At 41.8% G+C, this 144,179-nt stretch overlaps 1 protein-coding gene across 11 annotated transcripts; it reads right to left on the bottom strand.

The window, feature by feature from the left end:
• Window positions 1–52,917: 52,917 nt before the first annotated feature.
• On the bottom strand, window positions 52,918–130,772 carry SAP130 (Sin3A associated protein 130). 11 transcript variants are annotated; one of them, XM_061431837.1, is made up of 21 exons: window positions 130,691–130,772; window positions 128,932–129,049; window positions 119,640–119,875; window positions 118,769–118,927; window positions 117,448–117,559; window positions 116,301–116,425; window positions 114,318–114,442; window positions 106,176–106,335; window positions 105,931–106,021; window positions 105,622–105,726; window positions 101,056–101,197; window positions 98,770–98,891; window positions 93,407–93,709; window positions 92,418–92,595; window positions 85,613–85,717; window positions 73,241–73,599; window positions 66,657–66,905; window positions 66,348–66,473; window positions 55,266–55,369; window positions 54,067–54,180; window positions 52,918–53,841 (listed from the first exon to the last, which is right to left on the bottom strand). In XM_061431837.1, exons 2-21 carry the CDS (start codon window positions 129,041–129,043, stop codon window positions 53,683–53,685), a joined length of 3,186 nt encoding a protein of 1,061 aa, XP_061287821.1. In that variant the 5' UTR covers window positions 129,044–129,049; window positions 130,691–130,772; the 3' UTR covers window positions 52,918–53,682. The 11 variants fall into 11 exon arrangements, with proteins under 11 accessions (XP_061287821.1, XP_061287838.1, XP_061287845.1 ...); XM_061431854.1 differs by having other exon boundaries at window positions 92,418–92,592; XM_061431861.1 differs by having other exon boundaries at window positions 106,188–106,335.
• Window positions 130,773–144,179: the final 13,407 nt, after the last annotated feature.

Below are 144,179 nucleotides of genomic sequence, written 5' to 3'. Positions count from 1 at the left end.
ATTGAATTTTTGGACATCTAGTTGGTGTCAGAACCACCATTACAGGACTTCCCTGGTGGTACAGTGGGTAAGAATCTGCCTGCCAATGCAGGTGACATGGGTTTGATCCCCGGTCTGGGAAGATTTCACATAATGCAGAGCAACTAAGTCAGTGGTCCACAGCTACTGAGCCCAAGTGCTCCAACTACTGAAGACCACGCATGGACAGCCTGTGCTCTGCAACAAGAGAAGTCACTAAAGTGAGAATCCTGTGCACCACAATGAAGACCCAGCACAACCAGAAATAAAGTAAATAAATAATAATTTAAAAAAGGAACCACAATTATAGGTGGCCTTTCCTCTGGCTCCAAAAGGAACCATCCATGGGAATGGAGCCAGTGTGGACAGGCCTGATTGTGTATCTGGTACATATCAGATGCTCAATACCTGTAAAAGAAATGTGGATTTAAAATAAGTATTGGTGGGTCTTCCCTGGTGGGCCCGTGGCTAAGACTTTGCATTCCCAGTACAGGGGGCCTGGGTTCTATCCCTGGTGGAGGGACTAGATCCCAAGACTGTGCTGCAACTAGAAGATCCTGCGTGTCGCAACTAGGACCTGGTGCAGCCAAATCAATAAATAAAATACTAAAGTAAATAAAATAAGTACTGCTGAAATGCCTTGCAATATGGGACACTCAAGGTATTTTAATAAAAGTAGTAGGACGTTTACCAAAGAGTCTCATTTGAAATTATGATCTGTGCCTTTCACTTTGAAGTTAGTCCTATGTGACAGGAGAGGCCTAACTTGCCGATTTCATTCTGAGTTTATAAGATACAAAACCTGTCCATTTTTTTTTTTTAGTGCCATTTCCTTAATTATTTGCAACCCTCTATGAATCAGACCCCCAAATCCTCATTTGAGCTGCACGGAGATGCATGTGTTAGCCAGAAAGAGAGTGGACTGGCAGGAGGGAGGAAGGGAGGAAAGACATATTGTTCTGATTCTTGATCAGCCATGATTACACAAGTGTGTTCATTTTGTGAAAATCACTGGGCTGTGTACTTCAGATGTGTGCACTTTTCTATATTGACTTGCTACTTAAAAAATAAATGATAATATTCAAACAAAAAGTTCAAAGGTAATTACTTCTTAGAACTGTGAAGTTTAAGCGATCATATGTGTAGGGCACCTGACAATTTCTAGCATACAGGACACACTTGTCAGATTTATGAGCCAACTCAGCTCATCAGATGAAAGGCCAGGTAAGTATGCAGATGAACTGAGTGGGAGCGGAAAGGATCGCCAGTCCATGACTAAGAGTAGGATGCTGCACGGAGCAAACTGCACAGATTTGTGGTTTGAATTCAGCTCCTCCACCTACCAGGCAGGTCACTTTACCTCTCTGAGCCTTAGCTTTTCATCTGATTAGTAACTGTCCAACAGTGGCCAGGTTAAATGACATACATAAAGGCCTTGTCCTAGAGCTCGACCTGTGCACACATAGTCACACTCAGTAAGCGGTAAGCATGATGGTGATTGCTACCAACTCCAAGCGCATACTGCTGCCTGCACAACAGGCCAAAAAATTGAGATTCAGGTTGTTGGGGCCAGGAATGGAGACTTTGCGAGCCAGGAGACAGAGAAGATGATAGACTCATGTCCCAGAGAATCATCTTTCCTGGGTTAGAATTCAGACTCCTTTTATACTAAAAGGGGAGAAATTAAAGTCAGACACTTCCTGGTTCCCATCAGCCTCTGGAGGGGATGTGTTAATTGCTTCCTCTCTCCAGTCATCATGTCACAGGAGTGGGCCTGATCCTGTGAGCAAAACAAAGATATTTTAGCTAATTACCTGGGAGGTAGGGTTCTCAGAGATGGGCCATTATGTACAATTTAAGCTTATGGAAACATTTCTTTAGTGATTAATTTGTCATAGGGATAAAAGGTTCCTCCCTATTACATGATGAATAGGAAACCTTGCCCAGCCAAGCCCTCACACTACTGCAGTCTACAAAATGAATGTACAGGCAGCTTGAGATACAGATTCTCCAGTGGCCATGAACCCCTAAGCTTTTCTATTTTTAAAAATATTTTATTTATTTATTTGGCTGCATCAGGTCTTACTTGTGGCCTGTGGGCTTAATTTAATGGCTCCACAGCATGTGGGATCTTAGTTCCTCAACCAGGGATCAAACCCATGTCCCCTGCAGAGCAAGCCGGATTCTTAACCACTGGACCACCAGGGAAGTCCCCATCCTAAGCTTTTATTAGCTGAAGCTTTCAACTTTGCTCTGGAAAGTGAAGCTTTCCAAGAAAAGCTGTTCACAATCTACCTTCAAGGAAATCATTTGCAGGTCCAGTTGCCATGTCCTCACATTAAGCTTCTTGCTGACAATAACTGTGCCAAGACTGTTGTGCCAAATACAGTCTTCCTGAGTGACCTTAAAAAATTAAGCTAATGGCAATTTATTGTTTTACGGAAGCTCTTTCTGTCTATTCATTGCCAACAAGAGACAACCCTGGCCTTTCCTACATCTCAGCCTGGACATTTTAGGAAACTCGGTAAGAAATTGTATCAGTGCATATTAAAATTGTGCTTGGCTATATTGTGAATTTCAGGAGGTAAAGTCATATAACTAAGTTTCTATGGAAACATGATGTTAACTGTATACTGACATGCACAGTATTAATTGCCACCACTTGCTCAGGCCCTGCTATAAGACACATGATGGTAGGCATATCCACATGTTATGCCCATAACGGCAATTTCCAGGATTTATTTAACACTGCTGGGAGAAATATCAATAACCTCAGATATGCAGATGCCACCACCCTTATGGCAGAAAGTGAAGAGGAACTAAAAAGCCTCTTGATGAAAGTGAAGAGGAGAGTGAAGAAGTTCGCTTAAAGCTCAACATTCAGAAAAAGAAGATCATGGCATCTGGTCCCATCACTTCATGGGAAATAGATGGGGAAACAGTGGAAACAGTGTCAGACTTTATTTTTGGGGCTCCAAAATCACTGCAGATGGTGACTGCAAGCCATGAAATTAAAAGACGCTTACTCCTTGGAAGAAAAGTTATGACCAACCTAGATAGCATATTGAAAAGCAGAGACATTACTTTGCCAACAAAGGTCCGTCTAGTCAAGGCTATGGTTTTTCCAGTGGTCATGTATGGATGTGAGAGTTGGACTGTGAAGAAGGCTGAGCGCCGAAGAATTGATGCTTTTGAACTGTGGTGTTGGAGAAGACTCTTGAGAGTCCCTTGGACTGCAAGGAGATCCAACCAGTCCATTCTGAAGGAGATCAGCCCTGGGATTTCTTTGGAAGGAATGATGCTAAAGCTGAAACTCCAGTACTTTGGCCACCTCATGTGAAGAATTGACTCATTGGAAAAGACTCTGATGCTGGGAGGGATTGGGGGCAGGAGGAAAAGGGGGCGACAGAGGATGAGATGGCTGGATGGCATCACTGACTCGATGGACGTGAGTCTGAGTGAACTCCGGGAGTTGGTGATGGACAGGGAGGCCTGGCGTTCTGTGATTCATAGGGTCGCAAAGAGTCAGACATGACCGATCAACTGAACTGAACTGAACTGAAGGTAAAATGGGCTTCCCTGGTAGCTCAGCTGGTAAAGAATCTGCTTGCAATGTGGGAAACCTGGGTTCAATCCCTGGGATGGGAATATCCCCTGGAAGAGGGTATGGCAACCCACTCCAGCATTCTTGCCTGAAGAATCCCCAAGGATAGAAGTGCCTGGTGAGCTGCAGTCCATGGGGTTACACAGAGTCAGACACAAATGAGCAACTAAGCACACAGCACAGCACACTGGTGAGACGAAATCTCATCTCCTATAGCCCCCCTTGGGGCTTTCCTGGTGGCTCAGTTGGTAAAGAATCTGCCTGCAATGCAAGAAACCCAGGTTCGATCCCTAGGTCGGGAAGATCCCCCTGGAGAAAGAAATGGCAACCCACTCCAGTATTCCTGGCTGAGAAATCCTGTGGACTGAGGAGCCTGGTGGGCTATATAGTCCATGGGGTCACAAGAGTTGGACACAACTTAGCAACTAAACCACTATAGCCCCAATTCTCTCCCATGTCACTTTGGCCCTGCAAGGACTAAAATACCACACATCATTGTGTCCTAGGTATAAGAGGTTGACATAGCACACTCATAGCATCTATACATCAAAGATATCAAGAATAAGTAGATGTGTCTAAGGCTAAGAGCTAGACAAATGCTTTGTGGAGAGTGCAATCTGAGTGCTGCCTATGGATGCCTGCATTCTGTCTTTGCAGACCTGCTCTTTGGTTTTTTATTTATTTGTTTTTTGGCTGTGCCTGGTCTTTGTTGTGGTGCTTGGGCACATGGACTCAGTAGTTGCAGTGCGAGGGCTTCTCTAGTTGCAGATGTGGGTTCTGTAGTTGAGGTACACAGGTTTAGTTGCCTCATAGCATGTAGGATCTTAGTTCCCTAAGTAAGGGATCAAAACCACATCCTCTGCACTGGGAGGTGGATTCTTAATCACTGGACCACCAGGGAAGTCCCCAGAGCTGTTCTTTGAAAGGTAGAGGATCTGCAGACTGGGAAGTTCAGAATAAATGTTCCTGAATGATCAAGGAGAAAAGATTGTCTGGTTAACTTCCTAGCCAAGCCAATGTTAACTTGCATGAATGTTTCACATCCAGGCATAAGAGAACTTAGTGTAGAAAAGAGGGCAAATGAGAAGCTTAGTTTTTGTTTGTTTTGTTTTATCTTATACAGAGATGGTAACATCAAGGCATTAGTAAATGCTTACTAACACGATGGTGAATGAAAGGAAATGAGTAAAGTTGTTAGAAAAATAAAGCTAAAGAGAAAGTTTTATACTAAGAAAAACACTTTCAACATTCTTCATGTCAAAAAGTTAATACCTGGGAATAGAAGGACATGCAATGGTATCTTCTCCTGTGAGAGCACCAAAATCACGACAGTTGACAGGAGGATGCTGGAACCTACCAAAAAAAGATACCCCACATTCAAAAACAAAGAAGCTGAATCAAGGTGGTAGGAGGGACACAATCATGATAGAATCAAATCCAATACCCACTGGGTGGGTGACCCACAAACTGGAAAACAATAATACCAAAGAAGTTCTCCCACTATTGTGAAGGTTCTGAACCCCACTTCAGGCTTCCCAGCCTAGGGATCTGACAAAGGGACTGGGAATCCCCAGGGAACCTGATCTCAAAGGCCAGTAGGATTTGATTACAAGACTTCTACAGGACTGGGGGAAAGAGAGACTCTAAACAGAAACAGTCTTGGAGGACACAAACAAAACCTTGCACACTCCAAGACCCAGAGGAAGGAGCAGTGACCTCAAAAGAGACTGAACCAAAACCACCTGCTGGTGTTGGAGGGCCTCCTGTGGAGGTGTGAGTCAGCAGGCTATGGTGGCTTAGCAGTAAGTCATGTCCGACTCTTGCAACCCCATGGACTATAATCCACCAGGCTCTGCTGTCCTCTATCCATGGGATTTCCCAGAGATGGGGGCAATGGCAGCAGCAGTCTGGGAAGGTCCCCCTTGGAGTAAACCCTCTTGGAAGTTACCATTAACCCTATCATAGAGCCTGTAGACTGGCAGGCTGGTTTGCCTCAGGCTGAAAAACTACCAGGGAGTGAGTACAACCCTACCCAATAGCAGATAATTGGATTAAAGCTTTATTGAGCAAGGCCCTGCCCACCAGAGCAAGACTCAGTTTTTCTCACTACCAGTCCCTCCCATCAGAAAGCTTACACAAGCTTCTTAGCCTCATCCATCAGAAGGCAGAAACAAGAAGCAAGAAGAAGTAAAGTCTTACAGCAGCTAAAACAAAAACCATATTACAGAAAGTTAATCAGCATGAAAAAGCAGAAAGTTATGTCCCAGATGAAGGGACAAGATAAAATCCCAGAAAACCAACTAAATAATGTTGAGACAGGCGACCTTCCAGAAAGAGAATTCAGAATAATGATAGTGAAGATGATCCAGGATCTTGGGAAAAGAATGGAGGCAAAGATTGAAAAGATGCAAGAAATGTTTACCAAAGATCTAGAAGAACTAAAAAACAAACAAACAAACAGATGGTACACTAGAAGGTATCAATAGCAAAATAACTGAGGCAGAAGGAAGGATAAATGACCTGGAGGACAGAATGGTGGAAATCACTGCCACAGAATAGAATATAGAGAAAAGAATGAAAAGAAATGAAGACAGCCTTAGAGACCTCAGGAGGGCCGAGAGGAGCTACTCCACGTTCAAGGTCAGAAGGGGCGGCAGGGAGGAGATACCCCTCGTCCAAGGTAAGGAGCAGTGGCTGCACTTTGCTGGAGCAGCCGTGAAGAGATATCCCATGCCCAAGGTAAGAGAAACCCAAGTAAGACAGTAGGTGTTGCAAGAGGGCATCAGAGGGCAGACACACTGAAACCATACTCACAGAAAACTAGTCAATCTAGTCACACAGACCACAGCCTTGTCTAACTCAATGAAACTAAGCCATGCCATGTGGGGCCACCCAAGACGGGCGGGTCATGGTGGAGAGATCTGACAGAATGTGGTCCGCTGGAGAAGGGAATGGCAAACCACTTCAGTATTCTTGCCTTGAGAACTCCATGAACAGTATGAAAAGGCAAAATGATAGGATACTGAAAGAGAAACTCCCCAGGTCAGTAGGTGCCCAATATGCTACTGGAGATCAGTGGAGAAATAACTCCAGAAAGAATGAAGGGATGGACCCAAAGCAAAAACAACACCCAGCTGTGGATGTGACTGGTGATAGAAGCAAGGTCTGATGCTGTAAAGAGCAATACTGCATAGGAACCTGGAATGTTAGGTCCATGAATCAAGGCAAATTGGAAGTGGTCAAACAGAAGATGGCAAGAGTGAACGTTGACATTCTAGGAATCAGCGAACTAAAATGGACTGGAATGGGTGAATTTAACTCAGATGACCATTATATCTACTACTGTGGGCAAGAATCCCTTCAAAGAAATGGAGTAGCCATCATGGTCAACAAAAGAGTCTGAAATGCAGTACTTGGATGCAATCTCAAAAACAACAGAATGCTTTCTGTTTGTTTCCAAGGCAAAGCATTCAATATCACAGTAATCCAAGTCTATGCCTCAACCAGTAATGCTGAAGAAGCTGAAGTTGAACGGTTCTATGAAGACCTATAAGACCTTTTAGAACTAACACCCAAAAAAGATGTCCTTTTCATTATAGGGGACTGGAATGCAAAAGTAGGAAGTCAAGAAACACCTGGGGTAACAGGCAAATTTGGCCTTGGAATACAGAATGAAGCAGGGCAAAGGCTAATAGAGTTTTGCTAAGAGAACGCACTGGTCATAGCAAACACCCTCTTCCAACAACACAAGAGAAGACTCTACACATGGACATCACCAGATGGTCAACACCGAAATCAGATTGATTATATTCTTTGCAGCCAAAATTGGAAAAGCTCTATACAGTCAGCAAAAACAAGACCGGGAGCTGACTGTGGCTCAGATCATGAACTCCTTATTGCCAAATTCAGACTTAAATTGAATTTAAGTCGGCAGCGACTTGAGAGGAATCCCGACGGGCCCCTCGCAACTCGAAAAGAGACCTGACTTCTCTGAGGCAACACGAGCCGGTCCCTGAGATCCCCGTTGCAACTCAAGAGGAGCCCCACGGCAACCACCACCCCTCCCACCGTCCTCCAATCCACCCTCCCACCACCCTCCCATTTATCTTCCCACCACCCTCCCAACCACCTTCCCATCCATCCTCCCATCCATCCACTCACGTCCTCTCACATCCTCTCATTCATCCTCCCATCTACCTTCCCACCATCCTCCCACCACCCTCCACCACCCTCCCACCACCCTCCCATCCACCCCCCATCCACCCTCCCACCATCCTCTCACCCATCCTCCCATCTCTCCTATCCACCCACACTCTCATCATCCCTCTCATCTACTTTGCTTCCCTCCCTTCTTGTCTTTCCTTCCATGTAGTATTTATTGAGGGTCTACTGTGGGATGCAGTAGACCCTGGTGATGCAATAATGAACACAGCACAGTGACCCTTTTTCCAGAGGGGTGCAGATAGGGAAGCCATATGGTGTCCCTCTATCTTTCTTTGGATGAAATCTCACCCAGAATCACAACACAGAAAGCCAATAAATCCTAGATACCCTAGAGCTCCAAAAGGTCAAGTTTATAAACCACAGATGAGCTAGATCCTCCCATTTTATGTATAAGAAAACAGGTTCATCCTACTCCATCCTCCTCCACAGGGGTGGGAAAATGAATGGGAGGGTGGATTAGAGGGTGGGAGGGTGGTGGGAGGCTGATGGGAGGGTGCTGGGAGGATGATGGGAAGGTGGTGGGAAAATTGAAGAAAGTAGGGAAAACCACTAGACCACTCAGGTATGACCTAAATCAAATCCCTTATGATTATACAGTGGAAGTGAGAAATAGATTTAAGGGACTAGATCTGATAGATAGAGTGCCTGATGAACTATGGAAGGAGGTTCATGACACTGTACAGGAGACAGGGATCAAGACCATCCCCATGGAAAAGAAATACAAAAAAGCAAAATGGCTGTCTGGGGAGTCCTTACAAATAGCTGTAAAAAGAAGAGAAGCAAAAAGCAAAGGAGAAAAGGAAAGATATAAGCATCTGAATGCAGAGTTCCAAAGAATAGCAAGAAGAGATAAGAAAGCATTCCTCAGCAATCAATGCAAAGAAACAGAGGAAAACAACAGAATGGGAAAGACTAGAGATCTCTTCAAGAAAATTAGAGAAACCAAGGGAACATTTCATGCAAAGATGGGCTTGATAAAGGACAGAAATGGTATGGACCTAACAGAAGCAGAAGATATTAAGAAGAGGTGGCAAGAATACATAGAAGAACTGTACAAAAAAGATCTTCATGACCCAGATAATCACTATGGTGTGATCACTGACCCAGAGCCAGACATCCTGGAATGTGAAGTCAAGTGGGCCTTAGAAAGCATCACTACGAACAAAGCTAGTGGAGGTGATGGAATTCCAGTTGAGCTCTCTCAAATCCTGAAAGATGATGCTGTGAAAGTGCTGCACTCAATATGCCAGCACATTTGGAAAAGTCAGCAGTGGCCACAGGACTGGAAAAGGTCAGTTTTCATTCCAATCCCAAAGAAAGGCAATGCCAAAGAATGCTCAAACTACCGCACAATTGCACTCATCTCACACGCTAGTAAAGTAATGCTCAAAATTCTCCAAGCCAGGCTTCAGCAATATGTGAACTGTGAACTTCCAGATGTTCAAGCTGGTTTTAGAAAAGGCAGAGGAACCAGAGATCAAATTGCCAACATCCGCTGGATCATAGAAAAAGGAAGAGAGTCTCAGAAAAATATCTATTTCTGTTTTATTGACTATGCCAAAGCCTTTGACTGTGTGGATCACAATAAACTATGGAAAATTCTGAAAGAGATGGGAATACCAGACCACCTGACCTGCCTCTTGAGAAACCTATATGCAGGTCAGGAAACAACAGTTAGAACTGGATATGGAACAACAGACTGGCTCCAAATAGGAAAAGGAGAATGTCAAGGCTGTATATTGTCACCTTGCTTATTTAACTTCTATGCAGAGTACATCATGAGAAACTCTGGGCTGGAAGAAGCACAAGCTGGAATCAAGATTGCTGGGAGGAATATCAATAACCTCAGATATGCAGATGACACAACCCTTATGGCAGAAAGTGAGAGGAACTAAAGAGCCTCTTGATGAAGGTGAAAGAGGAGAGTGAAAAAGTTGGCTTAAAGCTCAACATTCAGAAAATGAAGATCATGGCATCTGGTCCCATCACTTCATGGGAAACAGTGTCAGACTTTATTTTGGGGGGCTCCAAAATCACTGCAGATGGTGACTGTAGCCATGAAATTCAAAGACGCTTACTCCTTAGAAGGAAAGTTATGACCAACCTAGATAGCATATTGAAAAGCAGAGACATTACTTTGCCAACAAAGGTCCGTCTAGTCAAGGCTATGTTTTCTCCAGTGGTCATGTACAGATGTGAGAGTAGGACTGTGAAGAAAGCTGAGCGCCGAAGAATTGATGCTTTTGAACTGTGGTGTTGGAGATGACTCTTGAGAGTCTCTTAGACTGCAAGGAGATCCAACCAGTCCATCATAAAGGAGATCGGTCCTGGGTGTTCTTTGGAAGGAATGATGCTAAAGCTGAAACTCTAGTACTTTGGCCACCTCATGTGAAGAGTTGACTCATTGGAAAAGACTCTGATGCTGGGAGGGATTGGGGGCAGGAGGAGAAGGGGACAACAGAGGATGAGATGGCTGGATGGCATAACCGACTCAATGGATGTGAGTCTGAGGGAACTCCAGGAGTTGGTGATGGACAGGGAGGCCTGGCGTGCTGCAATTCATGGGGTCATAAAAACTCGGACACAACTGAGCGACTGAACTGACTGAAGTCACTGACTGATTATAGACTGGTACAATATAGTACTATTGCCACTTGTCAGTGTTGGGGAGTGTGGATAAGTGGGGAGTTGTGTTGTAGCCTTTTGGGAAAGTGATTGGCAGTGGTCTCGGGGCATGGGGGTGATGTGGCTGAAAGCAAGACCTTGGTCCTTATCTTCTTTCTTTTTTAATATTTGTTAAATGTAGATCATTTTAAAAGTCTTTATTGAATTTGGTACAGTATTGCTTCTGTTTTACGTTTCGGTTTTTGTTTTTTTGGCTGTGAGGCACATAGGATCTTAGCTCCTCAACCAGGTATGGAAGCTGCACCCCCTGCAGTGGAAAGCAAATCTTAACCATTGGACAGCCAGGGAAATCCTGGTCCTTGTCTTCTTTGAAGAAAGAATTCAGCAGACACAGATTATGAACTAGATTACAGTCTGAGTATGTGTGGAAGAGCACACAGCAAGCTCAGGGTGAGTTGTATGTAACAGGGGTGCTTAGACTGCTTATACACGGATAGTCTTCTGGGTGGTCTCTGGCCAATCATCCTGCTTGTGTCCGTATTTGCTTTGAGTCAGTGTCCTTCCTGGTGGTACATGTGCATCTCTCAGTCAAGATGGATTCCAGCATGAAAGTTTCTGGGGTTGGCAGGACATATTATGGGCTGGTGGTTCCTGTCTTCCTTGTTCTCTCCCCTAGAGTGAAGACCATCTCTGTACACGTCAGGCTGGGAAATCCACTTGACCGCAAGAATGAGGAAAATGTGGTCGCTTTGTCTTCCGCTCACTCAGGGCCCAGCGCTCCTGCTAGTATCTTATCTTGAAGCGTCAACAGGAGGTTGGTTGCAGCTGTTCATCTGTCTCTCTCCTACCTCAGCAGCACACACCAAAATCCAACCTTAGTCCTGTTTTCATTAACATACAGACTCTGTGATGTATTTCTATATATGCATGTATTTCTCTGTATGCTTGTTTATTTGCATGCCACTTGCCTGGAAAAAAAAGACTAAAAGGATATATAGCAACTGTTAGCAGTTTCCTCTGGCTAACTATGTTTTGTCACAAAATGCTTTCCAAGAGTTCGTCAAATCCTGAAGCACAGATTTTTATGCTGCAGGAATAAACAAACTTATTTCTCGTTGGCAAAAATGTGTTGATTGTAATGGCTCCTATTTTAATTAAGATGTGTTTAAGTCTAGTTATAATGATTTAAAATTCACAGTTTGAAACCGCAATTATTCTGCAATTATTCTGCACCAACTTATTCTTAATTCCTGGGAATTCCTAGGTAGTCCAGTGGTTAGGACTCTGTGCTTCTACTGCCAGGGGCCCAGGTTAAACCTCTCATTGGGGAGTTAAGATCCCACAAATCATATAGCCAAAAAAAAGTATTACTAATATAAGTTAATATGAAAAAGTTAATGTAAGTTAATTGATATCAATTGGAATTGATATTAATGTTTATTAGAATAAGGAAATAGAAATATTTATAAAGGAGAGAAGGAAATGCAATGTTTGAATATTGGTCTTATTAGCTACTGGTGTCTATTCCAGAAAAGAAATGTAACCCAAGAGTTAGAAATTATACAGTCCAAACATTTTACTTTACAGACAAGGAAGCTGAGGCCCCAAAGGCAGAGCAACCTGTCCTGCCACAACAGAGCTGCCAGCCCCATTAGGAGTACCATTAAAATCTCCACACCACCAGGCCAGTGCTGTTCCAAGGTATGAGAAGCTGTCTTTGCCAAAAAGCAGCATCTTTTAGCCATAGGCAGTCCGCCCAACCACGTGGAATGGCTGTGATATGATACATTGCAGAGACCTTGCTGCGAGTTGAGATTAGACCCTTCAGCAGAGCCTTCAGAAAATCCCATGGATGGAGGAGCCTGGTAGGCTCCAATCCGTGGCGTCGCTAAGAGTCGGGCACGACTGAGTGACTTCACTTTCACTTTTCACTTTCATGCATTGGAGAAGGAAATGGCAACCCACTGTAGTGTTCTTGACTGGAGAATCTCAGGGACAGAGGAGCCTAGTGGGCTGCCGTCTACCGGGTCGCACAGAGTTGGGACACGACTGAAGTGACTTAGCAGCAGCAGCAGAGCCTTCAGAGTTGGTGGGGAGGAGGGAGCCCTGAGGGCATGTGCCCCTCCCATCACATCCTGAAACTGCAGGTCACACGGGGGCAGTGGTTGCACGGGGGTTTGAGGTCCCTGGACACATTTGTAGGTCAGCGTGCTTAGGCTCTCACTTCGGTCTTTGGAAAATGCTTCTTCGAGAGAGAGACAGAGACCTGGGCAGGGCAGTGAAGCACTGAATCAATTTAATAGGATTTAGGCTCCAATAGGGATTCCCAGGGGGCTCAGATGGTAAAATGTCTGTCTGCAAGGCAGGAGACCTGGGTTCGATCCCTGGGTTGGGAAGATCCCCTGGAGAAGGAAAAGGCACCCCACTCCAGTACTCTTGCCTGGAAAATCCCATGGGCGGAGGAGCCTGGTAGGCTACAGTCCATGGGGTCGCCAACTGTCGGACACGACTGAGCGACTTCACTTTTCACTTAGGCTCCAATCTGTTATTCCCCAAGGCAAAACTTAACTATCTGTTACTGGCAAGAGGGTGATCTCTTTTCTTCCCACACAATCACTTTCAATAACTGAAAATGAGATTAATAAACTTGTTCAAATCTTTAAAAAAATTTGAGCGAAATAGTTGTTTGTTTTATGTGTACTTTAAAAAAATAACAGTTTTAAAGAGATATAATTCATAGGCCACAAAACTGACTTTTTTACAGTGTACAATCTCATGGTTACTAGTATATTCAGCATTGTACACACATAAAAATTCACTTTAGGACCTTTTCACCACCCAAGCAAACTCCACATCCTTTACTGCCACTTCCCATTCTTTCCCTACCCACCCAAACTCCCCACCCCAAGGTCCTGGTAACCAGTGAGCGACTTTCTGTCACTATAGAGTTGCCTCTTCTGGATGGGACAATTTATATGAACAGAATTATACAATCTGTAGTCTTTGTGATCAACTTCTTTCACTTTGCCTGATGTTCTCAGGGTCCCTCCCTGTATCAGTACTCTGTTCTTTTCTTCAGTCGAATAATAATCCATTGTATGGATATACCGCATTCTGTTTATCCACTCACCAGTTGATGGACATCTGAATAATTTCCCCCTCCTGGCTATTATGAGTAAGGATGCTGTGAACAGTTGCGTGCCAGTATTTTTGTGGACATGTGTTTTCATTTCTCCTGGCTATATACCTGGAGAGGAATTGCTGTTTCATATGGTAACTCTTAGGTTTAGCATTTTGAGGAGCTGCCAGACTGTTTTCCAGAATGGCTGCACCGTTTTATACTCTCGCCAACAATGTATGAGCCCTGCAATTAATCCACATCCTCAACGATACTTGTTATTGTCTCTCTTTTTAAATGATAGGCATCCTACTTGGGTGTGAAGTGGTATCTTACTGTGGCTTTGATTTGCATTCCTGTAATATTTTTAATGTGTATATTTTTGATTTGCAGATCTTTTTCGGAGAAATATCTATACAGATCTTTTGCCCGTATTTTAATTGAGTTGTCTTTCTTATTGTGAGTTGTAAGTATTCTTTATATACCCTGGATACAAGTCAGATATGTGATTTGCAAATATTCTCTCCCAGTCTGTGGGTTGTAGACACCCTTTTTATAGCGAGAAACTGCTTGGCACCTCACTTTCTTTCACAAAATTGTTTGGCAGTTATCTGTAGTTTAGTACTCGAGAAGCTATTCCTATCTTTCAGCCTGAAGTGCTGGCAGAGCTACTGGTGGTGCTCAATTACGGATAGAAGAAACAGCCCAAGTCCTCAGTTCTGAGAAAGAAATGGGGCTTGTGTGGATGTGTCCTTACGTATTTGCTGCTGCTGCTGCTGCTGCTAAGTCGCTTCTTTCGTGTCCGACTCTGTGTGACCCCATAGACGGCAGCCCACCAGGCTCCCATCCCTGGGATTCTCCAGGCAAGAACACTGGAGTGGGTTGCCATTTCCTCCTCCAATGCAATAAAGTGAAAGTGAAGTCGCTCAGTCGTGTCCGACTCTTAGGATGCATTATTTCTTTTAAAGGAAATAGAGGTCTCAGAAAAGCCAGACTATCAGGGGTAATTCTGGCAGGGGATCCATTTGGGGGCTGGGGGTGAAATCTTTTATGCCCAGCCCAGAAATCAGGCTTTTCTATCGTGGGACTTACCCATTCAACACAGAACAAGTTGATGAGAATGGGCCGTTTTCCCAGACATCTAACTGCCATCTCCATAACAGTACCCTGTCAGTAAGTGCTCTCTATTTCAAGCAACAAAAATCCACCCGGGCTGCTTTGAGAAAGTGAAAATTTTGTCGAAAGACATGGATTTCTTTGGAAAGGAGCAGCTGGGTTCCCAGGCTGTGCAGGGAACACCACAGTCATATAGCTTCTTACAGGGTCTGAGAGGATGGCAAGGCTGCCACTGACCGGTCCGAGACCCCAAGGCTCACCCAGGGTCAGGGCTTCAGGAGCTGGCACCCCAGGAAAGGGAAGACTTCCAAAAACACCAGAGGCGCAAGACAATTTGAACGGCGCTTGAAACTTCTAGTCCAATTCTGAGAATATAAAGAAATACAATGTTGTAAAAAACAAAAACAGGAAGTTAACAAGTGATACAGTAGTTAATAAAATATAGATTTTGTTCAAATTTCACAAAATTTTATGCTAATGTCCCTAATTTGTTTTCATCCCTTATTCAAGACTCCACATTGTAGTTAATTGCATTGAGCAACTTCAGCTGCATGCAACAATTCTGGCAAATTCTCTTTTCAGTTTTATTCTATTACAGATATTTTCTAATTTCCCACGTTATGTCATGTTAGATACATCAATCATTTAAAAGTGGATATTTAATTTCCAAATACATGGGATTTTGTTTAAAGTATTTTTTAATGTTAATCTCTCATTTTGATACTAACTTTTCATTTAAATGCTTTTTTCTCTGAAATCTCTCTGTGTTTTTTTTTTTTTTTTTAGTCTAACTTTATTAAGGCTTTCGGTGACTAAGTTGAAGATCTCTCTTGGTAAATGGCTCACTGCCCTTGAAAATACATGAGTTATTTTCAAATATCTTTTGATACTGATTTCTAACATAATTCCACAATGATAAGAGAATAGACTCTGTGATTTCAGCACTTTTAGGCCATGAAATTTTTGTACCTTGTTTAATGTCCCTGGATATGTTCTAGAATCTCCTAGTTTTTTATTTATTTATTTATTTTTGGCTATGCTGGGTCTTCATTGCTGTGCAGGTTTTCTCTAGTTGTGGCCAGTGGGAGCTACTCTCCAGTTTCAATGCTCAGACTTCTCACTTCAGTAGCTTCTTCTTGTGGTTCCCAGGCTCCAGAGCACAGGCTCTGTTGCAGTGTGGGGGCTTAGTTGCCCTGTTGGCTGTGGAATTTTCCCACACGAGGGATCAAACCCACATGCCCTGCACTGGCAGGCAGATTCATAACCACTGAACCACCAGGAAAGCCCTTAGTGTCTCCTAGTTTACAGTCTATGGGAACGTGAATGGAATTTGTGTCCTACAGTTGTATAAAAACTGTATAAATCTTAATTATGCTGAATTGGTTCACAGTGCTTTTCAGGTCTGTTATATTCTACTTCTCTGTATATTCATTCTATTAATTTTTGAGGGTTTAATATTGAAACGCCAACTAAAAGTCTTTTACAGTGGAACTATAAGTAACCTTGTTCTATATTTTCCAAGTCTCCTGTAAATGTGTTATCTTACTTTCATAATTAAAAAACAAGAACACTAGAGATGCAGGAGTCTCTGCCATCCCTGACTCTTTGCATCTCAGTGATATCTTCAAGGCCACAGATGACCCTTCTAGAGCCTGCCTGAATCCAGTCTGAATCCTGAATCCTGCCTGAATCCTCTCTGCCAGGAACATCTGAAATTATGCCCTCCTGGGAGTCAAAGTGATAGGGGTCACTTCTGGTGAATTTCATAAAATTTCAGAGCCTGTGTGAGCCTCACTCGGCAGCGTGTTCCCTGGAGTGTTGACAATTAGGGCCAGGTGTCCTCAGTGCTGAGGCTACAGGACAGTGACCCTCGGTTAGTCTGTGTCTCTAGGTGACAATGTGAAGCCAAGCCCCAGGACAAGTGTTGGGTGTGGAAAGTCGGCACCTCTGCATACCTGCATCGCTGAGCCATTAAAATGACACAGTTGTTTGTTTCTGAAAGACAGTCCAACCTAGAGGCTCTGCTCACCACCTTAGAAATACATACAAATTAACAAAGTCAAATCTGCCTGCATGCAGGAGATTCAGGTTCGATCCCTGGGTGGGAAGATCCCCTGGAGTAGACCATGGGATCGCAGAGTTGGACATGACTGAGGTGACTGAGCATGCTCACATGCAGTAATGTCAAAAGGCAGAAGGAGGGGAAGAGGAAGGAAGTTTAACATTTTTCTCATCATCTCTAAAAGACAGGAGTCCATGATCTTCCTTTGTTTGGGACCTGGGACCCTTTGCTGCAGTGCTTGCACCTGTACAAACCTCTGCAAGAGCAAAGAAATACAAAGAAACTCTAAGGGACTAAAAATAACCGCATGCATACACAGCCGGGACAAATTCTGAACAATGAGCTACAGAGAGCAAATATCCCCACTGCCACTTCTGAGGATCCGGGAGCAAAAGCAGAGTACTGAGCATGCCCCGTGCATCTAACACTATTTAATGGTGTTATAAGCCACCTAAGCCACCCCTCCAGTCTGACCCCTGGACACATCCTAACATCACCCCATATTAGGATGAAGTTTGAACTTCACTCCCTCCCCAAGTGAGCAAGCAAGCAGGGGAAGCTGTTAACTTGTTTTCGCTCCTCTTGCTGCAGCAGAGCCCTCCATAAAGCCTTGCCTGAACTTCTTGTATGACCTGTAATCAGTTTCTACTGATTGAGTGGGCCAAGAACTCTGGTTGGTGACATTTATGTTTTATTTCAAATCATGCTTTGCACATTGTTTAATCTTGGTCCTGTATTTTCCCAGCCTGATTTACTTGTATACTTTTTTGTGTGGAGGATAATTGCTTTCATGTTTTGTTGGTTTCCGCCCTACAACAATGCAAATTAGCTCTAAGCATATATGTATATAAATGGGTTTCCCAGGTGGTGCTGGTGGTAAAGAACCCGCCAGATAGTGCAGGAGACATAAGAGATGCAAGTTCGATCCCTGGGTGGGGAAGATTCCCTGGAGGAGGGCATGGCAACCCACTCCAGTATTCTTGCCTGGAGAATCCCATGGACAGAGGAGACTGGTGGGCTACAGTCCAGAAAGTCACAAAGAGTTGGACAGGACTGAAGCGACTGAGCATGTATGCATGCAATATATATATCCTTTCCTTCTTGAGCCTCCCTCCTGCCCCCATTCCCCATGCCAGTCCTTGGTTCTATATTTAACTTGATTCCATGTTCACCTCCAATCTTTTTACCTTGACTTCTCTGTTGTTGAATTCTTTCACTTGAATCTTTCTTATTTGGGTAGACTTTGTTTTGGGTAGCTTTTCCAGCAGCCTTTCTGTTGCTTTTGTATTTGAAGAGATATCTTAGCTGTGTATACTATTCACATGTCAATCTTTCCCTTAGACTTTTGTAGACATTGCCCTATAGTTTTCTGTTATCGAATTTGGCATGGAGAAGTCTTTGTTTTATTTTTTGGCCATTCGGCTTGTGAGATCTTAATTCCCCAGCAGGGTTCGAACCTGTGCCCCCTGCAGTCGAAGCACTAGACTACCAGAGAAGTCCTGAAACTTGCTTTTTTTTTTCTTTTTCTTGGGGAAAAAAAAAAAACCAAACCTGCTTTATTGAGATATAGTTTACATGCCATACAATTCACCTGTTTAAAGTGTACAATTTAATGGATTTTAATATTTACAGAGTTTTGCAACCATTACCGTAATCTGCTTTCAGAACATTTTTATTGCTCCAAAGAGAAACCTCCCATCCATTCGCAGTTACTCATTTCCTTCTCCCCTAGGTCTCTGTGGCAACTGTTTATCTATGGTGGATTTGTCTATTCTGGACACTTCATATGTATCAATACATGGACTCGTACAGTGTGTGGGCTTTTGTCTCTGCCTTCTTTCATGTCACATGATCTTTTGAAGGTTCATCAATGTGTGGCATGTGTCAGTCCCACTTTAAGGTCAAATAATATTTCACTGTATGAACAGCTGTATCACATTCTGTTCATCTATTCATCAGTTGATGGATATGTGGGTTGTTTCAACTTTCAGGTTATTATGAATATGCTGCTATGAACTTTCACTTGCAAGGTTTTGTGTGGACATGTATTTCAATTCTTCAGAGTATGCACCTAGAATTGGAATTGCTGGGTCACATGGTGGCTGGTGGTTTTGTCACCAAGTCATGTCCTCCTCGTAATGGAATAATGTCCAGAACTATGATCACCATAAGTTAACACTGATTTTTTTCCTAAGTGGTAGAATTTCAGGAGAGTCACTAATTTCTTCTTTGTACCTCTTTGAGTTTGAATATTTTTTAAATAATGAGAATATATAATTTTATATTAAATTCATTATGGCTTTAAAAAGTTTTCACTTTCAGTTTTTCAAATACTTTTAAACACGTTTAAAAGTGACTTCATTCCTTAATATCGTTCGAGAACTGTTGACCAAAACCACCTGCCTCGGCCAGACCCTGGGGCCTGAGTTGTCTTACAACAGGAGGTCCCAATAGGGAATGTGGTGCTGTTGCCAAAAACTAACTAGGAGAATTTGGGAGGGGCCAAAAGACGGAGGAGATGACCAACCTCTCAGAACCCTTCACGCTGGAATCCATCTTGACGGAGAGATGAGCCAGGAAGGACTTTGGGTCAGACTATGGGCCAAGCAAGGTCACTGGCCAGAGACGACCCAGAAACTAACCCCATTGCCGTAAAACCCGAGACCGCAAGCCACAGGGCAGAGCAGTCCCCCTGGGCGCCCTCACCCTGCTGCTCTCTGCCCAGTCACCCCTTCCCAGTGCAGTCTCATGCTTTATCAGCACGTGTGTCTCCCCTGACAACTCATTTCCCAATGTTAGACGAGAATCTATCCTCAGGCCCTGGAAGGGGTCTCCCTCCCTGCAAAAACATCACTGCAATGTTACACTTTACTATTTTTTTCCTCCAGCTTTGTTGAAATGTAATTGACATGTAACATTGCATGAGTTTCAGGTGTACAGCATAATGATTAGATATATGTAAATATTACAAAATGAACACTACAAAAGGTCTAGTAAACATCCATCACCATAGGCAGTTACATTTTTTCCCTTGTGATGAGAATTTTTAAAATCTACTTTCTTAGCAACTTTCAAATATATTAAGCAGTATTGTTAACTATAGTCACCATGCTGTAAAGTTACATCCCCAGGACTTATCTCTCTTTTTTTTTTTTTTTAAATTCTTGACTGCAGTGGGTCTTTGCTGCAAAGCACAGGCTCTCGGCATGCGCCCTTCAGCAGTTGTGGCTCACAGGCTCTACAGCATGGGCTCAGTAATTGTAGTTAGCAGGCTTAACTGCCCCATGTCATGCGGGATCTTCCCCCATCTTCCACCAGGGATCCAACCTGTGTCCCCTACACTGGCGGGCGGATTCTTAACCACTAGACTACCAGGGAAGTCCCAGGACTTAATGAATGTTTATACCTTTTAACCCTCTTCACCCAATTTCCCCTCTCCCAACACTTTCCTAATTTTTGACCTAAAGATTCTTCATCTATGACCAAAGTAGCTAAATACTCATCACTGTCAGAATATTGGCCTTTTGGAACTATCAAGGCTTTGCACAGAATATTCCATTAATTGTCTCATCAACACCTCAGAAATAGAAACTACTATTATCCCAGCTAAACAGATGTGACAACTGAGGCTTAGAGACATTAATCGGCCTTCCCAGGGGTAATTGAAGAAAAATGCAGGAAACAAAATCATGCTTTGTGCCTTTATTGCTCTCCACTTCCCTCTCCAAGCCCCTTGAAGAATTCCCATGACTCTTATGGATAAGTGAAAATTAAGTAGCAAGGTGCACAAGACCCCGAGGCTTGGTCTTCTCTCTCGTCACTCCTTCTCCTTGCACCCTGCCCCTTCAGCTTGGCCATTTCTTGTTTCTCCCCTTTTCTGCAGACTATCCTTGACAATTTATGGGGTTTCTCCCCTACGTATTCTACCTCGAGTCTACCAATTTTTAACCTGCCCACTCTCATTTGGTTCAATATTTGTCTCTCCCTCCAGGCTACATATTCCTGGAAGGCAGAGACTGTCTGATTCATCTTTCTACCCTCATAGAGTCACTCAGGGCTTAATAAATATTTGTTCAATTCAATTTCAAGATCTAGTTCAAGTGTTAACCTCATTCTGTCACTTCTATCCTGTGTTGACTTCCTTCTCTAAACCCTGAAAGCACTTTTATTTTATACACCTGATCTACTGCTTAGCATATGCTGCTGTCTGTTGCTGCTTTTCTTTTTGATATACATAGTCTGCGATAAAACAGCCAGAAAATACAAACACACTTTGCTCTATCTGTCCTCAGACTTAGTCCTAGACCTTGTTCACATTAGAAACTCAAGACCAAAGAAAGCAACATATTTTCCAAAATGCAGGTTGGTTATATACTTAAATTTTTTTTTTAAAGTCAACTTGTGGGACTTCCCTAGTAATCCAGCAGCTAAGATTCCCAGCTACCAATGCAGAGGGCCTGGGTTTGATCCCTGGTCAGGGAACTAGATACCACATGCCTCAACTAAGACTTAGCACAAATTAATTAATTAATTTAAAAAATCAACTTGTGTTAGGTAGAAGTCTAGGACGGCCCCCAAGTTTCCTTCCCCTTGGTGTGTATGCCCCTTAGAATCTTCTCCCCATAAGTGCGGCTGGGATTTGTGTATATGATGGGATTTTACGTTCATAATTTTTTTTTTTTTACATTCATAATTTGATTTCATCATATGGCAAACGTGAAGGGCTTTGCTGATGTGATTCAGTTCAATTCAGTTCATTTCAGTTCAGTCGCTCAGTCGTGTCCGACTCTTTGCAACCCCATGAATCGCAGCATGCCAGGCCTCCCTGTCCATCACCAACTCCCGGAGTTCATTCAGACTCACGTCCATCGAGTCAGTGATGCCATCCAGCCATCTCATCCTTTGTCGTCCCCTTCTCCTCTCACCCCCAATCCCTCCCAGCATCAGAGTCTTTTCCAATGAGCCAACTCTTTGCATGAGGTGGCCAAAATACTGGAGTTTCAGCTTTAGCATCATTCCTTCCAAAGAATACCCAGGGCTGATCTCCTTTAGAATGGACTGGTTGGATCTCCTTGCAGTCCAAGGGACTCTCAAGAGTCTTTTCCAACACCACAGTTCAAAAGCATCAATTCTTCGGCGCTCAGCCTTCTTCACAGTCCAACTCTCATATCCATACATGACCACTGGAAAAAACATAGCCTTGACTAGACGAACCTTTGTTGGCAAAGTAATGTCTCTGCTTTTGAATATGCTATCTAGGTTGGTCATAACTTTTTTTCCAAGGAGTAAGCGTCTTTTAATTTCATGGCTACAGTCACCATCTTCAGTGATTTTGGAGCCCCCCAAAATAAAGTCTGACACTGTTTCCCCTGTTTCCCCATCTATTTCCCATGAAGTGATGGGACCAGATGCCATGATCTTTGTTTTCTGAATGTTGAGCTTTAAGCCAACTTTTTCACTCTCGTCTTTCACCTTCATCAAGAGGCTCTTTAGTTCCTCTCACTTTCTGCCATAAGGGTGGTGTCATCTGCATATCTGAGGTTATTGATATTTCTCCCGGCAATCTTGATTCCAGCTTGTGCTTCTTCTAGCCCAGGGTTTCTCATGATGTACTCTACATAGAAGTTAAATAAGCAGGGTGACAATATACAGCCTTGATATGCTCCTTTTCCTATTTGGAACCAGTCTGTTGTTCCATGTCCAGTTCTAACTGACCTGCATATAGGTTTCTCAAGAGGCAGGTCAGGTGCTCTGGTATTCCCATCTCTTTCAGAATTATCCACAATTTACTGTGATCCACACAGTCAAAGGCTTTGGCATAGTCAATAAAGCAGAAAGAGATGTTTTTCTGGAACTCTCTTGCTTTTTCGATGATCCAGCAGATGTTGACAATTTGGTCTCTGGTTCCTCTGCCTTTTCTAAAACCAGCTTGAACATCTGGAAGTTCACGGTTCACATATTGCTGAAGCCTAGCTTGCAGAATTTTGAGCATTACTTCCCTAGCATGTGAGATGAGTGCAATTGTGCGGTAGTTTGAGCCTTCTCTGGCATTGCCTTTCTTTGGGATTGGAATGAAAACTGACCTTTTCCAGTCCTGTGGCCACTGCTGACTTTTCCAAATGTGCTGGCATATTGAGTGCAGCACTTTCACAGCATCATCTTTCAGGATTTGAAATAGCTCAATTGGAATTTCATCACCTCCACTAACTTTGTTCGTAGTGATGCTTTCTAAGGCCCACTTGAGTTCACATTCCAGGATGTCTGGCTCTAGGTGAGTGATCACACCATAGTGATTATCTGGGTTGTGAAGATCTTTTTTGTACAGTTCTTCTGTGTATTCTTGCCACCTCTTCTTGATATCTTCTGCTTCTGTTAGGTCCATACCATTTGTGTCCTTTATCGAGCCCATCTTTACATGAAATGTTCCCTTGGTATCTCTACTTTTCTTGAAGAGATCTCTAGTCTTTCCCATTCTGTTGTTTTCCTCTATTTCTTTGCATTGATTGCTGAAGAAGGCTTTCTTATCTCTTCTTGCTATTCTTTGGACTCTGCATTCAGATGCTTATATCTTTCTTTTTCTCCTTTGCTTTTTGCGTCTCTTGATTGATTAAGGTCCTTAAACAATCAACTTTAGGTTAATGAAAAGGGGGATCATCCTGGGTGGTCCTAACCTAATCAGGGAGCCCTTTAAGACAAGGGTCTGCAACCCCTGGGCCACCAACAAGTACCAGTCTGTGGCCTGTTAGGAACTGGGCTGCACAGCAAGAGGTGAGCGGTGGGTGAGTGAGTGAAGCTTCGTCTGTATTTACAGCCACTCCCTGTTGCTTGCATTACTGCCTGAGCTCTGCCTCCTGTCAGATCAGTGGCAGCATCGGATTCTCATAGGAGCGAGAGCCCTACTGTGCTTGCATCATCCTGAAACCACACCCCACCTTTTGTCTGTGGGAAAACTGTCTTCCACGAAACCAGCCCCTGGTGCTGAAACGGCTGGAGACCAGTGCTTTACGAGGGGCTCAGGACACAGCTTTGGGCCTCCAAGGAACAAGTCACCAGGAGTTCAGTCCCTGGTGCCAGAACGGCTGGAGACCAGAGCTTTAGGAGGGGCTCAGGAGACAGTTTTGGGCCTCGAAGAGACAAATCACCGGGAGGTCAGTCCCTGGTGCCGGAACGGCTGGAGACCCGTGCTTTAGGAGGCTCAGGACACGCCTTTGGGCCTCGAAGAGACAAGTCACCGGGAGTTCAGCAGGGATGAATTCTGCCAAAAAAAGGGAGCCTGGCAGAGGACTCAGAGGATATCCCAGCCCTGGATGATAGCATGATTGTTGCCTTTGAGACCCTGATCAGGCTCCCAGTTATGCGTCCTGAGCTCCTCAATCATGGAAACTGTATGTATCAGTACTTGTATGTGTGTGGTTGTAGAAGGTATTTATAGCTGCCTTCTTCTACGATCCATTCTGTATTCACTTTGCCTTCAGTGAGAACCTCAGCTGGTCCTGGTTCTTTACCTGTTGAGGTGACTCAAACCTTCATTCCTGAAGGGTCTGGGCCATAAGTAGTCATGCCTGGATTGAGTTATAGTTTTCCATTGACCTTAATCACAAGGCATGGAAATACTGAGATGTCCTAAGAGGACTCCTGTATTCCAGATATATAATTCCTTACCTCCGTCATGGAGTAGTAGTCCGATTTCCTCTGGGCTGTTAGGATCAATCCGTACAGTAACTTTCTGCTTCGCCAGTTGACTCAGAGTAACAAGGAATGCAGAGATCAGGTGGCAGTCTTCACTTTCAGTTCAGTGGAGTCATTGCTGTCTCTCCTGACGTAAGCATTCCTCCTGCTGAAACCAAGACCTCTAAGCCAGCAGGGCAAAGTCACAGGAATTGGAAGCAAAAGCGTTGCTAGCAGGTCACTAAGGGTAGCAGTGAATGGGGCCACTTCCATTTCTACCCCTTGACCCCTAGGCCTGTGAGTCTGAGCTGTCAGAGAGATAGCATCATATACTGGACACTAATTCAGGGAAGACTGACACAGTCTTTGGAGAACCTGGACCTAGCCCTGAAAAGTATTGCCATAGCCAGCGCTGTAACTGAGTCTTCAAACAGCCATTCCAAATGCAACTCGAGATGATCACACTAAGTGAAGTTAGTCAGAAAGAGAAAGACACATCCCATATGATATCACTTATGTGTGGGATCTAAAATATGACACAAATAAATCTATTTACAAAACAGAAACAGACTCACAGGCATAGAGAACAGACTTCTGGTTGCCAAGGGGGAGGGAGTTGGGGAAGGGATGGATTGGGAGATTGGGGTTAGCAGGTGTAGGCTATTACATATAGAATGGATAAACAACAGGTCCTACTGTAAGGCACAGGAAATTATATTCAATATCCTATCATAAACCATAATGGAAAAGGATATTAAAAAAGAATGTGTGTGTGTATATATGTATATATAACTGAATCACTTTGTTAGGTGGCAGAAATTAACACATGGCAAGTCAACTATGCTTCAATTTAAAAAAAATAATAAATAAAAGGGCATTCCACCATTCTATCAAGCTAGCTGCTTCAGGTTAGTGGAAGATTTGGTAAGACTGGTGACTTCTGGGAGCATGGGCCCATTGCTACACTTACTTTGCCATAAAGTGAATTACTTGATCTGAAGCAATGCTGTATAGAACATGGTAACAGTGTACAAGGCATTCTGTAAGCCCACGGATGGTAGTTTTGGCAGAAGCATTGCATACAGGAAAGGCAAATCTGTATCCAGAATATCTACTACAGTAAGAACAAAATGCTACTCCTTCCACTGTACAGTCTAATGTAATCAACCTGTCACCACGTGGCTGGCCAGTCATCCCAGGGGATGGTGCCACTTGGGGGCTCAATGTTGATCCCTGATGCTAGGAGCAGAGTGAGGTCGGCCTTGATGAGTGGAAGCCCATGCACAAAGTTCATCCCTGCCATCATGGCCACTTTGTTCATGAGCTCGTTGGGAGACAATAGTCTCCCCAGTCTCATTGGGGAGAGAGACTGACTGGTATCCATAAAACAGATCTCCCCAGTCTCACTGGGGAGAGAGACTGACTGGTATCCATAAAACAGATCTGCTGCTGCTGCTGCTCAGTCACTTCAGTCCTGTCCGACTCTGTGCGACACCATAGACGGCAGCCCACCAGGCTCCCCCATCCCTGGGATTCTCCAGGCAAGAACACTGGAGTGGGTTGCCATTTCCTTCTCCAATGCATGAAAGTAAAAAGTGAAAGTGAAGTCGCTCAGTCGTGTCCGACTCTTAGCGACCCCATGGACTACAGCCTACCAGGCTCCTCCGTCCATGGATTTTCCAGGCAAGAGTACTGGAGTGGGATGCCATTGCCTTCTCCGAAAACAGATCTATAGAAGTCTATTTACATACATCCTCCCCAAATTTCTTAGTCACCAATTTTCTAATCATATGCCTTCCAAGTCCCTGATATCCAACCGAATCATTGGCCACAGCCATAAGTGGGTATGTAATCACACATCTGGCCGTTTCTCCTCCCAGGCAAAGTGGAGCAGCCAGGTGCACTATCTGAAGTTCTGGGAGGATTTACCATCCCCACTGTGCTCCAGGGATGTTCCATAAAGGGACTATCATACATCTGTCCACTTTCAGGTGGTGCCTGCAAGTCATATAGAACCATCTTTAGCTCGGGCCTGAGACTTTTTCCTGTCAACTGATTGTAGGAAACAGCTCATGAGGCCAAGAGAGAGGTGGCCGTGAAAGGGAAGGCAATGTAAGAGGGGTGGGGACCATTGGCATTTGGGCGACTTCTTCATGCAACTTATTTTTGCCTTCAGGGTCTGCCCAGGCCCAATCACATAGATACAGCACTTTCATTTGATGATGGAGTGCTGTGTGCACACCCAACTTTATGGTTTGGTGTGTCAGATAACACTCAGTTCATGAGGTGTAGCTCAGGTCATATAGTAATTTGGTGACCCATGATCAAGCATTCAGTTTCTACTAAGGCCCACCAGGCAGGCCAAGAGCTATTTCTCAAAAGGAGTGTTTTTATCCATGGAGGATGGGAGGGTCTTGCTCCAAAATCCTAAAGGCCTATGATGTATTTCACATACTAGTGCCTGCCAAAGGCTCCAGACAGCATCCCTGTCCACTTTTGACATTCGAACATCACTGGTTGTGATGGATCATAGGCCAAGTGGCAGAGTAGCTTAGCAGCCTGGACCTGTTGTAGAACTTTCTCTTGTTCTGGGCCCCACTCAAAGCCAGCAGCTTTGGGGTCACTCAGTAAATGGGTTAGAGGAAAAGACCCCGATGCTGGGAAAGGTTGAAGGCAAAAGGAGAAGAGGGCAACAGAGGAAGAGATGGTTAGATATTATCATCAACTCAATGGACATGAATTTGAGCAAACTCTGGGCAATGATGGAGGACAGAGGATTCTGGCATGCTACAGTTCATGGGGTCACAAAGAGTCAGACATGACTTAGTGACTAGTCATCAAAAACAACAGACCCAAATGAGAACTATGTTGCTTCCGAAGGCTAACTGGTCATTGCCTCTTTCTTGGTTATAGCAGAGGCTTTATTCTTTAATGTAGAAAGGGTATCTTGACATTCTGCATGCAATTGGACTCCTAACAATGTCACTGAGGTAGAAGGATACTGGATTTTAATTGGCTATATTTATCCTCTGACACACGTCTCACCAATACGTCTAGAGTAGTGCCTACACCTGTGCATGTGTTCTCAGTTGCATCCAACTCTTTGCAACCCCATGGACTGTAGCCTGCCAGGCTCCTCTGTCCAGGGGAATCTCCAGGCAAAAATATTGGAGTGGGTTGCCACTTCTTCCTCCAGGGAATCTTCCCAACCCAAGGACTGAACCCGTGTCTCATGTGTTACAGGAGGATTCTTTACCACTGAGCCACCTGAGAAGTCTGAATAGTGCCTACTTCCTACTTACTAGGTCTAAAGAGCACAGTGTTGTCAATGTAATGGCCCAGTGTGATATCATCTGGAAGGGAAAGGTGATCAAGATCCCTTGGACTAAACTGTGACACAGGGCAAAGAATTGATATACCCCTGCAGTAGGACAGTGGAGACTGAAAGCAAGCTGCTCTGACAAGCGTTATGGACAGAGGGAGAGAAAAAGGCATCTGCCAGGCCACAAGTTGCGTATCAGGTACCAAGGGACGTGTTAATTTGCTCAAGCAATGTGACCACATCCACTGTGCAGCTTCAGTTTGAGTCATCACTTAGTTAAGCTTGTGATAATCCTCTTTCATTCTCCAAGATGCATCTGTCTTCAGCACAGGCCACATGGGAGAACTGAATGGGGATATAGTGGGAGTCATCACCCCTTCAACTTTCAAGTCCTTAGTCATGGTACAGATCTCTGCAATCCCTGCTCGGATGTGGCATTGTTTTAATTTACTATTTTCTTAGGGTGAAAGTGAAAGTTGCTCAGTCATGTCCGACTCTTTGCAACCTCATAGACTATACAGTCCATGGGATTCTCCAGGCCAGAATACTGGAGTGGGTAGCCTTTCCCTTCTCTAGGGGATCTTCCCAATCCAGGGATCGAACCCAGGTCTCCCACATTACAGGTGGATTCTTTTTTTTTTTTTTTTTCTTTGCCATCTACCATTCCTCCGGGCCTTGAAGTCTGCCCTCAAAAGCTCCAGACAAGATGCATGAGAAAATAGGCCTGAAAAAGAGAAACCTACGACACCCGAAAACTGGCCTACATCCCCATAATAAAATCCCCTTTATGCTTAAGTACACAACTCCCCCATTACTATTAGGAAAACTTAATAAGAGATATTACCATACTGAGTTACAGGAGGAAAAAAAACCCACGATAGTGCCGACTTCACGGATTTTTACCACACCACTGGCTCTCCCTGCGGGGCTCGTACACTGGTCTGCTGCTCTAGGATCCTCTATCTATCCTCCACTCCGCCTGCTCGCCGCCTCCGCGTGGTTGCCAAGCCAAGCCGCACGCTAGCTTCACCACACCGCACTGGCTTCCTCCTTCCTGGAATCCTCTCCTAGCTTCACCTCCAAATCGTTAGGACTCGCTCCTTCTTCCTAGCTTCCTTCACCAAGTCGCACTGGCTCCCGGGCTTCTCTTTCCTATCTTCACGAACTGCCGCTGGCTCCTCAGTCCTAGTTTTCACCAACACTGGCTCCGAATCCTGTCTGCCGCTCCTGTCTTCCTAGCTTCACTGAATCCACTTCTGCGTAGCACCTGCGTCAGCTGTTATTTAGCGCCTAGTCCTCAGGATTTAAACATTCATCTTAGCTCAAAGTCCAATAACTCGATGGTTATTCTTGCTCTTCAATTTAATTCACTTATAAAGTCCTTTACATTTTCCAAAGGAAACTACGCTACCGCATTTAAGGCCTTTCAGATTTTTAACTCTCCCAAATACATTCTTAACTTTTAAGTTACTTCAGTCCCCTTCAGTAACTTTTTGCCAAGATTTTAAATTGACTCTCCTAGTTTCCGGATTTTCTTCTAAGTTGGTCCTGGTCTACAGTAGTTTTAAAAAAAAAACCCTCATCTTCTGAGATCTAACTTTTGCACCACCAGAAATAAGTTGATGGGCTTTTACAATAAATTCTTATTGGCTATAAAAATTTCCTTAGTTTTTGTTCCTGTAATTTATCCAACATTATTGATTTTGAACTATCTAAATTTTTGGACGTCTATCTTGTATGTTTGCGTCCAATAGCTTTCTTTTCATTCTATCTTAAGCACTCGACCGTATTTTCAATTTTCTCCTAGATTTGTCTTTTTCTGCCTACTTACTAGGCTCAGGTTTTGTCTTCTAAAACGCGTATCTCTTATCTTCTCTAGTTTTTTCTTCATACAGGTGGATTCTTTAGCAGCTGAGCCGCAAGGGAAGCTTCCTAGGATGAGGCAGTTCTAATTTGGCCTTTCCTACTATAATAGCCCTCACTCTGAAGGTCAGGGAACCAAAGTGGGTATTCTGCCAGCTGCTAAGTATGTCTATTCCAATTCTGCATTCTGGAGCTGAGTAAGTAACCACAGGATGGGCTTAAGGACTTACCGGGCCCACTGTGAGATGGACCTGAGTTAAAACTCCATTGATGTCCAGAACCCCATAAGCTTCTAATTTGGCTGGAGGGCACATGACATTTTGGGTCTCTTGAAATCAATGCCTATTCATAGCCAGTGTCCCTGAAAGGTCTGATTATTTCCTTTTCGTCAATGCATAGATGATCTGGTAAAAGGCTGTAGGTCCCTTTGGGAAAGCTGGGAGTAAGATTAACAGTATATGTTTTTGGTGGTGTACTGGGGTTCTTCCTCAAGGGGTCTTGCTTCACCTTCATTCAAAAGATTCTGGGTCTGTCAACTGGCTTGTTTGGGAATTGATTAAGTGGGTGTGACTCTACTTTATGACTTGAGCTAGACCTTCTTTCACTTGACCTAGAACTTTTCTTTTTAATTAAAAATTTTATTTATTTTTGGCTGTGCTAGGTCTTTGTTGCTGTACGCAGGCTTTCTCTAGTTGCAGTGAATGGGCTTCTCATTACGGTGGTTTCTCTTGTTGCTGAGCATGGGCTCGAGGGCACTAGGGTTTCAAGCAGCACACAGGCTCAGTGGTTGCAGCTTGAAGGCTCTAGAACGCGGGCTCAGTAGCTCTAGCACTCAGCTTTGTTGCTCAGGAACACGTGGGATCTTCCTGCACCCGGGACTGAACTGCATCCCCTGCGCTGGCAGGTGTATTTCTAACCACTGGACCACCGGGGAAGTCCAGAACTTTCCTGCTTATTCAGATCAATTAAGAATGTAGTAGGTTTCCTACCTATTTCAATGTTCAGTAACCCCATGATTAACAAGCAAATGCCACAGATTTGTGCACCAGAGTGAGTCAAACTATAAAGATTGTTTCTTTGTCTCTGTTGTCTACTGAGGTAACTATGCCTACCTGGCTTCTGGAGTTATGAGGCCAGAAAAGCCCGCCTTTGGGGCAAGCCATCGTGAGTTCAGTAGAAAACGAATTTTACCAAAAACCCACATGAGACTGAAAGAGGACTCAGATGATATCTACCCCTGGTGGATACCATGACTGGTTAGAGCCTCATGAGGCCCTAACCAGGCCCTATAGGGTTGCAGCTATATACTCTGCTGGGTCCCTGAGCATGGACACTGAAATAATACTGCTTTTAAATGTTTGTGGCAATTTATCATGCGCCATGAAAAACTATGAAAGTGTGTACAAATGTAATGAGAAGAAAAAGCAGGGATGATTCACATCCTGAATGCAATAATTGTAGCACCCTGATAGCCACACATCCCTGAGAACACTTTAAAAGCACCAATCACATGCTATTAAAATGGTAGAAGTTAACTGATAAGTAAGCCTTTTAAAACACTTTTATGCTAGTTTGAATGAAAAGACTATATACGCGTTCCTTGTAAAGTTTCCATTTCCCCTTTGTAAAACAAAAAGGCAAGCTGTATGTGAATCAAGAATTTTATTAAAATCAGTCAGACCAACAGTCAATCACAAAAGGTGTGGACAAAATTACTGATATACACAAAACTGAAGGAATATTGTACCTTGAGTCCTTCCTGAGGAACTCATTAGAGAACAAGTTTCAGACAACAAAATGAAAAAAGACGTTGACATAAGGACTGGAGGTAAGCACTAAATGCATAGTTACTGAACTAATACTGATGTTTACAGGGAGAGTGTAGCATGCCCCCTGCTGTTGATGTGCTCTGACAAGGCAGGAAGAGCACAGCTATTTAAAAAATGAGGGGAGACCCCTCAAGGAGCTGGAGCTCAGTCCCTCATCCCTTGAATGTGGGCTATACTTAGGGACTTGTTTCCAAAAAGTGGCTAATGAAAAGGAGGTGGGGCTAACTTTACAATTACACACTACACATAAAACATGTGTTTGTATACCTGTCTACTTAAAAAGTCCTAAAGACAATCACATACTCAATAGCAATAATCACCCCACTGCCTAGATTGTGATGTTTAAGCACCACTTTTCAGAAACTGAAACCAGGGACTCAGAGAAATGACCAGTTTGAGAAGCAGGAAATATACAAGATGTATTGGGAATATTTTGCCATACCAGAGAGCAAAATGATAACAAAGAGTTAGGAGTCAACCTGAAGATACTCCTACTGCCTGCTAACATTATAAAAAGAGATAAAATTAGGCAGTAAGTAACTCCTATGGAGAGAATACAACACTGCACATAGTCCTACCAAAATAAAAAATCAAATATGAAGTGACCAAGATTCTGGATCCAGAAAATAGAGAATCATGTCTTACTATACTATTAAGCATAACTGGCAAAAATTAGACTACGGAAAACTAAAAATTAAAGAATTGAGTCCCTTAAACAAATTGTAAGAAAAAAAGAACAGAAAGGTCATCTATAGATTGAAGATTTAAAAGGCATATCAAAGACAATAAGAATATAAGCAAGATAAACTGTAATGTTTAGATAGACAAAATTTATTAAAACCATAAACAAATGCAAAACTGTGATTAGTATAAATGTCAAGATAGAGGAGTCCATTAATAGCAGAGTTGATTTACTAAGATAAATCACATTCTGGGCCATAAAACACATGTTAGCAAATGTAACAGAACAGAAACCATATAAAGAACATTTTCAGACTACAGTAAAATTAAAATAGAAATCAATAACGGGAAGTGAAAGTCACTCAGTCATGTCTGACTCTGTGACACCATGGACTATACAGTCCATGGACTTCTCTAGGGCAGAATACTGGAGTGGGTAGCCTTTCCCTTCTCCAGGGGATCTTCCCAACCCAGCGATCAAACCCAGGTCTCCCGCATTGCAGGATTCTTTACCAGCTGAGCCACAAGGGAAGCCCAAGAATACTGAAAATTCAAAAATATTTTGAGATTAAACAATGTACTTCTAAACAACACATGGGTCAAAGAAATTTCAAGAGAAGTTAAATATTTTTGAACTAAATGAAAATGAAATACAAATTTTCAAAATTTGCAAGATTAAATGAAAATGGTGTTTAGAAGGAAATGTATGGCTCTAAATACATGTAGTAAAAAAAGAAAAGAAAGATTGAAGATCAATAATCTAAGTTTCCACTTTAAGGAACCAGAGAAAGAAAAGCTATTTAAACCTAAATTAAGCAGTAGAAATTATAAAAATAACAACAGAAATCAATGAAATTGAAAACAAGAAATCAACAGGGAAAAGCCAACAAAACCAAAAATTGTTTAAGAACAGATATGTAAGAAATAAAATTTGAATTAACAATCAAAGAACTTTCCTCAAAGAAAATCACAGGACCAGATGACTTCACTGGTGTATTTTAAAAAATGTTAAGGAAGAATAAATAGAAGTCCTTTACAAATTCTTCCACAAGGAAGGAGAGCGGGGAACAACTTACCAACTCATTCTGAGGCCTCTATTTCCCTGATACCAAAACAGACAAACAAAAAAAGTACAGAACAATATCTTTAATGAATATATAATAAAAACCTTAAAAAATTAATAAATCACATCATGATCATCTCAATAAATGTAGAAAGAGAATTTGACAAAATGTAACACCCTTTCATGATTAAAAAAAAAAACTCAACAAACTTAGAAGGGAACTTAATTTTTTAAATGGCATCTATGAAAAATCCACATTAAACACCATACATAATGGTGAAAGACTAAACGCTTTACCCCTAAGATCAGGAACAAGACAAGGATGTTCTCTCTCACCACATTTATTCAATAGTTACTGAAAGTTATAGCTAGGACAATCAGACAAAAAAATAAAAAATAAAAAAAGAAAGAAAGGTGTCCATTGGAAAAGGAAGAAGGAAAATGATCTTTCTTTGGGTATGACATGATCTTGTATATATAAAATCCTAAGGAAACCAAGGAGAAGGCAATGGCACCCCACTCCAGTACTGTTGCCTGGAAAATCCCAAGGATGGAGGAGCCTGGTAGGCTGCAGTCCATGGGGTTGCTAAGAGTCGGACACGACTGAGCTACTTCACTTTCACTTTCCACTTTCATGCATTGAGAAGGAAACGGCAGCCCACTCCAGTGTTCTTGCCTGGAGAATCCCATGGACGGAGAAGCCTGGTGGGCTGCAGTCCATGGGGTCGCACAGAGTCGGACACAACTGAAGCGACTTAGCAGCAGCAAGGAAAGCAATGAAAATTGTTAAGACAAATAAACAAGTTTAGCAAGTTCGTAGGACACAAGATCAATATACAAACTGTATATAGATAAATACAAATTGTGTTGTGGGTGATATTCAGGAAGACGGCAGAGTAGGAAGCTCTAGGAATCTATCCCTCCACTGACCCAACCATCAAATTGCCAGGAACTGTCTGAAGCAACTCCCTTATAGAGTTGCTGCAAGTAGAGCACTTGTAGCATCCAAGAGAGAGCTGGATGAAGAGGCTGGTAGTTTTTGTCAATTTCAGCTTTAATGACATGGTGGCTACTATTACTCATTCTTAAGCCCTGGAGTAGGCAGTGACGGAAAATAGCCCACCCAAACTCCTGGTATGGCTTGCTGGACCCAGAGTGGGTAATAAAGGCTTTGTCCTCCAAAACTTGGAGTTGTCGGTTCTGACTGTTGTTTTTGATCAGTGATTGGCAGCCATGGAGGCTGAATGTTGTTTCAACCCTCAGGCTGAAGTGCCTCCCAGACATGAGAGAATCTGAAGAAACATTTTCTCTTTCTTTCTCTCTGAGAGTCATTTAAGGAAATCTTTGTCAGGACACTGGCTGACTGTAGAGACAACAGAAGGGAAACTGCAGTGAACACACACAACAAAGGATATATACTTTGCAAAATATAGTATGGAAAAGCTACAAAAGGATGGCTCCAGCCATGAATGAAGGAAACTCCAGCAATCACTGGTGAGTGGGAAAATCAGATTTCCAGAAAGTTACCACAGCATGACGCTCAGAGTATCTACTTCTCAGCAAAAACTAGAAAATGTATGAAGAAATAGATCAGTATGTTCCAGTCTTGGGAAATAAAGAGCTTGACAGAAACTATTCCTGGGGAAGTCCAGATATTAGAACTATTAGTCAAAGATGTTACAGTGACTGTCTTAAATGTTAATCAGCTACAGGAAACCATGAACAAAGAACCAAAGGAAATTAGTAAGGTGATATCTGAACAAAATGAGAGTATCAATAAAGAGATGGAAACTATACAGGGTAGTCAAAAAGAAATTCTGAAGCTGAAAAGTACAATAAGTGAAAAACTCACAGAGGGATTCAACAGTAGATCTGAGCAAGTAAAAGAAAAATCAATGAATTTCAAGGCAAGACATTAAGAAATTACCTAATCCGAGAAGAAAGAAAAAAAGGAATGAAGAAAAGTGAACATAGTCTAAGGGACCTGTGGATACTAGCAACAGAACAATATATACATTATAGGAATTCCAGAAAGAGAAGATACAAATGGGCAGAAGAAATATTTGAAGAAATAATGGCCAAAACTTCCTAAATCAGATGAAAGACATGAATACATACATCCAAGAAGCTCAACAAACCCCAAACAGGGTAAATTTAATGAGATGCATACCTTTGTAAGGGATACATTATAGTCAAATTGCTAAAACTCAAAAACAAAGAGATAATCTTGAAAGTAGCAAGACAGAAGTGACTCCTAATGTACAAAGCATCTTCAATAAGGTTAACAGCAGATTTCTCACCTGAAGCCATAAGGGTGAAAAGGCAATGAGAAGACATTCTTTAAGTGCTGAAATAAAAACCTGTCACCTAAGAATTCTATATCTGGTCAAACTATCCTTCAAGAATGAAGGAGAAAATAAGGCATTATCAGATTAAAAAAAAAGCCGAGGATGTTCATTACCAGTAATTTGCCCTACAAGAAATTCTAAAATGAATTATTCAGACTGAAATGAAAGAACACTAGAGAGTAACTCAAAGACATAAGAAAATATTAAAAAACACCAGTGAAGGTAAAACTTCATAGGTAAAGAAAGAAAGCCAGCGTTATTGTACTTTTGGTTTAGTTTATATTTACAGTGTCTCCATTTTCATGTGATTTAAAAGAAACATGCATAAAATAATTATAAATACATGACAATGGGTATATAATATATAAAGATGTAATCTGTGACAATAGCAACATAGCAACATAGAGAGGGAGGAGAGGAGATGTATTGGAGCAGAGTGTATACTATTATAATAGAACTATTATTCAAAACATATTACAATTTATGTTAATTGTAATCCCCATGGCAATTCCTAAGAAAATAACTTTAACAATATGCAGAAAAAGAAAGAAGGGAATCAAAATCGAACACTGAAAAAAACTTACTACAAAAAAGGCAGTAATGGAGGAAATGATGAACAAAAAACATAGAAGAAACACAGAAAACAGTAAACCCTTTATATCAGTAATCATCAGAGAAGGCAATGGCACCCCACTCCAGTACTCTTGCCTGGAAAATCCATGGACGGAGGAGCCTGGTAGGCTGCAGTCCATGGGGTCGCTAAGAGTCAGACACGATTGAGCGACTTCACTTTCACTTTTCACTTTCATGCATTGGAAAAGGAAATGGCAACCCACTCCAGTGTTCTTGCCTTGAGAATCCCAGGGACTGGGGAGCCTGGTGGGCTGCTGTCTATGGGGTCGCACAGAATCGGACACGACTGAAGTGACTTAGCAGCATATTAAATGTAAGAGCTTTAGATTGGATGTTTGTGTCCTCCCCAAACTTGTATGTTGAAATTCTACCCTCTAATGTGATGGAGAAGGAAATGGCAACCCAATCCAGCGTTCTTGCCGGGAGAATCCCAGGGACGGGGGAGCCTGGTGGGCTGCCGTCTATGGGGTCACACAGAGTTGGACACGACTGAAGTGACTTAGCAAGCAAGCAAGCAATGTGATGGTATTAGGAGGTAGGGCCTTTCAGAGGTAATTAGGTCATAACGTGGAGTCCTCATGAATGGGATTAGTGTCCTTATCTCCATGAGAGAGAGCTTGCTTCCTCTTTCTCTGCTTTCCCCCATGTGAGGATAGAACAAGAAGTCATCGGCAAGCCAGGAAGAGTGGTCTCACCAAGACATCAGGCATGCTGGCACCCTGATCTTGGACTCAGCCTTCGGAACTATGAGAAATAAAAGTTTGTTGTTTAAGCCATCCAGTTTAGGGTATGTGTTACAGCAGCCCAAATTAAGATAGCATGTAAGTGGTGAGGAGACTGAATTAGTAATGAAAAACCTCACAACAAAGAAAATCCCAGAAACAGATGACTTTACTGGAAAATTATACCAAATGTTTAAAGAGGACTCAATATCGATTATTCACAAATTCTTCAAACAAATTGAAGAAGAGGAAACATTTCTGAAACTCACTCTACGAGGCTAGCATTACTTTGATACTAGAACTATACAGAGGCACTACAGGAAAGAAACAACAGATGAAAATCTTTATGAATACAGATGCAAATATCCAACAAAATACTAGCAAGCCAAATTCAGCAGCATTTGAAAAGGATCATCCCAGGATCAAGTGGAATTTATTTCTGAAATGAAAGTATGGTTTGATATATTAAAATTAACCAATACAGTAAATCACACGATTAGAAAGAAGGAACAAACCCACATGATCGTCCTGGTTGTTGCAGAAACAGCATTTAATAAAACTTAATGTAAAAACAATAAACGAGGAATAGTAGGGAAATTCCTCAACATGATAAAAGCCATATGTGGAAAACTCACAGATAACATCATACTCAGCTGTGAAAGACTGAGAGCTTTCCCTCCAAGATCACGGACAAAGCAACAGTGCCAATTTTCACCACTTTGATTCAACACAGTTCTGGAAGTTCAAACCAGAACGACTAGTCAAGAAAAACAAATAAAAGGTATGGAAAGGATGAAGTAAAGTTCATGCAAATGACATGATATGACATATTGAAAAACCTAATGACTTCACAAAAATCTGTTAGAGCTAATACTAATAAATTAAGCAAATCTCTAGGATACAAAACTAACACACAAAAATCAGTTTTGTTTCTATATACTTGCAATGAACAAGTCAAAAGTAAATTGTAAAAGCAATTCAATTTACAATAGCTTCAAAAAGACTAAAATACTTAGTTAATAATGTAAAATGATACAGCCACTGTGGAAACTAGTTTAGTGGTTCCTCAGAAAGCTAATGCCAGAATCATCATACAATTCATAAATTCCTCTCCTAAATAAATATCCAGAGGAACTGCAACCAGGCATTGAACAGAGACTTTTACATCAATTTTCATTACAGCATTATTTATAACAGGCAAAATTTGTAAATGATTCAAGTGTTCACCAATAGACAAGTGGACAGAATAAAATGTGTTATGTATATTTAACAGAATATTTTACAGACATAAAAAGGAAAGAACTTCTGATGCCTGCTACAACCTTGATGACCCTTGAAAAACTCATGTTAAGCAAAATAATGCAGACACAAAAAGACAAATATTTTACAGTTCCATTTATATGATGGCTTCCTCAGTGGCTTAGGGATAAAGAATCTGCCTGCCAGTACAGGAGACACAGGAGATGTGGGCTCAATCCCTGGGTCAGGAAGATCATGTTGGGGAGGAAATGGCAACCCACTCCAGTATTCTTGTCTGGAAAATCTCAAGGACAGACGAGCCTGGAGGACTCCATGGGGTTGCAGAGTCGGATACGACTGAGCATGCAAGCACACACTTAAAACAGGCAAAACCACAAAGACAGAAAATACTTTAGGGATTACCAGGGGCTGGGGAAGGGGACTGAAGAGTTATCACTTAAGGCTGACAAAAGGGTAAAGAAAATATTTTGGAAATAGGGGTGAAGTTTGCATAACATTGTGAATGTAATTAATGCCACTGAATTGTATCTTAAAATGGCAAGTTTTATGCTATATATTACTTACTACAATTTAAAAATTAATAATTTAATATATAAACAATGAATTATACACTGAGTGAACTGTATGGTATGTGAATTATATTTGTCAAGCTGTTCCAAACTAAATAAGTAAGTACAATATCTAAAAATCAATTGTATCTGTATAGCAGCAATGAACAATCAAAAAATGAAATTAAGAAAGTAGTTCTAACTATTCCCATTTGCAACAACATGGATGGACTTGGAGGGTATCATGTGTATTGAAATATGCCAGACAGAGAAAGATAAAAACCGTATGATACAACTTACATGTGGAACCTAAAAATTAAAACTAGTAAATACGACAACAAAAAAGACACACTCACAGATATAGAGAGCAAACTAGTGGTTACCACTGGGGAGAGGGAAGAAGAGGCAAGATAGAAGCGGGGGGTTAGGAAACAGAAACTATTATTTATAAAATAAATAAGTTACCAGGATATATTGTACAACACAGGAATATAGCAAGTGTTTTATAACTATAAATTAAGAATAACTTCTAAAATTGTGAATCATAATACAGTATACCTAAAACATATAATATTGTAAATCAACTATACCTAAATAAAAATGATAAAATAAAATAAATGTTGTTGTTACTGTTCAGTCACTCAGCTGTGTCCAACTTTTTGTGACCCAATGGACTGCAGCAAGCCAGGCTTCCCTGTCCTTCACCATCTCCGGGACCTTGCTCAAACTCACGTTGACTGAGTCGGTGATGCCATCCAACCATCTCGTCCTCTGTAATCCCCTTCACCTCCTGCGTTCAATCTTTCCCAGCATCAGGGTCTTTTCAAATGAGTCAGTTCTTTGCATCAGATGGCCAAAGTACTGGAGCTTCAGCTTCAGCATCAGTCCTTCTGATGAATATTCAGGACTGATTTCCTTTAGGATTGACTGGTTGGATTTCCTTGTGGTCCAAGGGACTCTCAAGAGTCTTCTCCAACACCACAGTTTAAAAGCATCAATTCTTCAGAACTCAGCCTTCTTTATGGTCCAACTTTTACATCCATACATGACTACTGAAAAAACCATAGCTTTGACTCTATGGACTTTTGTCGTAAAAGTAACATCTCTGCTTTTTAATATGCTGTCTAGGTTTGTCACAGCTTTTCTTCCAAAGAACGAGTCTTTTAACTTCATGGCTGCAGTCATCATCTGTGGTGATTTTGGAGCCCAAGAAAATAAAGTCTGTCACTGTTTTTATTGTTTCCCCACCTATTTGCCATGAAGTGATGGGACCGGATGCCGTGATCTTCTTCATTTTAATGTTGAGTTTTAAACCAGCTTTTTCACTCTCCTCTTTCACCTTCATCAAGGGGCTCTTTAGTTCCTCTTCACTTTCTGCCATAAGGATGGTGTCATCTGCATATCTGAGGTTATTGATATTACTCACAGCAATCTTGATTCCAGCTCGTGTTTCATCCAGCTGGCGTTTCTCATGATGTACTCTGCATATAAGTTAAACGAGCAGGGTGACATTATATAGTCTTGACGTACTCCTTTCCCATTTTGGAACCAGTCCTTTTTTCCATGTCTAACTGTTACTTCTTGACCTGCATACAGATTTCTCAGGAGGCAAGTAAGGTGTTCTGAAGAATTTTCCACAGTTTGTTGTGATCCACACAGTCAAAGGCTTTAGCATAGTCAATGAAGCAGAAGTAGAGGTTTTACTGGAATTCTCTTGCTTTTTCTATGATCCGACAGATGTTGGCAATTTGATTTCTGGTTCCTCTGCCTTTTCTACTCCACCATCTTTAAGTCATAAAATAAAAAAATAAAACTAATTGAAGGGGCCTGCCACAAATATTTCTGCTATATGGAACAGATCACATTTTTCCTATACTTACTGATGTCAGCAATTATATGTCAGGGCAGGAAGCTGCAATGATATGAAGTCTCCTATGAAAAGGATTGTATCTTACACTATAATTTCATCTGAATGTGTTAAATGAGTTGTATAATAAATAGTTAACATTTTTTTAAAAAAGCTATTCCATTTATAGTAGCATGAAAAGAATATGTTAGGAATGAGTTTGACAACTGAAAAACTTTTACTCTGAATGTTACAGAACTGAAAGAAATTAAATTAGAACTAAATAAATGGAAAAACAGTCCATGTTCATAGATTGAAAGGCTTAATATGAAGGGGAAAAATTTTCCAAATTTATCTATAGATTCAATACAATACCTATCAAAATCCTAGATGATTTCCTTGTAGAAATTGACAGTCTGTTTCTAAATTCACCTGGAAATTCAAGGGACTCAGGACAGCCAGGACAATCTTAAAAAATAATTGCTAAATGTAGAACTCACACTTTCCAATTTCAAAACTTATTGTAAAGTTTTAGTAAATAAGACACATGTGGTAGTGGCCTAAGGCTAGATCAATGGAATAGACTCAAGTATCAAGAAATAAGCCTTTACAAATACAACTCACTTACCTTTGACATATTTCCAGGACAATTCAAAGAAGTTCGGTTCAGTTCAGCCACTCAGTTGTGTCCATCTCTTTGTGACCGTACGGACTACAGCATGCGAAGCTTCCCAGTCCATCACCAACTTTCAGAGCTTGCTCAAACTCCTGTCCATCGAGACGATGATGCCATTCAACCATATCATCCTCTGTCATCACCTTTTCCTCCTGCCTTCAATCTTTCCCAGCATCAGGGTCATTTCCAATGAGTCAGTTATTCTCATCAGATGACCAAAATATTGGAGCTTCAGCTTCAGTATCTGTCCTTCCAATGAATATTCAGGACTGATTTCCTTTAGGATTGACTGGTTTGATCTTGCAGTCCAAGGGACTCTCAACAGTCTTCTCCAACATCACAGTTCAAAAGCATCAATTCTTCAGAACTCAGCTATCTTTATGGTCCAACTCTTACATCCATACATGACTACTGGAAAAACCATAGCTTTGATACGAACCTTTGTCAGCAAAGTAATGTCTCTGTTTTTTGTCATACTATCTAGGTTTGTCATAGATTTTCTTCCAAAGAGCAAGTGTCTTTTAATTTCATGGCTGCAGTCACCATCGGCAGTGATTTTGCCCAAGAAAATAAAGTCTGTGACTTTTTCCTTTGTTTCCCATCTATTTGCCATGAAGTGATGGGACCAGATGCCATGATCTTATTTGTTTTTTTAATGTTGAGTTTTAAACCAGCATTTTCACTCTCCTCTTTCATCAAGAGGCTTTTTAGTTCCTCTTCACTTTCTGCCATAAGGGTGGTGTCATCTGCATATCTGAGGTTATTGATATTTCTCCCGGCAATCTTGATTCCAGCTTGTGCTTCATCCAGCCCAGTGTTTCTCATGATGTACTCTGCATATAAGTTAAATAACCAGGCTGACAATATATGTCCTTAATATATAAAGGAGTACAATATATGTACTCCTTTCCTAATTATGAACCAGTCTGTTGTTCCATGTCCAGTTCTAACTGTTGCTTCCTGACCTGCATACAGACTTCTCAGGAAGCAAGTAAGGTGGTCTGGTATTCTCACCTCTAAGAATTTTCCACAGTGTGATCACAGTCAAAGGCTTTGGCATAGTCAATAAAGCAGAAGTAGATGTTTTTCTGGAACTCTCTTGCTTTTTCAATGATCCAACAGATGTTGGCAATTTGATTTCTGGTTCCTCTGCCTTTTTTAAATCCAGCTATGTGAACATCTGGAAGTTCTCTGTTCACATACTGCTGAAGTCTGGCTTGGAGAATTTTGAGCATTACTTTACTAGCGTGTGAGACGAATGCAATTGTGCAGTACTTTGAACATTCTTTGGCACTGCCTTTCTTTGGGATTGGAATGAAAACTGAACTGTTCCAGTCCTGTGGCCACTGCTGAGTTTTCCAAATTTGCTGGCATACTGAGTGCAGCACTTTCACAGCATCATCTTTTAGGATTTGAAAGAGCTCAACTGGAATTCCATCACCTCTACTAGCTTTGTTCATAGTGATGCTTCCTAAGGATCACTTGACTTTGCATTCCAGGATGTCTGGTTCTAGGTGAGTGATCACAGCCTCTTGGTTATCTGGGTCATGAAGATCTTTTTTGTCTAGTCCCTCTCTGTATTCTTGCCACCTCTTTTAAATATCTTCTGCTTCTGTTAAATCCATACCATTTCTGTCCTTTATCAAGCCCATCTTTGCATGAAATGTTCCCTTGGTATCTCTAATTTTCTTGAAGAGATCTCTAGTCTTTCCCATTCTATTGTTTTCCTCTATTTCTCTGCATTGATCACCAAGGAAGGCTTTCTTGTCTCTTTTTGTTCTTTGGAACTCTGCATTTAAATGGGTATTCCTTTCCTTTTCTCCTTTGCCTTTCACTTCTTTTCTCAGCTATTTGTAAGCCCTCCTCAGAGAATCATTTTGCCTTTTTGCATTTCTTTTTCTTGGGGATGGTTTTGATTATCATCTCCTGTACAATGTCACAAACCTTTGTCCATAGTTCTTTAGGCACTCTAACAGATCTAATCCCTTGAATCTATGTGTCACTTCCACTGTATAATCATAAGGGATTTGACTTAGGTCATACCTGAATGGTCTAGTGGTTTTCCCTACTTTCTTCAATGTAAGTCTGAATTTGGCAGTAAGGAGTTCATGATCTGAGCCACAGTCAGCTTCCAGTCTTGTTTTTGCTGATTGTATAGAGCCTTCTTCATCTTCAGCTGCAAAGAATATAATCAATCTGATTTTGGTATTGACCATCTGGTGATGTCCACATGTAGTCTTCTCTTATGTTGTTGGAAGAGGGTGTTTGCTATGACCAGTGTCAAAACTCCGTTAGCCTTTGTCCTGCTTCATTTTGTACTCCAAGGCAAACTTGCTTGTTACTCCAGGTTATCTCTTGACTTCCTACTTTTGCATTCCAGTCCTTTATAATGAAAAGGACATCTTTTTGGTGTTAGTTCTAGAAGGTCTTGTAGGTTTTCATAGAACCATTCAACTTCAGCTTCTTCCACATTAGTGGTTGGGACATAGACTTGCATTACTGTGATATTGAATGGTTTGCCTTGGAAACAAACAGAAATCATTCTGTTGTTTTGGAGATTCCACTCAAGTACTGCATTTTGGACTCTTTTGACTGTGAGGGCTAATCCATTTCTTCTAAGGGATTCTTGCCTGCAGTAGTAGATATAATGTCATCTGAATTAAATTCTCCCATTCCAGTCCATTTTAGTTTGCTGATTCCTAAAATGGTGATGTTTACTCTTGACATCTCCTGTTTGACCACTTCCAATTTACCTTGATTCATGGACATTGCATTCCAGGTTCCCATGCAATATTGCTCTTTACAGCATCTGACTTCACTTCCATCACCAGTCACATCCACTACTGGGTGTTGTTTTCACTTTGGCTCTGTCTCTTCATTCTTTCTGGAGTTATTTCTCCACTGATCTCCAGTAGCATATTGGGCACCTACTGATCTGTGGAGTTCATCTTTCAGTGTCATATCTTTTTGCCTTTTCATACTGTTCATGGGGTTCTCAAGGCAGGAATACTGAGGTGGTCTGTCATTCCCTTCTCCAGTGGACCATGTTTTGTCAGAACTCTCTAATGGTGAATGAATAGTCTTTTTGGAGGGTGGGGGAGGGATAAATAGGGAGATTGGGATTGACATATGCACACTAACATATAAAATGGATAACTAATTAGGACCTATGGTATAGCATAGGGAATTCTTCTCAATTCTCTGTAATGACCTCTATGGACAGGGAAATAAGGAAAGGAACCTAAGAAAGAGGGAAAGGATTTTCCTGATGGTTCAGTGGTTAAGATTCTGCACTTCCACTGCTGGGGGCACAAGTTTGAACCCTGGTTGGAGAACTAAGGTCCCACATGCCATGTGGTGTGACCAAAACAAACAAAAAAGAGTGGATATAGGTATATAGAGAACTGATTCACTTTAGTGTACAGCAGAAAGTAACACATTACAAATCAATTATACTCCAATAAAAAGTTAAAATATGACAAATAAATCCTCCATAAATTAACCTAAAAAAAAGAAAAGAATAGTCTTTTCAACAAATGGCAGTGGGACAACTGGCTGGGTATGTGCAAAAGAATAAAGTTCGATAAAATCCCTAGAAGAGAATAGAGGCAAAACATTCTCCAACATAAATGGTACCAGTGTTTTCTTAGGTCAGTCTTCGAAAGCAACAGAAATAAAAGCAAAAATAAACCAATAAGATCTAATCAAACTTCTTTGTACAGCAAAAGAAACCATAAACAAAATGAAAAGACAACCTATGGACTAGGAGAAAATATTTGTGAATGAAGCCACTGACAAGGACTTAATTTCCAAAATATACAAACAGCTCATACAATTCAATAATAATAATAATAAAAAAACTCTATCAAAAAATGGGCAAAAGACCTAAATAGGCATTTCTCCAAAGCAGACATACAGATGGCCATTAGGCGCATAAAAAGATGATCAACATCACTAATTATTGTGTGTGTGCCAAGTCACTTCAGTACTGTCTGACTCTTGGCAACCTTTATGGACTGTAGACCGCCAGGCTCCTCTGTCGGTGTGATTCTCCAGGCAAGAATACTGGAGTGGGTTGCCGTGCCGTCCTCCAGGGGATCTGCCTGACCTGGAGATCAAACCCATGTCTCTTATGTCTCCTGTATTGGCAGGCGAGTTCTTTACCATTAGCACCATCTGGGAAGCCCCACTAATTATTAGAGAAATTAACATCAAAACTACAGTGAGGTACCACCTCACACTGCTCAGAATGGCCATCATTACAAAGTCTACAAATAACAAATACTGGAAAGGATGTGGAGGGTGTGGGTGTGTATACTTTTGGGAGAGAATGTAAATTGGTGTAGCCACTATGGATAATAGTATGGAAGTCCTCAAAAAAGTAGAGTCACCATATGATCCTGAAATCCCACTCCTGGGCATACTGGAGGAAACTATAATTCAAAAAGATATATACACTCCAATGTTCACAGCAGCACTGTTTACAAAATCTGAGACCTGGAAATGACCTAGATGTCCACTGACAGATGAATGGATAAAAATGATTTGGTATACATATACAATGGAATGGACTTCTCTGGTGGCTCAGATGGTAAAGAGTCTGTCTGCAGTACAGGAGACCTGAGTTCAATACTTGGGTCAGGAAGATCCCCTGCAGAAGGGAATGGCAATGCACTCCAGTATTCTTGCCAGGAGAATTCCATGGAAAGATGAGCCTGGTGGGTTACAGTCCATGGAGTCGCAAAGGGTCGGTCACAACCGAGCAATTTTCACTCATCCAGTGGAATATTCCTCAGCCCTCAAAAAGAATGAAATAATGTCATTTGCAGCAACATGGACAGACCTAGACATTATCATACGAAGTCAGAAAGAGAAAGCCAAATACCATGTGACATCACTTATATGTGGAATGTAAGATATGACACAAATGAACGTATCTATGAAAGAGAAACAGATTAACAGTCATAGAGAACAGAACTGTGGTTGCCAAGGGGGAGGGGGTTGGAGGAAAAATGAATTGGGAGTTTGGGGATTAGCAGATGCAAATTACTATATACAGTATAATATACAGTATACTTGAATAAACAAGTCCTACAGTATAACACAGGGAACTGTATTCAATATTCTGTGACAGGAATATGAAAAAGAGTATGTATAAATGAATCACTTTCCTCTACAGAAGAAATTAACATATCATTGTAACTTAATTAACATAATACTATAAATCAACTATACTTCAATTTTAAAAAAAGGAATGAAGCTGGACCCCCTACTTCATTTCATACATAAAAATTAACTCCAAACAGATTAAACACCTCAATAGGAGTAATGGTTACAGGCTGCAGGGCTTGTTTGGGGGGCAATGAAAATATTCTAAAACTGATTATGGTGATGCTTGCACAACTCTGTGAATATAGCAAAAGTCACTGTATTTCACACTTCAAGTAGGTGAATTGCATGTTATGTGAGTTTTATCTTAATACACATTTTAAAAAATGAAACCAAAGATTATCACTACTGTTCCCATAGACAAGGAAAGAACAATTAAGGAATACCAAGAACACCTCTATGCCCACAAATTTAATAACTTAGATGCAATGCTCCAATTCCTGGAAAGATAGAAACTACCAAAGCTCACACAAGGAGAGATGATCTGAATAGGCCTATGTCTATTTTAAAAATTGGATCAATAATTAACAATTCCCCCAAAAGAGAGTATACCAGGGCCAGATGCTTTCACTGCTAAGTTTGACCAAACATTTGAGGAAGAAATTGTATCAATTCTCTGCAATCCTCTCCTGAAAACAGAAGAGAGAGAACATTCCCTAACTCATTCTATTACCAAGACATTGATATAAGACTAAGACGTACAAAAAAGAAGCACAAACCAGTCCTTCTCGTGAACACAGATGCAATGAATTGTTGGCAAATTGAATCTAACTATGTGTAAAAAGAATTATACACCATAACCAAGTGGGATTTATTTCAAGTATGCCAGTTTGGCTGGTTCAATAGTAAAAAATTAATTAATGTAATCTAAGATACCAACATGATAAAGAAGATAACTCATATGATCATATTAGTGATGCAGAAAAGAATGACAAAATCCAACATTCATTTTATAACTGAAAACTTTCAGCAAACTAGGAACAGGGAATAACTTCAACCTGATAAAGAACATCTACTAAAAAACCCTACAGCTAATCTTATACTTAGTGGTGAGAAACTGGACCTTTACCCTATGACTGAGAACAAGGCAAGCATATCCCCTTTTACCACTCCTACTCAAGACCTCACTGGAAGACCTCCTGGAAGGAGGGCATGGCAACCCATCCAGTATTCTTGTCTAGAGAATCCCCATGAACAGAGGAGCCTGGAAGGTTCATAGGGTCACAGAGTTGGACATGACTGAAGCGAACTAGCACAGCACAGCAGAGTATAAGGAAATAAAAACTATACAAACAGAGAAAGAAGAAATAAAGCTGCATTTGTTCAGAGACAGAATCACTGTTTATGTAGAAAGTTCTGAAGAATCAACAAAAAAAATCTGTGAACATAGCAACATCACAGCACACAAGGTTGCTGCTACTGCTAAGTCGCTTCAGTCGTGTCCGACTCTGTGCGACCCCATAGACGACAGCCCACCAGGCTCCCCCGTCCCTGGGATTCTCCAGGCAATAACACTGGAGTGGGTTGCCATTTCCTTCTCTAATGCATGAAAGTGAAAAGTGAAAGTGAAGTCGCTCAATCGTGTCTGACTCTTAGCAATCCCATGGACTGCAGCCTTCCAGGCTCCTCCATCCATGGGATTTTCCAGGCAAGAGTACTGGAGTGAGGTGCCATTGCCTTCTCCGGCACACAAGGTTAATAGTAGATAAATGTGGACCGCTCTCGCACATACCACCAGAGAACAATTAAAATCTGAAACAGAGAATTCCCTGGAGGCCAAATGTTTAGGACTCTGTGCTTTTACTGCCAAGGGCCTGGGTTCAATCCTAAGCTGGGGAACTAACATCCCACAAGCCATCCCACTGACATCCCACAAGTGTGGCATAGCCCCCCCCACAAAAAAAAAAGTGAAATAAAAAATACAGCACCATTTACAAAAGCACACACACAAATGAAATACTTAGGTATAAATCTAATGAAATATGTACAGGCTTTGATGAACTGTATCAAAGTGAAAGTGAAAGAAAGTGAAGGTTGCTGCTACTGCTAAGTCGCTTCAGTCGTGTCCGACTCTGTGCGACCCCATAGACGACAGCCCACCAGGCTCCCCTGTCCCTGGGATTCTCCAGGCATGAAAGTGAAAAGTGAAAGTGAAGTCACTCAGTCGTGTCTGACTCTTTGCGACCCCATGGACTGCAGCCTACCAGGCTCCTCCATCCATGGGATTTTCCAGGCAAGAATACTGGAGTGCATTGCCATTTCATAAAAGAAAAAACTGATGTTGTACAGCATTAACATTAAAAACTGCTCTTCAAAAGGTACTATTAAGTAAATGGCAACATAAGCCACAGACAGGGAGAAAATACTTGCAAAACACTTACCTGAAAGAGGACTGGTATCCAAAATACACAAAAAAACCCCTTAGAATTCCATCAGAAAACAAAGAAGCTAGTTAAAATACAGGTAAAGATGTGAACAAATACTTCATCAAAAATGATATAAAGGTGGAAAATGAGCATTTGAAAAAAATGCTCAACATCATGTCACGAGAGATCACTACACACCTGTTCGAATGGCTAAAATGCAAACAGTGACAACACTAAACGTTGGTGAGGACGTGAAACAACAGCAACTCTTACTCTGCTGCTGGGAATGTAAAGTGGTACAGCTCCTTCAGAAGATAGTTTGGCAGTTTCTTATAAAACTAAACATAGTTTTACTTTATGACCCAGCAATCACATTTCTAGGTTTTTACCCAACTGATCTGAACACTTATTTCCACATGCGAACCTGAATTTGAATGCTCACAGCAGCTTTACTCATAATAGTCAAGAGCTTGAAGCACCAAGACGTCCTTCAGTGGGATAACAGGTAAACAGACTGTGGCCTAGTCACACAGCAAACAACTCAGGATACACTTAGCAGATAGAAGAACCTCCAATTATGTTGATCAAAATAGCCAGATACAAATAAGTACATGCTGTATGATACCATTTACATGAAGTTCAAGAACAGACAAAACCAATATATGACAAGGGGCAGCAGATCAGTGTTTACCTTGGGGGTTGGGGGTGGGTGCAGAAGTGCATGGACTACAAAGGAGCACTCTTTCTACAGTTATACAGTAATGCCATGGCTCTTTATTTGGATCTTCGCCATGGTTTAATGTATGTGTCAAAATACACAAAACTGTAAATTTAAGATGCGGGTATTTAACTCTCTGTAATTATACCACAATAAAGTTGATTATTTTGGAGTAAAAGTTAAGATGGTTATTTTAGAGGGAAGAAGAGGGCTGTGATTGGGATACAGCAGTTTGTGACTAGCAAACTTATATTTCTTACCCTGGGGGATCATTTCAAAGTTGTTGATCTTACAAGGCTATATATTTGTTTCCCGTACTTTTATCTATGCTGTCAGAGTGAAAATGAAGTCACTCAGTCGTGTCCGACTCTTTGCGACCCCATGGACTGCAGCCTACCAGGCTCCTCCATCCATGGGATTTTCCAGGCAAGAATACTGGAGTGCATTGCCATTTCCTTGTCCAGGGAATCTTCCAGACCCAGGGATCGAACCCAGGTCTCCTGCATTGTAGGCAGACACTTTACTGTCAGCCACCAGGGAGAATTTTATAATAAAAAAGTACATCCTTTCAAAGGTGTCCCTTTCATCACAGGTTAGGTTGGACTATATAACCTCTAAAGTAACTTTAAACTCTCAAACTGTGACTTTTAATTACTATGATTAAAAAAATAAGGTATTCTCTAGTTAAAGATCTTTTGTAATACTCAGGTTTTAAAAAATAATATGATAAACTTGTGAGTAATAGTTTTCTGGACCATGAGCCACTGGGTGTCTGGACTTATCAGCACCATCTCTTGGTCATAAATCCCTGGAAAATACAACTAAGATAAAATCACCAGTTAAGTTGTATACCAAAATTTGTTCATACATTTGTAATAATGAAAATCTAACAACCTGAATGTCTTTCTACAGATGGACAGAGAAGCAACTTGTGGAAGGAATATACATATTCAGATGACAAAATGCTTGCCCTTTAGCAATAAAAAGCAACGAACTATTGAAATAAGCCATAGGAGTAAATTTCAGCATAAATTTCCACCATACTAAGTAAAAGAAGCCAGACTCCCTCCCTCAAAAAATAATGTATGATTTCACTCATATAAAATCACAGAAAATGCACACTAGAATGGCAGAAAGCAGATTAGTGTTTGCCTGGAGAGGGGTGGACGGCAGGTAGGGGTGAGAGGCAAGATGTCACAGAGGCACAAGAAAACTTTTGGGTCTGATTTCTTCCCTCTCTTGACTGTGGTGAATGTTTCATAGGTATTTACATAGACTAAATCTTATCAAGTTGTATCCTTTAAGGTGCTTAGTATGTCAATCGGTGCTCCATAAAGCTGTTTTTAAGTAAGTGTATACACAGATGATTCACTCCCTCCTCCATCCCTTTCCACCTTCTGATCACAGTCCTCATCAGGTGAGGGAAGACAGAAAACACCACTGTTCTCACCTGCCCTGACATCAAAGCTTGCACTGACAAGCTTCCTTTGACCAGGGTTATCGAATTATTGAAGTTTTGTTTAAACAGAAGTAACATTCCAGCCATGAAATTAAAAGACGCTTATTCCTTGGAAGGGAAGTTACAACCAATCTAGATAGCATATTCAAAAGCAGAGACATTACTTTGCCAACAAAGGTCCGTCTAGTCAAGGCTATGGTTTTTCCTGTGGTCATGTATGGATGTGAGAGTTGGACTGTGAAGAAGGCTGAATGCTGAAGAATTGATGCTTTTGAACTATGGTGTTGGAGAAGACTCTTGAGAGTCCCTTGGACTGCAAGGAGATCCAACCAGTCCATCCTAAAGGAGATCAGTCCTGGGTGTTCATTGGAAGGACTGATGCTGAGGCTGAAACTCCAATACTTTGGCCACCTCATGTGAAGAGCTGACTCATTGGAAAAGACCCTGATGCTGGGAGGGATTGGGGGCAGGAGAAGGGGACAGAGGATGAGATCACTGGATGGCATCACCGACTCGATGCACATGAGTTTGGGTGAACTCTGGGAGTTGGTGATGGAGACGGAGGCCTGGCGTGCTGCGACTCATGGGGTCGCAGAGTCGGATACGACTGAGCGACTGAACTGAACTGAAATGAACAAGTCCTTGGGGTGGCAAAGAATCGGACACAACTGAGTGATTGAGCACACACACAATACTTGTAGAGAGACGAGATCTCTGATGTAGGATCCCAAATACCTGGGTCCTGTCCTTCACAAGCCAGTGCACCAAGCATCGCTAGGCAACATATACAATGAGAAACAGAGGCAAAGAAGCCCTGTTCTAACATCGTCACTGGATTACATAGAACACTACTCTGGAGTCTAGCACACATCAGCAACGGCTTCAGGTCAGAACACTCTAGTGAAGCAGCCTTGACTGTTCTGAGGACCTCGTTACCTAGACTATGCAGACCATGCGGCCACACCGGAAGAAGGCAGAAAGCCTGCTTCGTTTCTCTTCCCCAGTCCTATACCAGATGAGAGTTTACCACTCCAGTTCAAGGAAAGGCTGTCTCAGGAGAGCCAGACTCCAGTTGTGGTGCACAGGCTTAGCTGCCCTGTGATAGGTGGGATCTTAGTTCCCCTGCCAGGGTTCTAGAGATTGTGCATCTCAATGAAGATCCCCCGTGCTACAAGCAAGACCTGACTCAGCCAAAAAAAGAAGCAAGCAAGCCTAGGCTACCTTCCCACTCCAGCGAGTTCACAGAAGGTAACCTCGTAAAGAAAATCCACTCTCCTGGAAGTCCTTCCCCCATTACCACAGCCTTAACTCCTATAATATGACCAATTTATAACATTGGTTCCAAAGACTGGATCAAATTTGGCATAGACTCTCAGATTTGTTTAGGACAAGGCAAAAAGCCAGCCTGGGGACTTTACTGGTGGTCTAGTGATTAGGAGTCTGCCTTCCACTCCAGGGGATGCAGGTCAGGTCCCTGGCTGGGGCACTAAGACCCCACATGCCACAGGGCAACTAAGCCTGTGCACCACGACTAGGCTCTGTGTACGACAACTAGAGATCCCCATAACAGAGCCCCCGTGCTACAACTCAGACCCGACGCAGACGGAAAAGGGGAAAGCAAGCCTGGGCTGCCTTCCCACTCCAGCGAGGTCACAGAAGGCAACCTCGCAAAGAAAATCCACTCTCCTGGAAGTCCTTCCCCCATCACCACAGCCGTATTTTTTGTACTATAAAATGACCAATGTATATTTGCAATGAGGTACAATGTAGTCTCATATTTAAGATAATCAAAAGCCCACAGGCTTCACCATCTGCGACATCTTCAAGATACCAAGGTAAGTGGAACCTGTGTGGAGCAACCAAACTGTCAGAGTAGACTCAACAACGTGAGAGAAAGGCCAGAAGGGTAAACACTCAAGTGATGTGCAGTGCAGCACAATGAGCTTCATAAAATGATGCAAACTGCTTATGTACAAAACCTCTTTGAGTCCTTTATTAACATTTGGGGATGTGCCATACGTATAATTAACAGCATCACACCAGCTACAGAAGTACAGATAACCAAGAATGTACTTCGGAACAAGGATCTCAGAGCAACTTACGGTGTTGCCTGCTCTGCAGCTCCACAAAAACCCAACTCTGACACACGCAGGACAGACAATATAACAATTTCACTTTGAAATGGTTCTTTAGAAAATGACAAGAATTGGCAGTTCAAACCCTTTAGAGTGAGATGTGGCAGGTCTTTCAAGTGCCATGGCACTGCTTTAGAAGGCCAGCGTGGGCATCTGAAGGTCAGACAGAGTAAGAACCGACTAGGGCGAGGGGAAGAGGTTTGATTTTCAGTGTACAGAGAGAACAGATGGTCCAAGTGGATACTTTCAGTTCAGGCTCAGTATGGGTCCTGCAGGAATCCATCAGATAAATAGTTTATCAACTGGAAGGCTGAAAAACGCCAGCCTGTCACCTGTGTCACTGATTCCAACCGGGAGACCCTGTTGCAACAGGAGTCAGGCACGATGCAGTAAGCGTAAGAGGGAGACGCCTGAAAGAAGACTGGAGTCCACTGTCGGATCAGTTCTGACCCTTCCACATCACTGGATGTTCTGGGTCCCTCTGCTTTCACGTGTGAACTAAGGAACGCTTTCCTTCATCTCAATGTTCCACTTTGAAAATAACCAACCCTTCCCCCACCCCCAACATCATTCTCCATAAATTCTTTTTCCAAAGTCCTGATTCGGGGTCTAGACTTTTTCCTTTCGCTTCAATTTTGACACCTTCTTGACAGTCCCATTCTTGTTTAGAAGCTTCAGGACACGATCTTTATGATCTAAAACTTTAAGCATGGAGTCTCTGGCCTCACTGATTTGATCCATCACAAGTTTACACCTCTGCATATTTCCCTGAAACAAAAGACATGACACCATCCATCAGCAATCTTCAAGACAGCGTGGCTTTTAAAGAGCTTCCCACCTTTGAACTGAGCCATTTTGAGGCTTTCACATAGGAAAAAAACACTTTACTGTTTCTGGATAATGCAGGCTGAAGAAAATAATCGGTTTTTACCAAAGATATTAGTGGAGAGAGGGGAAGGGAGAAATAAGGGGAGGGAAAGGGCTCCTTCAAACCTGTATTAGTTCATTTATTCGGTGTAAATCATCATCAGTTGCTGCTTTTTTCTTTGGGATAATCCCTTCCTGCAGGTTGGTGAGTCTTTCGTAAACATCATGTTCTAGATTTGTCTGCAACAAACAAGAAGGAGGGAATCATGACCTCAGAAATACTTTTCTTCATCAAACGCAGGCAAAAACCCCACCTTGAATCACCTGTGTAAACTGGTATCAGGTCTGTCTGGGTTATAAAATCATTTCTCCCAATGACTAAGATACAGTACAGTAAGGAAAGTTAATCAACAATTTACATCACAATTGGCCATAATTCAGAGTATCTTCTAGGATAACTCTTTTTTTGGCTGCACCACGCAGCACGTGGGATCTTAGTTCCCTAATATATCCAACCTGACCTCCTTGCAGTGGAAGCTCAGAGTCTTAACCACTGCACCACCACGGAAGTCCAAGGATGGCTTTTAAATTCTCCCCTAAATTCCCAATTTCTCTGAAAAGCATGTCCATAAGTTCCATAAAAATATGCTTTTATGCTAAATTTAAACCTAGCCATGGCACTACTTAAAAAAAAAAAAAAGACCATGTTCTTCAGATCATGGCTACTCCAAAGACAGAAAGACTTCGTGAGATTATTTTGCTCGGCTCCTCTTTACCTTGCTGAAGGAAGGAGTCTTGCCCAGGGGTTATGGAAAGGGCTGAACACAGAGCGCACTGGACAGATGAGATCAACAGCAGTTTACTCTTCAGTATGCTCGCGGCCCAGGGGAGGAGGACACTGCATGTCATGCTGAACCACAGGGGGGTGCCCTCCATGACAGAGAGAGCAAGAGGGAACAGGTAGGGGCTGCAGGAGGCAGGCTCCGTAGTGCAAGAGTACGTAGCGCCCCCTGGTGCCCCCAGGAGGACATCACTGGCTTATCTGAGTGTCTCGAGCTGGAGGAGAACTGAAGCCCACTGCTTAGGGAGAAGTGCTAATATACCTTACTCCCACAGTGAGGAGCAGTCAGAATGGGTTGACAGGCCCCCTCTGTTTCAGATGTCACAGCAACACATAATATGAACCTTAACTGTAGGTCTTGCACACATAAAAACTCCACCATGATCCATGTTAACTGGGAACGCTTCACAATCACCCCTAAAGAAAATGCTCTATGAACTCAGATGTCCTCAGCAGGACTAACAACTGCTAGAGTGCCACCTACCAGCTGTAGCAACTGGGCTGCACAGAGGTGAACCTTCCAGCCTTGAGCACGACACGATACTCCTTTCTGATTAGCTATTTCCTGCAGCATAGCTTTCTTCTCCTCTGGAACCATAAAAAAATAAATAAATAAAAGTCACTGAGAATGTAAGTCACAATATCAATAAAAGCTCTTTTGGTTCACTCCAGCAAAATAAGACTTACTTTGCTAATCTAATGAGTTCAAAAGAGAGTAAGCTAATACTCTAAGGTTTTAAGTGAGGGAAACAGTTTTTAGTGGGTTGGAGCCTTGCTCATGCATGATGTCTCCAAGCATGTGGAGAGTCTGGGCATTAAGCTTAAAAGCTCTGTGGTGTTATCTAGATCTTGGAAGAAATCATAGGACTCCAACTTGAGTAACATTTAAATTCAGGTGGAAAAGTCCACAAATCAGCACTGTAGTAAAATAAATATGAACTTTATCATTTAGACTGGGGAAAGACAAACTAGGACTGAGGGGCACCTGTCAGAGGTGAGTTTAGATGTATCTGTGAAGTTTTAACATTACTGCTCACCAGGACTTAAAATGGATTTACACGTTACATGGATAATCACAAACTATTTTTAAAAAAATTACCTTATTGAAAAAATCAATATTTTTTTCTGTTTAAAATTTTGGCTGCACTGGATCTTTGCTGTGGCACTCAGACTTTCTCTAGTCGCAGAGCATGGGCTCTAGAATGCATGGGCTCGGCTGTCGTGCTATGTGGGATCTCAGTTCCCCACTAGGGACTGAACCCTCATCCCCTGCATTGGAAGGTAGATTCTTGACCGCTGGTCCACCAGGGAAGTCCCTAAAAAATTAATCTTGACAAAATCCTATCTATATATTTGTCAAATGCATAAGACCAAGACTGAACCTTAATGTAAATGATAAACTCCGGGTGATGATTATTTCAGTGTAGGCTCACCAAATGTGCCACTGCGGTGAGGAACGCTGAGAGTGAGGGAGGCTGTGCGTGTGTGGGGACAGGGGATGGGGGGCAGACACGGGACATCTCTTTACCTCCCGTTCAATTCTGCTGTGAACCTAAAACTGATCAACTTTACTTCCTAGAATAATTAACAACAACACAAAACCCCCAAACTTATCTGGTAGGCAAAGATTAGCAAGAAAGTAATTTAAAAATCTTAAACTTTTTGAGATAATTATTGATTCATATGCAATTGTAAGAAATAATACAGAGAGGTCCTATGTATTCTTTATCTGGTTTCCCTCAGTGGTAGTATCTGGCAAAACCGCAGTGTAACATCACAACCATGCTACTGACAAAGTCCACTGACTCTCTTCAGCTTTCATCAGTTTTACATGGTCTTGTGTCTGTTGTTACGAGCATTATAAAAAAACTTTTCAGCTCAAAATAATTAGATTCACAGAAGCTGCAAAGATAGTATAGAGATATATCTGGTAAGAGACCTGTATTTAGAACATAGGAAGAATTCTTACCACTCAACAATAAAGACAAATGAATTAAAAAGGACAAAATATCTAAACACACATTTTTCCAAAAAACATATACAAATTGCCAACAAACATGAAGATATTCAACATCATGAGGCATTGCTGCTGCTGATGCTAAGTCACTTCAGTTGTGTCCGACTCTGTGCGACCCCATAGACGGCAGCCCACCAGGCTTCCCGGTCCGTGGGATTCTCCAGGCAAGAACACTGGAGTGGGTTGCCATTTCCTGTTTCACTGCATGAAAGTGAAAAGTGAAAGTGAAGTCGCTCAGTCATGTCCGACTCTTATCGACCCCATGGACTGCAGCCTATCAGGCTCCTCCGTCCATGGATTTTCCAGGCAAGAGTACTGGAGTGGGGTGCCATCGCCTTCTCCGTCATTAGGCGTTAGGGAAATGCAAATAAAAACTGCAGTAAGTACCATTTCAAACCCCTTAAGATGCCATAATAATAATAAAAAAAGAGTAAGTGTTGGTGAGGATGTGGAAAAATCAGAAGTCGTATGCATTCCTGGTGGGAAAGTAAAATGTATTTGCTTTGGAAAATACTCTCAGAGTTCCTAGAATGTTAAACATAGTTACCAAACAGCCCAGAAATTCCATTCTTAGGTGTATGTACAAGAGAAATGAAAACAAATGTTCCCACAAAAATGTAGACACAAATGACCATAGGAACAGTATTCATGATCAAAAAGTGGAAACAACCCAAATGCCTACTGAGTGATGAATGGATAAATAATATGTGGTATACATCCATAAAATAGAGTATTATTTGGCAGGAAAATTGACTGAAGTCCTGATACATACCATACGGATGACTCTTGAAAACATTAAATTAAGTGAAATAAACCTGTCACAGAAGACTGCATGGTATATGATTCTGTTCATAGGAAATGTCCAGCAACGGGAAATTTAAAGAGATGGCAAGTAGATAAAAGAGGTTCCTAGGGTTGGGCGTAGGGAGGAGTGAAGACGGCAGGACTGGTGATGACAGCTAAGGGTTGTACTAATAGTTAAGGGTTGTACTTGCTGGGCTAATGAAAATGTTTTAAAATTAAATGTAGAGATAAACACGCAACTTTGTGAATACACTAAGAATCACTGAATTGTACATTTTAATAGGTTAATTGCATGCTACATGAATTACAGCTCACTAAAGCTTTTGTTGGGGAAAAAAGATAGTAACGAGAGGTCCAGTATTCCCCTTTACCCAGTTTTCCCTCACTGTTTACATCTTAGTAACTGCAGTACAGTTATCACACCCAGGAAATTGCCACTGATGTAAAGTGAGTATATGTCATATATCACGTGTAAATTTATGTAACTGCTATGTCAATCGAGGTTTAGAGCTACTCACCACCACGAGAGACCTCCTGTGCCACACCTTCATGGTCACACCACCCCTTGCTTACGATTAACCCTTGATCCACTCATTTCTTCTCTATGTGTATAACTTTGTCACTCTGAGATTATATAAACAGAGTCGCATGGTATGTGTCTTTTTTCCGGGGAAGGGAGAGGGTGCATGTTTTGAAAATTGATTTCCCCGTAAGCCTAAGCACAATGCCTAAGCTGCTGCATAATCAATAGTTCTTTCCTGTCCATTGCTGACAAGAGTCAACGGCTCGTTTGTTTAACTGTTTGATACCATCTGTGTTGTTTCCAGCTCTTGGCTAATACCAGAGATGCTGCTATGAACACCTCTATCCAGATTTCTGTGTGGACAGAGGGTTTTCATTTTTCTGGGATAAATGCCCAGGAGGGCAACTGTTGGGTTATATGGTAAGTGTATGTTTAGTTTTTATGAAACTGCCAAACTGTTTTCCAGGGTAGCTCAGTAATGTGTAAAAGACAGCTGAATTGCAATACGACAATGTTCTGCTAAGCAGCTTCCCCAGTGGAACTGGAGAAATTAAAAAAAAACCTTTAAACCTCTGGAAAAAGGTCCTAAGGGCAAACAGCAAGGCAGAAACATCTATTCAAACAAATCTACCAAAAGGTGAAAACCAGTAGGTCTGTGGCATTTGAACCAAGACTGATCCCTATCTCCTTCTCCCTCTAGCTTGGAAGGTGGAGACTCTGTTCCAGATTGCTATAGCCCCAAGCACAGGGTTCCCTCTTCCCCAGTTCCCAAAAGGAACAGGGCATTTCCCATCCTGCTCTCTGTTGCTGAGGCTAAGTCTCAGGTCCTGAGTCTAGTCGACATGTGGGGGTTCCCTTCTTTTGCTTAATCCCCACTTGTAGAAGGGAGACTGTACCTTAGGCAAGGTGAGCTGAGAACACTGGAGCCCAGGAGCCCTTCTCCTGGCTTGTGAAGTGGTGCATCACCCTAGGAGAGGCAGGCCACGTGGAAGACAGGCTGCTCCCCATCTCCCCTCCAACCAGCACTCACCTGCTAAGTTGCCATTGGCCCACCCCCACCTCCAGAACCCTAGGCTCAGAGATTCTGCCTGGAGAAACAAACAGGCCATAAAACAGGAAGCTTCTAATCTCTTCCCAAAGGAGCTGGCTCCAATTTCAACAGAGTGTGAAGTTCAAACCTAAAGGTGCTCCCATGAGCAGTGGAGGGTGTAGATAAGGCAAGTGGGAGGAAATGTGCAGACACAGTGAAGACACAGCCTAGACTGTGGGCTGACCCATTTGCAGGAGAGAACAAAGAGCAAGAGAGCTGGCAGGAGCTCTCCTTGGGGTCAGAATGATTATCAAACACTGACCTCAGAAACCATTCTGGCAAGGAGCTACAATACGACTGGATTAGTTTGCAGAGGAATTTGTGTTTAAGGGCAAATTCCAGCACTGTGTTCTTAATAGATCAAATGGCAAGCAATAAGTGGGGTTTATCAGTTGAACGTGGTCAGGGGAACAGGAGGAGAGAAGCCTGCCCATGCCACTGTCCTCCCACGGTGGCTGTGGGTATACTCAAAGCTCTGTCTCCCCAAGGAGTAACATCAGAGGCTTACCACTTGGTGGTGCTGGTGGGGTGGAGCTGATCAGACTTCACTAAAAGAATCCAGCCAGTCACTAAACAGCTAAAAATGCAAATAACTATAGCGGGTCTTTGAGGAGGCAGCGAGACCAGTACCTGGAGTCGCTACATTATCTAAAACGTCCAGTTTCCAACAAAAATTATGAGGCATTCAAACAAACAGGGAAGTATGACCCATACATGGGGAAAAAGAAATAGGCAGCAGAAAATGCTCGATAAGAGTGACCAGATGTCATATTTAAAAGATTTCAAAGTAGCCATTATGAATAAATTCACAGAATGAAAAGAAAGTATGAGTGAAGAAGTAAAAGAAGGGATGATAATCATGTCACATTAAACAGAGTATCAACATAGAGACAGAAATTGTACACCGTTAAGAGCACCAACAGACTGGTTCCAAATAGGAAAAGGAGTACATCAAGGCTGTATATTGTCACCCTGCTTATTTAACTTCTGTGCAGAGTACATCATGAGAAACGCTGGGCTGGAAGAAGCACAAGCTGGAATCAAGATTCCCAGGAGAAATATCAATAACCTGAGATATGAAGATGACACCACCCTTATGGCAGAAAGTGAAGAGGAATTCAAAAGCCTTTTGATGAAAGTGAAAGTGGAGAGTGAAAAAGTTGGCTTAAAGCTCAACATTCAGAAAACGAAGATCATGGCATCCGGTCCCATCACTTCATGGGAAATAGATGGGGAAACAGTGGAAACAGTGTCAGACTTTATTTTTTTGGGCTCCCAAATCACTGCAGATGGTGACTGCAGCCATGAAATTAAAAGACGCTTACTCCTTGGAAGGAAAGCTATGACCAACCTAGATAGCATATTCAAAAGCAGAGACTTTACTTTGCCAACAAAGGTCTGTCTAGTCAAGGCTATGGTTTTTCCTGTGGTCATGTATGGATGTGAGAGTTGGACTGTGAAGAAGGCTGAGCACTGAAGAACTGATGCTTTTGAACTGTGGTGTTGGAGAAGACTCTTGAGAGTCCCTTGGATTGCAAGGAGATCCAACCAGTCCATTCTGAAGGAGATGAGCCCTGGGATTTCTTTGGAGGGAATGATGCTGAAGCTGAAACTCCAGTACTTTGGCCACCTCACCTCATGCGAAGAGTCGACTCATTGGAAAAGACTCTGATGCTGGGAAGGATTGGGGGCAAGAGAAGGGGACGACAGAGGATGAGATGGCTGGATGGCATCACTGACTGGATAGACGTGAGTTTGAGTGAACTTCGGGAGTTGGTGATGGACAGGGAGGCCTGGCGTGCTGCGATTCATGGGGTCGCAAAGAGTCAGACACGACTGCGTGACTGAACTGAACTGAACTGAAGAGCACCAATGCATGTATAATGGGGTACCAAAAGGAAAAGAGATAAAGGAGAAGAAATATTCAAAGAAAAAATGACTTAAGATTTCTCACATTTACTGAAAAACAGTAATGTATATATCAGGAAGCTCAAGGCTAACTCCAAAGAAGATACATGCATACAGATGTATCAAAGTAAAAATGTTGAAAGTCAAAGCTAAAAATATCTTCAAAGAAGTAAGATAAAACATGATGCATCACTTACAATATAATCCCATTAAAATCAACAGCTGACTTCTCAGGAGAATCAGTGGAGTCTAGAAGGCAGTGGGGTAACAATCAAAATGCTCAAAGGAATGTATAAGAAATTTAGTTTCTCTACATCCTCAGCAGCATGTGGCATTATTAGTATTTCTAATACTGTATTTCCTTATTGATTTTGTCTGGATGATCTGTCCATTGATGAAAGATGAGTGTTAAAGTCTCCCACTATTATTGTGTTCCTGTCAATTTCTCCCTTTATGGCTGTTAGTATTTGCCTTATATATTGAGGTGTTCTATGTCGGGTGCATGTATCATTTACAATTGTTACACCTTCTTGGATTGATCCTTTGATGATTATGTAGTGTCCTTTGTTTTCTGTAAGTCTAATTTTGCCTGGTATGAGTACTGGTACTCCAGCTTTCTTTTGATTTCCATTTGCACAGAATACCTTTTTCCATTCTTTCACTTTCAGTCTGTATGTGTCCCTAGATCTGAAGTGGTTCTCTTACAGACAGCAAACTCAGGGGCCTTGTTTTTGTATCCATTCACCAGTCTACGTCTTTTGGTTGAAGCATTTAACCCGTTTACATTTAAGGTAATCATTGATATGTATGTTCTTACTGCCACTTTGTTGTTTTGGATTGTTTTCCTAGTCTTTTTTCTTCACAGGTCTTCTCGCAGGTCTTCTTTTGTTCTCTTGTCATTTAGTGACTAACTTTAGCGTTGTGTTTGGATCCCTCTTCTAAGCGTGTATCTACTGTCGACTTTGTGGTTATCCTGAGGTTTTGATACAGCAGTCTATATACAGACAAGATTGTTAATAAGCTGCTGGTTTTTAAATTTCAAATGCATTTCCAATATCCTGTATTTGTGGTCTCCTCACAACTGCTGGTTGTGATATATTTGTGTGGATGTGATTTCCTACCTTTATTGTACATTTGCCTTTGCCAGTGAACTTTTCCATTAGCAATTTTCTTATTTTTAGTTGTGGTCTTTTCCACTTAGAGAAGTTCCTTTAGAATTCGTTGCAAAGCTAGTCTGGTGGTGCTGAATTTTCTCAGCCTTTACCTGTATGTAAAGCTTTTGATTTCTCCATTGAATCTGAATGAAAGCCTTGCTGGGTGGAGTATTCTTGGTTGTAGGTTCTTTCTCCTACACTTTAAATATATTGCACCATTCCCTTCTGGCCTGCAAAGTTTCTGCTGAGAAATCAGCTGATAACTTTATGGGAATTCCCATGTATGTTACCTGTTGTTTTCCCCTTGTTGCTTTTAATGTTTTATTTTTGTCTTTTTGACAAAAATTACTATGTCTTGGTGTGTTCCTCCTTGGGTTTTTCTTGCCTGGGACTCTGCTTTCTGGAGTTGGGTGACTATTTCCCTTCCCATGTTAGGGCAGTTCTCAGCTATTATGTCTTCAAGTATCTTCTCAGGTCCTTTCCCTCTCTCTTCTGGGACCCCTCTAATGTGAGTGTTGGTACATTTAATGTTGTCTTGAGCTCTCTCAGATTGTTTTAATTTCTCTTCACTCGGTTTTCTTTCTCCTGTTTTACGGCAGTGATTCCCACCGTTTCGTCTTCTAGATCACTCATATGTTTTCCTGCTTCAGTTATTCTGCTATTGATTCCTTCTAGTGTAGTTTTCATTTTAGTTACTGTGTTGTTCACCTTTGTTCTTTAGTTCTTCTAGGTCTTTGTAAAACATCTCTTGTATCTTCTTAATCTATGCCTCTATATTTTTTCTGTGCTGGATCTTCTTTACTTTCATTATTTCAAACTCTTTTTCTGGTAGGCTGCCTGTCTCCACTTCACTTGGTTGTTCTGGGGTTTTATCTTGTTCCTCCGTCTGGGACATGTCCCTCTGCTGTCTCATTTTGTCTTGCTTCCTGTGATTGTGGTTTCCATTCTGCAGGCTGCAGTACTGTGGTTGTTGCTTCTGCTATGTGCTCGCTGGTGGATGAGGCTAAGAGGTTTGTGCAGATTTCCTAATGGGAGGGCCTGGTTCCTGCCAAGGGGTGGGTGGAGCTGGGTTCTGTCTCTCTGGTGGTCAGGGCAGTGCTCAGAGACTTAAGCTGTCTGCTGGTTGGCACTAGTGGTAAAGAACCTGCCTGCCAATGCAGAAGATGCAAGAGAGTCAGGTTTGATTCCTGGGTCAGGAAGATCCTCTGGAGTAGGAAATGGCAACCAAATTTAGCATTCTTGCCTTGAGAATCCCATGGACAGAAGAGCTTGGAGGGCTATACTCCATCAGATCACAGACAGGACTGAAATGACTTAGCACAAGCATGAGCTGGTGGGTGGAGCTGTGTTCCTGCCCTGTTGGTTATCTGGCTTGAGGCATTCCAGCACTGGAGCCTAGAGATTGCTGGGGGTAGCTAATGGCAGCTTCTGGGAGGGCTATCCCAATGAGTACTCCCCAGAACTGCTGCCGCCAGTATCTTTGTCCCTATAGTGAACCACGGCCATCCCCATGTTTAATTCCCATGGGTTGAAGGTTTTTCTGTTATCTGTTATTGGTTTCTAGTTTGAGTCTATCATGGCCAATGAAGATACTCTGCTGCTGCTGCTGCCAAGTTGCTTCAGTCGTGTCTGAGTCTGGGCAACCCCAAAGACGGCAGCCCACTAGGCTCTGCCGTCCCTGGGATTCTCCAGGCAAGAACACCAGAGTGGGTTGCCATTTCCTTCTCCAATACATGAAAGTGAAAAGTCAAAGTAAAGTCACTCAGTCGTGTCCGACTTTTCACAACCGCATGGACTGCAGCCTACCAGGCTCCTCCATCCATGGGATTTTCCAGGCAAGAGTACTGGAGTGGGGTGCCATTGCCTTCTCTGAAGATGCTCTACATGATTTCAACTCTCTCCAAATTGTTGAGGTTTATGATCCTAAATGGAGAAGGCAGTGGCACCCCACTCCAGTACTCTTGCCTGGAAAATCCCATGGATGGAGGAGCCTGGTGGGCTGCAGTCCATGGGGTCCCAAAGAGTCGTACATGACTGAGTGACTTCATTTTCACTTTTCACTTTCATGCATTGGAGAAGGAGATGGCAACCCACTCCGGTGTTCTTGCCTGGAGAATCCCAGGGATGGCGGGGCCTGGTGGGCTGCCGTCTCTGGGGTCGCACAGAGTTGGACACGACTGAAGTGACTTAGCAGCGGCAGCAGCAGCATGATCCTAAATAAGGTCTATGTGCATCTTGAGAGAATATGTATTCTGCTGCAGTTCAAGTGTCCTATAAATGTCTACTAAATGTTGGTTTGTGGTATTCACTTCTTGCATATTCTTGCTGATTCTCTATCAAGTGCTTCTATCAATTGCTGAGACGAGTATGTTGATGTTCTAACTATAACCACATATTTGCCTACTATTTCTTTCAGCTGTTTTTGCTTCATATTTCTGAAGCTCTTGGGTTTTGCTGACTATTTTTTAAATCAGTATGTAATGCCTTTCTTCATTTCTGGTAATTTTCTTTCCTCTGAAGTCTATTTTATTTGATATTAATATAACCACTCTTTTAAAATCAACGTTTGCAACGTTTGGTCTTCCATCCTTTTACTGTCACTCTATGATACACTGTATCTGAAGCTTCTTACGGACAGAATATGGTTGCATCTTTTTTTCATTCTCTCTGCCAATCTGTGTGTTAATTGATATGTTAGATTATTTACACTTAAGGTAATTACTGATATGTAAGGCTAAGTCTGCCAGGTTATTATTTGTTTTCTGTTTGCTTCCTGTGCTTCTTGCCATTTCTTTTTTTCCTTTTCTTCAAGTGAATTACCTGTTTTCAGTATTCTGTCTTTACTTGTTTATACGAATATGACTTTACAGCTTAGGCAAAACAGTTCAATTAAAGTTTAATAGTCAAGAGACTTGGCACAAAATGATTAATACATACATATTTGAACAGCAGATTTAGGAATCATCAATATTTTCAGCTGTCAAATTACCTTGAGATAGCTTATGAAGAGTGAATTCCAATAAGCAATAGGTATTTTCTTATAAGCCTTAAAATGTTACTAGGGAAACTGTAAATATTTTCCTGCTACAATATGGAATTCTGTGGTGTGAAGAAATGTTTGGTGGCTCATATCCTACTTTCACCAAAGGCCCACAGCCTCTGATTTCTCTTTGGAAGTCTCACCCTCTTTTCTAAACTCAGGGTACACTCACGAGGAAGAAAAGCAGGGCAGTGCAGCCACCTCTGTGCTCCCATTCAGAGACTGAACTGTCAGGATCTTCACTCCTGCTCATGGGCTTTAGTCTGCACCATCTAACTTGGACTCATCTTGAGGCTTCAAGGGAACCCTCGGAGAAGCTTCTAAATACAATTTATTTGAGGGAATAGGAAATATGGCCAATTCTCTGAAAACTCACACTTCTCTATGCAATGATTATATTTGAGACTAATAACACTTAAAGTCTATCCACAGAAATATTTGCAGATTCAAGCAAACTGCTATCATCCATTTTCACTGTAAGTGTTGTTTATTAGAATGTTATTCTCAAGTTCAACAACCACAAAAACATTTACTGTGTGCTCACACTAGATCATCCCACATATGTTTGAACAAATGTTGAACAAAAGATCTTTTGTTTCACATATGTTAAACAAAAGGCCTTTTGGAAAATACACTTTCTAGGGCTTATGCTGAATGTACATCTGAGCAGCCTGGGACTACTGTGGTCTATGTCCCATAACAATCTAGTATAGCTCCTCCTCAACTACTTTAGGGGCTAAGGAGGTCATCTGTCACTACCTGGGGAGTGGCAACACAGTAGTCTTATTCATTAGACTGTGTTCTCAGTAAAGTACATATAGCTTTCCACAGCAAAGGATAATTCTCCAAATTTTATGCTCAACTGTATATTATGCTTAAGAGTAAACAATAAATTTATAACAAAACTGACGGGGTTCTTTTTGAAGCTGGAAAACTGTGATTCTGTCTTTTCATTCTACTGTGACTTTAACACAGCTGAATGAAAAACCAACTGCATGAGTCAACACTAACCATTTCTGGCAAAACTGACCTTTGACCCGGACATCACTGTACCGCTGAAAGTGGTGGTAAGCAGCTTTCCAGGGGTTCCGATAGTGACGGAGCAAAGTAATGGGAGGTCTTGGACGCACTGGGACATACCTTACACCTTCTTCATCTATTTAAACGAGAAGAAAAAGACAACATTATATAGCTTACTATATATTTGCAACAATATTTCCTGGTACAATTTCTGCAGATGAGCTGTAAGTGAAATAGTTACTGTAAACAGCCTCAGGGATAAACTCCTAGCTTAAGTGGGAAGCTTTCCATGACCAAAGTTAACTCAAGTGAGCATTACCAATATACTCCTTGGGAGGAGACTTGCGCTTCTCTGCCTTCACCAGAAGACTCTTGGCAGTGGACTTCTCGTCATCAGTGCTGTTTGTCTCCATCATATCCCCTTCTTCTGTTGAAATCACATGCTGCTGCTTCCGAGGCTTTTTCCTTGGCGAAGCACCAGGGGGTAAGTCACTTGTAGGCATGGACAGGTTGTTAGCCAGCAATGCAAGAGACGGAGACACGGTGTTGGTAGCCAGAGGAGGAACTGCTGTCATAGGAAACAGGGTGCACGTGTATGAGAACCCAAACACGGTGGAGAGTGTCAGCTGACTTCCATCAGAGAGAGCGTTAACAAAGACAGAAAAGACAGCCAATATCTACACGTGCCCAGGACGCTGCTAAAGCACGCTAACTGCGGCAGAGGTTGCCCGCTGCTCTCTGACGCCTCACACCTTCATCTCCCTTAGTACAAGGTGCTCCTCACCCTGAAATGGGCACACTGCCACTCAGCTGAAAGACTATATTTACTAGTTTCTCTTACGGTATGGTATGGCTATTTGAAATTAAAATTCTAGTGCTTTGCAGAAATTTTAAGAACTTTCCTTAGAAGAACGAAGGCTTTACCCACTCCGTGTCTTCTTCCTGTGACCCTGGAACTCAGATGGGATAGCTAGAGTTCCAGCAGCTATCTTGAGTCAAGAGCATTAGGGTCAAATTCTAGGGGTGGTAGAAGGCTGGATCCCTAAAGATTTTATGGAATCCACATAACATGGCTGGACTGTCTGCCCCAGGATTCACTTCAAGAGAAACAATAAAAACTTACATGTTCAAGCCACTATTTTTCAAGTCTCTCAACAGTAATTTCTAGGAGATAACCCATCACCTCATATAGGCTTCAATAATAATCTGGGTAAGCGGACAGTATTGCCCCTCAACTTAATGATGGGAAATGTGGCACACACCGCACAGAGAGTGATGGAGAGCTGGGTGGTGAGAGAGGTGGTCTGGCTTCAGAGCACAGCCAGTCCAGTGCCTCCAGACAAAGAGCATGCTAAGCACAAAGCCAACAGCGTTTGTTTGGGCTTGTATGGGTCATATATCTGGTGACTTGCAATTCATGATAAAAGCTCACCTCAACTCTTCTACTGTATCCTTGGTCCGTCCTTTCCTTCTACCATTCCTCAGCCATCCATTCCCAACAGTCACAGCCTCAACTCTGTCATCTAATCTCAATCTCTAACATCTGACTTTCCAGTCAAAAGCAACTCTCTTTCCAGGTCATTTCTCTTAGCAACTCACCTCCAACAATTCTTATACACCATTAAGAACTATTTTCCATTAACCATAGTAGTTTTTTTGCTGTCATTCATCCCTCTAATATCTTCTCTTTCTGATCATCGGGTTTTAGCTCTCCTATCAATTTTATTTATTCACTTACTGTCCCTTCTCATGCTATACTGCACTCACTGAACAAAAAGCACAGCAGGTTAAACCCAACTCTCCAACTAAGTCTACACCTATGCAGCTGAGGGCAGCCAGAGGAAAACACACAGCAATGCAAACAGGCCTCCTGACAGCAGGCCGGCACTGCTGCTGGAAGATCCTCCCGCATCTGCCAAGTCCATTTGCCCTCCACACTTCCCATACTGCCCTTTCCCTCAGCTAATGCCTATGCTTTCTATTTGACAGAAAAACACAGAAATCATCAGAAGGAAACGTCCATAAATTCCCACCACATATACCCACTCACTTGCACGGTGACCAGGCACTTCCTTTCTCTCTGTGCTTTCAGGAAAGGCAGATTCCTTCACTTTCAAGGTAGGTCCCACCCACTCTCATCTCCTCAGACATCGCCGCAAGAATTCATCTTTTTCCTGCATCATCAGTTCTTTCCTCTTTATTGGCTCATTCCAATTAACATACAAAACTCATTTGTCCTGTCTTAAAAATAACTTTGGGGCTTCCCTGGTGGCCCAGTGGTTAAGAATCCACCTGCCAATGCAGGGGACATGAATTCAATCCCTGGTCTGGGAAAATCCCACCTGCCACAACTACTGAAGCATACACGCTTAAAGCCTGTGCTCCACAAGAGAAACCACCACAGTGAGAAGTCTGGGCACCATAATGAAGAACAGCAACCAGAGAAAGCCCACGTGCAGCAACGAAGACCCAGTGTAGCCAAAAAGAAAACTTGGCATCATTTCCCTTCAGTTATTGGCCTTCCTTTTTCTGGTGCTTTATAACAAGTCCCTCAAGTGCTGTTTATACTCAATGTCTCTCACAGTTATCTCCCAGCTTTCTCCTGAACCCACACCCCACCATGCTGTGGCCCAATATGATTACATGGCAAATGCTCTTCTCAAGATCTGCATGACCTTCATGTTGTTATACCCAATGGTCGCTGCTCAGTGCTTACCTTACTCTATCTCTCAGCAGCTGTAACCCTTGTCCTGGCTTTCCAGGACATCACACACTCCACGTTTTATTCCTATCACTCCAGCCTGTCCATTTAGTCTTCTTTGCTGGTTTTGGACTCCTCCCTTCTGAAAATGGTGCAGTGCCCCAGGGCTCAATTTACAACTACTTCTGTTTCTTATCAGCACTCATTCCTCAGATGATTCTATCCATTACCCAGCCAGGCTCATGGCTTTAAACATAATTCATACATATAATGGCAACTCCCCAATTTACACCGGCAACTTAATTTTCTTCTAAAAGCTAGGCTTACAGATCAGACTACTTGATGTCCACTTGAAAGTCTAACTCAAACTCACCAGAGCAAAAACTAACTTCTAATCTCTCCCTACACAATGGAGTCCCCCTGCTGTACTGAAAATGAGGGTTTCCAGTTTTGTGTTTGTACTCGGTCTCTCCGTCATGTCTGACTCTTTTGAGACTCCACGGACCGCAGCCTGCCAGGCTCCTTTGACCATGGAATTTTCCACACAAAAATACTGGAGTGGGGTGCCATTTCCTACTCCAGGGGATCTTCCTGACCCAGGGATCGAACCTGTGTCTCTTGCGCTTCCTGCAGTGGCATGTGGATTCTTCACCACTGTGCCATCTGGGAAGTCCTATGCTTCTAGTTACTAAGATCAAATCTTTAGTTTCCTCTGATGCTGTTTCTCATGCACAATATCCCTCTTTAAAGAAATCCTCTCAGTTCTTCAATAAAATATCTATACTCTCACCACGTCACCACTGGTACTGCTACTTCCTTGGCTGAAACCTTCAGTGGTCCCTGCTGTTAAAGCAGTAGCCTCTAAACACATCTCCCTAATTCTAATCTTGTTCCCAGTCTTTTTTTCTACAGAGTAACCAGAGTGGTCTATTAAAAACAGAACTGAACTCAAGTTCCTCCTCTCCTCAGAACCCTCTCATAGCTCCCAGCTCCCTCAGCAAAGTTAAAGTCCTTCCAGAGGCTCCTAAGCTCTCACAGTCCTGACCCGTATCTCTGGCCTTCTCTCTCCCACTGCCCTCGCTTACTCAGCTCCATCTGTCAATGCCTCTGTGCTATGTGTTGAGCACAAGAGGCACATTACTATCTTAGGCTTTTACATTTACTGCTTTCTTAGTCTGAAATGCTTTTTTTCCAAATACTCTCATGGCCAGCACTTCATCTCTTCAATGTCTCTACTCAAAGATCATTTCTTCAGTAAAGCTTTCCCTTTAAAACTCTTTAAAAAAATCACACCTCCAGCCCTAACTTTCCCTTACATTTTGTCCTTTATTTTACTTTTTACCACAATAAACTGTGGAAAATTCTGAAAGAGATGAGAATACCAGACCACCTGATCTGCCTCTTGAGAAACCTGTATACAGGTCAGAAGCAATAGTTAGAACTGGACGTGGAACAACAGACTGGTTCCAAATAGGAAAAGGAGTACGTCAAGGCTGTATATTGTCACCCTGCTTATTTAACTTATATGCAGAGTACATCATGAGAAATGCTGGGCTGGAAGAAGCACAAGCTGGAATCAAGATTGCCGGGAGAAATATCAATAACCCTAGATATGTAGATGACATCACCCTTATGGCAGAAAATGAAGAACTAAAGAGCCTCTTGGTAAAAGTGAAAGAAGAGAGTGAAAAAGTTGGCTTAAAGCTCAACATTCAGAAAACGAAGATCATGGCATCTGGTCCCATCACTTCATGGCAGATAGACGGGGAAACAGTGCAAACAGTTGCTGACTTTATTTTTCTGGGCTCCAAAATAACTGCAGATAGTGATTGCAGCCATGAAATTAAAAGATGCTTGCTCCTTGGAAGCAAAGTTATGACCAACCTAGATAGCATATTCAAAAGCAAAGACATTACTTTGCCAACACAGGTCTGTCTAGTCAAGGCTATGGTTTTTCCAGTGGTCATGTATCGATGTGAGAGTTGGACTGTAAAGAAAGCTGAGTGCAGAAGAATTGATGCTTCTGAACTGTGGTGTTGGAGAAGACTCTTGAGAGTCCCTTGGACTGCAAGGAGATCCAACCAGTCCACACTAAAGGAGATCAGTCCTGGGTGTTCATTGGAAGGACTGATGTTGAAGCTGAGGCCACCTGATGCGGAGAGCTGATTCATTTGAAAAGACCCTGATCTGGGAAAGACTGAGGGCAGAAGGAGAAGGGGACGACAGAGAATGAGATGCTGGATGGCATCACTGACTCGATGGACAGGAGTTTGAGTAAACTCCAGGAGTTGGTGATGGACAGGGACACCTGGTTTGCTGCAGTCCGTGGGATTGCAAAGAGTTGAACATGACTGAGCGACTGAACTGAACTCTTACTAGAATGTAATCTTCAAGAAGATGGGAGATGTGCATGATCTGTACAAAGTGCTTGGTGAAAAGCCTGACAGAACCAAGGCTGGTGCTGAGCCCTACAATTTGAGGAAGAACTAGGGTCAGATTCCTAGTATGGAAAGGTAAGAGGAACTGTCTAGAAGGGTGACAGAGCAGATGAACAGCATTTCATTTCCCCTCCGGGGTGACCCATAGCATCTTTCAACAGAAGTGCTGAAGTATCATAGGGTGTTACCATAGGATGTTTCATGGCATTATAAATGAAAATAAATAAGCAAATAAATACACAGCAGATTTACAAACTGTAGGCACAGTATGACTACGCCTCTTAACTGAACGAATGTTATGGGAGGTGGGGGCCTTCATGCCGAAGTGGTAGAGGGTAATAGTAGGTAACTACAGCACAAAGTGACTTGCTTTTCACTTTGGCTTTGTCTGTATTACATAAATTTCATACACTGAATGTTACTTTTATAGTCAGGAAAAATAAGACTCCACAATAAATTATGAAAAAAACAGAAAACAGGGACTTCCCTGGTGGTCCAGTGGTTAAGAACCTGCCTTCCAATGCAGGGGACATGGGTTTGGTTCCCTTGGCAGGGAACTAAGAGTCCACATGTCACGGGGCAACTAGGCCATGTGCTTCAATGAAAGATCTGGCAGGCAACAATGAAGACCCTGAGTGCCACAACAGAGATCTCGTATGCCTAACCAAGGGTCACAGCCAAAAACCCGCCCCAAAACAACAAAGAACCCAACAAACAAACAAATGCCTGGAAAATCAAGCAAACAGAAAGCAAGCCTCTCAAGTGACCTGCCTTTCTACAAACTGGAAGTTTAGAGTTGAGAAGAAAACAAAAAGGGATAGTGGTACTTTTGAGATTTTACTAATCATAAATGTTTATCAAGAGACTAATTTTAACAATGCAAATCTTACTTTATTGCATAAACAAAGGCAAAGCATACTGGGAGGTAATCAATCATAAATTAATCAGCATTTAGCTATAATCACACTGAGAAATGGAGTATCATCTGCCTTATCAATCAACAAGGATGTCACACTCACCTAGCTCTCCAAGATAACCAGGAAGGAGAACTGTATCTGTGGTTTGGCAGCCGTCAGGCTGCAGCCACTCCCTGTGGTGAGCACTGAGGAAAAATGAAGGATCCTGGCCAGAGAGAGCTGAGATACGTATGAAAGGAACGATTTCAGTGAGCCCAGACTCTCTGATCTTCCTACACATAGAAAAGCGCTAAATTCCTTAACTTGAGATATCTGGTTTTCTTCAATTCACAAAAATATTTTCATAGTTCAGACCACCTGTCCCGTGCTGCAAACTTCTATATAACCCGACTCCTCCCCCTGCCTCCTTATAGCAGTTCTTTAAGGGTCACTTGAGATGCTGTCTCCCAGGCTAAAAGTCCTAAAAATTTCCACTGAATAAAACATAAATCTCAATTTTTAGATTATGACTATTTTTTAAGTTGACAGTATTGTGATCCTCTTTATATGGTAATACTTCCTTAATTAATATAAGAAGCTATGTTTAAAAATACTCTTGGGGAAACAATCTTTTCATTGATTTGGGTGAGGAATAAAATTAGTTACAAAAATGGCAGCAATATGGTTTTAAGTTTGGAAAAGGATGCTTTCTTCTATTTATTAAAAACTAATGAAATGGAAATTTCAAATGGGAATCTAGGAGTCAGGCTTCCAGACTGAGGGTCATACAAGAGTTTGGACTCTTGAGGAGAGTAAGAAAAGGGGAAGAAGCAATTGCCAGCAAAGAGTATCCTACAAATGAACTTACCAGAAACTGGCCTCATGATGTCCATTGGTTCCACTTCTTCTTTAACTTTTATCTCTGGTACAGGAGGGCCCAAAACAGAAGATAGACTGCCACCCACGGCTGCTGACGGTGGAGGGGCAGTGGCAATGGTAGTGATGGGTGGAGTGATGGGAACTGCTCCAGGAATGGTTGGAAGGGCGACCGCTGGTTGTGACGGGGGACTAGCTGCTGCAATCATAGTTGGAATGGCTGGTGGAGGCTGCTGAGTGGTGGGTGGGACTGCAATGGTGGGCTGATCACTATTTTGACTGGACATGGTCTCCATAGACACAGTGACTGGAGTGGCCATTGATACGTGGATTTCTGACTTGGGTTTGGCACTGAAAAATAAAAGCAAAGATGATGTAGCAAACAACAGAAAATTTACTTAACTTGGATCATCTCAGACGTGAATATTTGTCCAACACACAGTACAACTAAAACTCTATTCCTTGATTTTAGAAGTTGAACTTTAAAGTAACTTTTACAGGGAATTCAAGTTTTAGAACCATTGCCATCAAGTTTTTATAGGCAGTAATAAAATTAACTTAGAAAACAAAGAGCAGTTTAAACAAATTACTGAAAGTCACTTCACTGAAAGGCAATCAGTTTTCATCAAGGTAGTGTATTTTTCCCTCCAAGAATTTGTTACTGTGTATGTTGCCTTGGGAGCTTCAAAAATTGAGTAGATGCAAAACAATACAAATTGAGAATAACTTCCCTCCACTTTGCATACCCAGCCCTCTACCCACAGGCACCACTCTTATAACCTTCCAGTATATGTTTCATCAGAGATACTTCAGACATCTACAAATATACTGTTCAAAAATGTATTGATTTTTGTCAGCTTTATATGACAAAATTAATGTCCTTACAAATTCTTCTCAAACATTTTTTTAAGTCAAATATTTCATTTAACAGCTGTAAAAGTTTGCCTATTCATATTACTACTACTGAAAATGCAAAAGTATCAAAAGCAACACAAGATAATACACTCAAGCTCAAGGCCAAAAACAATTGGACTTGTATAGGCAAAAAATTCAATATTGACTGAGACCTCAGAAAATGAACTAAACAGGAATCAGAAATCTAAATGCAAAAATGTAAAACCATGAAACTTTCATGATCAGAGTTCTTAGACATGATACTAAAAGCATAATTCATAGAAGGAAAAAAAACAGATAAATTGGGCATCATCAAAATTCAAAAAGTCTGCTATGCTAAAGACCATTACAAAAGGTTGAAAAAACTAGGCACAGATTGAAAAAAAAAATACCAAAAAACCATCTGAGGGGTGCATTTCAGGACACTGCATTAAGTAAAATAAGCCAATCACAAAGACAAAGACAGTTGGCACTCTATATACCTGGCAGGCTCCACATCTGCGGATTCAACCAGCAGGAAATGGAAAATATCCAGGGAAAAAAAATTCCACAAAGCAAAACTTGAACTTGCTGCATACTCGCTATGACTTACGCAGCAACGACACTGTATGTATTTAAGTAATCCAGAGATGCATAGGTTACATGCAAAGACTGTGCCATTTTATATAAGGGGCTTGAGCTTCTATGGATTTTGGTATCTGCAGTGGTGTGGGTTATGGAAACAATGCCCCAGGGATATCGAGGGGTGATTGTACTGTAGGACTCCATTTATATGAGGTACCTAGAGTAGTCAAATTCATTGTAAAAGAAAGCAGAATGATTTCCAAATGTGCACTCATCTCCTGGGGGAACACCAAAATCACAAGTAGCTGCTGAACAACCACTGACAAGAGGATGTTTGCATCAAAAAAACGATACCCCGTGTCCAAGGACAAAGGAGAAGCTGCAGCGAGACGACAGGAGGGGCGCAGTCATGATAAAATCAAATCCCATACCTGCTGGGTGGGTGACCCACAGACTGGAGACCCACAATACCAAAGAAGTTCTCCCACTGCAAAGGATCTAGGCCCCACATCAGACTTCCCAACCTGGGAATTTGGCAAAGGGATGGAATCCCCAGGGAATCCGACTTTGAAGGAAAGTGGGATTTGATTACACAACTTCCATAGGACTGGTGAAAACAGAGATGCTTGTAGGGCACAAACAAAACAATGTGCGCACCAGGACCCAGGGGAAAGGAACAGTGACCCCACAGGAGACTCGAGTCAGACCTGCCTGTGAGTATCTGAGGGTCTCCTGCAGAGGCATGCATTGGCAGTGGCCTGCCGCAGGGACAGGGCACTGGCAGCAGCAGTCCTGGGAGGTATATGTTGGGGCAGATCCTTTGGAAGGTAGCCTTTAGCCTTACCATAGAGCCTGTCTGACTCCAGGACTGGCCTGCCTCAGGCCAAACAACTAACAGGAAGGGAGCACAGCCCCACCCACTAGCAGACATTGGATTAAAGATTTAATGAGCATTGTCTTGCCCATCAGAGTAAGACCTAGTTTTCAGGAAGGTTGCACAAGCCTCTTATCCTTATCCATCAGAGGGCAGACAGAAGAATCAAGTGCCACAATACCACACCCTTCAGAACAAAAACCACATCACAAAAGGCTAACAAAAATGATCACAAAGATCACAGCGTTGTCTAACCCAATGAAGCGATGAGCCATGACATCCATGCAGGGCCAACCAAGGTGGAGAGGTCATGGTGGAGAGTTCTGACAAAACATAGTCCACTGGAGAAGGCAACAGCAAACTACTTCAGTATTCTTGCTTCGAGAACCCAATGAACAGTATGTAAAGGCAAAAAGATACGACACAGGAAGATGTGTGTGTGTATATATATATATACACCCCAGGTTGGTAGGTGTCCAATATGCTACTGTGGAAGAGCGGAGAAACAGCTCCAGAGAGAATGAAGAGGCTTGGCCAAAACAGAAATGGCACTCAGTTGTGGATGTGTTTGGTGGTGAAAGTAAAGTCTGATGCTGTAAAGAACTATACTGCATAGGAACCTGGAATGTCAGGGTCATAAATCAAGGTAAACTGGACATGTCAAGCAGGAGATGGACCAGAATGGGCAAATTTAATTCAGATGACCATGATATCTATTACTGTGGGAAAGAATCCCTTAGAAGAAATGAAGTAGCCCTCATAGTCAATAAGAATCTGAAATTCAGTACTTGGGTGCAATCTCAAAAATGACAGAATGATCTTGTCTAATATCCTTGGTTATATCACTGCTGGTGCTTTAATTTTGCTTCTCATAATCATTCTTCCTTGTATTGCCAGGATTCTTCGGCAGAACATTCAGAAGCTCATGACTGAGCTGCATCTGGCTGTTTTAAAAAATAAAAAAGGGGGAAATGCCGGTGGAGCTGGCGGTGAGGAGCTCCACTCATGGCAATGGTCATGAGGAAGGAGGCTCAGCATACGCAAAGGTGGGATCAAGCCTCAGGAGTTCCCCCCTGGAAATTCTCGAGCATCTACCCCCCAAAACCAGAGTCTGCCTACTTTCTGCTTTGTGCTCTCATCTACACCTCTGACTTTATGGGGGGATGTCCCCCACTACCTCTCTCTGAGGTTAACTTACAGCTCCAGTTAATAAAGTTCCTGGGTGTGATAGTGTTTCAACCTACAAACTCCTTTGGAAGTCCTCTAGCCTGCATGAATAGGTTTTTCTGGCCACATGTGATTGTTCGGAGCCTCCCAACTGTGAGAGGCATGAGATGTTCTAAACTGTCTAAATACAGATTCCTTTGAGCAGTTAAAAGATTGATTAGAAATTGTATTGGTGAAGGGATTTTCACTTGTTGGGCCAATGTTTGCTGCTAAGTTTCCATATCCCTTACCTGCTGTGTCCCTGGCAGTGTTTTGATTTTGGTGTAAGTAGTAGCTTTAATGTTTGTGACCTTGGACCCTTGAGTTAATTCTTTTTCTTGTTATAGCCCACCACACCTTTGCCCTGTAAGAATGCAACTTTATCTAATGCTTTTGGAGGGTGGTGCTTGACTAATCACCTTTAGAGAAAAAGAAGTTTTCTGAAGAAAGGGTCTTAAAATGTTAACAGGCCTCTGGGCCAGAAGATGATGCAAAACACCTAAACTTTTGCATATGATAAGTTTGCAGGAAGAAAGCCTGGCTTACTGCATGACTCTACCCCTTCCCCCATTATCCTCTATGCATAACTTAAGGTATAAAAACTACTTTGGAAAATAAAGTGCTGGCCTTGTTCACCGAAACTTGGTCTCCCCATGTTGTTCTTTCTCTCACCTTCTGGCAGAATTATTCAGCCTCTTTTCTCCACTGAATTTCCTCACTGAGCTATCCTTATTTAACCACTCTTTATATCTTTAATTAACATTTAATAAGCTATTGTTTCCTGATCGCCGAAGCCGTCTCCCCTTCGAAACCCCTGGATCCACCGGGGCTGGACCCCGGCAGTAAACCATTCAATATCACAGTAATCCAAGTCTATGCCCCAAATACTAATGCTGAAGAAGTGAAGCTGTACAGTTCTACAAAGACCTACAAGACCTTTTAGAACTAACACCCCCCCAAAAGTCTTTTCATTGTAGGGGATTTGAATGCAAAAGGAGGTAGCCAAGAGATACCTGGAATAACAGGAGCTTGGCCTTGGAGTATAAAATGAAGCAGGGCAAAGGCTAACAGAGTTTTGCCAAGAAAAAACACTGGTCATAACAAACACCCTCTTCCGTCAACACAAGAGGTGACTACACATGGACATCACCAGATGGTCAATACTGAAATTAGACTGATAATATTCTTTGCAGTCAAAGATGGAGAAACTCTATACACTCTGCAAAAACAAGACATGGAGTTGTCTGTGGTTCCAATCATGAGCTCCTTATTGAACAATTCAGGTTTAAATTGAAGAAAGTAGGGAAAAACCACTAAACCATTCAGTTCAGTTCAGTTTCAGTTCAGTCGCTCAGTCGTGTCCGACTCCTTGTGACCCCATGAATCACAGCATGCCAGGCCTCCCTGTCCATCACTAACTCCCGGAGTTCACTCAAGACTCACGTCCATCGAGTCAATGATGCCATCCAGCCATCTCATCCTCTGTCATCCCCTTCTCCTCCTGCCCCCAATCCATCCCAGCATCAGAGTCTTTTCCAATGAGTCAACTCTTCACATGAGGTGGCCGAAGTACTGGAGTTTCAGCTTTAGCATCATTCCTTCCAAAGAAATCCCAGGGCTGATCTCCTTTAGAATGGACTGGTTGGATCTCCTTGCAGTCCAAGGGACTCTCAAGAGTCTTCTCCAACACCACAGTTCAAAAGCATCAATTCCTTGGCGTATGACCTAAATCAAATCCCTTATGATTATACAATGGAGGTGACAAAGAGATTCAAGGGATTAGACTTGACAGACAGCCTGCCTGAAGGACAGACTGCCTGAAGAACTATTGATGGAGGTTTGTAACAAGGTACATGAGGTGGCGACCAAACCATCCCAAAGAAAAAGAAGTGCAAGAAGGCAAACTGGTTGAGGTCTTATAAATAGCTGAAAATAGAAGAGAAGTGAAAGGTAAAGGGGAAAGTGAAAGATACACCCAACTGAATGCAGAGTTCCAGAGAATAGCAAAGAGAGATGAGAAAGCCTTAAGTGAACAATGCAAAGAAACAGAGGAAAACAATAGAATGGGAAAGACTAGAGATCTCTTCAAGAAAATTAGAGATAGCAAGGGAACATTTCATATAAAGATGGGCACAATAAAGGACAGAAAGGCAAGGACCTAACAGAAGCAAAGAGATTAAGAAGAGGTGGCACAAATACACAGAAGAACTATACAAAAAAGGTCTTTAATGACCTGGATAACCATGATGGTGTGATCACTCACCTAGATCTAGGCATCCTGAAGTGTGAAGTCAAGTGAGTCTTAGGAAGCATTACTATGAACAAAGCTAGTTCAGGTGATGAAATTTCAGCTGAGCTATTTTAAATCCTAAAATACCATGCTGTTAAAAAGCGTTGCACTCAATATACCAGCAGATTTGGAAAACTCAGCAGTGGTCACAGGACTGGAAAAGATCAGTTTTCATTCTAATCCCAAAGAAAGAAAATGCCAAAAATGTTCAAACCACCATACAATTGCACTCATTTCACATGCTAGCAAAGTAATACTCAAAATCCTTCAAGCTAGGCGTCAACACCACATAAATCAAGAATTTCCAGATGTACAAGCTAGATTTAGAAAAGATAGAGGAACCAGAGATCAAATTGGCAACATATGCTGGATCACAGAAAATGCAAGGGAATTCCAAAAAAAAGTACTTCTGCTTCACTGACAATGCTAAAGCCTTTGGCTGTGTGAATCACAACAAACTATGGAAAATTCTTAAAGAATACCAGACCACTACACCTGTCTCCTGAGAAACCTATTTGCAGGTCAAGAAGCAACACTTAGAAATGGACATGGAACAATGGACTGGTTCAAATTTGGGAAATGAGTACATAAAGGATGTATAATGTCACCCTGCTATTTAACTTATAGGCAGAGTACATCGTGCAAAATGCTGGGCTGGATGAATACCAAGCTGGAATCAAGATCGCTGGGAGAAATACCTCACATAGGCAGATAATATCACTCCAATGGCAGAAAGTGAAGAAGAACTAAAGACCCTCTTGATGGAGGTGAAAGAAGAGAGTGAAAGAGCTGGCTTAAAACTCAACATTCAAAACATTAAGATCATGGCATCAGGTCCCATCACTTCATGGCAAACAGAGGGGGAGAAAGTGGAAAATAGTGGCACAGTTTATTTTCCTGGGCTCCAAAATCACTGAGGACAGTGACTGCAGCCACAAAACTTAAAGACACTTGTTCTTAGAAGGACAGCTGTGACAAACCTAGACAGTATATTAAAAAGCAAAGGCATCACTTTGCCGACAAAGGTCAATATAGGCAAAGCTATGGTTTTTCCAGTAGTTATGTATGGATGTAAGAGTTGGACCATACAGAAGGCTGACACCGAAGAACCGATGCCTTCAAAATATGGTGCTGGAGAAGATTCCTGAGAGTTCCTTGGACTGCAAGGAGATCAAACCAGTGAATCCTAAAGGAAATCAACCCTGAATATTCACTGGAGGGACTGGTGCTGAAGCTGAAGCTCCAATGCTTTGGCCACCGGATGCAAAGAACTGACTCATGTGAAAAGACCCTGATGCTGGGAAAGACTGAAGGTGGGAGGAGAAGGGGATGACAGAGGATGAGATGGTTAGATGGCATCACCGACTCAATGGGACATGAATCTGAGTAAACTCTGGGAGTTGGTGATGGACAGGGAGGCCTGGAATGTTGCATTCCATGGTGTTTCAAGAAGTCAGACAAGACTTAGCTACTGAACCAACAATAGAATCATATATATTGATAATTGCCTTAGAGTAAATGGATTAAATGCACCAACCAAAAGACAAAAGACTGGTTGGATGAAAATAAAAACAAGACCCATGTGAGACCTAGGGACACTTACAGACTGAAATTAAGGAGATGGCAAAAAGTATTCCATGCAAATGGGAATCATAAGAAAGGTGGAGTAACAATATTTGTATCAGACAAACTTTAAAACAAATATTGTTATAAGAGAAAAAGAAGGACACTGCATAATGTTCAAGGGTTCAGTCCAAGAAGACAATAGAACAACTATAAATACATATGCACTCAACATATGAACACCTCAGTATGTAAGGCAAATACCAACAACTATAAAGGGATAAATCGACAGTAACACAACAATAGTGGGGTAGTTTAAAACCCCACTTTCAACAACGGACAGATTATTTGGTAGAAAATTAATAAAGAAACTCAGGCTTTAAACGACACATGAGATCAGATGGACTTAATTAATATTCATAGAGCATTCCAACCAAAAGCAGCAGATACACATTCTTCTCAAGTGCACATGGAACATTCTTCAGGACTGACCACTTGCTGGATCACAAGGTGAGCCTTGGTAAATTTATGAAAACTGAAATCATATCAAACATCTTTTCTGATCACAACTGCTATGAAATCAGAAATAAAGTACAAGAAAAGAACTATAAAAAACACAAACACATGGCAGCTAAACAACATGCTACTAAACAAGCAATGGGATCACTGAGGAAATTTAGAGAAAATAAAATAATACTTAGAGACAAATGCAAACTAAAGCATAAAACTTATGGGATGCAGCAAAAGGAGCTCTAAGAGGGAAGTTTATAGCAGTATAATGTTACCTCACAAAAAAAGAATAATCTCAAATAAACTACATAACCTTACACCTAAAACCCCTAGAGAAAGAAGAACAAACAAAATCTGAAGTTAGCAGAAGGAAAGAAATCATAAAGATCATAGCAGAAATAAATGAAATAGAGACAAAACAATTGCAAACATCAATGAAATTAAAAGTTGGTTCTTTGAAAAGATAAAATCGATAAACTTTTAGTAGGACTCATGAAGAAAAAAAGGGAGAGGACTTACATTAATAAAATTAGAAATGAAAAAGGAGACATTACAACTGACTCCACAGAAATACCGAGAATCATGAGACTACTATGAGAAACAGTGTGCCAACAAAACGGACAACCTGGAAGAAAAGGACAAACCAATCAAAAGCAACGAAATTGAAATTGTGATTAAAAACTCCCCAATAAATGAAAGTTCAGGACCTGATTGCTTCACAGGCAAATTTAATCAAACATTTAGAGAAAAGTTAACATCTATCCTTCTGAAACTGTTTCCAAAAACTGCAGAGGAAGGAACACTTTCAAACTCATTTTTGAGGTCACCATCACACCCTAATACCAAAACCAGAAAGTGGGCAAAGAGGGTACATATCTTAACATGCTGCTGCTGCTAAGTCACTTCAGTCATGTCCGACTCTGTGTGACCCCATAGACGGCAGCCCACCAGGCTCCCGGTCCCTGGGATTCTCCAGGCAAGAACACTGGAGTGGGCTGCCATTTCCTTCTCCAATGCACAAAAGTGAAAAGTGAAAGTGAAGTCGCTCAGTCGTGTCTGACCCTCAGCGACCCCATGGACTGCAGCCTATCAGGCTCCTCCGTCCATGGGATTTTCCAGGCAAGAGTACTGGAGCGGGGTGCCATTGTCTTCTCCGATATCTTAACATAATAAAGGCCATATACGACAAACCTACAGCTAGCATCATATTCAGTGGTGAAAAGCTGAAAGCATTCCCTCTAAAACCAGGAATAAGACAAGGATTCTACTCTCACTTCTTTTATTCAACATAATTTTGGGAGTCTTAGCTACAGTAATCAGGAAAGAAAAGGAAGTAAAGGGAATCCAAATTGGAAAAGAGGTTGTTAAACTGTCACTGTTGACAAAATGACATGATACTATACACAGAAGATCCTAAAGATGCTACCAGAAAACTACTAGAACTCATCAATGAATCTGGTAAACTTGCAGGTTACAAAATTAACACGCAGCAATCTGCTGCATTTCTATACACTAACAACAAAAGATTAGAAAGAGAAAATTCAGGAAACAATTCCATTTACCACCACCTCATAAAGAATGAAATACCTATGAATAAACCCACCTAAGGAAACAAAAGTATAAGTACTCGGAAAAGTATAAGATGTTGAGGAAAGAAACTGAAGAAGACATAAACAGATGGAAAGATATACCATGATCGTGGATTGGAAGAATCAATATCGTCAAAATGACTGAACTACTCTAGGCAATTTACAGATTCAATGCAATCCCTATCAAATTAGCAATGGCATTTTTCACAGAACTAGAACAAAAATCTCAAAATTTGTTTGGAGACACAAAAGACCCCGAATAGCCAAAGCAATCTTGAGAAAGAAAATGGAGCCGGAGGAATCAAACTCCTGACTTCAGATTATACTACAAAACTAGTCATCCAAACAGTAAGGTCCTGGCACAAAAACAGAATTACAGATCAATGGATCAGGACAGAAACCCAAAAATAAGATCACGCACCTGTGGTCAATTAACCTATGACAAAGGAGGCAAGAGTGCACAACGTTGGAAAGACAGTCTCTTCAACAAACGGTGCTGGGAAAACAGTGACACACATGTTTAAAAAATGAAATTAGATCATTCCTTAACTTCATACACAAAAATAAGCTCAAAATAGGTTAAAGACCTAAATGTGAAACTGGACACTATGTAACTCCTAGAGGAAAACATAGGCAGAACACTCTCTGACATAAATCACAGCATTATCTTATTTGATCTGTCTCCCACAGTAATGGAAGTAAAAACAAAAATATACAAATGGGATCTACTTAAACCCAAAAGTTTCTGCACAGCAAAGGAAACAACAAACAAAATGAAAAGACAACCCTCAGACTGGGAGAAAATATTTGCAAACAATGCGACTGATAAATCGCAAAATTTACTAACAGCTCAAAACACCTAACAGCCTAAATACACATTTCTCCAAAGAGAAATCTTTATCTGCACTAGCAAGGATAAAGATGCTACTATGAAATGTGCACACAGATTCCAAGGATTAGTTAAGGTAGATAAGCTATCCCTGTAAGTGATACTGGCAAAAACCTCACATTAAAGGAACTCATGGAGAAAATTTACAATACTGAAAATACAAAAGATAAAATGTCAGGGCAGATCCAAATTTAGAAAGCAATATGACAATTCACTAAAGCATAGAAGGACTCTTGCACAAATTATATAATGTGAATAAGGCAAGCACTGTTCCAATTAAGTTGAGTTCCAATTAAGTCCCTTAGTACTCATCCCCCAGGGGATATGAAAATCCAGATACCAAATTTGTGGATGCTCAGCATGTGTTTATACCCTCGGATACAGAGGGTGAACTCTTGATGAGTTTTTACAAAGAAATAAAACATTTTAATGTTCTAATGTCTCAGTGCTTCTGATGTTCAAATTACAGTGTACTAAGTAAATTTTAGTTTTTTGGTTTTTTTTTCTATTTCCCTATATATTATAGGCTTTCTGGATGGCATCACTGACTCGATGGACATGAGTCTGAGTGAACTCCGGGAGTTGGTGACGGACAGGGAGGCCTGGCGTGCTGCGATTCACGGGGTCGCAAAGAGCTGGACACGACTGAGCGACTGAACTGAACTGAACTGAACCGGTGGCTCAGATGGTAAAGAAGCTGCCTGCAACACAAGAGACCCAGGTTTGATCCCTAGGCCAGAGAGATTCCCTAGAGAAATAGGAAGAGCGTTTTTAATATTTTCACAAATGTTTTTAAGGTCACAAAAAAATTATAAGTAACCATGTACAGTTTCTGATTACATGGTTATTTGTACATTTTTGCACTAATGTACAAAATGGTGACTGCAAGTACTCCTACATCAAAGACCAGGTCTCGGCTCTTTCCTCTGCCCAACACAGTCTTACATCAGGGAACACGTGGCTCTTAAAACCTATGCTCAGAGAAGCCTTCCTGTAAGTCATCACCCCTTCTCCCATCACTTATATTCCTTTTACATTGGTTTCTTTTTCTTCACATATTTATTACTTCTCTACATTCACTAGACGGCAAGCTTAAGGAATGGACCCTTTGTTTCAGTCACTTTTATTTCCCTGGATTCTGAAATGATACTTAGTACACACACGGCATTCATAATTTTTTGAATGAGTTTTATGAAGAAGTAGATCTAAATATATTAACACAGTAAGATATTACTGATATAAGTAAAAAATGCCATATAATAAACAATCAATAAAATCTTATTTTTAAGAACTTATCAGCCTATCTACACACGTATGTGGAAAGATACTTAACAAAACTTTAACCAATTAATATTACTCTGGGGGTGCTTTCCAGGTGGCTCAGTGTTAAAGAATCTGCCTGCCAATGCAGGAGATGCAGGTTCAATCCCTGGGATGGGAAGATCCCCTGGAGAAGGAAATGGCAACCCACTCCACTATTCCTGCCTGGAAAATCCCATGGACAGAGGAACCTGGCAGGCTATATAGTCCATGGGGTTGCAAAGACTCAGAGGCTAAAACAGTAACAAATTACTCTGGGGAGTGGGACTAGAGAGGTGAGTGGAGAATGGAACAAAGATTTTTACTTTATACTTAAATTTTTATATTGTCTCATTTTCTTTTCCAAAATACTACTTTTAGAATTAAGAAGATAAATAAAATAGCATGTATTAACTGTCATCATAATGCCGTTTTTGATAGCAACAGGAACTGGGTGCTTACTATGAGGCAGGCTCTATTCTAAGTGCTGTGAATACACAGGAATCCTATGAGGAAGATGTTATAAGCATGCCCATTTCGTAAATAAGGAAATTAAGGACCAGAGAGGTTGAGAAATGTGTCCAGATCACACAGCTTAGAAAATGGGTTTTTCAGATGCACACAGACAAATTATGTGAAGTTTGTCGCATGTTACTAGACTGTCCTGTCCTCAATTATGTGCTCACCCTGCAGGCCTGGGCGACCCAGACGTACTCCGCATAGAGCTCTCCACGCGAGGGCTGGCCACGTCAGGAGGCTGAGGGGGAATGAGGGTTTTCCGCACTGCCATTCTAGAAGAGACAAGAGACAAACCCAGAATACAAGAGTCTGAGGGCATTCGAAGGATAAGAATGACACATCTGCTACATGGATCTACGGTAAAATTAAAGCACTATGTTGTCAGGTACTTTTTAATGGATTGAAAAGTTTTGTCAATGTAGTAAAGGCACATTATTTAAAAAGTCAAATAGTACTAAAGAGCTTTTAACAAAACACAGCCGATCTCTTTCCCATCCTTCATCACTTCCTGCTTGTCTCTCTTCAGGAAGCAACTATTTTGACTCTTACCTGCTTCTTCTACTTTCTACCTACACATTTCCTTTGTACTTAAAATTTAAATTCGTTTAGTATTCACAATCATTATTACACCTATGTATTCATACTGACCTAAGCAAGTTAATGGAAGCTGAGTGAAAAAAGTCGATTAAGATAGCTAGTGATCAAATGTGTACTGTAGTAGAGAGGCCACATGCGGCTCAGACCAGAGCTTAGTGCTGTGGAAATCATCAATGATCCTGATGTGTAATTCTGGCAGAGTGGTAGAAGCAAATGCTAGAAGAGAACTGGTTTGAGAGAACACGTCTAGAATGAGAACATACCATTCTGCAATGCAATGAATTCAGATACTGATCATCAAGACTGTTAATATCTCAAAAAAGGGTGAACAGCAGACAGCATATTTCTCCTGGTATAATACTAACACCAGGTTTCCCAGGTGGCCAGGGACAAAGATCCACCTGTACACAGGATATGTGGATTTCATTCCTGGGTCGGGAAGATCCTCTGGAGAAGGAAATGGCAACCTATTCCAGTATTTTTGCCTAGGAAAATCCATGGACCGAGGAGCCTGGTGGGCAACAGTCCATTGGGTTACAAAAATAGTTGGATGTGACTTAGCAACTAAACAACAAAACACTAAACTGCCAACTTATGAAGGAATTTTGCTAAACGGGGGGAAAAACCAAGCCTTTAGATTAAAGTAACAACTTGGAAAACGCAGAGGAGAATAAGTGAAACTAGCGATGGGAGAGGGGGGCATGGACTGTGTTCCCTAAAATGAGCCACTGGAGTCCTAATTTCTGGTGCTTGTGAATATAAAAACATAGGGTCTTTGCAAATGTAACTAAGTTAGGGATCTTGACATAAGATCATTCTAGACTTAGAGTCTTTTAGAAAAGACCCTGATGCTGGGTAAGACTGTAGGTCAAAGGAGAAGGGGGAACAGAGGATGGGATGGTTAGATGACATCACCTACTCAATGGACATGAATTTGAGCAAACTCCGGGAGACAGTGGACGTCAGAGGAGTCTTGCGTGCTGCAGTCCACAGGGTCACAAACAGTAGGACACAACTTGGCGACTGAACAACAAAAAAGTTATAGGGCTGGTCCTAAATCCAATGACTGATGTAACAGAAAGGAGATGGAGATCTGAGACAGACAGAGGCAAGGGCATGTGAATATGGAAACAGAGACTGGAGTGGTGCATCCACAGGCAAAGCAACGCAGAGGCCTGCCAACCGCCAGCAGACACTGGGAAGAGGCAGAGTGGATTTCCCTGAGGAGGGACTTCTAGGCATCGTGCTGTGAGAATAAACTTGCGTTGTTTCAAACCACCAAACTTGTGATAATTTGTTATAGCAGCCCTAAGGAAACTAATACAATGGGGATACAACTGACAAATTCAGGGAAAGAGATGGCGGGGGAAAGGGAAAACTCCACGGGACAAAAGAGCCGGTAAAAAAAGGGAGTGGATAGGCATACAGATGAAACATGGACTAAGTTAATAACTGAAGCTGGATTATGGGAATAAATTCTTATGTTCAAATTTGTATTATGTTTAAACTTTCCACATAAAAATAAAAAAGCAAGACCAACTCCACTCACCCCAGAAAACAAACAACTCCCCCTGCAAACCCATAAAGAGATATACTATAAATGTACAGAATGCCCAAACTTACAAAGGGTGCCAAATAACAAGTGTTGGTGATGACAAAGGCAATGATTCCACTGCTAGTGAGAGTGCAAATGGGTATAAAACCTCAACAAACTGCTGGCGTTACCTGTTAGATCTGAACATGAGCACAGACTGCTGCTGCTACTGCTGCTAAGTCGCTCCAGTTGTGTCTGACTCTGTGCGACCCATAGACGGCAACCTATCAGGCTCCCCCGTCCCTGGGATTCTCCAGGCAAGAACACTGGAGTGGGTTGCCATTTCCTTCTCCAATACATGCAAGTAAAAAGTGAAAGTGAAGTCGCTCAGTTGTGTCCGACCCTCAGCGACCCCACGGACTGCAGCCTTCCAGGCTCCTCCGCCCATGGGATTTTCCAGGCAAGAGTACTGGAGTGGGGTGCCATTGCCGTCTACATCCCAGCAAATCCCTTCTGGGGTACCACATTTATGGACACATCAAAGGTGATGTACAAAGATGTTGGGATAACATTACAGCCCCAAACTGGAAAAAACCCAAAGATCCATGGATAAATGATGCTATTCTTATATAAGGGTATTTTAAACAACAATGAAAAGTTACAATCACATGTAGTAACATGGATAAACTGTCCAAAACCAAGTGAAAGATGACAGATCACAAAAATATATATATGATTCTATGGGAACTCAGGAAGAGGCAAAAGAGGGTAAGAAGAGAAACTGCTTAGTAACCTCTGGGAGGAAGTACTGGTAATCACACAGATGTACATTGGGTTCCCTTTGTGCTAAGTCATTACACTGTACATACATTATCTGCACAGTTTCCTATACATCACTGAAAATGCTGAAAGAGAAAGAGAGAGACTGGAAGAAGTAGTGCTGGCAAACAGAGACAACTCCTTTATTTTCATTGCAAACAGGAGAAATAAAATGGGGTAGAGAATGGAGGAAAGTGGCCTAATAGAAGAATTTTTTTTTTAAGATGGAAGAACAGACAGCAAGATTATACTTTTTATGTGAATAACCCACTTGCAAGAAAAAACTGATGAAGGAAGAGAGAGAAGAACTGGAGCTGGAGTAGGTAAGAAAGGTTGTGATCAGAGCTCTGAAGAGGCACCCCTGGAACTCACCTGTACTGGGAAATGGAGGTGGAGCGGGGAAAAGAGGCTGGTAGGTGGGATGTGCAAGAAAAAACCAATGAAGGAGGAGAGAGAGAGAAGAGCTGGAGCTGGAAGAGGTGACAAAGGTTGTGACGGGAGCTCTGAAGAGACACCCCTGGGGCCCACTTGTACTGGGAAATGGAGGTGGAGCGGGGAGAAGAGGCTGGCAGGTAGGATGTGACAGCTAGTTTATGAAGTTCTCTTGCGCTTGTTGCCATTTTCTCAAGAAAGTAGGTGGCACTTTCATTAGCTACTAGTGAATGTGGGGAGAAGCTGTGGAAGCCTGGAAAAGAACAGAGATACCTGGTTGTCTGGAAGGGCGGTGGAAGAAAGCAGACAGTGCTGGTCCACCATGAGATCCCAGTGGAAGTGTGTGACGTTAGGCAGGACCAGGCAGTGTGGTGCTCCCTAACACACTGCTGCACATATGCAGGCAGCCTAACACAAATCAGGACTTAACTCTGGTTTTGACAAAGCGAAGAGGAGGGTAAGGAACCTGAGGATGGATGCAAGGGAATGATTGCAACGGACCACAGACTCTGAACCAGGGAGAGCAGACAAAGATGTCAGAACGGCAGTTAGAAGAGTGAAAAGGTGGTTAAGGACCAAGAGGCTGCAGGCTCCCAGCTGGGTCTTGTTGAGTCACAGTTCTGCTGCCAGGGGCGTGGAAGGATGCAGGCTGTGGGCCACTGGGGTACAGAAAATGCTGCTAAACTTCTGAGCCATGGAATGCTTCCGCTCCTGGGGGTGCTCTGCTACGGAAGGGTGGATGCAAGGGACACATTCAAGCAACGGAGAGGCCACAGAGCTGGGAAATGTCAAATTTCTCTTTATGTTAAAGACAGTATGACAGCCAGCCAGTAGGTACCTTCTGAAGGACACACACAGTCTCTAAATCAAACCTGACTCTGTCCCAACAAGGTGGCTGCCAGTCACATGGGGCCACTAAACACTCGAAAGGCAGTAAATGCAAGTGACCAGCAGGACTTGTAAGAAAGTTTCATTAGGGGCTTCCCTGGCGGCTCAGACGGTAAAGAATGTTTCACTGAAGTTAATTTGAATTTAAAAGCTGGTATTTGACTAGAACAGTCAAATTCACAGAGTTAGAAAGTACACTGGTAATGCCAGGGGCCAGGAGGTGAAGGCACTGTAAGGGTGAAGGGACAGGGGGAATGGGGAGTTAGTATTTAGTGGAGACAGAGCTTCAGTTTAAGAAGGTGAAAATCTGGGAGGTGGATGATGGAGAGAGCTGCACAACAGTGTGAATGTATTTAATGCCACTGAAATGTACGTTAAATATGGTTAAAATAGTATGTTTTATATTATGTGACTTTTACCACAATAAAAGAAACATTTAAAAAAACATAAAAAATTAAAACTGGTATTTGATCCACTTATTGGAAAACTTTTCAGTGTGTCTAGATGAACTTGGTTATGTGAAACTACTTTTTCAATAGCAAATTTTATGAAATTTAAATACAGACCAGGAAGTATATCTGCTGATGAGGAGGAGTGGACTGAGAGTGGCGACGAGGCGCCAAGAGGACCGTCACCCCATCTCCAGGCACAGCGAGCGACAGGGAGGGATGGGGAGGAAGAGACAGCCACCACTCTGGGGAGAGTCGAGGAAAAGGCCACTGAGACCCCAGAGAAGAGCCAGGACCCAGTTAGAGCAAAAAGCCACGCTCAGAGAAGCCAGGCCGCAGGGGGCTTGGATGGTAACAGGTCATCACAGAAGGTGCAGCAGAAGGGCCTTTGGACACGACAAAGCGTGGGAGAAAGGCAGGTCTCCTGCGTCCCGTGTTATGAAGCTTCTAAATATTTTATCCTGGAGCCAGTGTGTGTCTACTGCACATACCGCGCCAAGCATTTTGTGGTTTGTTAAATCAGGAAACGCTTACTCTTCAGTTCTGGTAATTTACTATGATCCCTCCTCTTCCAAGGCAGGATTCCCCTCAACTGGTGCTTTAATTTTTTGGTATTTTCTCCTCTTTTGTCTTTCTGTTCTACTGAGAGATCTCCTCAGTTTTACATTTCAACTTCTCTACTGAGTTTTCAATTTCTGCTCTCACACTTCTAAGTTCAGGACACACTCTTGTTCTCTGACTGTTACCTTTGAGAATCATGGCCTTCCCGTCTGATGGATGCAGTTTTTTTTTGTCCTTTGAAGATGGCACTGACGGTGTCTGTCTCTGTTCATGCTTTCTTAAGTTTTGTTTTTAGTTTTATTCTCTTTGCCTAGCCTTTGCATCTTTCAAACTGCCTTTTTCAGTGGTTTCTATCTTGTATTGTTAGAATCCCCAGCAGGCACCTCATATGCTGGGCTGCATGCTCATGATGAAGGAGGACTAAAAAGCTGATGGGATGCTCTGAGCTTGTGGCAGGGTTTGTCTACCTTAAGGGTGACCTGATCCCTGTCTGAAGGGTCCTTAAACCCCTAGTGTAGGTATTTTTAGATCCTTCCCATTGGGCTGATGGGCCCTAGAAGAGTAGAGTCCTTGTCTCAATTTCTCTTTAATTGCCAGGGTTGTGGCAGCCAAATGGGAGAAGTGGACAGGCAGTCTCAACACGCCATGCTGTCCAGGCCATCTAGTCTGCTTCTGGTACAGTGCCCTGTCCTCTGCTGCGCTGGCTGATCCTAGCGGGCCACCTGCAGAGTTCCCCGGGGGCTGGGGAGGACGCACAGCACAGATCCGCTGTGTGGGCAGACAAGGCAGGGCCCTAACCACTTTTCAGAAGATTTCAGCCGAGCTTCCTTTCACCCTCAGTTCTTCCTGTTTCTGGTTCTTCTGAAGATTTACAATTTAAATGAGGATGGTTCTCAATTGTTCTCTGCAGACTTAACATCCACCATTCTCACTGCTAAGGGAGTGAGTGAGTGCTTGCCTATCTGCTTTCTAGCCTCCAAGTCTTATTGCTGTTGAGTCTTCTCCTATTCTCCCCATCCCTATATATTTATGATCTTTTAAAAAAGCCTCTTTACTAAAAGTTCTGTGGGGTTTTGACAGGAGGAGAAATTAAGAAGAGCATGTTCAATCTGCCATCTTCATTACAGGCTCTGCCTTGCATTTTCCTTGATAAGGTTACTTTATCATGAACAGACTTAGTATTTATTAAAAGACAGAGACTTGGATCTCTGTTTCACAGCAGAGTACGTATCTTCTCGCGGACGACCCACCAACTCAGAAGCTTCTATGACAACACGGAACGCTATCTGCTACTAAATCTGACCCTTAATACACTTACTTGGAACACTGCTTGCCTGAAGCAACAATTCATTTAGGATAACGAGGAAAAAACAGACAGCACACATTACTGTGCCTAACTAGATAGGCCCGAAAAATTCAGTACAAGCTAGGGGTTCCAGCATTAAACTCTCAGAACCACAGAGAACTCTCAAAGTAATTAATATGCAACAGATGTTTACAAACTGACACCCAACTGAACCCTGGATTCTTACCATCTTACAGTCTGAGCTCAGTAAGGCTCTACTGAACAACCTGGTCGGCAAGTTATTTTGGCAGAAATTGAGTTTGCTACAGCACTGGATTAGTGCCTACGGTTTATACCAATGATATCCAGAACTAGAGGTGTCATTTGACACTTCTGAGTCTACTCACCCATCTGTGGCAGGTTTCTTTCGGAGTATGCTTGGCCGTGGGGATGAGCCCTGGGCTGGAGCGTTGGTGCTCACGCTCTGGCTGTGAGTCTGCACCACAGTTGTTGCTGCTGGAGCAGCACTGAATGGATTGCTGATAGGGTTGGCTACAATTGTGGCTCCATCCGCCAACACCACTGCTAGAAGACACAGAGGGGGCAGGAGAGAACAAGGAGAAGAAGGAAACAGAAGTAACATTACTAAAATGTCACACAAGACAAAGAACAATGATTAGACTACCACACTGAAGAGTACCCTAACATGTTAGGACTTTCCAATTTCAAGCAGAGGGATAAGAACAAAAGCAGATGGCAAAATGGGAGAAGTTATAAAGCCTACTGATCAAAAACCACTTTTCTTTGCTCTACAATCGTAATTACTAATAAATAAGATACATAAAGTACATACCATACTTCAAGAAATGTTCTCCTATAGATTTTTTGTAAAATATCACCGCTTCTCAATTCCTTAAGGGTACTAACATTCCAGTCTATCTTAACTTTATGCTTTACAAACAACTCCAAAAACAATCTTAGGAAATTCCTTGGCTGTCTAGCGGTTAGGACTCTGTGCTTCTAATGCTAGGGCCTGAATTCAATCCCTGGTTGAAGAACTAGATCCCACAAGCTACACAGTGACCCAAAAAAATTAAAATGAAAAAGAAAATCCTAAAATGGAATGTAAATACTACCTTTGTAAGGGTGAATGTACCCTCTCAACTAAGAGCGCTTCTCCCCCTATGCAAATGCGTATTAAGCCATTTACATATGTAGTTTCTAATGCTTACAATGATCCTGACAGGTAAGTTCTAAGCAACTCACATTCCAAAGAGGAAACTAAGATTTAGTGAGGTTACTTGAGACCACAAAACCAGCAAGTGGCAGAACCATGATATAAACCCTATGTATCTTTTCTCTCCATACCAAATTCCATGTAAGAAATTAAAAGTACCTGAAGTCTTTCCTTCCGGCTGAGGCTGCTGGGTCCCTATTGGTGCAGGCTGAAGTCCTTGGGTGCTGATGGGGGTTGCTGAGTGAATTCCCTGTGTCCCGATGGGGGCTGGCTGGATCCCCGGGGTGCCAATGGGGGCTGGCTGGATCCCCTGTGTACTGATGGGGGCAGGCTGGATCCCTTGGATATGTCGAGCGTGAGATGCATCCACTGTCATCAACTGCATGGGGTTCAGGTGGACTGTGGATGCCACCCCTACTCCAGTCTGAGCTGTGATAGCAGAGTTTGGAGCCTGAGCTGAAACTACAAATGATACAGAAAGTGACAAGAATGTTAGCTCTGATCGACCTAAGGAGAAAAACACTCAAATCAAAACAATTTTTCCACGTTCAAGATCTAAACTCTCAATTAAAAAAAAAGTGCTATATAAATCTCTAAACACTGACGTTTTCTCCACCTTACTTTCTATTAATTTGAGATGATCTTTCTATAGAAATAACATTAAAATGAGAAAAAAGCAATCATTTATTAAAAGCTAAATGTGAGCCAGGCAACTATGTAAATAATTAATACAAACTTTTGCGATCTATCCATGCCTCCTAGTCAAGAATCTTTGCTTTAATTGATAGAAGAACCACTATCAGAGGAATTTCTGAAATATAGTAGTTATTAATTTTAAATTCTAAAATATGCACTTAAGAGAACAATCAACCTGTCCTTTTTCAATCATCTACTGTGTACATTAAAAACTGACTCAACAACAAAACTGAAAACACAAACATTCCCAGGAAGAAACAAAAAAAGAAGAGATTTCTCACTATTTGTGGAAAGAAAACAAACAAAAGACTTTTCTTCTCAGAAAACAAATCTGGAAAAAGATATATGTATCTTCCATGTTCCCTGCAGCATTACTCACAATAGCCAAGATATGGAAACAAGCCATGTCCACTAGTGGATGAGTACATCAAGAAGATATGGTATATACACACACTATGGAATATTACTCAGCTATTAAAAAGGAAAAAAATCTGAAATACTGCTATTTGTGACAATATGAATGAATCGCAAAGGTATTATGCTTAGTGAAGTCAGTCACACAGAGAATGACAAACATCATCTGATCTCACATACATATGGAATCTAAAATGCAGAAAATCACAAACTGAGCCCCTGGATAGGGAAAACAGACCAGTGGTGCCAGAGGCAAGGGCAGAGGGCAGGTGAGACAGGCTAAAGTAGTGAGAAGGCACGAATTTCCAGTTAAAGACATTAAGTTATGGGGATATTATGCACAGCATAATGATTATAGTTAAATATACAGTATTGTAAATCTGGAAGTTCCTAAGAGTAGATCTTAAAAAGTTCTCATCACAAGAAAAAAACCAATCTGGAACTGTATAGTGACAGATGCCAGCTAGACCTGTGGTGATTATTCTGCAATATAGATAAGTAATGAATCATTATGCTGTACATGTGAAACTAAGGTATGTCAATTATATCTCAATTTTGGAATTTTAGAATTTCTTGGCAGAAAAGCTACGACAAATCTAGACAGCATATTAGAAAGCAGAGACAACACTTTGCTGACAAAGGTCCATCTAGTCAAAGCTGTGGTTTTTCCAGTAGACATGTACAGATGTGAGAGTTGGACCATAAAGAAGGCTGAGTTCCGAAGAACTGATGCTTTGAAACTGGTGTTGGAAAAGACTCTTGAGAGTTCCTTTGACAGCAAGGAGATCAAACCAGTCCATCCTAATGGAAATCAATCCTGAATATTCACTGGAAGGACTGATGCTGAAGCTCTAATACTCTGGCCTCCTGATGTGAAGAGCTGACTCACTGGAAAAGACCCTGATATTACGAAAGATTGAGGGAAGGCAGAGAAGGGGATGATAGAGGATGAGATGGTTGGATGGCTCAATGGACGTGAGTTTGAGCAAATTCTGGGCAATAGTGAAGGCCAGGGAAGCATGGCATGGCAGTCCATGGGGTGGCAAAGTGTCAGACACGATTTAGTGACTGAACAACAAATACTTCAATTTTAATAATATAATTAAAAATGTTTTATAAATGACAAATAAAAAGGTAAATTATTATTATGCATTAAGAATAATGAAGTGATAGAACATGTAAACTTAGAAGTCACTGTTATAGTACAATTCTTCCTTTGTAGAATACACACATACACAATTTCCAGAGCATTACAGTTTCTTCCTGAGAAGTGTACCCATGTTATTTCTGTTACACAATAGTTTTTTGGTCATTTGCCTGCTGTAGAACCTGTAGTCTAGTTACTACTACAAGCCTTTTTAAGACCCAATCTTATTTCACACTTTATATTCTCACCCACACCATGTGTGCGTGCGTGCTCAGTCATGTTCGACTCTCTGCGACCCTATGGGCTATAGCCTGTGACCCTATGGGCTATAGCCTGTCAGGCTCCTCTAATCATGGGTTTCTCCAGGAAAGAATACTGGAGTGGGCTGCCATTTTTCCTCCTCCAGGGGATCTTCCCAACTCAGGGATTGATCCTGTGTCTCCTGCATGGGCATTAAGGTTCTTCAGTACTGAGCGAGATCTAATCTTATTCCACACTTTGCATTCTTACTCACACTATGCTTCCACCAAAACAAAACCACTCTGGTTTTTCAAGCACATATTTTAGTTAATACTTTATTCACAGACAGAAATGTGCTTTTCTCCAGTCCTACCATGGCTCTGCCCTATCCATTCTGAAAGATGCTTCCCAAATGTCATTTCTTTTAGGAAATCATTCCTGACCTCCAACCTGACCTTCTCAAGTAGAAGTAACCTCTTACCTCAGAAACAGCGTGGCTTTGCTCAAGTCTCTCTTGTGAGCTTGAGCATATTACAGTATCTTTTCACATCTCATCTCCTTACTAGACTCTCAGCTTGTTGAAAGCAACATCTGTTTATAAGTCAATTTTAAAACAGAGCTAGCATAGGATCTTACATAGAATTTCAATGAATATTTGTGGAATTAATAAATGCATGAATGAATAAACGAATGAATGAAACAGAAAACACCTCTACAACAAGTGAATTTTCAGAAACAATATGAGAGGGATCAATTCCTTGCAAAATATATAGATTATATACCTAGAGTCACACACATATATATACAGTTACATATATGTGCCGTCACTTCAATCATGTCCTAATCTTTGCAACCCTACACACTGTAGCCCTCCAGGCTCCTCAATCCATGGGATTCTCCAGGTAAAAATACTGGAGTGGGTTGCCATACCCTCCTTCAGGGGATCTTCCCAGCCCAGGGACTGAACCTGAATCTCTGGCATTGCAGGCAGATTCTTTACCACTGAGCCACTGGGGAAGCCCTATAGTTATATATAGTTATATATCTAGACTTATATATTCATCTTTCCACCTAACTTATAATAGACCAAAAAGATCTCATCTGTAAAAGCAACCAAGACCACGAACAACTGTTCTAATTACTATAAACTACACAGTAAAGTGATCCATATTTGGCAAGATCAGAGGCTATTATATACAAATTTTCCTGTTCTGTTCTTGACTTAAAAATATCTGTTTTAAAATAAGCTAATAAATTCATGATCCTTGAAAACAGGATACTGTCAGCTGGTTTCTAAATGACTTATTCATCTGTGTCCATCCATGTGCAGACTTACACGTTTGACAAATACTACACTACCTCGCATCTGCACCAACAAGGATGGTTTGATACTGGAAGAAACAAAGTACTGATTGTGCTATTTATTTTTCTGTGTTAGTGTCCATCAAGGCTACTGCAGGGCTGAAAAAAGAATAATGTAGACACAGATGACTGGCAGGTTCCCCAGTACTTCAGACAGTGTTCTTATGAAGGATTTTTACAATAAAAGTTTATACATAAGTGATAGTGTCTGCATAGTCAGCTCTAGCTCAAGAGAGCCTGCATGCTCTTTTCAGTTGGTTAGCGTTCAGAGAAATATATAGTGGTCATGAATGATTGATGCCTTCTCCAGAAACGTGAAACAACCACACTGTTAGGGAAGTATCAATGGGCTGAGCTAGTGGATGAAGGAAGGAACCTGAAGGCAAGTGATATTACTGATAAAGAGACTCAAAGTTTTCAGCAATCAGTGTAACACACAGACATGCTTCTACAATACTTTTAGCATTCCACTTGTGGCAACAATCAATTAAACAAGATTTTACTTTATAAGATTGCTAATAAAGAACAGTCATGAATTCCTTTTAAAAAGAAAATTTTTAAAAACAAACATTTCCTCCCCCACCCTCAGCAAAAAAAAAAAAAAAAATCAAAGCACACACACAAAAAATGTAGAGGTGGAGGAACCTGTTTTCAAAGCTGTTTAAACATCACAGTGTTTGAAAGCTTTAGATAGCGCTGTCCAACAAAAATATAAGTAATACACGCAATTTTAGATTTTCCAGTAGCCACATTAATAAAATATAGGCCAAATTAATTTTTATGACACATCTCGTTTAACTCAATATGTCCAAAAAATGATAATTTTAAAATAACAATCTTACTAAGAGTTATTAGTAACGTGTTATAAATTCTCTTTTCCATATGTTTTCAAAATTCAGGGTATATTTTACTCTCAAATCACATTTCAATTCAGAGACTAAATTTTTATCAGAAATACTTGATTTCTATTTTGATTCCATAAAATCAACAATTTTGCAAAAAGTAGCTTCATACTGCTAAGTTGTTCCAAACATATTTGAAATTTCTCTCATTTTAATTTAAAACAAAAAATTCAGTTCTTCATTTGTGCCAGGTCGGCTTCAAATGCCCAATGGCCACAGGCGGTCCTGGCTTCAGCCCCAGAGGCACATGAGAAGGACAACGGCCATAGTCTGACAACCTGGCTTTCTCAGGCCTAAAGTGAGCAGAGGGTCTCACGGCAAAAGATTATACAAACCTTACAGTTTAAGTATTGTTTACTTTGGATTGGCAAAAAGAACGCTATTAACAAGACTGGATGGTGAATGTTGAGCATAACTGGGCTAACATTAAAAATACAACAAATAACCCATGAAACAGATGACCCATAAGAGTACAGCTTTATTCATTTTTAACTGCACTACCATTTTAAGGGATAACAAAACTTACCATAATTATCCTCAGGGTGGGATAAAATCATGCTAATATCACTAATAAGTAACAACCTTTTACAGTCATAGAAATAGTGATTTACAACCTTAAAGCTTTAGATTTCAGCCTTATCTGACTCTGAAAATTGAAGCTAGAATCATTAAATTCATACTAGTAATACCCACTGATCAATTTCTATCTCATTGCTTGCAAAAACTAAAATGTTAAGTCACCGTAACAGTGGGGTTCATACCTGGATACTGTCGAATGGTGGACACAGAGCTGGTGATTGGGGTGTAGGTGTGAGCAGCCAGTGGGTATGCAGAAGGTGGGTACGTTGGGAGAAAGTACTGGAACTGAACAGGAACAGATGGTCTACAGATGGAACACAGATAATATGAACCAAAATGGTCTACTTCCTTCTTTCCCTTCAAATGGTCCTGTTGCCTACAAACTCTTCATACTTTTAACTGCCTTACCAACATTTCTCAAGTTGTGTCCCAAACAATTATATCAAAGGACACAGACCTAGAGAAAGTAGTATTTTAACATTGATGGACCTAGAGATTATCAATATTAAGTGAAGCAAGTCAGAGAAGACCAATGTCATATATCATCGATATTTGGGATCTAAAATATGATACAAAGGAGCAAAACAGAAACAGGCTCACAGAGGCAGAAAACAAACCTGTGGTTACAAAAGGGGCAAGGGGTGAGGAGATGTAAACTGGGAGTTTGGCATTAGCAGATACCAACTACTATATACAAAATAAACAACATGGCCCTACTATGCAGTGTAGGGAAACATATTCAGTATTCTATAATAAACCATAATGGAAAATATGGGAAAAAATGTATACATACACATATAACTGAATCACTTTGCTATATACCAGAAACTAACACAACACTGTAAATCAACCATACCTTGATAAAAACAAACAAAATATCCCCAAGCTGATAAGCGTTTCTAGGGGTGGGATGGGGAGGGAGGTGGGAGGGAGGTTCAAGAGGGAGGGGACATATGTATGCCTATGGCTGATACATGCTGATGTTTGCTGGAAACCAACACAATATTGTAAAGGAATTATCCTTCAACTAAAAATACAAAAATTTAAAATATAAAAAAATAAGCATTTCTATACACCATAATAATCAAACAGGAGTATTTAAAAAGGATCCAATCATGAAATCACTGCATACACACTCTGCCTGGTTTTCACTGTGAGGCAGGAGACGTGAACCACAAATACAGAACGTGGGAGGCAGTGGGGTTGAACCAGAGGCACCCGGATGCACTCGTGTTAAAAATGCTATCTACTTCCTACCTCTCCTGCTAAAGGGCCTAGAAGAAATGACAATCCAGTCAAGATAAACAGATCTAATGCCTAGATCTTGGTTCTAAATGATGAAAAGGAACCAGGGCTCAGAGACATCAAGTTCAAGAGGAGCTTCAAGTATTTTGTTGTGGTGAGAAGTAAGGAAGGGCTAGAATGACCAGGACAGTAAAACCCACAGGAACTAGTCTGAAGGGGCTCCCAAGGACCAACCTGGAGACAATTTGAGCATTAAAACAGGTGACAGTAATGGATTATAATTATGATAAACAAAACCAAGTCCATGAGCCCATGTGGATTTTTAAAAAATAAAATACAAAACAAAAGAAATAAATGAGGACTGATAAAATTTCTCTACATGAGGATGCCAATCGATAAACATAAAGGAAATGATAGAAAAAAAAATCACTATCTTGCAAGCATCATATTGCAAGCATCAACACATCCAGCCAATAATCAACAGAAGCAAAGACTACCGAGTAAAAGTTTATTGGGGAGTAGGATGTCTGTAGTCTCAAGGTATTTCCACACAAATTAGTTATTTACAAAGAAGAAAGATATACCTTTACAGTAGAAAAATCTGACAAACATCAACTTCATGAAACAGTGTTGACACAACCAATGATGGGAGAACAGGAGAGCATGAGCCCTGTGGTATACAGCAACGAGAAGAGCTTATCCCCTAACGGCATTCAGCCCAAAACGCACAGGCTGAATCTAACTATGCCGAACAATCCAACAAGCCCAAACTGAAGAATATTCTGCAAAAACAACTAGCCAATCCATACTCTTCTAAAATGTCAATGTATGAAAGAGACTGGAATGCTAAAGGATCATTTCCGATGCCCATACTGTGGTTAAATAAGAACAGTTTTGTTCTCTGGAGGAAAATGGGAAATTACACACTTAGGTATAAAAAGGTCATGATGCTGTCACCCTTACATTCAAAATGGCTCAAAATAAATTAAACCGAGAAATACACAAGGCAAAAAAAAACAAACAAACGATACTAGAACATTCATCAGAAGGAGAATGAGTAAATACAGCACAGCTTCATTCATAAAATTAAAGAAATCATATAATGTATTGGATTTTCAGGGGTAAATTTGAAAATAAGGAAATATATGCCATATTTGTGGGATAATTTGTTTTACTGAAAAATCAAAACAATTGGTGACATGATGGGGTACATTCCCTCCTACCTATTATCACTGCGGGTTTCCATGGCCACAGGATTTGGAGAGGCTCGATGTCCTGAAATGGGAATCAGGCTACTCCTCTCTGCTGGGTAGTCAGGCTGGATCCGAGGAGACGTGTGTGTGATTTGCTGAGGCACCACCTTAGCTACAAAAAAGTATCATCCAATTACGTTACTGCTCAAATGCTTCTACTGGCATGCTGAAACATTCTCGGTCAGGAACAATCTTAAGAATGCAAATGTTAAGAAGAAGCCTAGATAGTTAATCAAAATAAAAAATGAAAAGATGAGTACCTATGGGTTCAACTGAATTATTTCAATCTGATAATACACTGATACATTCACAACTGTTACTTGTCAAAGCAGGGTTCAATATTAATCAGATCAGATCAGATCAGTCGCTCAGTCGTGTCCGACTCTTTGCGACCCCATGAATTGCAGCATGCCAGGCCTCCCTGTCCATCACCAACTCCTGGAGTTCACTCAGACTCACATCCATCGAGTCAGTGATGTCATCCAGCCATCTCATCCTCTGTCATCCCCTTCTCCTCCTGCCCCCAATACCTCCCAGCATCAGAGTCTTTTCCAATGAGTCAACTCTTCACATGAGGTGGCCAAAGTACTGGAGTTTCAGCTTTAGCATCATTCCTTCCAAAGAAATCCCAGGGCTGATCTCCTTCAGAATGGACTGGTTGGATCTCCTTGCAGTCCAAGGGACTCTCAAGAGTCTTCTCCAACACCACAGTTCAAAAGCATCAATTCTTCGGCACTCAGCCTTCTTCACAGTCCAACTCTCACATCCATACATGACCACAGGAAAAACCATAGCCTTGACTAGACGAACCTTTGTTGGCAAAGTAATGTCTCTGCTTTTGAATATGCTATCTGGTTGGTCATAACTTTCCTTCCAAGGAGTAAGCGTCTTTTAATTTCATGGCTGCAGTCACCATGTGTAGTGATTTTGGAGCCCAGAAATATTAATACTTTATTACAAACATCAGCAAGCGGGCCCTTTCCCCCTGACTTGGCTTCCTGGAGACTTTTATTTTTATAAAGGAGAAGACTTAAAAAAAAAAAGTGAATACAGAAATGGCAAATACTTCTGATTCTTCGCCAGGGCCCTTAACCAATTAGTAATAATGTAGCTAATTAATAATGAGATTATTTCAAGCTCAGTTTTCTCATCTATGAGGAAGTCTTCTTTAGATGACCACTTTATTTTTAAAGTCTCTTGAGTGTCCTGTGATTTTGCATATTTTATGGCAAAAATAAAAATAATAGTTTTCAAATTTAATTCCACCTGTATAAAGACCCAACCACAGCAATGACAGGCACACAAACAGCGGAGACTGGGCTGGCGTCAGCACATCACCCAAAGAACAGCACACTGAGCACCAGCTCCCCACCCCCGCACCCATGCCCAACTAGCTTCCAAGGAAGGCAGCTGGGGAGTCTCTGCAGGAAGATGGTGGGATGCCCAAGCTCACCACTGAGGATGGCCCTGATGTCTAATGCAGACAGAAGTTGGCACGATGTGCTTTTCATCAGTAGTAAGTAGAGTCTGTGCTGAGTAAAAAGCAATTAAGCCTTGTTTTGTCAGTATGCCCATAAAAGGGAGGAGAAAAAATAATGCTTCCAATAGGGAAGTACCTGTCATTTGGTAGAGTAGCTAAGCAGAGGTTGGTTACCACAAACACATACATGAAAAATATTTTTACTTTTTCCTAATTAAAAATGTCTTCAATTATTTAAAAAAAAAAAAAAAGAAAAACCCTTGAGGAAAATCACAATGCAGAAATCATAAATTGGGGCTATTTTCAAAGATGATTCCTGTTTTCTGAACACCATGATCACATAATCTGAGACCACTGTCATGTGTGGAGAAAAATAAGGATGTCATTCCACTGGAAACAGGCATTTATGGCAGGAAGGAACCCTATGCTTACGGTTAATCAGACTTTTTCCCCTGACCCAATACTTTCCTAGTAATAACAATGGCTGAATCCAATACTTAATCTCACCTGGAGAAAGCAAGTGACACAGAAAGCCACTCAGGTGGCTTTAATACACCTCTTATGCCCCTAACTTGAAAATCAATACTCCGAGGGTTCTTATCAGGTATCCCTTCTGAATCGAGGCACTTCTATACAGGGATCCTATTATGATGTAACAAATATCTGGATTATTACACAAGAGGAAAACAAAACTAGAGCAAAAATCCTGATGGAACTTAGACAAAATCACATTAAGTGGCAGATGTTTAAATCTGTTTGGACACATCTGTCAGATGATTTTCATATCTAGAATTTAGTAAATGGTAAAACATCGAAGATAAATGAGCTAGAGAATATAACCACAGACTACAGTTAGAGAATGTAACTGCAAATACTCAGAAAAGGCAGAATTGGTAGGTTCAGCCAAATGAATGAAATTTGTCTCCTAGTACTTTTGGTGAGTTTACTTCCACAGTATTACTCTTAGGAAGATAGAGTGACATTAATAAAAACTGATCTCTAAATAATTCTTCACAGAGAGGGTTCAAGACACAACCAGAGAGCCCCTCCAAGGTACATAGCTCCTCTTTACTGGTCTGATTTTCTTCATAGCTACACATTCCCTAGTGAGACTCTCGACTATAAAATGAAAAGAAAGGGCTTGGCTCTGACTTTATACAGTGCTGAGGATGACTGATGACACTGTTAGGTGCAGCCAGAAAATAATCTGAAATGGCAACATGGAACAGTCAGCGATCTTCTTCAACATAAGCGCTTTAATGCTAGATACGCCACCCCCAAACTTCACAGAAGTGATGTTAAATTCAGAGGGGTGGGAAAGAAGTTTGGGCTCTCTAATGCCAAGCCACAGTGAGCAGGAGCGTGAGAAAGACCATAGTATCCTCTCGCTAAGAGCGTGCTGTGGGGCTGAGCACCAGTTTAGGGGCTGGCACTCTGGCTTCTCTGAAAACGGAGCAAGTTTCCTGGGTCCTACCGATATTCTGGAAATGTGCCCTCAAAGTTTGCTACGAGGGCTGTGGAAGCTCTAGCCTGTCACATGCACAAAGGAAGGACGTGGGGAGGGAGGGCCAACCTCAGAGCTGGGACACAGCAGGGTAGGGAGTCACACTTGTGTGTCTGGTCACCAGGTCTCTACTTTGAAAAGCACAGCATGTTATAAATACAGCAGCTGTCTCATATCTTTAGGAGTGAAGGAAGTAAGACGGCACACTCACTGTTACAGAACCAGGGCGCAGTCAACACTACCAACCTGAAACCTGTGACTTGTGGGTTAGAGGGGCGTGTTCTGTCGCACACACCACAGTTTCTGCTTTGGAAGCTCTGAAGTGAGCTATCAGCTCTGAGGACCGGTGTTGGCAACTCGCGGGCCAAACCTTGCTGTTGCCTGTTTTGGCCCATGAACGAACAATGGGTCTACAGTTTTAAACGGTTGGGGGAAAATTAAACAGAAGAATATTTTGTGACAGGTGAAAATGATATGATATTCAAATTTCCATGCCCATTAAACGTCTTACTGAAACACAACCACACTCTTTTGTTTACATAGGTGGCTCAGACGGTAAAGCGTCTGCCTGCAATGTGGGAGACCCGGGTTCGATTCCTGGGTCAGGAAGATCCCCTGGAGAAGGAAATGGCAATCCACTCCAGTACTCTTGCCTGGAAAACCCCACGGACAGAGGAGCCTGATAGGCTACAGTCCATGGGGTGGCAAAGAATCGGATATGACTGAGCGACTTCACTTTCACTTGTCCATAGCTAGGTGGCTGTACACACCTATGAGGCCTGCAGAACCTGAGGCATTTATGATCTGGCCCTATGGAAAAAGCCTGCCAATCTCTTCTCTCCATCACTCAAGTCTGGCTGCCAAAACCTTAACAGATGTTTTTCCTGGCCACATTGAATGGCTTACAGGATCTTTATTTCCTGACCAGGGATCCAACCCAAGCCCTGAGAGTGAAAGTGCTGAGTCCTAACCACGAGACCACCAGGGAAAACGCTCAAAGATTCTTAATAATGAAAATATACACATATTTAAAGGGGGAATAAACAAAGCCTGGAAGGAATTTTCGGGTGGTCATGAAGTACTCTGGGTGTCACTCAAGACAAGAATCTTGGGGAAGTGACTTGAGGTTTAGCATTCTTCCCACTGTTGCATCACCCAGAGATTTTCCCCGAACAACCTATTAGTGTACAAGTTCCTTCCATTCCTGATTTTTGCTTCTTTCTTGCTTTTCCTATTGTTCCTCTCAAACTTTTACCAGTGAAGTTAATTTATTTTTTTAAAAGGTACACATAGAAGAGGCAAAGTTTGATGAGGAAGTCCAAAGTGGAGTTAAAATAGTTTATTTTGAGCTCTCAAAGACTGTTACCTTTTCTTGCTCTACCATCAAAATGCCAAATCTGTATGTCAAATAATATTCAAAGTTAAAAGTCAGCGTTGCTTTGAAAATTAACAATAAAAAAAAAAGTCAACACTAACCATCTATATGAAGACCCAGTCAGATGGGCTGAAAAATTCCTTGTAAGCGTCTGTCTGCACATTGCATGACACTTACCAACTGGTATGTTTGAGGTGGTCACGGCAGTAGCATGTGACGAGTGTGAAGGCATTGTCATGGTAACAATTGTACTTGTTGGAGCTTGTGTGTGTGATACTGATCCTGGAACAAGAGAGAAAGGGAAATTCTTCAACAATGGCCTCTGTGCATTTATTACATACTCTCAAAATCCCAAGATTTTGGGAAAAGTTAAGAGAATTTTTCTAGCCTAATTCTCACTCTCTGCCTGAAACTGAGAAGTAAAAATGGAACCCACAACTTATGCCTCCTCCTTACCTGGCAGAAAGAGCAGGGTTGCTGACTTACCGGCCGTGGTTGCAGAAGGAATGGTGTTGGTTGCCAAAATAGGAGCTACTGTTGCTGCAGCCACTGGTGTGCCAGTACTGAAGATCGTTTTCTGTGTGTGGAACAGCCCACAACACAATTATAAACAAGAACTTCTCCCACTCAATCTCCTTTAAAAGCAACCATTCCCTTCAATATTGCCAGGCTTTAAGCCAGATTTGCACAATTCTGGTTTTAACCCACAGAGTATACAGATGGCTCTTCACCTCTGGTTTTACCTGCGCCATGGTATGCAGCTGCTGTTTTGGTGTTCCCAGCGCAGGGTGAGATGGCAGTGTGATTCTTGTTGTCACATCCCGTGACTGGGCAGGACGCTGAATACTAATTGCTGCAGACGGTGGATGCTGGAGAGACAGAGTTGGCCGACTGGGAAGACAGAAAAGACATGACAATCTATGACTTCTCTCCAGACATAATGCAGGCAGTCTTGTGTAAGATCAGTCAGAGTTTTACTTTTTCACATGTCTATGAAGTCCACAGGTGAACCAATAAACTTAACTGTCCATCGATTTTCTCTCTTTAAACTGCCATAACCTTTCATCTGGAAAGGTATCAAGATGTGTGCGATCTAAGTCGCTTCAGTCGTGTCCGACTTTTTGCAATGCTATAGACTGTAGCCCGCCAGGCTCCTCCGTCCATGGGACTCTCCAGGCTAGAATACTGCACTCAGTTGCCATGCCCTCCCTCCAGGGGATCTTCCCCCTCCCAGTAACCAAACCCATATCTTTTATGTCTCCTGCACTGGCAGGTGGGTTCTTTACCACTACCACCACCTGGGAAGCCCACGAACCAAATAAATTAATCCTTAATCATCTGAGTATCTTCAACATTAATAATCAACACTCTCTGACAATCTCGAGCAAGTATTATTATAATAAACACACTTCACTCTGTGAACAAAGTGAAGATAAGGTTCTAACTGTTATGAGGGAAGATTACAGAAAACCCTGATTAAAAGTTTAACCTTGATCCCTGAAGCACTTCTTTCTTCCCCCAGTTTTATATCATCCCTTACCACATGATAAAGTTACAGTTATGAATACCTAATTGAAAAGGATATCAACACAGACAGCATGTCAAATTAAGTGGCAGCAAGCTACTGAAATTACAAAAATGGTAAGATAATTGAAGCTGAATTCCAATTAGAGAGAGGGAGAATGGGCTATTTAATAAATGATGCTGGGAAGACTATGTAGTCATTTGAAAAAAATAAGACTGAATCCCTACCTTCACACAATACACCAGGATAAATACGGAAATAATGAAAGGTTTAATGGAAAAAAAACATACACATGAAAAAAATATAGAATTTTTTTTATAGCCTTGGAGTTGGGGAGAGCTTTCTAACAATCTAACAAAAATTTGAGATTTTTGGTCTCAAAATCCAAAAGCTATAAAAGATCAATGAACTTAACTCTAAACAAATAAGCAAACCTCCTAAAACACACTACAAGCAAAGTATCATAAGGACTCATAGATGAAAGTGTAATCTTAATATACTAACAACTCCTAGAAATCCAAGAGAAAAATAACAGTCCAATAAAAAAAGAGGCCAAGGATATGAGTAGGCAGTTTGCTAAAAAGAAAACAAAAATGGCCCCTTAACAAAGTGCAAAGACTCTAAGTCTTAATCAGAGGAAGAGAAATGTAATTTAAAAGACACTGATATAGCATCATTCACCTATCAGATTGGCAAAAATCCTCAAAACTCACAGTGTACTCTGTTGTTTAAGCTGTAAGGGAACAGGAAATTTTAAATATTCTAGAGGCAGTGTGAATTGGTACAAACCCTAAGGAAGGCAATTAAGACACAGGTATCAAAATTACAATCACATTCACCTTGTGATCACTTTTGGGAATTTATCCTACAGATTTCTTGCACACATGCATTAGGACCTAAGTATAAAGTTATTCACTGTAATATGATTTATGATAGTACAGGACAGGAAACAAACCTCAAATCCTTTTATACAATGGATCATCATATTGGTCCTAAAAGAACAATGAAATTCCACATACTGAAAAGAAAAACTTTCAATATATGTTGCCATAAATATATATATATATATAAAAACCAACCCAAAGAGGAATATATGAATTATGAGACTCACACACAGCTAGCTGCAGTGAGAGCAGCTTAGGAATCCATGAATTATACAATTTTGGGGGTAAAAGGATAAAAGTTAAGAACTGCATTTGAGTTCAACTGCAGTTATGAAACACTAGAAGGATACCCCCAAAGCTATTAACATGTTACCTTACAAAGGCAAAGGGAAAGGATCACGGGAACCTAGCAGACGGGGGATAGAGGAGTGATACTCCTTACCTTTTCATGCTTTTGGAACCATGTGAATATAGATTAGGAGGAAGAAAACACGAAAATTTAAGCTGTAAAGGTGATGTGACTGGGATCTCATGTATCCAAACTAAGCAATGGTTTCACCATAGGGATCCTCTCTCAAAATGCTTTAAAATCAGACCTGGTGGGATATTAGTGAATGGGTTTACAAACTGAATTTAAGAGATAAGATCCAGTATAGTTCTTCAAAGTGAGGAGTATACTCTGACCCAGTAAACCAAAATGGTCTGTAACAGTGGGAGATGACATTAAAGTAGAACCTGGACCCTGACCAGTTTCAAGATCCAAGAGGCAAGGCATGAACTAGGACTTGCACAGATACAGATAAGCTCCATAGGGCAACTGTGTGGTGAAACTCAGGAAGAGAGAAACTGCCATTTTCAGCAGTGCATTTTCATTGGCAAGAGAGAAGTAATGGCCAAAAGCCCTCAAAACAGCATCCCGAGTCTTCAGGAAAACTTCTAACCCAGTACAGAGCTCGCCTACAAGAACCAACTACAGACGGTTGGTTGGTCCAGAGTAAGTTCATTCAAAGATTAGGATTCAGAAAAGCAGCAGCACAGTATCTACTTAAAGATGGTGCAAGAAAAAAGGTGGACAGAAGTGAGGGTGTCCACTGTAAATGTTCTCACCAGGCAGATGGAAACTGTGCCATGAATTAAGGAAGTGAATGACATACCTGCTTCTATGGAATGAAAACGCAAAGCAGAGACCTAGGAGCTCACTGGAAGTGACAACGAGACAACAGAAGACAAAATAAAAGGGCAGCACTTGAGAGAGAACCAGAAAAAAAACATTCAGCTGTGTCAGGAATGAAGGCAGAATTAGCAGTAGAGCTTGAGACACAGTGCTGAGGGTTTGGTAAGGGGCAGAAAAACCATGAGAAGAGTAAGCAGTCAAGAGAGGAAAAAAATAGTTTAAAAGGGTTAGACAAGGAAGTCATGCAAAAAGATCCAACAAGCACATCATCAGATGTTCCTCCCCACCCCAAAAAATAGAACAAAATTGAATAAATATAAAAAGATACAATTCACAAAAACTTTCATAAATACAGTGTTATGGTGTAGATTAAAAAGGCACATCATATTCCAGAACAAACCGATACATAATGGTAATGGTGAAACATGTCCTAATAAAGTTCTTGAAATTCAAAGACAAACAAGGTTAAAAAAAAATCAGGCTATAGACTACGCAGCTCTAGAAAGCAGAGGGAAAATATCTCATGAAAATACTCATGGAAAAAAATACAGAAACCAGGACTTCCCTGGTGGTCCAGTGGTTAAGAATCCGCCTGCCACTGCATGAGAAACAGGTTCAACCTCCGCTTTGGGAAGACTGTACATGCTGCAGGGCACCCAAGCACATCTGCCACAACTACTGAGCTCACACTCTAGAGCCCAAGAGCCGTAACTACTGCAGCCCGCACGCTCCAAAGCCTGTGCTCGACAACAAGAAAACCCACAGCAACGGGAAGCCTGTGCACCCCAACTAGCGAGTAGCCTCTGTTAGCCCCAACTAGACAAAGTCCATGTGTAACAATGAAGACCCAGTACAGCCAAAATGAATAAACAAGTAAACAAAATTTAAAAGAAAAAATAACACAGGAACCAAAAAAGTTCTTTATCTGCCAAACTATTTTTTAAGTGTAAGGATATTCATCTGGGAAACAATTTAGAGCGTGTGAAAATTCAAAATATTGGATCTACAGATACAATATCCTTTCGGCCCTTGGCAAAAGAGAATAAATTTTGTTCCAGTAAGTGATGAAGAACAACAAAAAAATGATCAAAGAACTGGCAGACAGGACTGAATTTATTTAACAGATGAAGACATACCACTTAAATTTCTTTGGAAATTTCCTTTCTTTTTCCAGTTCTTGAACTAATTTAATTATCTTCTGTTTATTGGATCTTTTAGAGTACGGTAGAGTTCAATGAAATCATCTGGGCCAGGTGATTTTCTGGGAGATAGTGCTTTGAAATTTTCTATGTTTTTCTATGGAAATCGGTCTGTTTAAACTTTCTGTCTCTAGAATTTAAGTTTATTTGGCTGAGTCGGGTCTTAGCTGGGGCACGTGGGCCCTTCATTGCATCATGTGGATCTTTCATTGCCTAGTTATGGCACACAGGCTCAACAGTTGTGCTGTGCAGGCTTAGCTGCTCTGAAGCATGTAGGCTTCTAGGTCCCTGACCAGGGCTCAAACGTGCATCCCCTGCATGGCAAGATGAGTTTTTAACACTGGACCACCAGGGAAGTCCACCATCTATCTCTAGAATTTAAAGGGAATTAGACATTAGAATTGGTTTTACAAAAGGCAGAGGAACCAGAGATGAAATTGCCAATATCCGTTGGATCATCGAAAAAGCAAGACAGTTCCAGAAAAACATCTGTTTCTGCTTTATTGACTATGCCAAAGCCTCTGACTGTGTAGATAACAATAAACTGTGGAAAATTCTGAAAAAGATGGGAATACCAGACCATCTGACCTGCCTCTTGAGAAATCTGTATTCTGGTCAGGAAGCAACAGTTAGAACTGGACATGGAACAACAGACTGGTTCCAAATAGGAAAAGGAGTACGTCAAGCTTGTATATGTCACCCTGCTTATTTAACTTATATGCAGAGTACATCATGAGAAACACTGGCCTGGAAGAAGCACAAGCTGGAATCAAGATTGCCAGGAGAAATATCAATAACCTCAGATATGCAGATGACACCACCCTTATGGCAGAAAGTGAAGAGGAACTCAAAAGCCTCTTGATGAAAGTGAAAGAGGAGAGTGAGAAAGTTGGCTTAAAACTCAACATTCAGAAAACTAAGATCATGGCATCTGGTCCCATCACTTCATGGCAAATAGATGGGGAAACAGTGGAAACAGTGGCTGACTTTATTTTTGGGGCTCCAAAATCACTGCAGATGGTGACTGCAGCCATGAAATTAAAAGATGCTTGCTCCTTGGAAGGAAAGTGATGACCAACCTAGACATATGAAAAAGCAGAGACATTACTTTGCTAACAAAGGTCCGTCTGGCCAAGGCTATGGTTTTTCCAGTGGTCATGTGTGGATGTGAGAGTTGGACTATAAAGAAAGCTGAGCGCTGAAGAACTGATGCTTTTGAACTGTGGTGTTGGAGAAGACTCTTTAGAGTCCCTTGGATTGCAAGGAGATCCAACCAGTCCATCCTAAAGGAGATAAGTCCTGGGTGTTCATTGGAGGGACTGATGTTGAAGCTGAAACTCCAATACTTAGGCCACCTGATGCGAACAGCTGACTCATTAGAAAAGACCCCGATGCTGGGAAAGATTGAGGGCAGGAGGAGAAGGGGACGACAGAGGATGAGATGGTTGGATGGCATCACTGACTCAATGGACACGGGTTTGGGTGGACTCCGGGAGTTGGTGATAGATAGGGAAGCCTGGCATGCTGCAGTTCATGGGGTCACAAAGAGTCAGACATGACTGAGTGATTGAACTGAACTGAGACATTTGAAATTTATCATAGTTATGGATCATTTAAACAGAAAAAAATCATTTGATCATTACAGTTTATGTCTGTTTAACTCCCTAGTGCATTTCTAATGCCTAGAGTAGTGACTGGCTCAGAGGGGGTATACAACACATATTTGTTTTATGAGTGAAGAGATAGTGTTATATGCTGAAAATATATCTGACAAAGTTCAACATCCATTTTTTTAGTAAAAACACAATACACTGGAAAAGACAGATAATTCAACATAGTTTGAAGAAAAAAATCTAACCCTGAATTTCATCACACCATCTGAATGTATTAATTTTTTAAAGGTGCTATAAAGTTAACATGAATAACACATAGTCTATTTTATAGTGGGCAACTATATCTCTTTGTACCTCAGACAATATAGTCTATTACCAAAAAGTAAAGTGTCTTCATTTTATTGAAAAGGAGACTAAGGATTAGATTAACTTTAAAACTTGCTGAAGGTTACACATGGAGAAGGAAATGGCAATCCGCTCCAGTGTTCTTGCCTGGAGAATCCCATGGACAGAGGAGCCTGGTGGGCTACGGTCCATGGGGTCACAAAGAGTCAGACACGACTAGTGACTGACACAGAAGTCACTAGTAAATGACACAACTAGCAAATGACAGAGCTGGTGGTTGAAGTTAAGTCCTAGGCACTTTCCTGCATTTAAGTGTCACTGTCTTCAGAGTTCTATTCCAGGCCCTCTTCTCATTGTATTTATTCCCCCTGGATAGACTCAGTTACCTAAAGCTTCACTACAGCCTGTATTAATGACGTCAAAATCCTGTATCTCAGGCAAAGACATCTCTTCAATAACCTGTTGCCACAGCCACTTGATTAATCATTTCACAGATAAACTCAGTATCCCAAAACTCAACCTTCTCTCTAAAATCTGCTTTCTTTCCCTTGCCTCCTTTTCATTTACTTGGTCAAACAAAGAAGAAACCAAGAAGGTACCTCAGACTGTTTCCAACTGATAGACAAGTCTTACAGATGGTCTCTAGTTCTTGACAGCTCTGCTCTACACGTCCACTACCCCTTCTTTTGTTCAACGAATCATTTCTTGTTAACACTGCCGAAAGCCCCTTCCCTGGCACCCACATAAGCAATGGCAAGAATCAAGAAAGACCACTAGAATTCTGCATGCTCCCGGGAAGACTCACCCTGCTGCCTTCCCCCATGGCCCTCCAAGCATATTAATGAAGGCTGTGAGGACAAATAACATCGTGTCTTATCCCTACTGAGTCATTCACAAAAAACACTGGTGGGCATCCCTCACTGACCAGACTCTTTCCCTGTATGGTCTGTAAATCAACTGTACTATCTTCATTTTTCAAACATTCAATTTTTCCGCTATACCCTCTGGACTCACAATTGGTCTTTAGCGAAATCCCCTATATCCTCAACCTCTTCTGTGAATATATCCCCTATCTTCCTGCCCTAATGAATCTTGGTCTTCCTTTGAGAACACCGCCTCCCTCAAAAGACCTCTCAACTGGAAGCCATTTTCTCTCTCAAAAACTTCCTTATCCACGCTTTCTTCCTAAATTATATCGTCCAGAACTCTTCCATGGACCCCAGATTCACATGTTAACTTTTCTCAACATCTCCACTTGGGGGGCTCAGAAGTCAGCACAAATGCAAAATGCCCCAAATCAAAGTCTGGAATTCCTGCCCCAAACCTGCTCCTCACATTGCTTCTCATCTCAAGTTAAGGCAACTCCACTCTCCCAGCTGCAGAGCCAACCAGTGCTGCCATAATCCTGACTGTTCTCATTCTCCCATAACCCCATACGTAATTCCTCAGAAACCCTCTTGACTACCTGCAGAATTCTATTCAGAATCTAACTATGTCTTCTCACCTCCAACGATCATCTCTCTGGATTCCTGCCATCCCCTTCTAAACAATGTTTCTAACTTGGCCTCCTCGCAGCCTACTCTCTCCAGCAACCAGGCTGATCCAACTAATTCAGATTATGGTGATGCTTTGCTCCAAACTCTGCTAAGGCTTCCCTGTGCTGTCTCAGGGCCTTTGCTTTTACTGCTCCCACTGCCTAGAACACTCTTATCCCAGACGGCTCATTTACCGTATCTTTCCATTTTCTGTTCAAATGTATCCCTATCAACAAAGCCCTCCCTGATCACCTTATATGAAATAGTAAGCCCCTTTGCACTGCCTACCTGTCACTCCAAATCCCATTTGCCTTACCTAATTTTTCCCCAAAGCACTCTCTGCCACCTGAAAAAACATATATTTTTCAGTTGCATGTCTCCAGTCACAGTTTCAAAAAGAGAAACTCTATAAGGGCAGGAATTTCTTTTTATTTGTTCATGGCTTTAACCTCAGTATGGAGAACACTACCATGGCTCATTAAAAAAAAAAAGCACTCAATAAATATTGAGTAGAATGAAGGAATGAAAGAAGGAAGAGAAAAGAGGAGATAAGAAGGGAAGATGACAAGATGGCTGATCTTCAGATCCCCAAATATACCTAAGTGTGGAATCAGTGGCATGGGCTGCTGTCGTAGTAATGACTGGAGACTGAGCTCTGGTGGCTGACACGGTTGCTACCACAGCAGGAGGGATGGTATTAGAGGTGGTCACAGGTGGACGAGACTACCAAGAGAAGAGAAAAAAAAATACTTCACTTAAAAAGCGAAATAAAGTATGCCAAACACTACAAGTATAATGTGAACCCTGGGCCTCTAATAAGTGTGTTTATATCCAAATGAAAGTAAACTCTAACCATTCTCATTAAGGAACTCTTTTTAAGAGATAGGCTGTTAGAAGGCGAACAGTCAGAATTGTCCAAAAAAACCCAATTCTGACTGGACAGTACACAAGTCCCTCCTTTTCCAATATGACCAGATTCAAAATTCTGTCCTACTATTAGTACAAACTGGAAGCTAACCCTTCAGCTCTGGTTACCACAGATCTGGTGCTGGTCCGAGAGTAGACACTTTTCATGACTATGCAATCCTTCACAGAACTAGATGGAACTGCTGGCTCGCACGCTAAAAGTGAGTACCTGGAAACAGCATTCTTTACCCGAGGAAGATGCAGGTCCCAGATGCTCTCATGTGGATATACTTCCCTTACTCCTACGTCCGAGTGTCAAATCTTCACCTGCAAACTAATTCCACGCTGGACTGCCCTTGTCTGCTGTCAGCTCCATCAGCTGAGCTCTAGAGCAGTCCCTCTTTCCCGATCCTGACACGTGCAGGCAGCCAGGCAGGCTCTGTCCACTCCTGCTCTGCTCCTCACCTGCAGACCTCTGCCCACTGCACTGCTCTTAAGGTCTGTCGTCTCACACTGGGTCTGCTGCACTGTCTTCTCACTCCTGCTCTGCTCCTCACCTGCAGGCCTGCGCCCACCGCCCTGCTCTTACCGTCTGTCGTCTCACACTGGGTCTGCTGCACTGTCTTCTCACTCCTGCTCTGCTCCTCACCTGCAGGCCTGCGCCCACCGCCCTGCTCTTACCGTCTGTCGTCTCACACTGGGTCTGCTGCACTGTCTTCTCACTCCTGCTCTGCTCCTCACCTGCAGGCCTGCGCCCACAGCGCTGCTCTTACCGTCTGTCGTCTCACACTGGGTCTGCTGCACTGTCTTCCTCACTAGCGAGCGCCTTACCTTGGTTCTCTTCTTTTTCCAATCCTTCCTAACATATACTTCTGGGGCCCTAGTCTAGTCTCCAAATGTTTTTCATTAGCCAGCAAGACCTTTTGTTTTAATGTGAATGCTCTAGGCTAGATATCGCTTACCCCACCTTCTAATCAGCACTTCCCTGCACTATCTTAAAGCTGTTTCACACATGCTGCCAGCCTTGCCCCTAAAGGCACTGAACTTCCATGTTCTGTATATAGTTCAGCCAGATTAAACTTTCAGAGATATTTCTTTGATCATCTATCACTGATTTAAAAAATGAAGTAGCTCTCTACCGTGTAAAAAACCAAGTTTATACTCTTAAGAGTCTCAAATTTAGAGACATGGTACCACACAGTATATTTCAGTAGTACTGAGGCCACAGATTTCCTTGAAAAAAGTGGAAAGGCATGGACCGTCTTCTTCAAAACAGATACGTATGTGCATAAAAATGTGCTTAAAAAGTTTACAGGTTCACATATCCCTATCCAAATTAGAATTACTTAGTTCTAACTAGTGTTTACTCCACACTGTGTACAACCAACCACCAGCTTTCTTGCCTTGTTCAGAACACTGCTCCCTTCACTCCCTCTTCACTTCTCTGAATCCCCACTGCCACACCCATCCCAACAGAAAGCCTGGCCTCCCTACCTCTCTCCTAAATTCTCACAGCAGACCACATGACACTGTATATAATTCAGCCTGCTCTACATCCTGGCAACTAGATCGAAAGTCACTTAAAGTTTAAGGACTCATGCAGTGCCCAGCAGAGCGAATAGCTCAGAGCAGGCCCTTAACACTTGCTGGCTGACTCCCCGCAGCCCCGGCGTGCCTGGATGGGCTGGTGGATGATGTGCTGCACTGCTGGCTGAGCTGCAGCAGCGTTTGGCAGCTGTGAAGTGGGTCTCAGGACCGTGGTCACTTTAGAACTGGACATCACTGCAGCAGCAGCTGCACCTGGAGAAAGAGCAGTTTTTCATTAGTATGGCGTCTGGGCTCACAATTTAAACAGCTGCAATTATATCCCCCAGAAGCTCAGTAGGTCAGTATTTTGAGTGTTTTATGTGTATTTCCCATTTCATCACATAAGAAATTATTAAGAAAATGTGCAGTCAAGGCCCGAAGTTGAGGTTAACAATCTGTATTGCTTCTTTGAGGATGTTCTTCAGTGAAACCGGCTTTTTGGTCTAACTACAGGTGTTCAGCAGTGCAGCACAGCACAGTGCTGCTGCCCTGGTTTAGGCCGAGGCTCCGGCAGGTGCTGCTGCCCTGGTTCAGGCCGAGGCTCCGGCAGGGAAACCACCGGGCAGCTGCATTTGCATGAACCACCACCGCCCTGCACCGTCAGTGCCCACGTCAGCACAGAGAGGGCACATGTATTAGTTTTGACCTCACCAGCCTCCCCTGCAGTATCTGAACTTCATCCTGAGAACCACTAAGGTATGTTAAGAGAGAGCATCCACTAGCATGCTTCTGCCAAAATAATTTCATCCTCTCTCATAGGCGGTGACAATTTCTGACCAAGTAGCTGAAAACTCTCACTAAACTTAATACTGTAGAAACTATTAGAATGTAATGGTAAGAACAAATTCAGCTTATTGCCAGATGAACAAAGAGATCTGAGTAACCATTTCCACTAAACTTCAAAAATGCTCAGTATTAACATTTGTGAGTTATTTATTAAAAAGGAAAACCACATTTAGATTACCATAGCTTTTAGGAGCTCCTCATTACTAAAGGACAATTTTTAGACCATAAAAAACCTGAATTGCTTTAAGTTTACACACAGACACATACTTGTTATTACTATAATAAGCAACTATTAGACCATGCTAAAAATGTGCATTTATCTAAGTTTATTTTTCCTGTCCTGCAGCTTCAAAAAGCTCATTCTGGATATGCTTTGTGTTACCGTATTTTTTACCAAATGTACACCTGTCATTGCCTTTCAAGAGTTTCAACAAAACACGCAGCCTTACCTCGAGGTAAATGAGAAGCTCCAATGTGAAGAGGGGGCCCAGGAGCGTTGCTGCGGATAATAGACATCTGTACATTTGTGGTCATGATGTGATGCAGGTTACTGGGGTGTCCCTTCAAAGAACAGGATGGGATGTTATTTCCAAGTGTCTGGTCTTAGCCATGAGTGCTTAGGCATTGCTTCTGGGAAGCCAGCTACCTCTAAACATGGGCTGGGTTGCTCCTTGTAGATAGTGAGCACCCAAGGGATAGGACGTTAGCTTTCTTTACACAGCACACTGCACGATGGCCTGGGCCAGCAGGCACGTGGTGACGGGGGACCCATCGGCTGCCTCGGGTCTAGCTGCTGCTACATCCCTGTCACTGATGACACACCTGACCGAATCCCTGCAGACACCCGCGTTGCCAGCAGTAGTCTTTCTCTATTTGTTTTCTCTATCTTGTTCTATCTTCTCTATCTTGGCCAATAGCTTACTTCTTCTTACTCTCACTATTTCCTCTGCATGCCACTAAATTCACGCATTCTTTATGCCAGCCAGGATTTCTAAGTAAATTGAGTCAATATCCAACGGGCATTCCCCTGCGAGTTCTTCAGCTCAACCCTCAGTGTCCCTTCCTCACACTCGCCCAACCCTGATGCCAGTGCTTCTCAGGTGGACGTTTCAACACTTCTGGGAGTATTCAGCAGTGTGACAAAATGAAAAAACCACAGTGCGTCTTTTTGGAATACCGATTTTTTTCTCGTAAACTTTAAGGAGAAGTTCTGAGATTCAGTTTTCATTGGTAATTTAAAATATTTAAAGAAATAAAATGCATATCATGGAGGAGGATTACAATTTTTAAAAATGAAGCTAAATATGAGACTTTAAAATAAATGTTCACGATTGGTAGGCTGCTGAGGGAACCTGTTAGTTCCCCAAAAGATACACATTACGCTCCTCAGAGAATAACCTAGAGAAGCACTGCTACTGTGAGGCTGTTCTTAACCCACTACAGTTCTGTACCTGTAAACCAAGCACAAATGGACTCTGAGCTCAAAGTCATGGGCTGTCTTATCTAGGTTTGTTTCTCACACTGCGGATGGAACCTTCCACAGAGCAGATACTCAATACGTATGGGCTAAATGACAAGACCACTGTGCGTGTTGGCCTTACTCCCTATGCCATCCCTCTCTGTCAATTCTACTCTCGTCCCCTTGCAGATACTGTGACTAGTTAATTTTTTAACTTAGTCCAGGGCCTAATGTACTGCTGGCATTCAATAAATAATGATCAACACTCTGGCATCTCAGTTGGAAAATCAGCAAATTAAGAGGAAGAAAACCTGTTGTCCACTGATTGTTGCCACAGGAATGGCTGAAGCTTGAGGGATGCTACTCTCCATGGTAACGGTAACCTGCCCTGGAACCTTGGGGGGAAGTGACAAGGCAGAAGGTGGAGCAGGAGCAATGGGACGGCTAGGCATGGTGGGCTTCGGGGGCGGCTGCAAACAGAAAACCACACGAAACATATCAATAGCTTTTTACTAGTGATGCGTTTCATTCTATATACGCACACAAATCAAACCTGGAGAATGCCACAAAAGATGCTAGAAGCCTTGTATATTTTATCTCTTAGCATCACAGCCTTTCCATTGAAGTACTACCGTTTCCATTTTACAGATGTGCAAACATACAAAGCAAGGCTAAGTTCCTTGCTCAGAGCCACACAGATGGTAAAAACAAGAAATGGGAATAAAGCCCAGATCTGTATGGCTCACAGCCCACATTCTTTCTTCTATACTGTGCTGCCTCCCCAAGTCTGGATGGAAATAAACAAAATTCCCAGTAACTAAAACATATCCACAAGGTAATACACACAAAGCCATGTTCTCAGATATCCCCAAATTAGCAAATAAAATCTTGGAAAAGAATGCCACTCCAAGATAAAAGCTACACTAGTATGCCCATAACTTGTGAATAAAATTTATGTCAATATGGATACTAGAAAAGATCCTGTGATGCCAACTGCCCTGCAGCAGGGCACTAGGCACTGCAGAACGGCGAAACTCTGAATTACAGGGAGGAGCTGGACTGATGGGTCAACAAGAAAAGGCTACAATCCTAGGCTCTAGCCTAAGACTTTGTGAGCATTGTCAGAAATACTAGCCAGTCTTTAGCTGCGGTTCAGTGTGAAATTTTAAACCTCTCCATTACCTTCATAAGTCCCTCCGAAAATGAGAGTGGCACTGCTGGCGTCAGGTGTGCTGGTGGGGCTGCCACTGTGACAGGCGTGCCCGAGGCGACAGCATGGTGTGTAGACAGCATCTGCACCTGCGGGTAGGGCCTTACCACAACAGGTTCCTGCTTCTCTTCACGGGACTGTAAGGAGCTGCTGGAACCCATGTGCTCCCTGGCAGCGACTTCAGCATCTCGACTAGATTCATCGTTGACTAGTGAAGACATGAAGGAGAAAGAATGAACTCAAGTAGCTGAAACTGTAATAGGAGACGTAAGACAATTTCATTTAAAATATTTATTTAAAAAGTTATAAAAACTTAATATTAAAAAGATTACTTTAGTTCTTAAGTCTAAGAACATACAATATTTAAAAACAAATTTCCCTACAGAGTGAACAAGTAAAGCTCTACTGTTACTATAATGCATGCACTCTTTGAGATTCAACATTTCAACTTGTAGGGATGTATCTTTTTTTTTTTGGGTAGAGGGCATGAATATTTAATATATGGTATATTCTGAAATAACTACTACAGTGAAGATAGTTAACATATTTATTAATTTACATAGCTATCATTTTGAGTGTGCATACCATGAAACAAACATATCTTATAGATATAGAACATATATATAAAATGAATTGCTGCTGCTGCTAAGTCGCTTCAGTCGTGTCTGACTCTGTGCGACCCCACAGACGGCAGCCCACCAGGCTCCCCTGTCCCTGGGATTCTCCAGGCAAGAACATTGGAGTGGGATGCCATTTCCTTCATCCAATGCATGAAAGTGAGAAGTGCAAAGTCGTGTCCTACTCTTAGGGACCCCATGGACTGCAGCCTACCAGGCTACTCCGCCCATGGGATTTTCCAGGCAACAGTACTGGAGTGGGTTGCCGGGTACAAGTTATTTGTTTCAACATTTTTATACCAGGAAAGAAATTGAAAAAACCTAAATGTCCATCAACAGTGATCTGGTTATATAAATTATGACATAGTCACACACTACACTAGCATGCAAATATAAAAACAAAGCAGGAAAACTTTTTAGGTACTCTTATGGAAAAAATGTATAATTTCATAATATATGAAAAAGATACATGAAAATAGCCAGGTATAGCACAGAGAAGAAATAAAATATACACAAACATAAACACATTTATATTTGAACAGTGATCACGTACCTCAGCAAGCGGTGAGTGGGGGACAGGGAGAAGAGATACTCTTTAGTGTATACTCTTTTTCTTTTGGAATTTTGGACCATGAGAACTTGTAACGTATTTAAAAGTTAAAAAAAAATCAAGGAACTAAAGTAAATGAAAGAGGAGAGACCGTGAAGATATTAATTTGCACTAACATTTTCCTAAAATAATGCTGTTTTTCTGAATATAAAGATTACACTTAAAAATTTTTTTTTAATTATTTGGAAAACTATACAGAAAGTAAAACTGCTCCCAAAGTCTATCCCCTAGAAGCTCCAAGTTACTATTTTGATAAAACCTTAGACACTCCTCGGCTCTTTAATTTTAAGTGGGTTTTTATTTATTTTTGGTGTGCCGCACTGCATGTGGGATATTAGTTCCCTAAGCAGTGACTGAACCCGTGAACCCTGAAGTGGAAAACAGATCTTAGGCACTGTGCTGCCAAGGAAGTCCTTATTTAACTACAACCTTCATAAGACAAGTGTACAAATACTAATGTTATAGCTTAGTGAACTTTCACAAACTGAACACACTTGAGTTACCAGCACCTAGATCAACCAGCAGAATCCTACTGGTTCCCCAGAAACCCCCTGTTCAGCCCGATTCCAGTCACTGCTCCTCCCAATGATATTTACTATGCTGACTTCTAACACTACAGGTTACTGCTATCTTATTTCTGAGCTCTATATAAATACACTTATACCAAACGGTTGTGTCCTGCCTCTTTCACTTACAGGTATGAGACTTCATCCATGTTACTCCACGTAGCTGTAGATCTTTCTTTCTCAGTACAGTATGCCAATTCTTGAATAAATCACAAATTATCCATTTTACTGCCAGCAGGCAGTTAGTTTTCAGTTCTTTCACTATTGATGAATAGGAGTGCTAGGAATATTCATGTACGTCTTTTGGTGAACATTCATATCATTTCTATTAAATACATATATATACCTAAGAGAGAAATCACTGAGTAATAGATATATACTGTATCATTTTAAAAGGGCTAAATGCCCACTGTATAGTTGTACTATAGTTTTTTAAACCCTTATATCATGGACGAGCTTTTAGGTTATTTCCAAATTTCTGCTATTATCAATGACTATGGAATAAATAACCACATGTACTCTGAGCCCTTATTCGATGACCTGCTCAGGAAAAAATTAGAAATTTTTTTCTTGTCGGAAAAATGTGCTAGGAGAAAAGATTCAGTTCAGTTCAGTCGCTCAGTTGTGTCCGACTCTTTGAGACCCCATGAATCGCAGCACGCCAGGCCTCCCTGTCCATCACCAACTCCTGGAGTTCACCCAGACTCATGTCCATCGAGTCAGTGATGCCATCCAGCCATCTCATCCTCTGGCGTCCCCTTCTCCTCCTGCCCCCAATCCATCCCAGCATCAGAGTCTTTTCCAATGAGTCAACTCTTCGCATGAGGTGGCCAAAGTACTGGAGTTTCAGCTTCTGCATCATTCCTTCCAAAGAAATCCCAGGGCTGATCTCCTTCAGAATGGACTTGTTGGTTCTCCTTGCAGTTCAAGGGACTCTCAAGAGTCTTCTCCAACACCACAGTTCAAAAGCATCAATTCTTCAGCGCTCAGCCTTCTTCATAGTCCAACTCTCACATCCATACATGACCACTAGAAAAACCATAGCCTTGACTAGACGGACCTTTGTTGGCAAAGTAATATCTCTGCTTTTGAATATGCTATCTAGGTTGGTCATAACTCTTCTTCCAAGGAGTAAGCATCTTTTAATTTCATGGCTGCAGTCACCATCTGCAGTGATTTTGGAGCCCAAGAAAATAAAGTCTGACACTGTTTCCACTGTTTCCCCATCTATTTCCCATGAAGTGATGGGACCGGATGCCATGATCTTCGTTTTCTGAATGTTGAGCTTTAAGCGAAGTTTTTCACTCTCCACTTTCACTTTCATCAAGAGGCTTTTGAGTTCCTCTTCACTTTCTGCCATAAGGGTGGTGTCATCTGCATATCTGAGGTTATTGATATTTATCCTGGCAATCTTGATTCCAGCTTGTGATTTAAGGGCCTAGATCTGATAGATTAGAGTGCCTGATGAACTATGGAATGAGGTTCGTGACATTGTACAGGAGACAGGGATCAAGACCATCCCCATGGAAAAGAAATGCAAAAAAGCAAAATGGCTGTCTGGGGAGGCCTTACAAATAGCTGTGCAAAGAAGAGAAGTGAAAAGCAAAGGAAAAAGGAAAGATACAAGCATCTGAATGCAGAGTTTCAAAGAATAGCAAGAAGAGATAAGAAAGCCTTCCTCAGCGATCAATGCAAAGAAATAGAGGAAAACAAGAGAATAGGAAAGACTAGAGATCTCTTCAAGACAATTAGAGATACCAAGGGAACATTTCATGCAAAGATGGGCTTGATAAAGGACAGAAATGGTATGGACCTAACAGAAGCAGAGGATATTAAGAAGAGGTGGCAAGAATACACAGAAGAACTGTACAAAAAAGATCTTCATGACCCAGATAATCACGATGGTGTGATCACTGACCTAGAGCCAGACATCCTGGAATGTGAAGTCAAGTCGGCCTTAGAAAGCATCACTACGAACAAAGCTAGTGGAGGTGATGGAATTCCAGTTGAGCTATTTTAAATCCTGAAAGATGATGCTGTGAAAGTGCTGCACTCAATATGCCAGCAAATCTGGAAAACTCAGCAGTGGCCACAGGACTGGAAAAGGTCAGTTTTCATTCCAATCTCAAAGAAAGGCAATGCCAAAGAATGCTCAAACTACCGCACAGCCCCACTCATCTCACACGCTAGTAAAGTAATGCTCAAAATTCTCCAAGCCAGGCTTCAGCAATACGTGAACCGTGAACCTCCTGATGTTCAAGCAGGTTTTAGAAAAGGCAGAGGAACCAGAGATCAAATTGCCAACATCCGCTGGATCATGGAAAAAGCAAGAGAGTTCCAGAAAAACATCTATTTCTGCTTATTGACTATGCCAAAGCCTTTGACTGTGTGGATCACAATAAACTGTGGAAAATTCTGAAAGAGATGGGAATACCAGACCACCTGACCTGCCTCTTGAGAAATTTGTTGCAGGTCAGGAAGCAACAGTTAGAACTGGACATGGAACAACAGACTGGTTTCAAATAGGAAAAGGAGTACATCAAGGCTGTATATTGTCACCCTGCTTATTTAACTTATATGCCGAGTACATCATGAGAAACACTGGACTGGAAGAAACACAAGCTGGAATCAAGATTGCTGGGAGAAAAGATTAAAGTATATTTTATATTTTGTTATATATTGATTTTTCTCCTAGATTTTTAAAAATTTTGATTAAAAAAAATTTTTTAAGCATTTTATTGGGGTATAATTTGCATACAATAAAACAGCTATTCTAAGAGAGTTCAGTGTTTTTTTTTTAAACATTCTCACCAACATCTGGTGGCACTAGTGGTAAAGAACCCACCCGCCAATGCAGAAGATGTAAGAGAAACGGGTTTGATCCCTCGGTCGGAAGATCCTCTGGAGAAAGGCATAGCAACCCACTCTAGTATTCATGCCTGGGGAATCCTATGGGCAGAGGAGCCTGGCAGGCTACAGTCCATAGGGTCGCAAAGACTCAAACACAACTGAAGTGATTTAGCACGCGTTCACCAACAAATCAGCAGATTGGTTAGGTCAAATAGTAAACTTTATACGAAACTGTCAAATTACTTTCCAAAGTGGTTGACTCATCTGAAGTTTCCACCAGCAGCATATTAGTAGTCCAGTTGCTCCTCATCCTCACCAATTCTTGATATGCAGACATTCTAGTGGGTGTGTACTGGGTATCTTATTGTGGTTTTAAGTAACATTTCCATGTTGAAGTTCGTTTTATATGATCACAGGTCATATTTCACAAAGGGAAATATATGTTCATATCTCTAGATCTTTTTTAATCAATCGGCCTTACTGAGGTATAATTTACATATAAAATCTACTAATTTGTTCTATAAAATTAAATGCACATAAATGTATTCAGTACTGTAATCACAACACAATCGCAACATAGAACATTGCCTATTACTCTAACAAGTTCATTCATGCCCCTCTGCAGTCAATTCCCTCCCCGCCCATCCCTACTCCTTAGAAACCACTGATCTGCATTCTATCACTATTATTTGGTCTTTTCTGGAATTTCACATAAATAGAACCACACAATAAGTGGTCCTTTGGGTCTGGCTTCTTTCTTTCAATAAAATGCTTCTGACACTCCTCCATTTTATTACATGTAATGCTAGTTTGCTTCTTTTTATTACTGAGTAGAATTCCACTGTATGGATCAAACCAAACTTTGCTCATCCAGTCACCAGTTGATAAAATCTGGGTTCTTTTCAGTGTTTGGCTATCATGAATAAGGCTTCTATGAACCACTGAGGAAATCACTGTATGTGTGATACATATTTTCATTTATCTTGGGTAAATACCTAGGAATGAGATTGCTGGGTTGTATGGTAAGCTCTTGTTTAATTTTTTAAGACACTGTATCAAACTGTTTTCCAAAGTGGCTAAATTATTTTGCATTCCACCAATATATGGGTTCTACTTGCTCCACAAACATGTCAAAACTTGGTATTGTCAGTCTTTTTTTAGTCATTCTGGTGGGTGTACAGTGGTTTCTATTGTTTTTAATTTGCATTGCCCTGGGATTAATAGTTTAATTTTTTTAATGTGTTTATTTGGCTTTTATACAGCATCTTTGATGAAGTGTCTATTCAAATATTTTGCCCATTAAAAAAAAAAACCAAACTGGCTGTTTGTCTTTTTGCTTTTGTGTTACAGGAGTTTTTAAAATATTTGGGATGTAAGTTCTTTGTTGACACATTTATCACAAATGTTCTCTCTCATTTGGTGGCTTGCCCTTTTATCTTACTTAATGATGTCTTTTGCAGAGCAGTCATTTTAGTACAACATATTAGTTGTCCCCTTTATAATCAGCATTTTTTGTGTCCTAAGCCATTTTTACTTACTCCAAAGTAACAAGTAGTTTCTTCTTTGTTTTCTTTTATAAATTTTAAATTTTATATTTAGGTTCACAATTACACATTGAGTTAATTTATATGCATGGCGGACATAGAGGTCAAGGTTCATTTTCTTTTCATATGAATATTCTAGGGTTCTAATACTATTTTTGTCAATACCCTATTGAATTCTCTATGTACTTTTATCAAAAATCAATTAACCATTATGTGGTTAATAAACCATTGTGGTTTATTTCTGGATCCTCTAGTTAGTTCCAATGATCCAGTGATTTATGCCAATTTAACAATATCTTCATTAGTGCAGCTTTATACCAAGTCTTGAAGTAAGGCAGCAGAGAAAAGGCAACTTTCTTCTTTTTTGTCCAAATTGCTTTGGCTATTCTAGATCCTTTGGTTTCTACATAAATTTTAGATTCAGCTGTCAGTTTTTGGAAAAGTACCTGATGTGAATTTGATTAGGATTTATATGAATCTACAGGTCTCTCTGGGTAAAAGAAAATACTGAGTTTTCTAATCTATAAACGTGACAGATCTTTTCTTTACCTAGATCTTTAATTTCTCTCAGCAATGTTTCACATAGTTTTCTAACCCCAGGTCATACACATATTTTGTTAATTTATTCCTAAGTATTTTTTAGGTTTTTTTTTAATGCCACTGTCGGAGAAGGCAATGGCACCCCAATCCAGTACTCTTGCCTGGCAAATCCCATGGACAGAGGAGCCTGGTAGGCTGTAGTCCATGGGGTCGCTAGGAGTAGGACACCACTGAGCGACTTCACTTTCACGCATTGGAGAAGGAAATGGCAACCCACTCCAGTGTTCTTGCCTAGAGAATCCCAGGGACGGGGGAGCCTGCTGGGCTGCTTCTATGGGGTCGCACAGAGTCGGACACGACTGAAGTGACTTAGCAGCAGCAATGCCACTGTAAATGACATTTTAAAAATTTCACTGTTCATTACTAGTATTTAAAAATATAATGATTTCTGTACACTGAACTTTTATCTTGCAACTTTACTAATTTCACTTATTAGTTCTAACAGCTTTTTAAAACATTCTTCAGTATTTTCTGTATATATGATGACTGTGAATAAAGACCACTTTACTTCTGTCTTTCCATTTTCAATTGATTTTTAACCTTCCTGACTACCCAGATTTTCCTCTAAGTAAAATTTTAAAGAAAATGGACAATTTCATAACTTTCTTCCAAACCTATTTGTCCAGGAAGACTTTGATTTTTAACACTTTCATTAAGTTATAATGCACTGATCATTTTCCATTAAGCTCTTTTTGAAACCATTTATTGTTTCCTTCCAGGCATTTGCAGCTATTTTCATCAGAAAGAAAAAAAAAATCTTCAAGCAGTAGTTAAGACAACTGATTGTAATCTATACTTTTGAACTGTGAACATGTACTTAAAATCCTGACATGCTTAGGATCCCAAATTACTTCTTTCAATAAATGCAACAGGAACTACAGAAAGATATCTAACCACGTAAGGAAAACTTTTGTTTTCTTTCTTAGACCAATTGAAGGAAAAAAGATACACGTTTCAGAAGTAAAATTACACACAATTTTGGCCTAAGTCAATGATTTCCTTCTCAACAAAATCTGAGGGCAATTATTGCTAATTGATATCCTTCTTAATGAGCAGTATAATTCTTACAAATTGATGTTCAAAACTATTCTCTTCATTATGCTCCTTTAAATTATTCTGGTGCGGGAATTCCCTAGCAGTCCAGTGATTAGGACGTAGTGTATTCACTGCCATGACCCAGGTTAAATTGTTGGTTGGGGAACTAAGATCGCGCAAGCCACACAGCTCGGCAAAAAAAAAAAAAAAAAAATTCTGCTGTGAATTTATACCAGAGAAAACACTGTCAAAATATTTGTTAAAGAGTAAATAACTTGAGGCAGCTCTATAATAATTTGTTGATGTCTACACTGTAGCAAGAATAGCACATGCAAAGGAATATGGACAGATAAGTCCTGGCTTTCTTTCGAGGAGGAGGTCCTACCCTGAACTGCTTGCTGTGGATGATGAAGTCAGTAAAGACTTCCCAAACAAGAGTGATACCTGAGATGAAACCTCAGGAAAGAACAAAGAATATCCAGATAAGTAAGTGTGGAGAGGAAAAAGTAAGACTGTAGCCAAAAAAACCCACAAAAAACAAAAAGCACAAAAACCAGACTATGTAAAGTCCCAAGGTCAAGAAAATTGGGAACTTATTGCTTATTCAGAAAATGTCAGCAGCTACTGTTAAGTAGGAGTAATACCATGATAAGGAGCACAGAAATCAGGCACTAAAGAAAGGAATAGAAAAAGGGAGTACTTTATTTCACTTTGCCAACACAGAAGTAATAATACTTTTTACTTGATATATATAATATACAGATTATTTGAAGGAGTAATCAACTTCAGTACTGCTGATTAGACTGATACTTTGTTGGGGGTGGGGAGGGCTGTCCTGCATAATGTAGGATATTCAACAGCATCATCCAGGGACTCTAAATAAATATCAGATGCCAGTAGCACCCGTACCTGTGACAACTAAAACTGTATCCAGACATTGCCAAACATTCCCTGGCCAGCCGAATCATTACCAGCTGAGGCCACTCACTGATCTACAGCACTCAGAGCATACAGTTAAAACCCAAACTGCATATATGTGTGCATACACATTTTAGAAAAATCTCTTTTCCTAAACAGTAAGTTTCTAAAAGGCAAGTTTCTAAAAGCTAAGTTCCTATAAGTTCCTATGCCTCTGCCCACCCTCATGGCACTATTATTATACTTCTGGGCCTTAGTTAAATAACAACACATTAATACATTTAAAAAATGTATCTTATAAGCATGCTTTAAGTTTCACCTATACTCTGGCACATGTGAATCAAGTGATTAAAACAGGATGGAAAAAAAGCCTTATGTACATTAGTATTGTAATATATCCTTTCTTCAAATTCAATAACCTAGTATTTACTAAAACCCCACCAAGAATTTGCTAATTTTTAAGTTGGAAAACCTGCAATATTTTAAAAGCAGAAAGCAATGCAGAAAAATATCACACATCTCACCTGTTGCAGCCGGGTTTATCAATCCTGCAGAACCACTGTTGGCTATCTGTGAAGGAGCCTGGCTTAGCCCGGTGGAAGGGGTTCCTAACCGAGGAAACTGTTGAGAACTCATTTCCACCTGCAGTGCATAGTCACATGGTTATTACTGGATTCTGAGATTAGAACCAATAATGAGAAATTAAAACATTTTTAGTACCTATACCTTCTTTTAGGAAAGCAAATGCAGCATCACTGATTGAAAATAATACTTGTGTTCAATATACAGTGCAGAAATGGTCTAAATTGTTTACGTTTTCCATGTACATAGGTTCAATTAATGGTAAAATCACTTATATGATACTGAGGGATATTATGACTCCCCCCCCCAATACTTGTGAATTGCCAAACGGAAAAGTCGACACTACATCGTGTGCAACAGCCACATGACATGTATTAACACAATACATATATTTCTCTGTAAAGTTTCATGACAAATGGCTTGTGCCTTTGAAAGCCAAGCCTCACACCAAGGTGTACAAAACTGTCATCAGTGTGTCAAAGGAGGAATCGGAGGCAGATGCCCTGTCCTAAGAAAGGACCAGAAACCTTACATCAAGACCGGATCCAAAAGGAATTCTCATGTTTTTCTGCACAGGCCTTCAGTGACGGATTTCATCCCACCCCTTTCACAGACGGCCATCGAGCCAAAGGGAACCGAGACCTTCACCACCTTCCCTAAAATCGACCCTCACTTTCCTCTCAGGAGCCAAGCAAGCTCTGCCGATATCCTCGATACACCCGCAATCCTACCCCCACCCAGAAGCCCATAGCTAAGATCGGAGAACATGGGTCTCCAGACACATGGGGTCTCTAAGACTTCTCCGGAGAGGGGTTAGGCATTCTGAGGAGCTCAGGACCAGTATGCCTCTTTACCTGAAGCCGCCGCCCGCCGCCCGCCGCCCGCCCCTCCCGACTCCACCTCGCCAGGCTGAGAGGGCCGCGGAGGACCCATCTCGGTGGCAGCGCTGGGGTCCGAGGTCACCGGGAAGGCTTGCGCCGCAGCGCGCCTCGAGCCCGCCGCTGTCCAGCTCCTCTGGCCCCGCTCACCCGGGCCAGCCGGCCACCGCTCCGCTCCAGTCCTCTTCCCCCGAACCTGCCCCTACCTCCCCAGTCTGCCCATTGGCCCCACGCCGGGCGCGTCACTCCAGTGCCCAGACCAATCCACCGCGGTCTGCCAGCTCTGATCCCGCCCCACCCTCCCGCCGACTGCCAGCCAATCAGGCGCGAGCCTCGCCGGGGCAGCCCAAGGCCCTCGAGGCTGAGCCAATAGCAGAGGAAGACAAGCGCTGCCGGCAAAAGGGGCGGGGAGCTAGGAGGCCCCGCCTCGGTCGGGGTCTGAAAGCGGCGGGCGCAGGGCCCGGATGTGGAGAGTCACTTTAAACTGCTCCAGGAGCCAAACTCCTTGGGCCGCCCGCCCGCCCGCGCTCCCCCGGCCTCTCAGCTTCCCCGCCAAGGCCCACGCCCGCCACGCCCCCACGCCCGGATCAGCCCAGCCCTCCCGACGCCTCTCCTTTCCTTGCCGCAGGACACCCGGCCTTTGCCGCCGGGCCAACTGCCATGCTCAGCTCGCGAAAGAGCCCAGGTCTACGCCGCAGAGACGAGGCACCGCTGCCCTTCCCCGGGGACGCGCAGCGGGACGGACGCTGCAGCCCGGCTCGGCCGCCCCGCCCCCTCGTCTCCTCCCCTCCCCTTCGCTCCTGGGCGCCCGTCCCGCCATTACTTGAGTGCTGCGCCAAGTGGCCGCCGCGCCACTTCGAGCTTGCTTCCGTGCGCTCTCCGCCTGTGGAGCCGACGTCCTCGAGCTCCGGGACCCGCCGCCACCGCCGAGGCGCTAGCACTCTGCCCCCCACCCCTCAACCCAGCGCCGCTGCTTCCGCCGCCGTAACGAGCCCCTCACCCATTGGCTGGATTAGGCCCCGCCCTCCTCCGAGGAAGCCAGTCACCGCGCAGTGTGAGCGGAGAGCGGACCGGCCAGCCCCTCGGGGCCGCTGAGGCCTCTGGGAAATGTAGTCCCTGATGCGTAGAGGGCGGGCCTGGGCGGGGCGTCCTGGTGACCCGGCCGGGCAGCACACCCCTTTGCTGTCTGAAGTCGATTCTGCCTTTTCCGTGTGCCTAGTAAAAAGGTCCCACCCTTTTGCTTCAGCTGATGGCACCAGGTTTCATTTTCTCGAGGGAGGTGCCTCGCGGGAAAAGAGTAATGGAGGCCGACTACAGTGGGCCGAAGGAGCTGCAGGCAGGGCCGAGGGGTTTTCTAACTGTACTTGATGTTCGCACCGAGGCCATGGCCCGCGAAGCCTTAGCGTCGTGAGAGGATCAGATGCAAGAAACTGGAGCGATTCTGTTGGGTTTACGCTGGACTCTGCGTCAGGAGCAGCTCATCGGGCCGGACCCACCAGAGAGCTGAGCTGAGCACTCTCAGGTTTAAAGCCGGCTCGGAGAGGCGAAGGACTAGGACACGTTGTACCTGCTTGGTTTTTCCAGATTACGAAGAAGCGGAGGGAGTGGTGGTGGTTTGTTGTTTTATTTAGAGTGGAGGGATGGCGTTTATACGGCTGTGCAAGACTTAGACAAAACTGCCGAAGCAAAATCTAAGTCTGATAAATAGAGATCATGTTTCCCTCCTTCCTTCCCAGATGGTAATTTAGGTCTGGAGTTTTATGTTAAGAAATAAAAAGGGCTCACATCCTTCTTCCTTTCATGCACAGCTATGTTCTTGCTAGGAAGAGCGTAGCTTGTGGCTACAAGAATGAACCTAAAATACCCCTGTCCTTCCTCAAGCCACTTTCGTTTCTCACTCTCTTCCCTTCTCAAATGTCTTCTAAAAGTAACTGATGTGATATACCTTAGCCTCCTCTCCTTAGGCAGTTGATTCTGCTTCTGCCACTGCTTCTCAAACTGCTCCCCCTAAGTTTCCAGTGACCCTCTCACCTCTCAGCTTGTCTAGTTTACCAACAGTAGTTCCTCTTTAAAATCTTCTTCCCTATGGGGAAAGAATCCTGAAGAATAGATACATGTATATGTGTAATTGAATCATCTTGCTGTTCACCTGAGACTAACACAACATTGTAAATCAACTATACTCAAAAAAAAAAAAAAAAATCTGACAACACTGTAAATCAACTATAAACTCCTTTGGTCTCCAGAAACACACTCTTTCCTGATGCTACTTCTGTCTCTATTAAGCTCCTTTATGCCTTGCCTTTTCTCACATGTACAGCATTCTCCAAGGCTCCAGCCCTCTATCAATGCTATGCCATCTTCCTGACTAGTTTAATGCACCCTTACAGTTTCAAATATCATTTTGAAAAATGACTCAGTTTGATTGACCTGGTGACCTCTCTCATGATTTGTACACCTACAGTTCAATAAATATGTCTTACAAACCCCTGAGACTTAACATATTGGACACTTTTGTTGATTTGCCTCACTTCTGTACTCCTCCTGATTTCTGGGTTTGGTTAATGGCAATGGCATCACCATCCATCCTTTCTGCCTTTGGTTTTATTCTTGTTGGTTTCCACTCTTCCATCTTCCAGAGTCAGCCTGTGGATTTCTGTACTTCCTTTCCTGTTGCATTCATAGACTTGGCTCAACGTTTCATTAATTCCTGTCTGGACTTTACTAGTGTTGCCTCCACTTAGATCTCTTCCTACCCCCAACCTGTCCTCCATAGAGTTCTTTTTCTAAAGCATTCCTCTGAATCTGTTATTCCTATCCATGATGTTCCAGTGACTTCAGAATCTATTAATATTCCAAATCCCTAAACCCAAATCAAAGGCTGAGTTTAGTCCCTCCTGCCTCTCACGTATGGTTGAGTACTGTCTCAACCATAATTTCCACTTGTTCTCCACACAGCTTGGCTTCCAAGCTTTTGCTCAAGCTTTGCCTTCTGCAGGCCCCACCTTTCAGGCAGCGTATAGCAGAGTGCTGCCCATTTTACAGTGCCTGAGTGGGAAAAAAAAGGATTTATCTTCTCCAAGAAATCTTCCTTGAATTCCTCTCTTTCCCATACACTACGGGATACTTCCTTAGATATTTCTTCAGTACCACTATTATAGCACTAATATATCTACCCTGTCTTCTTCCTGGATTAGGCAGAGAGATAAATTATTCCTCTTTATATCTCCCATCAACAGGAAGGATTCAATAAATACTTGCTAAGTATAATCCCAAACACATCCATAGTACATGAATGAAATCTAGATTTTCATTAGTTACTGCTTTATTCATTTATGTCTCTGGCCCTTCACATAATGGATACTTGAAGGAAAATAGATGTTTCACCCCTGGTTGAGTTGCTAGGGTTTAGGATTCCCATTCACTGAACTTGGTGTGCTGAAAACAGCCTCTGTGTAGCACATCCAGGTTGAACCTTCTACACTTTGCAGGTCTTCAAGCACCCCCTGCCAGTTGCAGGGGCTTATTAGTATCTTGGGTTCTTGAAGAAAGTAGTTTGGATGGATTAAACAGAGACACCATTAGGCACCACATCTGCTGGGTGGTTCTCTGGTAACAAAGAAGGAAGATTCTCAGTACAAGTGTTCTGTAGTGGTCAGTCAAGTGTCAGTGGGTGATCTGCACCCTCTGGTCTGCAGGTACTGGTGAAGCTGTCTTTGGCCTCTGGCGCTGAACCCCGTTGGCTCTCAGTCCACCCTGTGGGGTCTGATGATATGACTCTTTGGTTCCTGTAGGTCTAGATACTCTCTTTGGTCCAACCCCCCAGCCAATAAAGTATAGTTCTTCCAGTTAACTCATCTGAAAAATGAGAGTATCGTTGTTGTTATTTGATCACTAAGTCGTATCCAACTCTCTGCGATCCCATGGACTGTAAGCCTCCAGGCTACACACATAAAGGACGTGAAGGATGTGAGCTTACTCCCAACCATTGTTTTTATTACCTTCATCTGGTTTGTTACCCAAGCCAAACTCAGACTCTGTCTCCTCCAAAGTATGGTGGACAGATGCTAAAAGTGAAGTGAAAGTTGCTCAGTCATGTCCGACTCTTTGTGACCCCATGGACTATACAGTCCATGGAATTTTCTAGGCCAGAATACTGGAGTGGAACCCAGGTCTCCTGCACTACAGGTAGATTCTTTACTAGCTGAGCCACAAGGGAAACCCAGACAGACTCTTGAACGACCTCTAATGATCCCACTGTTGGCGTTCATGTCCTTTTGTAATCTCTTTCCATTGTATGTGGCAGGACCTGTGACTCTTCTAATAAATAGAATATGGCAAAGGTCACTTCCTTGACTGTGTTACATTGTAGAAAACTTTCTCTTGCTGCAAGACAGTCTAGGGGTTCTCATACCTGGCCTGAGTAGGCAGCTGTGCAGCTCACATGGCAAGGAACCGTGGGTGGCCTCTAAGGACTGCAAGCAATCTCTAGCGGTTGAGGGTGGCTTCCACCCAAACACCTGCAAGAAGTTGGACCCTCAGTTCCACACATCAAGGAAATGAGTTCTGCCGACGACCTGAGTGAACTTGGAAACTGATTCTTTCTTCATTGAGCTTCCAGATAAGAACCTAGTCCATATGATACCTTAATTGTAGCATGTGAGGCCTGATCAGAGGACTGACCTAAAGCATGCCTGGACTCCTGACATACAGAAACTGTGAGATAATCAGTGTGTGTTGTTCTTAGTGCTAAGTTTGTAGTGATTTGTTATGCAGCAATAACTAACTAATACACCCAGAGTAGGATGGTATTTGATCCTAGGGCAGCTGTTCTTACTACAGGCTGTCTGGAAGGAAAGTTCTGTCCAAACTAGAAAGGATGCAATTAACCAACCTTCTCAATTCTCTCCATAATGGGATTACTATCTTCTGCTCTGCCAAATCTCACCTACTGCCTCATCACCCAAGTCGGCAGCAGCAGCTCCAGCCATCTATTCTGCTTCCACTCTAAATGGTCTAATGCTGAGTGGACTGTAGTTCAGTCCTGATACTAACCACCCAGAGTTAGCACAGGCCCAAAGATTGAGAACAGAGTTCTCCACAGGGTGCCCTTCACTTCAGGTGTCAGCCACAAGTCTCAGGGGCTCCCCAGGCCATCTATACTTCTGGCTCACTGGCTGCAGCCATGAATCTGTTCAATAGTTCACCTGAATTACTCACAGAACTCAGGGAAGCACTATACTTACTTTTACAGTTTTATTATAAAGGATACGCATAGGGTGAGGTCTGAGAGGGAGCATAGAGCTTCCATGCCTTCTCCTCATAGAACTGGGTGCGTCATGCTCCCAGCACATCAGTGTTTTCACCATTCCAGAAATTCCTCTGAACTTATAGAGTCTCTACTGGAATTTCACTTTAGGCATGATGAATTAAGTTATTGGCTATGTGACTGAACTCAATCTCCAGCTGTCGTTTCTTCCCTGAAGGCTGGGCAGCTGAAAGTCCCTACCCCTCATTCTAAAGGTATCTAGGTACTATATATAAAAGAGATAAATAATAAGGACTGACTGGGGCTTCCTGGATGGCTCCATGGTAAAAAATCTGCTTGCCAGTGCAGGAGACGCGGGTTTAATCCCTGGGATGGGAAGATTCCCTGGAGGAAGAAATGGCAACTCACTCTAGTATGCTTGCCTGGAAAATTCCATGGACAGAATGGCCTGGCAGGCTACAGTCCATAGGGTTGCAAAGAGTCAGATATGACTGAGCAAGTGAACCTGCAAGAATAGCCAATCAACAGTGTTGTGATAGGTTCTGGTGCACAGCAAAGGGCCTCAGCCATACGTATACACGTATCGATTCTCCTCTAGACTCCCCTCCCATCCAGGCCGACATATAACATGGAGCAGAGCTCCCTGTGCTATACAGTGGGTCATTGTGGGTTGTCCATTTTAAATATAGCAGTGTGTACATGCTGATTCTGAACTCCCTAACAATCCCTTCCCCTGATCCTACCCCCAGCCCCGGGTAACCATAAATTCATACTTGAAGTCTGTGGGTCTGCTTCTGTTTTGTAAATATGTTCATTTGTGAAGATATTATTTTTGAGAAAGGAGGGAAGATTTGCTATTGAGTAGGCAACCAGTCGGAGAAGGCAATGGCACCCCACTCCAGTACTCTTGCCTGGAAAATCCCATGGATGGAGGAGCCTGGTGGGCAGCAGTCCATGGGGTTGCTGAGGTTGGACACGACTGAGCGACTTCACTTTCACTTTTCACTTTCATGAATTGGAGAAGGAAATGGCAACCCACTCCAATGTTCTTGCCTGGAGAATCCCAGGGATGGGGGAGCCTGGTGGTTTGCTGTCTATGGGGTCACACAGAGTCAGATACAACTGAAGTGACTTAGCAGCAGTAGCAGCAGCAAGCAACCAGTAGTATTTGCATAGACCTTACCTAAGGTGAAAGTGAAGTCGCTCAGTCATGCTGGACTCTTTGCAACCCCATGGACTGTAGCCCACCAGGCTCCTGTGTCCATGAGATTTTGCAGGCAAGAATACTGGGGTGAGTCGCCATTTCTTTCTCCAGGGATTGAACCCAGGGTCTCCTCCATTGTAGGCAGATGCTTTACTGTCTGAGGCACCAGAGAAGTCCAGACCTTACCCAAAGGATAGAATAAACACAAAAGGTAGAGAGTTCTTTGACTTTGTGGGAAGTTGAGATATCAAGGAACCACTATATGGGAACATTGTGTCCTGGAGCAGCGTCCTGGGACCCATTCCCAAGAATGGCTGCCAGATCAGAGCCGAGCGCGCCTACATCAGAGCCTAGGTTATTGCCTGTGGTATGAGCAGGGACAAGAAAGATTATCCTAGCAGCCAGAGGTGAAGACAATGGCACATGTCCCATGGAGCAGACAGGAAGAATCACCCACTCACTGTACCAATAGACTGAGCGGCAGGGATTCCACAGAGGCTAGGTGTGCAGAGCCCAACAAAACAGGTCCATTGCCACCCTTAGGAACCATTACATACGTACAAAAACCTGCCCTACAAAGAGGTGAAGCCAGACTATACGAACTAATAATTCATGACCGTTACTATAACAATGCTTTTATTCCCAGGCCTGTGTGGACTTGGAAATCTCAGTTAAGAACCATGGTTGAATGTTGCAGTGAGCAACTGGGGTTTCAGACTGATCCATATTCCTTCCTGTTAGAAACTACTCATCTTCACAACCCTTGAGTGTAATTCTGACCATCACTTGGCCCTGGCCCCTGACCACAAGGAGGAGTGTGGGCCGCACTGGAAGAGTGAATCCTTTCTCATGAACTGGAGACTTGCATGGAGCCCAGTCACTCATGGCAACCCCTCAGGGGTACACAGAAAGCTGGGGTGCCTGGGCTCCTGCTCCCACCCCCACCCCTCTGCCCCATCCACGCCTTCAGCTCTTCCTTTGGTTGTGTGCTCTCTAGTATGCATCTAGTTTTCTACTGCTGTTAAAACAAAACCCCACATTTACTATCTCATTGTTTTGCAGATGATCCAGGAGGTACCAGTCAGGCTGCTTTCTCTTCTGCAGAATCTAGAGGAGAATCCATGTCCTTGATCCCTAGGACATATACTACCTGATACCATGCCTTTCAAGACCTTACTATAAAGCTACTGTAACCAGGCCCATGCAGCTGCTGCTGCTTAGGCGCTTCAGTTGTGCCTGACTCTGTGCAACCCTATGGACTGTAGCCTGCCAGACTCTTCTGTCCTTGAGATTTCTCTAGGCAAGAATACTGCAGTAGGTTGCCATTCCCTTCTCCAGGGGATCTTTCCGACTCAGGGATTGAAGCCTGGTCTCCTGCATTGCTGGCAGATTCTTTACCACTGAGCCACCAGGGAAGCCCGATCAGTACCATATGGTATTTTATCTCAGTAAGGATGGATGTGGGGGCTTCCCAGGTGGCGCAGTGATAAAGAATCTGCCTACCAATGCGGGAGACACAGGGGACGAGGGTTCAGTCCTTGGGTCGGGAAGATTCCCTGGAGCAGGAAATGGCAACCCACTCCAGAATTCTTGCCTGGGAAATTCCATGGACAGAGGAGACTGGCAGGCTACAGTCCATGGAGTCACAAAAAGTCAGACATGACTGATCAATGGATCAAGTATGCAAGTTTAAATGTGCCATTTGTGGAACAGAATAGAGTCTAGAAATAACTCCCTCTAGTATATGTTTAATTGCATTTCAGAATGGTGCAAAGATTATTCAATGGGGATATATTTGGTTGGCCAAAAAGTTCCCTTGGTTTTTTTAAGTAAAAAAAAAGACACATTTTTCATTTTCACCAACAACTTTTTTAAACTACATATTTACCATTTTGTTCTACTACCTTATGCCATTTTGCAGGCAATTTCATAATTCCCTCTTCCCCAAACTTTTTATCTTTTGAGCAAAGAACTGTTCCAAGTGCCTTTTATAGTCTTCCAGGGAATTGAAATGTTTTCCATGTAGAGAATTTTGTAAAGATCAAAAATAACTGGACACCTGAAGGTGCAATGTCTGGTGAATATGATGAATGAATCAGAATTTCCCAGCCACATTGCAACAGTTTTTGCATGGTCATCAAGGAAACATATGGTCTTGCGGGATCCTGATGGAAAATTATGCATTTTTTGTTGACTAATTCTGGACGCTTGTAGTAGAGTGCTGCCTTCAATTGATCTAATTGGGAGCGGTGCTGGAACAAATTATTTGTTTTTTCTGGAAGAAACTCATAACAAAGGACTCTCTTCCAATCCCACCATATACATAACATCACCTCTTTTGGATAGAGACTGACCTTTGGTATGATTGTGGTAGTTCATTTCACTGGCTGCACAATCTCTTCCATTCCACAGTGTTGTACAATATCCACTTTTAATCACCCTGCACAATTTGTTTTTAAAGTGGAATTTTTACATTTAAGTAGAGAATCATTGGCAGGAATACAATCAAGAAGGTTTTTTTTTTCACTTAACTTCTGTGGAATACAAACATCAAAGCAATTAACATAACCAAGCTGGCACAAATGATTTCCAATGCTTGATGCCGAATATTTTAAGTATGTCAACTGTCTCCCTCATGGTATAACATTTATTGTTTTTGAGTACTGTCTCAATTTGATTGCCATCAACTTCAACTAGCTTATCCCACCATGGAGCATTGTCCAGTGAGAAATCTACAACACGAAACTTCACAAACCACTGTTGATGTGTTCAATTATTCATAGCACCTTCTCCTTACACGGCAAAAAACATTTTTTACATTTCAGTTATGTTTTTACCTTTCTTGAAATAATAAAGCATAGTATGCTGCAAATGTTGCTTATTTCTTCTATTTTCAATATTAAAATGGTGACACAAAAATTCACCAATTTTGGTAACTTTTTAAAAATTGCATGCTGATATGACAGCTGTCACAATAGTTTCAAATGAGGTCAAAGACAACTAAGTGGTACTAGAATCATCTTACAGAAAAAAAAATGAATGAACCTTTTGGCCAACCCAATAATAATCTTTTCAATAACAATTGCTGGAACAATTGAATGTTTGTATGGAAAGAAAAATGAATCTTGACTTCTACCACAGCATATATATAATTAACTCCTGTTGAACAAATGGATAAGCCCTTTAAATATCAATACATTAAAAGAAAGAAAAAAATAAAATTACCATCCCAATTTCTTATCTGTTATATAAATATTAGTGAAAATACCCTTTAAATGTCACATTTAAAGACATATTCTGTGGCAAAGAAGAGAGAATATAAAGTACTACTCTCCCATCATGCATGGATATAAGACATTTGACCTTTTATAAACAAAGTAATACATTTGAAGATATCTTTAAGTGACAATGAACTATTTTATCTCATCTGTGCCACTGATAAACATTTAAGAATACATATAGAATTTTCAGTCCAACTCGATGAGAACAATGAGGATGTAATTTGTACAACTCTTTCAAGTTAGTATCTGATATGTGTGGCAAAACTGTTGTATGGAGTATTTTATCTCACAACATTGTAAATCAAATATACTCCAAGATAAAAAAAAATTTTAAGAATAAAAAAATACTAGATGCTTATGATAGAGAGTATATTAGAAACCACCCCATGGGCCCCCTAAGCCTTTCTTCAAAGCCAACCCAAACATTCTCCTTTATGATTTTATCTTTATTGTTGCTCTAACCACAGCATCTTGCATTTTATCTCTTATATTTGCCCTAAGGTAAAATCAATAAACAGTTAAAAGGTAGAAAATTAACCTTAAGTACAAATGGAAATTTATAGAATTGGAAAAGTACAATGTTGAATAATACACATTAAATTTAAAATGTAATAAAAGAACGAGAAGTTATGTACACTTGGAACTAATACAACCTTGTTAATCAACTATACTCCAGTATAAAATAAAGATTTAAGAAAAGAATGAGAAGCTATGGAGTGGCAAATATTATGAAAGAACAAAGCATAGATAACTAATATCTATGCTTTTGACCTGTGGTGTTGGAGAAGATTCTTGAGAGTCCCTTGGACTGCAAGGAGATCCAACCAGTCCATTCTAAAGGAGATCAACCCTGGATGTTCTTTGGAAGGAATGATGCTAAAGCTGAAACTCCAGTACTTTGGCCACCTCATGTGAAGAATTGACTCATTGGAAAAGACTCTGATGTTGGGAGGGATTGGGGGCAGGAGGAGAAGGGGATGACAGAGGATGAGATGGCTGGATGGCATCACTGACTCGATGGGCGTGAGTTTGAGTGAACTCCGGGAGATGGTGATGGACAGGGAGGCCTGGCGTGCTTCGATTCATGGGGTCGCAAAGAGTTGGACACGACTGAGTGAGTGAACTGAACTGAACTGATGCTGCCAATACCAATGCTGATTGGAACCACTATTTTACGCATCATAAAGCTCTGGTATCCAATGGAATTTTGCCAAATCCCTGGATGTACTGACTAATAATGTGGCATTGTTAATTTTATTAAAGTAAGGTTTCTGAGTAGCCAAATTTAGGACACATTCTCATCAGAAGCTGGGGCAAATTAGACCCACTCATTATATCCTAGTCAAGTCATTGTTAGAAACAGTTCTAAGCATTGGCTATGAGTGCTAGAGTGTGAAACACATTTTCTAGTTGAAAATCAATCTCTTTAGACAGATATTATAAAGATGATATTTGGGGACTTCCCTGTTTGTACAGTGGGTAGAAATCCACCAGCTGACGGTGGGGACATTGGTTCAATCCCTGGCCTGGGAATATCCCACATGTCACAGAGCATCTAAGCCCATGTGCCACAACTAGTGAGTCCAGGCGCTAGAGCCTGTGAGCTGAAACTAAAGAGCCGGTGCACCCAGAGGGCTGTTCTCTGAAACAAAAGGAGCTGCTGAAACGAGAAGCCTGTGCATGGCAATTAAAGAAAGCCCTTGCACAGCAACAAACACCCAGCACAGCTAAAAATAAATAAATAAAATATAAAAACCAAGCCAATTTTTTCAAAAGATGATATTTGGGCAACAAAACTGGAATATTTAATTTTTCCATTCTTTTAAACTAAATTTGAAACCGCAGAGAAATATGATTTCAACAAATTCAGGATGTTTAAGGTGCTAAGTTTTTAAAACTTGTTACAAGTTAAAAAAAAAAAAAGTGATTGCCCTAGCTACAATAGTAAGAAAATGTTACAAAGAAGGTAGTATGAACAAACAGAGAAATTGTTACATCTCACATCATATGTCTCAAACTTCTGTTCATTACTTTCCAGAAGAAAAATCTGAAATGTTAATGTAAACTATTTAGATAAACTATCCATTTGCTGATAATTGAGTTAATTTACACTGAAGGATGATGCTAAGACATTAAGATGAAAAAAATTCAATTATCAAGTGCAAAAGAACATATTATTACCATAATCCCTGTTCTCGGGGACCTATTAGCATGAATGATGATTTTCAACCCTGACCTGATAAAATCAGAAGATGGACTTCACAGTGCATCAGCTATGCGTGTCACATTGTCCCAAGTGTCTCAGGCCGTACTGAACTCACCAACAAGCAAGCATATCCACTGTGATATACATAACATCTTCTTAATTTGTTTTTAGGGGGAGAATTTACCTATTGTATTTAATCATTAGTAAATAACATTTAATATAAATATAGGTATGTTTTTACTATATGTCATGAGCTGAATTATGTCTTCCCTTTCCTAAATTCATACTCTGAAATCCTAAAACTGTCAGTACCTTGGAATGTGACTATATTTGGAAGTAGGGCCTTTAAAGAAGAGATTAAGTTAAAACGAGGCCATTAGGATAGCTCCCAATTCAAACTGATTGGTGTTTTTACAATAAAAGGAGATTAGGACCTGATGGGCTGCCGTCTATGGGGTCGCACAGAGTCGGACACGACTGACAGCGACTGAGCAGCAGCAGCAGGACCAGTGATATGCTTGCATGGTGAGATGGTAACCATCTATAAGCCAAGGAGCGAGCCCGCAGGAGAAATCTGCTGACACTTTGGACTTCCAGCCTTCAGAATTGAAAGGAAACAAATTTCTGCTGTTTAAACTCTATGGTCTGTAATATTTTGCTATGGCAACCTTAGCAAACTGTGTACTGTACATATACTATGTATAGTCAGGTATTGCTTTGTGAAGTTGTAGTTGCAGTTGTGTGTATGTGCATTGGGTCTCATTGCAAAATGCATTTCTTATTATGGGCTGTAAGCCAAAATGTTTGAAAAATACTGAGGTGAAGGAAATGAAGGATTTTGCATCCCAGTTCTGAAATAAGCCAATTGAACTAAAACTTCCTACTAGGCAAATCTAGAGAAATCCTAGCTCCACTTTTCCCAGGAAGGCTCTAAGGAAAAGAAACGGCCTCTAGGACTTTGGGTTCCTCGTGAAAATAACTCTAGAACAGTGTTCTGGAGTGGAGTCTGGGGACAGAATTTGCAGGGTCTGTGAACTTGGACAGAGAAAAGGTACATGTTTATTCTCACTGATGTGTACCTGAAAGCAACTGCTTCCTTTCACTGTAAGTAGAAGTGATAAATTTTAGTAACATTGGTAGTACTTATAATTCTGTCACCAAATGAAATTATGTATATTTTCATATCACATTACACAAACTCTACTTTAAAATACAAATTGCAATCATTCCTGTATTGAAAGTATATTGGTTATTAGATTTATTGACAGAGCTTGTTATTTAATATATTAATAAAGGAGCACATGTATTATAATGCACAAATCTGTTTTTTAAAATATATTTTGAAAAGGGAACCCTCTTACACTGTTGGTGGGAATGCAAACTAGTACAGCCACTAGGGAAAACAGTGTGGAGCTTCCTTAAAAACTGGAAATAGAACTGCCTTATGACACAGCAATCCCACTGCTGGGCATACACACCGAGGAAGCCAGAATTGAAAGAGACACGTGTACCCCAGTGTTCATCGCAGCACTGTTTATAATAGCCAGGACATGGAAGCAACCTAGATGTACATCAGCAGATGAATGGATAAGAAAGCTGTGGTACATATACACAATGGAGTATTACTCATCCATTAAAAAGAATACATTTGAATCAGTTCTAATGAGGTGGATACAATTATACAGAGTAAAGTAATCCAGAAAGAAAAACACCGATACAGTATACTAACGCATATATATGGAATTTAGAAAGACGGTAACGATAACTCTGTATGCAAGACAGCAAAAAAGACACAGATGTATAGAACAGTCTTTTGGACTCCATGGGAGAGGGAGAGGGTGGGATGATATGGGAGAATGGCATTGAAACATGTATAATATCATATAAGAAAATGAATCACCAGTCCAGGTTTGATGCAGGATACAGGATGCTTGGGGCTGGTGCACTGGGATGACCCAGAGGGATGGTATGGGGAGGGAGGTGGGAGGGGGGTTCAGGATTGGGAACACGTGTACACCCGTGGCAGATTCATGTTGATGTATGGCAAAACCAATACAATATTGTAAAGTAATTAGCCTCCAATTAAAATAAATAAATTAAAAAAAATAAAGTAGGTAGAAATAAAAAAAATATTTTGATAATAATCATGTTTGTATATAATCTGTTTCCCCTGAGACCCTAGGTACTTTATCTTATGTGTTTAAGAACATTTTTCTGAGAAGAGTCCATAGGTTTCATAAGACTGCCACAGGTGGTCTGTGGCAGATAACTGGTTAAGAAAATCTCTACTTTTAATAGACTCAGGTCCTGCCTTTGCTACATTTCATCTGAGGCCTTTCTTACCTGTTTCTT

The sequence above is a fragment of the Bos javanicus genome, chromosome 2, assembly GCF_032452875.1.
Source record: "Bos javanicus breed banteng chromosome 2, ARS-OSU_banteng_1.0, whole genome shotgun sequence".
NCBI classification, from domain to species: domain Eukaryota; kingdom Metazoa; phylum Chordata; class Mammalia; order Artiodactyla; family Bovidae; genus Bos; species Bos javanicus.
The sequence above is the reverse complement of the archived record's forward strand: the minus strand, read 5'-3'. Positions and strand labels throughout refer to the sequence as shown.

What these genes read in the sequence shown, in the direction of transcription:
- SAP130 (XM_061431913.1), bottom strand. Translation starts at nt 129,922, where the DNA reads ATGGGTCCTCCGCGGCCCTCTCAGCCTGGCGAGGTGGAGTCGGGAGGG. An exon ending in CACCTCAAACATACCAGTTG is followed by an intron (nt 101,198 to 105,621) that starts GTAAGTGTCATG and finishes ACTTTTTTGTAG; the next exon opens with CTAAGGTGGTGCCTCAGCAA. An exon ending in CAGTGATGTCCGGGTCAAAG is followed by an intron (nt 55,370 to 66,347) that starts GTCAGTTTTGCC and finishes TTATGGTTCCAG; the next exon opens with AGGAGAAGAAAGCTATGCTG.